The 112,219-nt window shown below is 40.4% G+C and overlaps 9 protein-coding genes and 1 non-coding gene across 22 annotated transcripts; 6 read left to right on the top strand and 4 right to left on the bottom strand.

The window, feature by feature from the left end:
- Positions 1–20,183: 20,183 nt before the first annotated feature.
- Positions 20,184–24,462, top strand: sp7 (Sp7 transcription factor). 2 transcript variants are annotated; one of them, XM_019268681.2, is made up of 2 exons: positions 20,184–20,303; positions 21,772–24,462. In XM_019268681.2, the coding sequence occupies exons 1-2, from the start codon at positions 20,283–20,285 to the stop codon at positions 23,116–23,118; spliced, it is 1,368 nt and encodes a 455-aa protein (XP_019124226.1). In that variant the 5' UTR covers positions 20,184–20,282; the 3' UTR covers positions 23,119–24,462. The 2 variants fall into 2 exon arrangements, with proteins under 2 accessions (XP_019124226.1, XP_019124225.1); XM_019268680.2 differs by having other exon boundaries at positions 20,184–20,318.
- A 5,994-nt stretch (positions 24,463–30,456) lies between these two features.
- Positions 30,457–36,915, top strand: tarbp2 (TAR (HIV) RNA binding protein 2). Of its 2 annotated transcripts, none has more exons than XM_027279401.1 (7): positions 30,457–30,539; positions 32,460–32,774; positions 32,907–32,976; positions 33,147–33,264; positions 33,468–33,595; positions 33,790–33,985; positions 34,943–36,915. In XM_027279401.1, exons 2-7 carry the CDS (start codon positions 32,470–32,472, stop codon positions 35,098–35,100), a joined length of 975 nt encoding a protein of 324 aa, XP_027135202.1. In that variant the 5' UTR covers positions 30,457–30,539; positions 32,460–32,469; the 3' UTR covers positions 35,101–36,915. The 2 variants fall into 2 exon arrangements, with proteins under 2 accessions (XP_027135202.1, XP_027135201.1); XM_027279400.1 differs by lacking the exon at positions 30,457–30,539 and adding an exon at positions 31,077–31,297.
- Positions 36,348–45,037, bottom strand: tespa1 (thymocyte expressed, positive selection associated 1). Of its 2 annotated transcripts, none has more exons than XM_019258842.2 (12): positions 44,754–45,037; positions 43,546–43,725; positions 43,249–43,291; positions 42,335–42,375; positions 41,630–41,683; positions 40,940–40,979; positions 40,502–40,549; positions 40,132–40,227; positions 39,684–39,892; positions 38,379–39,526; positions 37,781–37,865; positions 36,348–37,239 (listed from the first exon to the last, which is right to left on the bottom strand). In XM_019258842.2, the coding sequence occupies exons 2-12, from the start codon at positions 43,688–43,690 to the stop codon at positions 37,148–37,150; spliced, it is 2,001 nt and encodes a 666-aa protein (XP_019114387.2). In that variant the 5' UTR covers positions 43,691–43,725; positions 44,754–45,037; the 3' UTR covers positions 36,348–37,147. The 2 variants fall into 2 exon arrangements, with proteins under 2 accessions (XP_019114387.2, XP_019114388.2); XM_019258843.2 differs by lacking the exon at positions 44,754–45,037 and adding an exon at positions 44,547–44,703.
- A 4,027-nt stretch (positions 45,038–49,064) lies between these two features.
- On the top strand, positions 49,065–58,009 carry sp1 (sp1 transcription factor). Of its 2 annotated transcripts, none has more exons than XM_010732099.3 (6): positions 49,065–49,197; positions 49,815–49,888; positions 51,269–52,667; positions 54,428–54,569; positions 55,140–55,330; positions 56,036–58,009. In XM_010732099.3, the coding sequence occupies exons 1-6, from the start codon at positions 49,191–49,193 to the stop codon at positions 56,341–56,343; spliced, it is 2,121 nt and encodes a 706-aa protein (XP_010730401.1). In that variant the 5' UTR covers positions 49,065–49,190; the 3' UTR covers positions 56,344–58,009. The 2 variants fall into 2 exon arrangements, with proteins under 2 accessions (XP_010730401.1, XP_010730402.1); XM_010732100.3 differs by lacking the exon at positions 49,065–49,197 and adding an exon at positions 49,208–49,289.
- On the bottom strand, positions 50,944–51,015 carry trnaw-cca (transfer RNA tryptophan (anticodon CCA)). The gene has a single exon. It is a non-coding gene; the product is annotated as a tRNA-Trp (tRNA).
- Positions 58,010–58,063: 54 nt separating the features above from the next.
- On the bottom strand, positions 58,064–61,470 carry LOC104919960 (cell division cycle-associated protein 7). 3 transcript variants are annotated; one of them, XM_027279428.1, is made up of 9 exons: positions 61,327–61,470; positions 61,125–61,228; positions 60,576–60,947; positions 60,101–60,196; positions 59,807–59,950; positions 59,297–59,440; positions 58,823–58,972; positions 58,457–58,593; positions 58,064–58,223 (listed from the first exon to the last, which is right to left on the bottom strand). In XM_027279428.1, the coding sequence occupies exons 2-9, from the start codon at positions 61,215–61,217 to the stop codon at positions 58,178–58,180; spliced, it is 1,182 nt and encodes a 393-aa protein (XP_027135229.1). In that variant the 5' UTR covers positions 61,218–61,228; positions 61,327–61,470; the 3' UTR covers positions 58,064–58,177. The 3 variants fall into 3 exon arrangements, with proteins under 3 accessions (XP_027135229.1, XP_027135228.1, XP_010730399.3); XM_027279427.1 differs by having other exon boundaries at positions 61,125–61,234; positions 61,330–61,470; XM_010732097.3 differs by having other exon boundaries at positions 61,125–61,232; positions 61,327–61,469.
- Positions 61,471–63,404: 1,934 nt separating this feature from the next.
- On the top strand, positions 63,405–69,762 carry LOC104919983 (anti-Muellerian hormone type-2 receptor). Of its 2 annotated transcripts, none has more exons than XM_027279584.1 (11): positions 63,405–63,561; positions 64,323–64,514; positions 64,708–64,872; positions 65,213–65,314; positions 66,177–66,280; positions 66,374–66,595; positions 67,548–67,662; positions 68,041–68,198; positions 68,389–68,533; positions 68,938–69,074; positions 69,189–69,762. In XM_027279584.1, exons 1-11 carry the CDS (start codon positions 63,447–63,449, stop codon positions 69,303–69,305), a joined length of 1,572 nt encoding a protein of 523 aa, XP_027135385.1. In that variant the 5' UTR covers positions 63,405–63,446; the 3' UTR covers positions 69,306–69,762. The 2 variants fall into 2 exon arrangements, with proteins under 2 accessions (XP_027135385.1, XP_027135386.1); XM_027279585.1 differs by having other exon boundaries at positions 68,938–69,088.
- A 426-nt stretch (positions 69,763–70,188) lies between these two features.
- prr13 (proline rich 13) lies at positions 70,189–74,576 on the top strand. Its single transcript, XM_010732095.3, has 4 exons — positions 70,189–70,342; positions 71,680–71,731; positions 71,829–72,298; positions 74,009–74,576. The coding sequence occupies exons 2-4, from the start codon at positions 71,716–71,718 to the stop codon at positions 74,039–74,041; spliced, it is 519 nt and encodes a 172-aa protein (XP_010730397.2). The 5' UTR covers positions 70,189–70,342; positions 71,680–71,715; the 3' UTR covers positions 74,042–74,576.
- Positions 74,577–74,943: 367 nt separating this feature from the next.
- Positions 74,944–85,325, top strand: LOC104919957 (poly(rC)-binding protein 2). 5 transcript variants are annotated; one of them, XM_010732093.3, is made up of 13 exons: positions 74,945–75,148; positions 76,243–76,359; positions 77,427–77,450; positions 77,546–77,578; positions 77,700–77,816; positions 77,896–78,027; positions 78,164–78,292; positions 78,578–78,652; positions 79,417–79,458; positions 80,591–80,663; positions 81,220–81,272; positions 81,495–81,664; positions 84,044–85,325. In XM_010732093.3, exons 2-13 carry the CDS (start codon positions 76,291–76,293, stop codon positions 84,078–84,080), a joined length of 954 nt encoding a protein of 317 aa, XP_010730395.1. In that variant the 5' UTR covers positions 74,945–75,148; positions 76,243–76,290; the 3' UTR covers positions 84,081–85,325. The 5 variants fall into 5 exon arrangements, with proteins under 5 accessions (XP_010730396.1, XP_010730395.1, XP_010730393.1 ...); XM_010732091.3 differs by having other exon boundaries at positions 74,946–75,148; positions 80,564–80,663; XM_010732092.3 differs by lacking the exon at positions 74,945–75,148 and adding an exon at positions 75,205–75,330 and having other exon boundaries at positions 80,564–80,663.
- Positions 85,326–86,273: 948 nt separating this feature from the next.
- LOC104919956 (mitogen-activated protein kinase kinase kinase 12) lies at positions 86,274–111,068 on the bottom strand. 2 transcript variants are annotated; one of them, XM_019258837.2, is made up of 14 exons: positions 110,915–111,068; positions 99,118–99,644; positions 96,097–96,280; positions 95,809–96,000; positions 95,122–95,280; positions 93,133–93,291; positions 92,757–92,865; positions 90,815–90,924; positions 90,580–90,696; positions 89,806–89,943; positions 88,952–89,663; positions 88,317–88,384; positions 87,819–88,119; positions 86,274–87,696 (listed from the first exon to the last, which is right to left on the bottom strand). In XM_019258837.2, exons 2-14 carry the CDS (start codon positions 99,602–99,604, stop codon positions 87,610–87,612), a joined length of 2,823 nt encoding a protein of 940 aa, XP_019114382.2. In that variant the 5' UTR covers positions 99,605–99,644; positions 110,915–111,068; the 3' UTR covers positions 86,274–87,609. The 2 variants fall into 2 exon arrangements, with proteins under 2 accessions (XP_019114382.2, XP_010730392.3); XM_010732090.3 differs by lacking the exon at positions 110,915–111,068 and adding an exon at positions 101,645–102,269.
- Between the last annotated feature and the right edge of the window lie 1,151 nt (positions 111,069–112,219).

The raw sequence follows: 112,219 nt of genomic DNA, 5'->3' as shown, positions 1-112,219 counted from the left end.
GGCACACAATATGGTAAACATGCCACGGACAGTCACGGTAGAAACTAGTTAGGTACAAGTCAAATGTTAACAAAGGGCAAAGAACAGTGTTAGGAGTCTCTCAGTTAAACTTTTAACAGTGTCAGAATAATATTTTTTTACTTTATTGTCTCAGATTTTGGGCCGTTAAGTAGCTCATCTCATCATTCTGATATGTTAACGTTATCTCATGCTGTCATTTTAGTTCACAGTTTTAAGTCACGTTCACAGATATTGTTAGTTTCAACTGATGTTTTAAATGATTCATTTTAAGAATACTTTCAAATCACTCATTTATAAAATATTCACGTGATGTTTTGTGGCACAATAAGTCCTGAAAATAAAAAACAGGTTATTTAATGCATCATATGCATGATGTGTGAGGCTTTTTCTGTGAAACAATGGCCTTGGTGATATGTTTAGTATACTCATGTGGCTATTGAATATGATTTAGATGTGGCTTAACTTACGTTATTGATTACTGTACATTTGTGCTGTGCATATATATTATGCTGTGCATATTTTACGTTTAAGATGGTATGCTAGTTAAAGTTGTAGCAGTAAATCTATTTACATATGACTATGTTTATGTTTAGTAAATGTTTAGAAAAATAGTGGCGTGACAAAAATGAAACATGCCATTTTATAACTAATCTGCAGCTCATGAACTTCAAAAACTTTTAAACTGTATTATTTTATTTTTTTTCCCATATTATGACCAGCTCTTCCAGTACTGGATAAAATATGTGTCAAAATCATGCATACAAATCAGAAAATACACAAATAGACAGCATATTAGTGAAAAGTATAGTATAAGAATTTGTAAACAGTTTGCTTGCTAAGGATAAATTTACTGAAATATAATATTGATGAACAGGTAAAGGACGTGCATTGTTGCTTACTTCAAATAAAAATACATCCCAATTAAAATTATTTTATCAGTTTTTAGTTATTCCGACATCATTTCATCATGTTTAAACTGCTGCATCTTTGGTTTATTCACTAAAGTAGTTTCTCAGTTTCTCCCACAGTCAGAATTATAACTATGTTTAATCACAAATAGTTTGTAGCATTTTTTCAATGCTTTTTTCTAAAGTTTAAATTATTTTTTTGAATCTCTGTTACCATCTGGAACAGAATCAAAAGTGGTCCCTTTGTACCACTGAATTACTGTATTCATGCAAATTACTGTGGCATTTTTCTTGCTTCACTACAGTAAAACAGAACCAAAGACGGAAATGATAAATTATTCATGTATGTTTAAGAAAAATGATGCCAATGTGTATGTATTTACAGGCACGTGTGCATAAATGTAGCAGCTTAGTTGCCCACCTGTGTACAGCCTTTGCGTATGCGTGTGCACACAGTATGTGCACTTGCACAAGTGTGCGGCTAGAGTGCGTGCAGTGATTAAAGTCAGGGTCCGCAGCGAGAGAGTGAGAGAGTGTATGTATCATCAGTGTGGTGATGGTGGCGGTGGTTAGACGAGGAGGAGGAGAAGGAGGAGGAGGGGGTCGGACACAGAGAGACAGACGCCAGCCTCGGTTTGGAGCTGAGCCTGAGGAGGGACTGTGGCTGATGGAGAGCGGAGGGACTGGGGAACGAGGGAGAGAGGGAGAAGAGGAAAGGAGGAGAAAATTTGGGGATGGAAACGCTGAAATATAGATGAATGATAGAGGAGAGGAGGAAGCAGTATTAGCAATGAATGAGCTGAAGGAGCAGAAAGAGGCAGGAGAGATATGAGAGACTACTGAAGTGTGGAGAGGCTGGGGGGAAGGAAGAAGAGAGGGGGAGAAAGGGGGAAATGGGGAAGAGGGGGGGGGGTTTGTGTCGTATGAGCTTGCCGCTGGAGGGATGCCGGGGCTGTGTGTGTGGGGGGGTGAGGAAGAGGAGGAGGCGGAGGAGGAAGGGGGGGGAGAGGGGGGCTCATTAACCAGTGCGAGATTGGAGCCTCAGTGGCTTGCTCGTATTCAACCACACTCGGCCTTTGATGAGGGCTGGATCCTCAAGCTCAATCAGTCCCACATGAGTCCAACTGAGAGGGAGAGGGAGACAGAGAGGCCAGAAAGACTGGGAGAGAGAGACAGAGGGGGTGGTATAGGGATGGAGAGACTGAAGGAGGGATGGAAGACAGGAAAGGAGAAAAGAGACAGGAAACGAGAGATGGTATAGAACAGGAGGAGCAGAGGAGGACTGACAGCCCAGGGGGAAGAAAAGAGTAATAAAGGAAGCTAACGTCAGGATATGGCTAAATGGGTGCTCACAAAGAGCCACAGAGAACTGGTTTTGGGACTTTTCCTTTTGAAAAACAAACTACTGTCCGGAGAAAAATTGTTTTTATAATACGAAAATATTGGAGTGGATACATGAGTCATTGTGAGGGAGGATTCATGAACAGAAAACACACATACAAGTTTGTGACTGTGCATATATTTGCATCACTGTGAACAGCATTACTGTGGACTGGATGTTTGCACATCTCCCTGTTTGTTCCTGTGTGTTAAAACGCAATGCAAGTTTAGCTCTTTTATGTGATTGAACGCGTGGATCGGAAACTTTTCAGCAGCAGAGACAGTCTGGTTTCTGCATGTGTGTTCATGCATAACTGTGTTGCATGTATGTCTCATGTTCAGTGTCTCAGTGTGGGTGGGTGCACAAATACATGTGTGTGAATGGCAGCCGAGACGCACTGCCACTTAAGAAAACGTGATAGTCAAAACACAAGCAGATGAAGAAAACACATTTACCACTCTGGCAACACGAGTCATATTTAGAAAAGAAAACTGCATTAAAGAACAGGCAAAGTGAAAAACACAAATGGATAACACATAATGTACGTGACATAAAAAAACATGATGCTAATACAGAAACGGGAACAGTGAACCAAACAACGGATGAATATGCTCGTGATTTGTGAAAAGCTGATGTTTTGTGGAGAGCAAATATGAATGAATGATGAAATGAGTGGTTTGTCCATGCCCTCAAAAATGACCTTAGGTTTAGACACAAGAACCATGGCTGGTTGGGAATAGAAACAATCATGGTTGCTTACATATTAAGTCAAGATTAATAGACCTTTGTTAGCATGGTTACAATAATTCACACTTTGAAAAGGTTAGGTAAAGGTTATAACAAAACAGCATTGACTATCAGTTGGAAGTAGGAAACGAACAGCAGCCTCCCGTGTTAATGTCCGATGTTTTCCCAACACACACTTTGTTGCTCCATGAAGTCATCTGGCTTTCGCCTTTGCTCCTTGTCATAATTTTTATGGCCACTAGAGGGCTTTGTTACTTGAACATATGTCGCTTTGTTTGGTGAAAATGCAATGCTGTTATTTTTCTCTCCAATAGCTCAAAGAATCATTCAATCAGAATGTTAAAACCAAATTCAGCATTTCCCAGTATCAATGACAGTGGATGGCCATTGCAAATCATGAATCTGAGTACGTTCATTAGTTCACCAGTTTTTAACATCTCTCGGAAACTTGTGTTTTTTCTTACAAAGCATTAAAGTTGATTGCTGACTTGAAACTTTGGAAAATACAGCATGACAAACAAACCCAAGTTAGGGACTCAGTATGCTTCAAAGAAAGTAGTGGTTGGATCGTCAGATGGTATTGGAAACCCCCTCCATTGGATAACCGTTTTTTGAAGCCTCAAGTTTGGCATGATGGACGTTGCCGTCTTGGTTTTGTGGAGCCAGAAATGACCATATTTGGACAAGAGCATAGAGCTGGTGGGTAACGTACTATGAGTCGGGCTGCGCTTGGTTTTGTGTCCGTTTTCAAGCATGAAAAAATGGCAACCTGCCCCATTATAAATGTACACGTATCACAGCTAAACTATGTGTCTGAAAACATTTAATGCAAGAAATAAGCAATACAGTCACAGGATGTCGATTCGTGTATGATCAGCACTGTCAAGTTGGACAGTGTGATGTGTCGTGAGCCTGGTGAGTTTCGCTGGATGCACTTACTGAGTACTGTCAATTAGAAAGTAGCCATACATAGCCAGCATACTGTACTTTATCGTCTATTCTACTCTAAATAGCACCATTTACACATGGTGCAAAAACGTCATGTGGTATGGAAGAAGACTTAAAACTGGTGAGTAAGCCAAAAACCAATGAGGAAACTGTTTACTGAGGTGAGAAGTGGGCGTCATTTTTACATAAGCTGGCATGCAATTGGACTTTTTTTGTGTGATTCATAGCAAAGAATGCAGATTTAAGCAACTTTTACATTGGCTCAACTTTTCAGACCATGAAGATCTGTCCACTGATTATACTGTCAATTCTCCACTCACACCTTACCAACATCAGAATTTGGGGAGCTGCATTGAGTTTTTTGTAATTTTCAGAGTAGATCGGAGAATCTCTTTCATTTCATTCTTCACAAATTTCCTTCTGTCTTTCTGATCGAGTACAACACCTTGGATGTTGAAGACTCTGGAGGCTACAAAGACACAGAGTTCTTGGAGAGAGATCAGTACATCCAGTAGGAGGCTACAATGGTCACTGCTGTTCTGAACATCTAGAAACACTTTTACCCTCAAACGTGGGCAAATAACACATCATATGATCTAATTTCAAGCATACTGAAGCTTTTTACTCAGCTTTCAACCAGTTAAGCAAATTCAACAGATCCATCTTCATGACAGCCCAGAAAACTCCTTCAAACAAGCCCAAAATCAAACAAAGAACACTGTTTGTTCACACCCTCTAGGACGACACAGAGAATCTTTTTCGGATCTGACAGGACGTCATTTCACCGTGTCTTCCAAAACCATTTCAAATCACTGTCGAAAAAATAAATCTGTTTTACGATGTGACAACGCTATGGTTAAAGTTTTGTTAGGTTGAGGCACCAAAACGACTCGGTTAGATTTAGGGAGAGATTGTGGTTTGGTTTAAAATAAGCAGTGTTGGTTGGAAACAGGAAGTGAACAGCAGTCCTCCGTGATAGATGTTTTATTGACCCATCGATCCACCGCGACCTCGTTCATATACTGACTTGGTCGCTCTATAATAACCGTACCTAACCCTCTGGTCCAATCATAACTACCACAGGCCTCTAGAGGGATTTGTCTGAAGATGATACAGTTGAAAAAGGTAGTTAGTGAAGCATTAGTTGGGGTTGTTTTGTTAAGCTTCTGTTGTTTTGGAAGACTTGCAGAGTTTTTTATATTTGCGGCACGTTTTTGTATGCCACGTAGGTGTTGTTAAATTTGTCAGTGTGTTTCTCAGTTTGCTCAGGTTTTATTTGCCGTCTTGTCGAAGTGGTGTGGATGTTTGCCTCATTTGCTTGCGTGCACTCACTGAGCTCTCGGCCTCCTTATGTGTGGGTGTTTGTAGACTACTGTACCTGATACGTGCATGCACTTTTAAGTAGGAGAAAGAGAGAACTAGTGTGTATATGTATGTGTGTGTGGAAGCATGTGTGTATGCATGAGTGTGTGGCTGATCGGGTGACTGGCGTGTGGCATGGCGTCACTGCCATGGATGAATGTGGCAGCATTTAGTGGTTCCCCTGAAGCTCAGGTCTCTCTCTCTCTCTTTTCCTTTCTCCTTTGCTCTCTCAACACCACATCAGCACCAGAGGGCCACAGGATCATTACCCAATTACTGTGTCTCTACCAGAGGCAGGATTAAACTTACCGCCCCATCTGCCTCTTTCCTTCTCCTTTCTTATCTGCAGCGCTCTGCAGGAACCAATTAATGGCAGCAGCCATGAGGATCGCAATTAGCAAGTGTTTAACTAAATCAAAACATGTCCCTCTCACTAGCTCTACTACTAGTTAGCAGCGCTGCAAGTGGATGTAAACATTGACTTACCCAATGAAAGGCTATTAGGATGGCTGAATTATTTTGTCCTGTTGAGACAAACTTTGGTATGTGAGACGGTAGGACATTAAATCAACACGGCACGAGCTCATCCCAAGTGAGACAAAAGCTGTTTTATATGATGTCCTGCTTCTGTAAAGTCAGAGAGGAGGATAGCAGCAGAGATGTAATTGCATCCATGGTATAAAATTGGATGATGTTATCTGGATGATAACCTAAAGGCTGGATGTAACTCTATACTCTCCAGTCGAATCCCCTCCACCACTTGGCAGACGTATAGAACTGAGGTTACTTTATTGGTTTCCCTAATTGGTGCCAGTTTCCATTTTCATTTCCAAAAACTACAGTGGTGTAGCGTTCTGTTCATTCTGCGCGCATCCATGCTGTGTGTCTGTGTGTGTGTGTGTTAGAGAAAGAGAGACATTGAAATAGAAATAAAGAGAGAGACCGAGAGGGGGGAGGGTGAAAAAAACAAAACAGAGATAGAGGGAGCTGAGAGACACTCTGCTGTGCTGCATGTGTAAACGTATGCAGTAACTTTGCAATGACTGTTTGTGCTTTGTTCTGTTTATGTGTGTATAATGAGTCATCAGTGATTGGCCAAGTTGATGTGGTCAGCAATGGAGGCAGAGGGAACACTTTACAGTAAGTGCATCAATGGAAAAGAACCTCTCTGGGAGGGAGGGAGGGAAGGATGGAGGGGTGGGGGCTGGCGGGGATGGCTGGTCAGAGCACAAGAGCACATCATTCCTCCAATTGTAGGAGTAAATTACACAAAAATACACAAGACTCACCACAGTTGAGCACAAAAGCCACCGTGACGGAGGAGCAGAAAAAAGAATACTTTAGATTTGGATAAACACACGTGCAGGGGCTGCAGGAAAAGTAAACAAGGCAAAGACATTTTTGGCTGGGACCAATGCATCACTGGAGACGGTGAATATGAGAAGGGGGAAGGTAAAGCTACATTAAACTATACCGTGTGATCCAGTACAATGTTTAAGACACATTACGGAGGGCAGGCCTATCAGAACCAGACTGTGATCTGATTTGTAATTGCTGCTCACTATTCAAACATTTGCTCATTGTGTAACACAGTCCTGAAAGACAACTGTTAATCAAATGTCTTCAGGTTTCTCACTCTAGCACACACACACACACACACACACACACACACACACACACACACACACACACACACACACTCTGGGAGGGGCCGATCAGGGAGGATACACTGCCCCGCGACTACACCCACTATGACCCATTATTCAGCAGCTCTTCCCTGTAAATGTGATAATTATATGCTTGGCCATTCACAGAACAGCACAAATATACAAACCATGCTGCTTCTGTTTATTCTCCCCGTAATTCCTCCTTTATTTCCTCCAACACTTAGTTAATCCATTATAAACCAACATTGTTACACCATTAAGCTGTTTCCTATGTGCACTATTATATGGTGGCTTGTGAGCGGTAACATTCGCTTTTTCTTTTCTTTTTTTTTTCAAAATTCGAAACGGGAAAATAAAGAATAGGAAGTCATGAGGAAATGTGAGTTTGAAACTAAAATATGTTTAGTTTGGGTACACATGCGTGCATCTGGTTTTACGTGCTAATCAATGTGTGTGTTCAAGTATGCGCAGCACGCTTGTGTGACTATGTAGGTGCATGTGTGAGCATACATGTGTGTCCCAATGTGTGTGCATGCGTGCTGGCAGGCCAAAGCGCCATTGTGCAGCAGCGACCACAGGGCCTCCTTCTCCCCCAACCCGCCACAACAAAGAGCAATTAAACGCCGCTGCCTTGCCAGCTGAGGAGCCAACCGCCAGCCACACTTCCACAAACAGGCAGATCTGTTTAAAACCAAAGGGGAGAAGCAATAAAAGCCAACCTACCGGGAGCAACCCCCTCCAGTCCCCTTCCGCTGATTCAAACCAGAAGGTGACTGGCTGGCTTCACCCTATCACTCACTATCACCGTTCAGGGCGTATTACCATCAGATGTGCAGTTTTACAGGCAAAACTTGCAATGACCGTGCAAGGACGCATCACACATGGTTAGTCCATATCTACTATACAGTCCAGGAGGTCAAAAATCATCACGATCAGCAACCGAGGAACTTTGATAGGCAACGTGGTAGGATGTGTTGAAACATAATAAGGCTAGCGGGATCACGCTGCTTCATTCAAAACTTTAGTTTTCTCTGTATTACAGGCCTTCATTCAAGGTAGACGTAGACGTACATTGCTCTTCAGGGTTTGTTGCTGCATGTTTCCTTCAATGACAGACTACTTCTCTACAGGATGCGTACATGGAATTGCACAGTGTTTGTTTGACTTGCCAAAGATCCTTTTAAGGATTAAAGCCTTTTCTTCACCACATTAAAACAGTGGAAATGGCAGCACATAGCTTACCAGCTCATTTCATTCTCTCATTTTTTGGCGTCAGCCTTTGCCAGGCACCTACTACTAACTGCACATACTGTCTGTGTGTACTTTATTTGTTTTCCCTTCAAATGTTGTATTTTTGGAAGCAGTATTCATGTGTTATTGCTAAGTTTTGCTATACCACAGTATAAAAATAGTCAATTCAAAACTAAAAGTATTCTCAGCAAAACACAGCGTTAATAATACTGAATTAATACTGTAATGTTATATTATTTCTGATGCATTTATGTGCATGCTTTAAGCAGTTTGTTACTGTTGGAAATAGTTAACCTATAACAAAGCATAGCATCATATTTTATAGACCTATTGAAGGTTTTGTATGTAAAATCTGACTCTTACTGTTCCAACATAAATATGTAAGTATGATATATCCCTCTAAAATGTTAAACTATAAAATACATCTTAAAATTGAATTCGAATGAACCATTGCTATGTTGCCATTGTACAAACATCGCTAAACTAAACCTAAAAGTTTTACAGAATAACAACATACACAAAGAGATGAACAAGCCAATCAATAAATAAAAGTAAATAAATAATAAAAATACACAAAGAATTTAGTTGAAATGCGTCCCACTGGGTCACCTGGTCGTGTTTGTCTTTCAGACTTACAAGTCTCTGATGGACTATTCTCTTTTTTTTTTTTGCACATTGTTTTTTGTTGTCTTATATCTCTGTGACCCCAGCAGAGGGCAGGAGCACAGGAACCTGCCATGAGCGCAGCTGTGGAGCCTGTCCTGGGCCTTGGCCTAGCCCAGCCCACCATAGCCCGGCTCGGCCTGGGTTCAGCGTGGGCCGCATCGCGGTGTCTCTGGTCAGGCAGCCTGGAGCCCTTGGGCGCTGGCAAGGGGTGCGGGCGTCCGGGAGGGGCCCCCTCAAAAGCCATCTACGAGGGGCCACACCCACACGGCCATTACGGTGGAGGCTGTTCTGGGCTTCTCCCGAGGCCGCCCGCCTTCCATTTTTAGAGCAGCAACAGAGTAGACCACATGCTGTGGCTTCAGGCAAGTGGGGGGAAGGAAGGTTTCTTCTTTATTTTCAGTCAAAGCACCATGGGCTTTGGGAGAATTTCTACACTTGCACCAGTAGAATCAGTCAGTGTGGAGAAATTGTTCATTTTTTAGATTGAATTTTCTTTTTTTTAAACTCCCATCTTGCTTCCTGCTCAAAGTTTCGTCCTAACTTTTGTTCAACAACAACAGGGCACTTTTCATTAAAGAGCACCTTTAATCCGTCTGTTACAGTCATGTGGTTTGGTGTTTCTTCCAATCATAAAAGAAAAGATGAACTGAAAGTATCAAATTTAGTTCCATGATCTTGTGAAATATGTGAAGTTTGGTTCATTCAGTCCTGCACAGTGTTTTTCAGGAGAGTGTGTGGGTGAAGCGTTGGGTGGTCTAAAAGAGAGAAGACTTGAGCTTCCTCTTGCACACATATGGTGCGGCTTGCCCTTTTTGTTTTGATTTTAGGGGTTTTAGGTTAAAAGTAATAAAGTCCCCTTTAGGTACGGCCTGCTTATTTTACCTACCTATAATGTAATTCTATTTCTGTATTGTATGCCCTACCCAGCGTTTCTCATGAGTCCTTACAGTCTTTTTCCAACTCCAGTCTCCTGCACATTCAAACCTTGAACCTTTTGCATCTATCAAGCACCAGTTCTGACAGTTTTGAAACCCTGCTTTAATCCATAACACCGCTATTTCTAACCCTGTCTTGATCCCCTTCTCTCTTCTTGATCAGTATCACCAGGAAGTGCCCACATCAGTCTCCTCTCCAAAGGAGGAAACGCAAGTCAAGAACACTTCACTTCTGTTCCACACAATCACTCAATAGACAGGGATATCTGATACTCTTGGTCACCCGTCTAGAGCATAGAGACGAACGTACTCTTTTGACCTACTTGAAGATATTATCCCTCTCCTGCAGTGCAATATGTCTCTCATAAATAAACAATCGTTCCAGCCCTCCAAACCACATCGTTATGGCACTAAGACATCAAATGTAAAGCTTTGAACGATCCTCTGCTAGGAGCTAGGGAGGCTTTGTCTTGTGAGTGGCACACCACTGAGCTGAAGTGGATGTCATGAGGGAGAAAAATGAAACTCTATACAGACAGAAACATTCACAGTTATAGCTGTGTTGCAGGCCGTCACAGTATGCCAGCTTGAATTTTGAAAATAATAGGTAGAAGTGGAAGATGTATTCAGATCTTTTACTTAAGAAAAGTACCAATACAACAATTTAAAAATGCTCCATTACAAAGTTCTACAATCAAAATCCCACTTGACTAAAAGTACAGAAGCCAAATGTAAACAAAGTATCCAAAGTAAAAGTATGCGTTACAAAGCTAATTGTCCCCTGTGACTGATATATTATCATATATATAACATTATTAGATTGATACTGATGCACTGACGTATAAGCGTCATTTTACTCTTGTTGCTGGTCAAGGTGGAACTTTGAACTACTTTATATACTGTATGTTTAGTTTAGTTCAGTGTTTTCCAACTCTAGTGGGGCACAAGATGAACCTGAGGGGTCGGGAGATGGTTAATGAACAGGGCAGGAAAGAAAAGACAAAACAAACTTCTTCAACACAAATTTCTAAAGTTATTTTTGGACTTTTTGTGATTTCTTTGTGAATAAACCAAACCACATGAGAAGACATGTCTCTTTGGTGGAACTGCTAACAACTGACATCTAAAATGTTTTTGTTAGGGGTCACAAACCACTGATTTAATCTTTAACAAGGCATTTTATTTTTTAAGTGTATTATATGTTTTGTAATGTAAAATTGTCATCTGAAAAGATACTAGTAACTGCAGCTGTCAGATAAAGACTTGTGGAGTACAAAGTACAACAGTTGCTTCTATAATGTAGTGGGGTAGAAGTATAAAGTAGCATAAATACTATAATATAAGTAATTCAAAATTATTCAGTACTAAGGTACTGTCCATCAGTAAGTATAGATCATTATTCACTTTAGCTATTTAAGTTATATTGAAGTTTGAATGTAAAATTATTGTTTTACAAAAACAAAGGCTTTACATTTTAAAATTACAAAAGCATTAACTGTTTCTAAATAAAAATTAAAATAATAAAAAAAGCTAAAGGAAAATGTCCAAATTTGACTTAGAAAAAAATCTCCAAAAGTGACAAGGCTTTAAGAAGCAGAGAATAAAATTCTGATCATTTCAGTGAAATAATCACATCCTAGAGGGGAGTTCATTAAACGAAGGAGAACGGAAGTTATTTCCAGGTTGGGGGGGAACGGAGAAGACTGCTGGTGGCGCACACATGACACATGGAACAGATCACACGACGCATGGAGTCGGATTTGCCCGTACGAAATAAAGTAACCCAAAAAAGAAAACCTCAATTTACTCCCTTTAAAAAAACCCTCCCCTCCTTTTGGCAGGGCTCCACCAAGGAGTAATGAGCTCCCACCCAAACCTCAGCACCAGCTGCTGTCAGGGTCTGGGGGCACTGACTAAATATGTATAAATAAGTGTGGGGGGGGGGGGGGGGGGGGGGGGGGCTGCCCTGTAGTGGGAGAGCACAGTACGTTCTGATATGACAGTGTTGAGAGAAATCAATAAGAGATAATATGTTCTTACAATAAAGAAGCTAATTGATTAGATGCATCACAGCAAGAAACAGACTGAAACATGTGGAAGCAAACACGCACATACTGTGCATGGGCTTGTAACTGTCTAACTCACACATACAAGTTATTTCTGCCTCCCCGGACTCAACCACACTTGGCTTAATCAACTAAAATGAGTATTTATGTGCTGGTGGTGTTTTCTTATGTGACCTGGTTTGCACATGTAGCCCACCATGCTGAATAATCTTCACAAGGGGTTGTGATCATTTTTCTTTTTTTCTTCTTATTTTTTACTTTTTGGACACAATAAGTTGTTTTAGGTGTTTTCAAGCAAGTCTCAGGCAAAGCTGAAATAATTAAAATCAAGTCTTAATTAATGCTGGGGTAGAGTTGAGGTCAGGTATCGCCAGACAATGTCTAAAAACAAATTCTTTAAAGCATTTCCAGACAGTCACAAATTGAATGCAGAATGAAGGGCCTTTCTGTCATAGCCGAAACAATCGTACAAATGGAAATCATATCACACACATTTCAACAGTCTTTCCTCAAAACGCATTCATGGTGTTTGTACTTATTTAAACACATAAAAATTGTCAAAGGTAGGTACAAAAGAGCAGTGTAAATCCGGCCAGCTTTCTAACCTCTGCACACCCAGCTAGTCGCTGCAGGAAGAAGGCATGTAGGCTTGTTGAATTGTCAGTTTCGAAAAGTTTGTCCAATTGCAGCCCCTCTCCCACCAAATCCAAAGTCAGAAAGGTGTGTGTCCAGAGTGCCTAATGTATTAACTTACTTAAAGTATTTTGAGTATTTCACGTTTAACACTAACAAGCTCTAAAGGTTGTCTGCAGACAGCAATGATGTCAACAGACTAACACAAACACAGAGTCTACTGGGATTCTGGTGCATGAACGAATCCAGTGAGCCCCGAAGCCCCCAAGCGATCTTTTCGGCATTATTCAACAGTCTGTCGTTCGCTATGTCGGGAAGTGTTGAAGGCATGAGTATGAGAACATAATATTTGGGAGCAGCTGGGTCACAACAGTTCGAATGGAGTATACTGGTTTGTAGCACTGGTCGGTCTCGGCAGCGAGCACATTCAAAAAGCCCTGAGAGAAAAACATGTATCAGTCAGTCACCACCCAGACTGATTAAAGTAAGCACAGTGGTGTTTGAGTTTCTAACTCTGTTTTAGGTGGAACTGATTTCATCTATATGGCAGGAAGTGAGTTTGGGAACATATAAAAGTTGCGTAGGGGGGAAACGGTGAGAGTCTTTGTCAGTGTCAGACATTAAAATACGAACATATGGCTAGTTCCTGGAGGTGGTACGTACCAGCGTAGACCAGAAATGAATCGAATACACTAAAGAAACATTTTGGTCAGCACTAACTGAAACCTTTAAGTTCTTGAGGGAAATTGTACGTCTTTCAGGTCTTAATGTGGATATAAAAATGTCAACATTTAGACATTTTCCTTTCGAACTTGTGTTACAGTAATAGTGACTTTTACGTAACTGACACCAATAAATAAATATTTAAACAGTGAGGCTGTCTTTTTATTCTCTAGGGACTTTACTAGATCAGAAAGTAATGTTTTTACTTCATATCAAGTCTTCAGACAGTCAAGTCTCAGGAAAAATCTTAAGTCTTCATGCATGGGACTTCCATGTTTACAGCTCTGCCATAAAATAAAATACCTTTCAATCAAAAGGTAAAAACATTGTAAGCATCAAATCATTCTAATATGAATTTAGTGTAGACAATGTATCACCTATAAAAAGTTTTTTTTTTCTTCTTCTAATATGCAGTGTAGGTTAATTAAGATATCAAGGTCAAACACGTGTCCATGTCCAACCTGTTCCACACTGCATGTATGTTCCTTCCCAGACAACCTGCAGTGTCCAGTGCAAAGCGTACTGCTCCTTAAAGTCCCTCTCATTTCACAAAGTATGTATAAAGAGATATTGAAAGAGACTGTCATTGCGCCATCCTGAGCAATTGCATGCATGACGCCTGTTGGGGTCATTAGGTGGCCGCAGGTCTCCTCGACAGACGGGGAGATTACAGGCCAGATGTCGGCTTGTATACAGCAAGAAGGCGGTGGACTAGGATTTGTTTGGGAGTAGATGGACTTCTGTGTTTCTAGAGCTGATACTTGCATATAATACCCACTATGATAAACAGCATATTAAGCATGTTGCTCAACATTTGTGATTCCAAAGTGGGATAATAACTCTTCATTCTGCAAACAACAAAATTTCTTCATAGAGGAAGACAATTAATGTCTCCCCAGTGCTATGTGGGATCATTTCTGACATGTGTGGTCACAGAGACAACACAGCGAGACAGGAATGAAGTAGACTTTGCTGGGGGTGGGGATGTCAGACAGAAATGATGTCGCTCTTTAATAACAATATTTAAAGTAATAGGCAGCAGGAAACATTTTGCTTATTCTCTATTTGCATAGGAAAAGGATTACTTTCATCTGATCGCTATATGTGATTACCACCATGTCTGGTGACTGAATATGTTCTGTCCACTGGTGGAAATGCAGCCTGTTGGTGGTTGAATTAGTCAAAACCACCAACATGTCCCAAAGTAGAGACAGAACATTTGTGCCGCACAGGTCATTTTATTAAAAGCATGTTGTCGCTTTTTATGTCTGACTCAGAAAGGACTAAGTGACTAACATCTGATGCCATAATCAGCAGCAACAACAGCGGTACAAATGAATGAATGATATTCACTGGTGCGTTGTATAACCCACCACCCTCTCTCTCTCTTGCAGTCTTTCTGTCTATAGGTCTCCCTCTCTCTCTCTGTCTTCTCCCTCACTTCTCTCGCTCTCTCATTTTCCGTTGACAAGCTCTCTGAATCTTTGACCACACAGCCTGGAAAAATAGCACGGAGTCATGCTGCAAGGCAAGTCTATCCCTGACCCTGATTCCCTCTCACCACATTTCCATCAGCAGCGAAGTAAAACACATCTAATCATTTCAATTTTCCCCCTCTGTCGCAGTATTATTAACATTGTTAATTTTCTGAGGGTTGCAGCCCAGAGGGGAATGTCAAGGGAAATGCATTATGGCGAGATATTCCATTGATCCACCATTATACACATTTACTTGGTTGCTGTAATGGCCTAATGATACCAAGAGGCCAATTTAAAACCAATGTAGAAAACAGAAGGCTATTCACCCCCCAAAAGAAAGATACATTAAAATCCAAGCATGTGATGTCAATGTAAAGACATATAAGGTATCCCGGGAGCTTTGTTTTATGTTTGTTTGTACTGCTGCTGTGCTGCGTTACCACCAAGAGGAGTTATCTGGCAAACTTTTCAATACTATTTCAAGAAAGATGCCTGCTGGATGAACTTGCTTGTACTAAAGTGTACAAAAAGGAGCCATTGGGAGTACTGCATGCCTGCACTGCTTGAATTTCCTACTCGAGCAGTCTAAATATTTACCAGCATATAAGTAGATCCTCTAAAAAAAAACAAAAACGTTACTATAAAAAAACTCACTGTATTTTTTGGATAAAATGTGCTGAGATACTTACTGGAAATGAAGATGCCATGATTTTTTGTCTATCAAAAATGTCAAGTGTGATTACTTTACTTTTGTTTTCTGTCTGAGAGCTGCCACACAGCAAACAGCAGGTTAAGTACACCAGTATAAACTTCATAAGATACCCCGAAAGCACACACAGAGATTTGGTACCAATGCATCCATAAAATTAAAAGTCCAAAGAGAGGCCAAACGCTTGAAGATTATAAACGTCTTTTTTTTTTTACTTTTTTTTTACAGAATACTCAAAACGCTGCTGTCTCAACACAAAGCAGCCATACAAGAAGGTACAACCGTGCAAGAGCTTAATTATGGTTATATCAGGAAATGTAGCATTCATTGCTGGGTTTTGGTACTTGACAGTTTCTACAGCCACATTTCGTTCGAAATCTTTAAATGTAAATAGAGTTTAGTACGTGTTGTTATGTAATTAGACATCTGCCATTGCATGCTTCATCACCTCTGACTTCTTATTCCTTCTCACACACTTGAACATTCTTGGCACACAAGACAAAGAACTTGTGCCACTTTAACTCTCGCCACCGAGTTTCTTCATCCCGTGGTGACAACAGCAAAAGGTGAGCTGCGTCGAGACAAGGAGCAGTCCATCTCCTCTCAGAGAGACTTGCATGTAAGCAAACAAAGTGCGCACTCACTGCCATCACTTCAATCAACTTGTTACTGGGAGTGGTTTCATTTTCTGTAGAGCTGAGCAACCAAAGGAATCTTTGCCAGCGTGAAAACAGCTCGACTAGAAGGTTTGCACGGAAAAGTTGACCACTGGTGAACATGTTGGAGACAGTCTTATTGCTTCCTGCCTTTAACCAAAGAGAAGTTTTCTGTAGAAAAAAGAAAAAAAAAGCACAAGATTTGATGCCAAGGCTTCGGAAAACATTAAAATGTATATAAAAGCTAAAAAAATACAACAATTCATGTGTCTGTTTAGATGGTTGTGAAAAACTGTGATAGTCTGGTATATAAGTCATTGTGAGTGATGAAATGTAATCATATTGTACATGTTTGCCAACAGTATATGCATGTATACAATATTGGTAATGAAGCACTTATTGTCTTAAGATTTGCTTCTATCAAAGGCAATTAATGTGCTCCTGAATTCAGGCTTTTGAAGAAGTTGTGTTAGGTGTCACCATGTGTCATATCATCGGACAAAATGGCTGTACACTGACAGAAAAGGGAAAAAACGTAGAAATGTATGTGTTTGCATCTCCATTGTCAGCACGACTTAGTCTTTGGAACCATCCCATAACCACAACATTCACTTTTTATATCACAGTTTTTGCATAATGTTTTGATTTTTATCAATGGATGGGCATTTTACGGAAGATGAAGCTGTTCCATGTTATCTATAAAGACCGCTCACCTTCAAACACATCTGTCAAGTCAAAAACAAAGTGCTGGTGTATTTGGTTATAGGGCTGTCACTGATGCAATAATATAATTGTGATATATGTAGAAAATTTGAAAATAAAAAGGTTCTATGAGTCAAACTGAACCTTAACTTTTAATGTGTGTTTCGTCATTCAGCTGTAACACAACCTGGCTACCAGCGTTCAGGTTCATTGCCAGCGCATGCTAAATCCTAAATAAATCCTAGATCCTAATCCTTTTGTAATCCAAGTCTAGCAGGTGATTGGTCTCTATGTTGGAGTGTGACCCACAAAACCAGAACATAAAGTAATTGGGATGATTTAAGAGGAACTGGATTAATAATGTGATATCATCATATGTGAATTATTCACATGATATCAATATTTCACTTTTAAATATCACAATAATTGTCAATTTTGGTATATCACAACACCCTTTTATAGTTACGTGAGCTCCCAGCACTGAGTGAGACACAAATCAGAGATGTGAGGTGTTTAAACTTGGGGGTTTTACCCAGAATTCTTTGAGTGCAACTGGCCGCATGGTGAGAAAAGGGTGTGACACGCTTGCAAGAGTTATATGTGCTTCATCAATTGCCTAGTTGGACCAGAATTAACTAGAAAGCGTAGATTTTAGTTAATTCAACAATCACATGCCACTTGTTACATTGAAGCAAGCTTGTGCTAAACCTGGAACTACTAATACATCTGATAGCTGTCATATGGACAATAACTATCCATATGAAACATATAATCAGCCCTGGGGAACATAATAGTGCCCACCCAACGCCCTTGGGGTTCATCAAGCCTGCAGCAACCTACTGTACGTACCCAAAAGTCTAAACCACACAGAGCAGAAAATAGTAAATAGAGCAGAGAAAGCTTTTTGAAGAGGCTGTTAAGAGCTTAACGCATTCTCTAATTATAGATCTCACTTGCTCTCTTTTGAAGAGACCTGTAAATGGGAACACGCCAAAGTTTTAGATTACTACAAGTCTTATAAAAATGAGGAAAATCAGCCCAGTGCGGACCACATTGCAGCAGTATAGGAGCTTTTTTACCTCCCCTCTCATTTCACTTAAGTGTAAAACATTAAGCACTGATGAGCTCTAAGAAGAAAAGGAACAGTTCACTTAAAGACTTACACCAGTAACACGCCATGTGTCAAATGAGAGGGGAAGGAAATGCCTAAGAAAGCGTGAAAAGACTGCCACGTATAAGACATAGAAATGTGATGATTTTGGCACAATATAGATAGATAGATAGATAGATAGATAGATAGATAGATAGATAGATAGCAGGTGATGCCTTCAGTGACATTTTACCCTCAGGTTCATATGCCTGCGAGATTAATCCTGTAGGAGTGTGTGACAGTGTAAACTACTGAATGTAGCAACCTTTGTTCTTCTACTCACACCCCTTCTGGAATAAGAAAATAAAGCAATGAAGGTCAGTTGGAGAGCAGACTGCCAAATATAGCCGCTGTGTTCATGTGAGGGCCAGACTCTCCAGAACGACAAGCCCAGCTCTGACCATGCCCTGTAATTGAGGAGAAAATAAGGATAGAAATTATATGTTTATTTTTGACAACAATTTTAATCTTCTGTGCTCTCCTTCAGAAAATGAGACGCCCACAAAAAGGCGCTGAGAATCTGTCTTACTCGAGGCTGAAAGTTGAGTTTTTGTCGTTCTTTTTCCACCAAAATAAATGAAATTCTAAAATGAATTGGATATACCCCACACCCCGCCTCAATTAGAGTAAAATATATTAGTTTATAAACTCTGCACAGTTTAATAAAAGTATATTAAATAAAATTATTTCAAACTTGTGATTTATTTCACCAAATACTCAAATTATGATAGATTAGTCATATTTCCAGTGAAAACATGTTTTCTATTTCATGTTCATTGTGACACTGGTGTTTCACTGTATGGGAACAAAGTTAGTGCATTTATAGCCACATTTGTAGTATAAAAGTTATACTAAATATAGTTTAAGTTTAGTATAAATGCTTATTGCTATTAAGATGTGTATGAATACTTAATATATATCTAAATTTATGTGATAAAGAAATGTGTGAAAACAATAAAACCTTAGTGGGTTTGTTATTTATGTTTATATTTGCATTGTTGAATCTAATTATTTTCTATCTAAAAAAAGATAAAAGATAGATTTATTTTTTTATTTTTTGGATAAACCTAGAGTTTTATATTGAGTCAATATGAAGTTAGGATTCTTGTCGTAATTTTAAAATAGTTTACAGCAGGTTTAAGCAAAGAGACCACAGTCACAGTCAGCCTTACATGCAGCAGTTTTTGGGGGATAAAACTTTAAATTGGTAATTCAGCTAAATAAGGCCAATACATATTTTCATATTTTCCTCTGAAAGAGTTTCATCCCAGACTTCGAAAATCAATAATGACACCACATTATTAAATACCACCGTCTTTGGCAAGCCTTTCTATCCTTACTTTTTTCAAACTTTCTGTCAGCTTTCCCCTTTAATTTCTTCCTCTTTTCATCAAACGTCTTACTTGAGGAAACAATCTTTGCGATTTTTTTTTTCTTCCTCTCCTCTTTTCTCCCCCGCTCCTCTGCTCTGGTGAATTCGCCGTTTGAATTCATTTTATTTGATGCGATAATCTCTTCTTTATTTTATTTAATGACCTGATCCTTTTTCTTCTTCGCTTGTCTCTGTAGTTCAGTGTCTTTAACCATCACAGTTAATGTCGAAAAAGGCAGTTAACTGCATTTAAGAATATTGGAAACAGAGAGAGGGTTGAAACCAGAATAATAAAATCTCGGATGGAAACCACAGACTCGGTCAGCTTAATTTTTTTGATTTATGCGGCGCAGGCAGAGGCTACATGTTCTTTTGTTATTTCTCCTCTCTCACAGGAAAAAACTTTGAGCGCTTTAGTCGGTTTTCACTTCTTATTTACTGCAAAGTGTCTTGATAGTAGGGATACAATTTACAGCATGCTCCACATGAGGAAACCTTGATAATTCTCTGTGAGATGATCTGAACTGTAGTCTTTTCCCCCTCAGACTCCACTGGACTAATCCCAGTGGAAAAAATAATGCCAGTGAAAATGAAATAATGTCCGCATGGTGATTGATGAGTAACCCATTCATGCATTTATCTTGAAAAATGATTCGACACCCTCCGTTTGGGGAGGTGGGATGTCCTCTTTCTATCCACCAATCTCCGTCCACTCTGCTCCATCTCGGAGTTTTTATTGCCTCTTAGCGAGTCTTCAAAGAGTCCAGAGCCTGTAATTAGGGGGCGGGCTCCCCGTGCCTCAAAACACTTCCCCGCGTTAGTGCCCAACTTCTCCCAAACTGTCCCGGGACTCAGAGCTGCGCTTCTCCCACTCCCCTCAGCTTCCTTAGGATTTTGTTTCTCAGGGATGGCCGCATCTATTCTGGAGGTAGGGAATGTAATTGTAAGTAGATTTTCTTCTTCTTCTTCTTTTACCTTCCACAATCTCAACTTTTTGTTATGATGTGAATTCTAGTTTATTTTAAAGTCACACAGTAATAAGTTGAAGTGATGAAGGGACGTCTGGAGAATAACACATGGCTGAATATAAATGTGTGACATAACAGGATAACTGAGATTATAATGTGTTTTAACGAGGAAAGATTTCAGGTCTGAACTTAAGCGTGAACTGGTGACAGAGTTTGGCTCATGCTCATGACTGCTTTCCTCTGTTCATCTGAAATTAATTCTACATGCAAGAGCAAACAGAAATCTATAATTTCATAATATGTTACCTCACATGGCGCATGAGATGCATGGGCAGTGGATGGAGCGAGAAATCAGAAGGACGTTGTGAAAGTCTTAACCTGAAAACTGGGCTGACCCCGGGCTTGTTTGAAGAGAAGGCGATAACCACTGATCAACTCTGAATGGACAGTCGGTGTAAATGTAAAGACAGCAGCCCAGTGTCTTAAAGTTATGATAATATGAGAGCCAAAGTAAAAAAAGAGATGTAGCACGTTTGGACTGAAAGAGACACGTTCAAAACATTCCCCATAGGATTATCACGATACCCCAACAGGTAACGTAGTTTAAAGTTCAAGTACAAAATTGTCAATAAACTTATCACTGCATATTTAAGATATGCTGTGAAGTTTAGAAATATTAAAATAATATAAAGATGATTTTTCATCAGTTCACTGTGTGTGGTAGCAATATGATATGTTGTGCTATGGTATTAGTGACCTGCCACACAGAAAAGAGAAATACTAGAAAAATCAGATTACGCGCTGCTTTGGCAGCGAGTTCAAGAGTTTGTTAAAAAGTGAGAATTTTCTCAAAGGGCTGCTAAAGATTCAGAATATTTACATGAGTCATAAATTGACGATCAACCCGATAATAAACAGAAACAATGGTGCACAGATCTGTAGGAAAATAAAAACCAAACAATGGTGAGGTCGGTGTGACATAATGTACCATTAGGTCTGACTAACATCTCCACTACCATGGTGAGAGAAAACATGTTTGACAAGATATCTGAGACACAGCTACAGTGAATAGTGCAGCACTTAAACATCAAGATCAAAAATGTTTCTGCGCGGCGGCGACTGTGAAGGCAAAACTCTGCAGCAAACATGAATGTAAAATTAAGAATAGCTTGTCGATGGTGGTTTAAGCGAAACAATAGAGCGAGGGAATTCCGCCTTTGCTGAGCAGAGCAGAACCTTCACAAGCATAAACATCCACTGCTTGAAATTGCCCTGACCACTTTGAAAACAGAGAGAGCAGGAAAAGCCAGCGGTGGCAGTCAGACATAAGTTTTTTATTAGAGTTGACACTGACAGAAGCAGCGGCAGCAAGCAGCCATTTCCTGCAGACAGACAGTCTCATTTTCCCCCTTGTCTCCTCCTCCCCAGGAAGACGCACGCTATGGCTCCAGTCCTCTGGCTATGTTAACTGCTACCTGTAACAAGTTTGGCAGCACAAGCCCCGTCAGGGATTCAGCTACACCCGGGAAGACCGGCAGCACTACTCCAGTAAAGAAGCCCTACACCATGACCTCTGACCTTCAGACAGCTAAGAACGGGCGGACCGCAGACGGCAGTGGCCTGGCAGACTCCTACACTGGCTCCTTCACCACAGCTGGAGGAGGAGGCGGCGGGCTGCTTACCCCCACTGGAAGCCCCCCTCCTTCAGCCGGAGGCTACACTACAGAATATAACCCTTTCTCCCACTCCTTCCAGACCTCGGTTTCCCAGGACCCGTCTCTTTTAGTGTCCAAGGCCCACGCTACGGCCGACTGCCTCACCAGTGTCTATACCTCGCTGGATATGACACACCCCTATGGCTCCTGGTATAAAGCTGGTATCCACCCTGGCATTACTGCTGCCCCAGCTAATGCCACGTCCTCCTGGTGGGATGTCCACCCCAACTCCAACTGGCTGTCAGCAACCCAGCCCCAGACGGACGGAGGTCTCCAGGCCTCTCTGCAGCCTGTAGCACCCCAGGCCTCTCTAAGCCCACAGCTGCCCAGTTACAGCACCGACTTTACTCCACTCAACCCAGCTCCTTACCCTTCCGTGGGACTGGGATCCTCCTCACACCTCCTCCAGCCCTCCCAGCACATGCTGCCCCAGGACATGTACAAGCCCAAGCCTGTGCCAAGCGCAGGGCTGATTGAGAGTCCCATGGGCCTAAAGCCCGCTAGGGGATCAGGGGGCTACAGTGGAGGGGGTGCGCCCACCAGGTCCTCATGTGACTGCCCCAACTGCCAGGAGCTGGAAAGGCTGGGGGCCTCTGCTGCGTCCCTGAGGAAGAAGCCGGTCCACAGCTGCCACATCCCAGGCTGTGGGAAGGTTTACGGCAAGGCCTCCCACCTCAAAGCCCACCTGCGCTGGCACACTGGCGAGCGGCCCTTTGTTTGCAACTGGCTGTTCTGCGGGAAACGTTTCACCCGCTCGGATGAACTGGAGAGGCACGTGCGCACCCACACGCGGGAGAAGAAGTTCACCTGTCTACTGTGCAACAAGCGTTTCACACGCAGCGACCACCTCTCGAAGCACCAGAAGACCCATGCGGATTCTGCAATGCAGGGGAAAGCTGTATCTGTGGAGGGAGAAACAGATCCACGGAGCGAAGAGACCACAGAGCTCAACACCAGCGCTGTACCCAACAATCCTGTTGCTGACCAAATCACCAACGGAGATGAGAAGACTGGCACACCTAATGGAGTGGAGAACAGCAGTGGACTGTTGGAGATCTGACTCTATTAAGTCTTCTATCCAGTGGGTTTGTTCTTTATGGTGAAAAATTCACCTTTTAAATAAAGAAAAAGACAGTATTTTGTTTTAAGACATACAAAGGATATCTGACCATGTTTGAAAAGACTTGATATGATAAATGACTGAATATGTTGCAGGTAGCAATCACTTCATTTTCTCTGGACCACACACACACACACACGTAAACATAGACCAATGCACAATATATGCAGAGAGACACAAACATTAGCAACCACGCAAGGCTCTACAAGAACACAAATATAACATTCACATGTGCAAGCATATTTAATGCATACATGCATGTACACGCACACACAAAGAGAATTATGCCTGCACACACGCATACAAGTAAACACACTCATGCACACATTTACCCTATACACATTTTCTGCCTTTCAAATGAGACAAACCACTGGGGAAATTTAATCTGCAAAAGCAGAAGGAAAAGAGCTCTGAAGCCGCAAAAGGAAAGTAGTTTTAGAAGGAGACTTATGGTTAGGATGATGGAGTTGATGGAGCATTGCATGCCTAGAGAAAAATCTGATTTACAGCTGTACTTTGATACTTATTCATTATTCTTGAAACAATCAATGGACAGTCTTACTTACTGCTTCTTGTTGCCAAAGACATTTTGATGTAAAGTGTTTTGCATTTCACTTTTGTTTGCTGTTTGCTTCTTACTATGTCTAATTTAATTTCATATTTACATAAATAGTCTAATTTATGTCTTAAATTATACGCATGGAAGATTATCTTGCACCCTGCAGGAAATATAATGCCTGAAATAACGCAAGATGGTTGAAGATGGCCAAAAAGAAAAGAAAATACCTTAAATTAAGTTTTTTTTTCTTATTTATTAGTTATAATGTGGAGTCTGGGGTTATGTTTTTAAAGATTTATTTATAGATCTTGAAGTTAGATGTGTGTGTAAACTATTTCTATATAATCTTTTAATTGTGAAGTCTTCCACACCTGTCAAAGTAATGATTAATAAGGGCTTCCCCTTGTTTGTACATACTATATATTTACAACAATATATAGATATTGTTAGGTGTGTTATTTTTCTACTTTTTTTTATGTATTTTCTATATTTTGTGTAACTTTCCACAATGAAAAAAGATCTCTATGATGCAGCCGTTAAAAGAAACATAAACATAAGAGCTTAATTTGTTGCTCATGTTGTTGTTGCTCATGGTAGAACTGAACTACCACTGTTTGCTGACTTGTTGTGAAATGAGTGTATAAGATACTGTAAATAGTGATAAAGCATTAAACCTCGTAAAGGTTAACATGTTGTACAAGTTGTGGTGCAGAATCATGACAATGTTGGTGCTTTTAAAAGTAAAGAAATTTCAAAAGCATTTTCCTCACTCGTGTTATTCGTACGCAAAGGTGTTTTAAGGAAAGGAGCCATTCCTTGAGGATGGAGCTCACTCCTCCACACTTCATCACTCACTGTCGTTCTTTTCATATCTTACTATATTTCCACCTCACCGTGGCCAACCAAATACTTTCATTATCTTTTGCAGCACAAACAAAGCCGTCCACTGAAGTGAAGTCTTAACTCCACACAATGACCCCCTTTCAGAGAGCCACTGTAGTTACACTCAAGACAATTACTCCACTCTCCAGCTTTGAGAGGGGTAATTACTGAGAGCGATGCTCCAGCAGAGTCAGTAGAGAGGAGAAGAGGGGATTAGGACAGGGGAGCTGTGGTTGCATTGTTTATTGAGGGAGGCGGTCAAACAAAGGACCCAAATTAAGGCAGGATGCAGGACGAAAGACGTGATGTAGAGATACGAACGCAGAGGAGAAGCTGCGCTGACCATCAAGTATAGTCTGTCAAAACTCTCTGTACCGTAGATGACATCTTTGTGTGTGTTTGTGCACGAGTTAAAGTCACAACAAGTGGCACTTGTGTGTCTTTCTGTCTAGCTTTCTGTCGGCTCATGCAGGCTATATTACAGACTAATAAAAATACTTGAGGTGGGTGGACTGTGTGTTAAAAGAGAGGTAGCCTCAGGAAAGACTAAATGAGACCTGCAACAGATGTGCTGTGTGCTATAATGGTGCCAGACAAATGATTATTCAAAGAGTGAATCTTTGTAGAGTATGTTAATAATCAAAGTGGTTACCAGGTGACAGGTGGCACGTAAAAACAATTTCAGAAATCCATTAGATTCTTCTATTCAACGCGAAACTACACAATTTTCACAGCCCTAAAGAAAGTGGGTGGATAATGGATGACAACATTGTTTTAATATAAAAAGAGCTTCATCACAGAGGTGAAGACCTGTACAGCTGGAACCCCCCTGAAGCTACTGACTCTCCTGTTGTAACATTTACACTTCCCAGGCTGCATGGTTCCAATTTAGGGCTTCTAATGAGCTGTAGTTGAGGTCAATTTATATAAAACGTCCCGGGGCCGACTCTGTCATCAGGGACCGACATGTTTATGGTGGTCTGAAGTGGGCGCACGGTCGAGTCCACAACATAAAAGGCATACAGGGAGAATGGGGTAAGGGTAGGGTGTGTCAGGGTGGGGGGGTTAAGAAGACGGTCAGTGGCTTTTAAAACCTCTGCTGCTACTGGTATTTTCTGCCTTTTTTAAAATACACTCCCTCGGCAGCGGTGGTGGCATACTGTAGCCTTAACTTTATTTTTACTTCTTTTATTTAGAAAGCCAGGAAACATTAAGTGTTGCTTCAAATAAGGTCATAAAAAGAAAAATATACATGGAGTGACACATAGGGGCGAAAGAAGAAGAAGCTGGACAATCTGTTCCATATGGTTTGCCCACACTTGCCCCTGTACTCTTTTACAGAATCAAATCACTGCAACACACAGACTTGTTAGGACCGAAGAAGGTTATTCCAGACACACCTGTTAAAGCCATCGCACAGTCCATTTCCGACTGAACTAACACGAAGAAGCAATTTAAAAACATTCACTGAAGCGTGTTTAGTTTAGCCATAAGACTTGATGAGTTACATAAACTTTTGCTTAATGAATTACTCGGGGCAGTTTCAGCTTTCAGAGATTCCAGCTGTTTAAAATTAGAGTACAACTCATCACAAAATGCTAATGAATCTCCTTTTCCTGTCATTATCTGGTCCTAACTGAATAGTCAAGAAACAATGCACTGTGCTCTGACATAGCCACAGGCAACAGGTCGCATACTAAACCCTTCCAATGAGTGCGGGGCGGATGAGCGCAGGGCGGGAGGGCTTGCAGAGGGGGGGGGGATTTAAGAGGCATAAAGCAGGACAAAAGCACAGGTGTCTGCAGGTGTGACTGGGTCTCTGTGGCAGAGCGGGGGTAGAAAGGAAAAAGAATGTCAGTACGCCCAGAGGCTCAGCACTCAGGCCATAAGTAAAAACAAGATAAGGCTTTCTGGCAAAGGGGAAAGGTAAATTGACCTGAGTGAACCATAACATGACCTGAAGAGCAAAAGAGGTCGAGTTAAAAAAAAAAGAAAAAAAAGGAGGAAACATGACAGATAAGAGAGGACAAGAGGTAAAAAGGTCATGCAGATGTACTTTGTGTCTTATCATTCTTTGCAGTTGTGTAAATGTGTCAGCAATGGAAACGGCATGTTAGATAAACAGAGGTGTGTCAGTGATTGAGTGCTTTTCTTCATTTATGCCCTAAACTCAGTGACAACATGCCTCCGACATGACTCCAGCTGATGCAACAGTCTTCTATCTTGCAGCATTACGTCCTATATCTCCTCACTGAATCATCATCATCATCATCACATTGGTGATAGAGGTTAGACCCTCTCACTTTTGGCTAAACAAATACCAGTATGTGTGCCTTGCATCATCAAATGTGGAGTGCTTTTCATATTTCCAAAATCTAACCATACAATGTTGCAGCTTTTTCTTTTTTCCTAGCCTCTAACTGCCTTTAAAGTTTAAAAGGAGCGCTCCCTTTGCTGCCCAGTGCACCAAATGCGGCACTAAATGAGGCCATTTTGTTTATAGGAACTGTGGGAGGGTTGTGGGTGACTCTGTGCCCCTTTAAAAAGATAATATGCTTCCCATTTAATGGCCTCCGGATGACAAATTGCTTCCAGGGGAAAATTAAGTTAAGAAAATTGCATGTGTGACACGTAAAGACATATCCACTCAACTAAAGATGTTTGACATCCATAATTCGATTATATGCAGTAGGTGCAGTTAGGAGTTTTTTGAATAACCACATTTGCCCATGAGGCATGAATAAAGTACATTATTTGGCTCTTTATCACTAATCACAAGTATTTTTACATCACAACACTAACGCTCATCCAGTAATCATGACAAATCATTCATATTTCATGCAGATTTCAGGTCCTTTGAGACCTATAGTGAGAGTATTTACAGTATAGTCAGCACAGTTTACTTCATTTTAGCCACAATGCAATGTTTTTTATGGACTAGAGAAATAATCGTACATCTTTTGGAGGTGGTTGGAAAAACACTTCACCAATTATAACTTAATACCCTTACAAATATCTAGAGTGGTCATAAACTGTTCTTTCCTTTTGAAAATGCTTACTATCTTGATGGTATTCCGACTAAGATACAGCCCAAACCATTCTTGTTTGCTTTTTTTTTCTACGTTTAAAGCCACTAAATACTTCCTTGGAACATTTTAAGTGAAGGGATTTGAAAGAAACACAGCGCAAAAAAAGAGGTGGTTGATATGTTAAAACAGAAAATCCTCAAGGGAGACAAAGGTAGAGAAAAACACAATCAGAGAGACCTGCCACTAAAAGTACAGCGTTAAGTGAGAAATGAGAAGGCAGCCAAATAGCAAATGAATCTGGGTTTGGATCAACTAAATGAGGAAACTGAAGAAGGGAAAAGAGTCAGGGAGGAAGGAGGGAGAAGAGAGAGAGACAGTAAGGCAGACAGAGAGAGGGAGAGAGGGAGTCAAATGCAGAAAGAGAACTGAGTGATTTGGGTTGGAAGCGGGAGCAGGGAGCCAGGGTTGGCAGGGTTTTGGTGGAGGAGTGTGGTGGTTCAGAAGTCCTCCAGCGCGAGGCGCCAGTGTGTCCGGCGGGGGCCCTGACCATGAGCTGCCTCACCCCCCCAGAGCCACGGCCACAAACCCCATCTCCCCCTTCACCACCAGCACCGCCACCCATCCAACCCAAAACCCACTGGCAGGCAGCGCTTCACTGAAGCTGCTGCTGCTGCTGCATGTTTATTTAATATTCTGAAGAAATTGAAATATCTTTGTGGGTTAACACACATACATACACAATTACATATCACTCACCCGCACACACACACTCGTACACGCACGCATACATTCACACACATTACCACCACAATATATAAATAAATAAAGTAGAGTAATAACGTTCTCTTGATCTGTGGCCAAGAATAGAGTTGGAGAAAATCTTTTTCAAATGGTGTTTTCAGAAGCGTAGAGGGAGGAGCGTGAATGTCTGACACTGCATGTTGCCTGAGCAGGCGGCATGTCTCAGACTGACTCCCACAGAGGAGAGAGAGCATTAACCAAAGTGGTTGACAAACAAGAAATAGTTCCCATGTGACAGGAACGGAGTAAATAATTAATCCCAAATATTTAAATTTGCTGGTACATTTTAGTGTCAGATCCATCAAACTGTACATGGGTTTCATGAAAAAAAAACATTTAAGCACTTTAGCAACTCTGAGTGTGTGGTCTGTGAATGAGAACACGTATATGAGGTGTTTGTGAAGTGTTAAATGAATAAGCATACATGCCAGCCTTTTTTCTTTTCATATAAATGCATGAGTGCACACGTGCACACATCCATAATGAGTCTGATCATTACAAAGCAATTCCTTCAGACAGAAATCCCTTAAACAGCCTCTGGTTTTTTGGGCTTCATGCTATCCCCCTTCTGTCTCCTCTCTCCTCAACAGCCACCAACCACTGCTGCTGCCAAAAATAACACAGGAGCGCCACTCGAACCCGCGCCTCACCACAGCACAGCTTGGCCGCAAGAGAGGGATCAAAACACACACAAAAAAGGAAACACATCATATTGTGGAAGGAGGGAAAAAGAGCATTCATACAGCTCCATGCTTGAAGATATCTACTGATGATTTTGGCAAGCAAAGAACCACACACACTAATGCACCAGGCCAAGACAGGGGAAAAGGAAAGTGTGTTTGTGTGTGTTTGTTGGATGTACTGTAAACTGCTAAAACGGTATTCATTTCTGATCTCATTCACTCAGTGATTTAACCACAAACTCAATAAAAACCCTCACATTATCACGTTATAGGTCAATGAATTAGGGCTTCCAACTGACAAATGAAGGCCAGGCGAACAAAGCACATTAACGCTGAAAGTATGAATAGTGAGCAGGAGGGGTTTACTCTGGTGGCCACTGATAAATCATGCTGCTTTGATTGTAGGTTTGGGAGTTCAAATGGGAGACTTTATTTTACTCATTGTCATGGCCAGTTCACTTTGTGTTGCACTTGGCAAATTGTGCTTATCCACACACTGACACGCTGATGCCAATGAATGAAGCCATCAGAGTCCAAGCTCTATTTCCAACGTTGGCCAGCAGGGGTTTACGAGCAAACCGTCGTGGGATTAATTGACGAGCCGCAGAAATAAAGGAAATGATGGAAAGGTGGAAAATGTACTGAAATATTTTATGGAAGTGCTGCTATATTAGTTGGCCAGGAGGTTCTGAACTTGTGGGTCCAAAGGTTTTTAAAGGGTCTGCACAACTCCTCTGGGTATTCACCAAAGCAAAAGGCTCCAAACTAAACCGAGTAACTCCACCAGAATTAGAGATGTTGGTCTGTAGCCTTTTTCTATAATTAATTCACCTTTTTCTCGCCTAGGCTATATATAAATGTAACATTTCTACACTTTTAGACACAGCAGGCCTATTATCTTGTTAACTTTTTCACTTTATATTCTTATTTCATCGTGTTATATTTATACTTTTATTTGATTTTATTTACTTGTAGTGTTGAATTATCTCAATCCTGATTTCCTCATTCAAAGAACCTTGTGCTTTTGTTTTGAAAAGTTGCATGAAGTTTGTTGTTATTTATTATGGATAAGTGTATCTTTCTGACAAAGCACAGTTAGTCTGGGTCAAAACCTTTTTCTCCATTATCTTTTATTATATATTAAGATGGTAAGTCTACCATCTGAGTGAAATCTCCTGTTAGTCTACAGTGTGAATGACAGGTGTCAGGCAGACCAAGGCTCCAGAGCACCGACGAAGGCCCGACACGGAGCCTCGTCAGACGGGCAGATCAGTGACTGACTGCCGCTCTCTGCTGGCTCCTTTTAGTCATAACTCATTATCACACACAGAAAGTCAGAAATAAAAGTTGTCAAGCAAAACATGTGCTCCCTCGGCAGCTTCTTGCTCACACACGGAAGAAAACGAGGTAGAAACAACTAACATTTACTCATGTCCTGTTGGCACTTACTTGAGTACATCCATTTTCTGGTACTTCTTCATCCATTGCAGGTTGACTGACGAGTTGTTACTCATAAAGTCTGATTTGTTTTTACTGCATTACACAGTTCCTGTTGAACCAACTTGACTTATTATAAAACCTATGCATGTTTACTACTGCAATTACGGTAAACAAGTTCATTTTACTGTACTGGCTAGGTAAGTGCATTACACTTTACTTGGCCACACTTCATGCTGCGTTTCAGAGGCACATCTTTTACTTTTAAAGAAACATATAACAACATTTTCTCCATAACAAACTCCATTTTATCTCCATTGTGTTTAATACGAAGTGTCTGTTCACCTGTTTCCACAGAGAAACCCCCGTGCTTGAGCACATAAACACCTGTATTTGTACTTTTTGCCATGTGCATAGTGTTACGAAAAACTCCGCGCCCGTGTTTTCCGGTGTTCCAAAAACGGACCAATGAGATTTCGAGTCTTACGTCATAACTGTGCTCCGAAAAGGACTTGGCTTAGAGGGGTGGGCTTCGTCTGCTCTTCTTTACATGTTGTTGTTGTTGTTGCTGCTGATCTGTCCGGGGAAAAATACCGGCAAATGAAAGCAAGTGTTTGTTTTGGTGGGGGGATTAACCATCCGGAACCGATCGGCTCTATCTGCGTGAAATAGGGAATGAACGACGAGACAGCATCGGACAGCTGGAAGAGAAACTCCGGGTGCTCCAGGTGAAGCTAAGCTAACGCAGCACAGATGATGATCAGATCCTTCATTCAGAGACACTTAGAGAGTCCTGCACAACAACACGGCTGCTTTTTAGTACCGACTTGTTGTTTGTATCAGACAGCTCCTGAATCAGGTGACAGATGTGTCACTGGAGTAGCCAGCGTTAGTTCACTGTCATGATCAATGAGAATAAACGCTATTAATAAGGAACTGTGTAGCCCTGTTGGACAAATAATAAAATGCATCTATCACCTACAGGTTCAATGTATGTTTGCATGCTGCTGTTTAGCTTAGATAGTTTATTTCGAACAACAAAGTGAACTGAAAAACAAACAAATCCAATGAAAATAGTCAAAACAACAATAACAGTAGTCAATACAAAAAGTAACAATGTGAACCCAGCATGTCCGAAAAGGAGTAGGATGAAGCATATGCTTATTTAAACCTACCCCTTCTCCACTATTCAATTAATAATCTTACTCAAACCCAAACATACATTTCTAAGTAATACATATTTACAAAAAAAGAAAATGGAGAAATAGAAAATAAATAGATTAAACATGCAAATACATAAATATGCTTGAATATCTATCTATGAATATCTATCTATCTATCTATCTATCTATCTATCTATCTATCTATCTATCTATCTATCTAGTATAACACAATGCAATTCAGTTGCACCACAAATGAAAATACAGATGAGTCAACACGTCTCCAAAACAGATGTTTATATAAAAAAAAGATGGAGTTAGATCATAAGGGAGGGATGAACTGCACTGGTATATGTGCGAGCATGCAGGTCTGACCACAGATATTTCAGATCATGGCATCCTCCAGTTGTTTGAATTAAATATATTCTATCATACTTGGCAAAATTATAATTGGTGTTTGTCTAAAATTTGAGTTTCTGAATAAGCTGCATATTGTTCACACTGTTGTTGTAGTGTTTCAAGTTTAACAAGTTTGAAGTTTGCAAGGTTAATGCAATTTGAAACTCAGTTGTTTAAAATTTTAATGGTGCCTGAAAGTGTTTTGTAATTTGGATGAAGCTATGCTGCCCTCAGCTCGGTGTAGCAAAGATAGTATTCAATAGAGAGAATGTAGAAATAGTTATCGTTAAATTAAAGTTCTTCTTATGATGGGCTTTTTTTTTTCTTTCAGTATTGAGCAAATGCTGGCTGTGAATCCCGGAAAGACGCCCATCAGTCTGCTGCAGGAGTATGGAACGCGGATAGGCAAGACCCCAGTGTACGACCTGCTGAAGGCCGAGGGACAGGCCCACCAGCCCAACTTCACGTTCCGCGTCTCCGTCGGAGAGATCAGCTGCACCGGCCAAGGGCCCAGCAAGAAGGCAGCCAAGCACAAAGCAGCCGAGGCTGCTCTGAAGATGCTCAAGGGAGGCCTCGGAGGTCCTGCCGGAGTTGGTGTTGGAGTAGACGGGTTTATTGGGGTTGACGTGTCTACCGATGGAGACGGGTCAGTTTCCCATTTAGTTTTTTCGTGTCTTTACACTGGCTCTGAAGTTAAAACTGATACATAGACAGCCACATTGTAAAACTGTGTGGTTTAATTTCCTCTGTGTTTGTTTTATCTCATTTTTCCGCGCAGCTCCCATTCAGAGATGAAGACGTCAAGCAGTTCTCAGCAGTCTGAATGTAACCCTGTAGGAGCTCTGCAGGTGAATAAACACAGAGAACTACTGTAGTTTGTGTAGTTTAAGGTTTTGTTTTGCTGTTTGGCTACTAATACATGCTGTCTTGTTCAATCTGTCCTTCTCACTTTTGTGCATACTTTATAGTCCCCTGCCTTTTGTTTTTCTGAGCATTCGTCTGTGTACTTCTCTGCCAGGAATTGGTGGTGCAGAAAGGATGGCGTCTGCCAGAGTACACAGTCACCCAGGAGTCTGGTCCGGCACACCGCAAAGAGTTCACCATGACCTGCAGAGTCGAGAGATTTGTTGAAATTGGTAAACACATAATGTTTCATCCTTGGAGATCATGTGTATTTACACTCGTATAAATGACAAGAGCTTTGACATGTCTCTGGCACGGCTTACAGTTACAGTTTACAGCTGCTACAGTTGCTCTCACTCGGTTAAAGCCGATATAAATATTACTCAATATCATTCTGTGTGCCACGTTACACAACATGACTCCCGTTTCTCTCCAGGAAGTGGAACCTCCAAAAAGCTAGCCAAGAGAAATGCAGCAGCTAAGATGTTATCGCGTATACACGACGTCCCAGTGGACCTGAGGACCAGCAACGATGCTGACACAGAGGACGACACATTCACCATGGTGAGAGACAAACAGAAACAAACCTTTATCAATACACCATCCTTTGAATTGTATTTGCATCACTGTTGTCCGGTTGTCTATCAAATGTTATGCAGAATGATATATGCAAATGCACCTGACACCCTGTTTTCTTTACTTGCTCATAAATCATGCTGGCAGATTAAAATAGTTTTTGTTTAACTTCATCTCTGCAGCATATGGGGAGCAGAGCTGAGTCAGGCAAAAGTAAAGGCTTCAGCTGCACGTGGGATTCTCTGCGTAACTCTGCCGGAGAGAAGATCCTCCAGCTCCGCAGCCACCCTCTGGGTATGCCCTCAGACTCCAACTTCTGCTCGTTGCTGAACGATCTGTCTGTGGAGCAGCGCTTCGACGTCAGTTACCTGGATCTCGGTGAGTTCACAAACAGCGCCGGTTTAGCTTCAAAAGAGATGCGGAGTAAATGGACATCAGTGGCTACACACACAAATAGAGCTGCATGTAAATATAATCAATGAGATGGTGCGTATGATAAACTCTTTTTAGGGTGCAGGGTTGTGTTTGGTGTGTACGCCTCTACCGCTTTCACATCTGGCTTACACCATCTGCACTTTCACGTTATTATGGGCAAATTCTAATGGCAGCATACCACAAATAAATGACATGCAGTGTGGTTTCTATTACTGCCGTAAGACATGGAAAGTACCCGCAGCTGCATATTGTCACGGTTTTGTGCTGGGGAACCATCTGTGGACAGTACTTCACAGATGGACCACGGATGAACTTTTAAGCTGGCAGGTTTATGTGATGCACTAAGACAGTGCTGAATTTACTATTTGAATTATTGATATTTATTTATTTAGATATTGGTGCTGTAGTTTGAGATTAACACTCTTTTTCATATAATTTATCTAAGTAACATAGATCATTAAATTCTAATTTAACTGAGTAATAAGACACATTTGATGGTTACAGATTCATTGAGCTGTCTGTCTGTTTTGCATTAAAACTTATAATGGGTAACTCACACAAATACATTAATTTAGATGTTTGATCCTTGCAGAGTATTAAATGTTCAAATATTAATAGAAAAAGACCGTAACTGAAGTACTGCTGCTATCTGGGTTATTAGACACATACATGTAGCCACTGACACATTTTATGGTACACAGGAGTATGAAAAGGAGTCCTGACTGTCAAATCCCTCATCGCACCACTGTCACTGAAATATGCTGTATAGGAGTGTATTGTCTACTTTAAGAATTATGTATTTAAACTAGCAGAGACATTTCCAAAGCAGCAGTGAAGATGGAGATATGCTTCATAGTCAAAGTCTTGCTTTTTTAACATTCTTGTTCTTTGTCGTTTCAGAGGAGCGTAGTCTGAGCGGCCTGTGCCAGTGTCTAGTGGAGCTCTCCACGCAGCCAATCACGGTGTGCCACGGCTTTGCGCCGAGCATAGACGCCGCTCGAGCCAACGCCGCCCACAATGCACTGCAGTACCTCAAAATCATGGCCGGAGGGAAGTGATGTCATCTGCCTCCTGACAGACTCGAACTCGCTCACGATACAATGCCTGGGAAAGAGTTCCACTTTGGACGAAGGAGGCACTTTTGTGAAGAGTTCTTCACCTTCAATTACCTCAAATTTGGAGACTTTTTCTGTCTCTGAATTAACCGCTGAAGCTCCTTTGGTCACATCGATTTCTTATTATTGCCAGTGAAGATTTAGTTGCCCAAAAACTCCCCTCTCCTAGACATTTTGCAAATTATTAGATTTTTTTTTATTCCATTTGTTTTTTCAGTACTTTCAGTTTTTGTTTGCTCAGCATCCATATGCAGCCATGTTTTCTTAAAATCTAATGTTTAAAAAGTCTTTATCTGAAATGGTAAATGGTGCTCTTGCAGTGAGTTACCAAACTACTGCAGACAAATTCTGATTTCAACAAAGGGCCCCAAAAAGTCAAAGAGTGTTTGTAGAAATTGGACTCTGGATTTGCCAATTAATGGAGCCACGTTTAACCCCCGTTCACATGGATGAACGTAAAACAAAAAAATTCCAGACGTGCTGAAACATGGACAGAAAAGGACTGAATCGATATCGGAGGATAATTCTTTTAAAGACTGCCGGATGAGCTTGAATGAGTATCGAAAATGTGGCTTTTGCTTTGTATTAATTTGAACCCTAAATTCTCAAATTGTCTCTGTGATGCTCTTAATGTTTGGACATTTGACATTCAGTCAGCTGAAACTCAGTTCAAGATTAGAAGTCAGCTGTAACTCACCATGTTATCTTTGCTCCACATGATGAACTCAAACTTGAGAAATTAACGCTTTCTAATGATGTTACTCTTTGGTATTCCCAAACTAGAAATCGATAGAAGGATCAGTAGACTCAGGTGAGTGAAAACGATATGAATTGTCTTTGTAATTTGCATTTTGGAACTCTAGACACAATCATCAGAAGTGTTCACATTTATGAACAGAGAGAAATGACTCATACTGTGCATCTTTTTAATTGTGATAATTAAAATAGAACATAATTCAATTTAAAATCCCATTTACTCTCACACGCAAAGTGTAACTATCACAGCGTTAAATAGTTTTATGTTCAGAGTAAAAGAGCACAAAGTTCTGTGAGTATTCTGATTAAAATCATTATGAATTATAAATCAGTGTTGTCCTAATGCCAAATATTGTTTCATTTACAATTTAAACCCTGTGATTTGTTCTGTCGATGTGACTATGGTGATATTTGAAAATTGATGAGCCGCATTATATTCTCCAAATACTTGTGAGTAAAGTTTATTTAGTAACAAAGTGCTTCACAGGAGTAAAATTGTTAAAACTAAAACCATAACAAGTCAAAAGAATAAAGAATAAAACATAAGCAACAACAGACATTTAAAAAAATGACAAAAACTAGACAAAACTTGTGTCTTGTATACAGATTCATTACCACATACTTTCCTGTATTTGCATATCGGTTAATACCGCCTTGCACACATCTGAAGTAAGTATTGAAAATAGGAAACTAAAGATTATTTTCTTTGCACAATGCAGACTGACCGAGTTTCTGTAATGTACTGTACGTCTATTCCCTCTGGTACACAGTACATCATGTTTAATGCAACCTCATCCTCTGAAAAGGTCAGATCTGCATATTTCTTTTGTGATCACTCAATTAAGTAACTTAGCTGCTGGTTTTTAGCAAATTTTAGGTGCTGACACGACTGACGTCAATGCTGACATCGATACAATTAAAGACTTCTTTGTTGTGGCTGTAGAAAATGTGAGTTCCATGTGAAATTGACGTTTCCAATAAAAACCTTTTTGTAAACTTAACTGTTGTCATAATGACTTCCCTGCTGAATTGCAGTTGAAATTGAAAGAATGGTCCACGCGGTATTCCAGCAAGCCCTTTCAACAGTGTACTGATATTAAATAATCTGTATTCAGTATGAGTGATAAGGAGAAATATAATACTCTTTCCACTTTCCTTGGGTGGGAAAAAAAGTTGACATGTGATCAAATCCACGACTTATCTTAATCTTTTCATTACATGAAGCTCTTGGCTGTCATCTGCTATGTGCATATGATGAGAGGCTGAATTCTTCGTCTGCGTAGCCGCTGCTGTCTGACTGCATGCTGTCACCCCGGACAACTTCACCTACACAGGGACACAAACAGAGTCAAGCAAAAACTCCATGCACTGTCTGCCACTACAGAAATGCAGCTGCACTGAATATTGACCTGAATACACGAAGGCACATATAATTTGTTCTGAGTGACAAATGCACACCTGCTCATTGACCTGTATACATGTGTTAATTGATAACATTAGTACATACAGTATAGTAAGTAAAATATTAAATTTAGCAAGAAATACACACACACACACACACACACACATCCTTTCTACAACAATTGTGCAAATGTTGAGTGGGTGTTCTGGTTACAGCAGATGCCACAGTGTTGACTGACTACACCCTTTTCTTCACACATTTAGAACGGTTTGTACTTGGCGAACGTGTTTTTTGTTGTGAATGAGGTCTGCAATTTAGTGACCACACAAACAATTATAACAAGTCTCCATCCTGTGAAATATGACTGCTGCAGAAACTACTGCTTATGACCATTTTCATTCTCACAAATAAAATATGAATATCCTATTGACTATAACTACTATACTATACTATACTGTACTGTACCTTTGTATTGATGTTTTTTGGACAACAGGGAGGTCGTTCTTGTAGTTTCTGATTGTCCAAAATCTTCCTCTCCTGCACTATGTACCTATGAAGACAAAAGGTATGAAATATTCATTATATGCTGTATGTCCTGTTTGACTTAAATATTCTGAAACAAGGTCATGAAAATTTTTACACCATTAAGGCTGAATAATGTATCGTTTTGTCATCATCACACTGTGCACTGGATGTTATGTAATAACCTAAACTACAATGTTTACACTGTTTACTGATGATCACTGGTTGGGTTTGTTTTTCCAGTTTCCAATCCTAAAAACAATCAGTTTACAAACACAATAATCATTAGTTGGTTACTAGTTTTGCAAGTACCACGTTACACTTCCGTGAGGAATGAACAATGAACAATTCTCTTTTATTAATTAATCATTGCTTATGTGATTAATTCCTCCCACCAGTTTAATGCTACATATACATTATCTGGAGAAATTATGTAACTTTTCTTTTTATTGTCACTATTTCTTCTGTAAAAAAAAAAAAAAAAAAAAACATGTCAATGAGCTAAAATTGCCTATGTGCAGCACTGTTCTAACTACTGTACCTCTTCCAGCTCAAAGGAGTTAACCTGTTGCAGGTTATTGGAGACAGACCCCAGACCCTGATGCGTCAGTGGATTCAGGTACTGGCTCTTCCCCTGGTTGAATGACTCCTTACATGTCTGGATAGATGGGACAGCTGAAGTCGGAAGACTGGAATCTGGTGCGTTCAAGGAAGAGGAAGAGATGTCGTCGCCCACAGTCACAGTGATGCAACACTGGGTGACGCAGTCATCAGAGGCCATGACAGGAGGTGGTCTGGATACACCAGTGTGTGAGTCAGGCTCAGAGGCAGCAGTTTGTATATGTGATTCAGGACATGATCTATCTATGCATTCTGTCTCAGAGGAGATAGGAGGGTTTGTTTTTGCACTACGTGTGCAGAAAAGCTCTTGGTGTGCGCTCTCGACTATCTGTGGGCAGATTGTATCAAATGTAACCTTGGCAACAGGTTTCAGATTAGCGGTCCTTGTGTCACTCTGAGTTGAACACAAATCGAGTTCCGGCTGACAAGAAGTTTTCTGATGAGCAGTTTCTATCACAGTTTCTCCTGATAATGATGACACTAGAGATGTTCTTACACTGTGAGTCCTGCTGTCAAGGTCTTCTGGTTTATCTGCATCACCATTATCTGTTTGTGTAACGCCCTGTATCTCGTTATGACAGATTTTATTGACATTTTCATGAGGGTCTGTGTCCGCCACAGTCTGCTGTGTTTGCTCGGTTTTCCCGCTGTCACAGGGCTGATCACCATCTGTGACTAGCGTAATATCCACAGCTGAATTACTCCTATTAAATCCCCCCATATCCAGTTTCTTGGTCACCCCAGTCTTGGTCTTCTCCAGAACTATACCCACAACATCCGGGAGGCTGGACCTTTTTTTTGGGGAGGTCTGTGGAGAAGTGGAGTCTGACCCACGAGGAGAGCCGGTGTAGAGACACATCTTTGAGACGGTGTCCTTCAGCCTCTCGACTGGAGAACGTGGCTCGCTGCGGACGCTGCTCCTGAAGCGCTCGATCCTCTCCACGGGAGACGAGGAGAAGGTAAACTCTGGTGCTTCCAGTTTCTGCAGAGGAGTGCGTGACACGTGAGAGTAGAGGGAGTAGAAAGCATTGGCCATTGCTGTGAGCACTTGCACTTGTCTGAAACGACCTGTGGAAAGAATAAGAAGTTGATTAATACAAGTAACATGGATCTCATTTTGTACATCTCAGGATTATTTCACCTTATCACACACTGAAATATATTATACAGTTCACATGACAGAGATAAATTAGAGCAGAGTGGGTTAATAACTCCACAGACTTACTAGCTAGAGAGAGGCTCGGGTCTTCCTCTCGTATCCGCCGTAACTGTGAGTCCAGGAAGAGGCGGAAGTTAATGCCCTGAGCCAGAGAGGGGAATGTGAAGAAGCGAGGAGGGATTCGAACAGTGACCTGTGGCTCATCACAGCCGAAACCCAGCTCGTACAGCGTTTCCTCTGCATCCTCCGAACACAACTTCAGTACATCTGATACACTGGTGTGCATGTAAGAAAAAGAAGAGACACGTCTTTTTTTTTTTTTTTTTCCTGTTAAAGGTTTTTATGAATGCTTTAGGCTTTATAAATACTTAAAAGTCAAGCATGTGTAATACTTGGATACTTCATTTGGAAAGCTGCAACATGTCAAGCAGGTCATTCAAAGGCAAAGAGCAGCCTAGTTATCAGTCTTCATGGATAGAGAATTATTAACCCTTTAAAGGTGTTGAAGCCTCACCTTGATGTAGTTTTACAGGTGGAGGAGGAGAGGCAGCTGGAGGCCATGCTGTGGCCCAGGTTCAGTGATGGCAGACATAGTGCCTGACGAGGGGTACTGTAGGCGAGACATGTGTAAAGTTATACTGATTAACTGAATAACATACTGTAATCTGAGATATTAACATTATAGTAATAGATACTTTACAGTTTAGTATTGAACTATTAAATCAGCTGTTTCACACAAAAAAACATTTTTTTATTACACCAAAAAAAAACATCTTGGTCAATGAATTGCCACATATACTCTCTGTATGTGAATAATCCAAATTTAAGTGTTACCCAAAGCCTCATCGATTTACATTTACACAAGGAAGAGGTCGGCTACTGACCTGGTGAGTCTGCCGTGACCTTGTTTGGAGCTGGGATGCTGTGTGAAGCTTCATGCACAGCGCAGAGCAAGGAAAACAAAACAACAATAGTCCATTCATGTAAGTTTCTTTAGTGCTGATTTGGTAACTTCAGAGTCACGTGTCTTCAGATATACTTTCAAAACTAAAGAAGTGTACTTAGAACCTCATACTGTAAGCTTAGTTAAAATGCATCTAGGTCTGACATGAGAGCATCAAAGACAGTCTCCCTCCTAAATGAACTGTGGTCATGTGCAGAAAATAGAAAATGGAGTTAAAAATACAGTATACAGTACAGTTGTTGACTTGTCAATACAATGATTAAGGACTCATACTAACTAATATTCACTAATTCAATAGCACAACATTCCTTTCCCTGTTGTTTGTTACTGCAGCTACAAGATTACAGTTGCTACTCACCCAACTTCAGATGTCGTTTCTCCACTATTTAACAAAGAAGCTGAAACACAGGGGAGAAGAAGAATGTTCTAACATGCATCTGAATGTCGGTTTCACTGCCTGTTTGCAAGTATATATTTGCTTGTGCTCATACAAATATATGCCTGTGTACATATGAAATTTGGCACTTAAGGTGTAAACTCATTATCACTTTGTGCCTAACTATGTTGAAAGAAACTGACACAATGAAAGACATGTGATGAAACACTTGTACCTACTACCAGGATGTCACTTAAAGATGAATTAATGGTAATTTATTATAAATCCAACAAAAAATATGAAACAACAATTTTTTTGTCCACATAAGGACACATAAACTTAAAGGCACCAAGCGATTTATTAATAAATTAAATAACTTTTAAGGTGTTAACACAAAAATGAACTTCCTTCTTATTCCAAGAAGTGTAAGAACTACACTTCTTAGACTTCTTGGAATAAGCCTAGCGATATTACAAAACACTGGACATCTTTGTGACATATTACAAACGATATGCACCGATGGTTCAGTCTCTGTGTGTCTTTGTCACCACTACCACAAACAAAGCATACGCTTGTTGAACATTGACGATAAGCACCTTATTTTCCTACAAGGACATTTCCTTCTTTGTGAGTTTCCCTTTGTGCGTTTTGTGTGCTTGTGTGTGCACTTACCATCAGCACCAAGACTCAACTCATCGTCAAAGTGTTTGGCTTTCAGTGCAGACTCTGAAAAAGACACACCGTGCATGAAATTATCAACTGAAAAACTGTTTTGAATTCTTGCTTGCACATGTGATCGAGGCGCAGTGGCGTAAACTAAGTACATCTACTTTAATATCTACTTAAATCCTGGACTTATGTATAAACATGAGGTACTTGTACTTCCATTTCTTGCTACTTAACACTTCTACTCCGCCACAATATAGACGGAAAGATTTTACATTTACAAAACAGGCAATGAGATTATCACATATTACATAACAGTATGGAATGATTAAAATTAGCTCCAACTTGACCAGCTGCAAAAGTAAAATGCTACTAATAATTAATAATGTGTCTTTACACTGGCTCTAATACCTAATAATAATAATATACAATAGTATAACACTCACCTTTCACTGATAATGTGTACATTATTTTACTTTGCTTTTTTAATAGTATTTTATATTGCAGTGATGCTACTTTTATTTAAGTAAATTTGTCCTCCACCACTGCTGGTTTAAGACTAAAGTCTTCTTTAAATTGCACACACTGGAGTTGATTTGCATTTACTACATGCAAACAGTATATATGTTAAGTGCATCACAGATATCAAAACTGACTAATGGTACTAAATGGTACGTTGTTACTCGTGACAAGTCTTCCTTTCATACTCACCGAAACTCAGCTGATCAGAGTTTTCTGAGCGGCCCTCCAATCTGTCAGACATATCTCAGTGTTAATACTTAAATACACATGCACACACATATCCGGTTAGCAACATTTGCATGCTTTTTCTATCAAATAAGTGATTGCATTTGCATATATTGCCTCATCTGGAATATGACGGCAGCCCAGTTACAGTGCATGCTTGTTATAACCACTTAGATCTGTTCCCTAATCAGCTCTCAACAGGCTGTCAACTTCCTCTTGTAAAAAAAATGTTCACATGCAACATTAAGGCCAACACCTCCATGCTGAATTCTCAGAAAGAAAACCTCCACACTACTTTACTGTAATTGTCCTTCAGTTTTTGGAAACAGTTAGATGCTGACACACTGTCTCTGACTGACCCTGCAGCTTCCTTTTCTATGATAGATAAGTAACATTAAATAATGTCGGTGTGTGTGCTTACCTCTTTCCTCCAATCAGTTTCATAACAGGAAGAAGGAACAGTTATTTCCTTCTAGTAATATCATTATAAGAAGTCAAAGGGCTCAAGTTGTGTGCTTTCCTGGTCAAACAGTATCAGGAAGGCTGGCTGAAATATTTCTATATCCTGACTAACATTTTTACTATAACCAACAATGCCTTGAAAAGCTGCCTGCATACTCACATTGTGGTTTTAAGGAGCTAAAACAAGCTGGTTTTTTTTCCTCCAATGGATACGTAAAACTGCAGCATCTAAGGCTATTGTGGCAAAAACAATACTGTGGCTCCCTCACCACACTGTCTTCCTGGAACACCTGACCTCAGAGAATTTCCACTACTTACTGTTTGTTAAACCAGTTTCCATTGACTGACACCTTCTCCTTCAGAGTGCTCGAAAACTATGATCTCTTGAAAAACATGCGAAAAGCAAGTTCACTCACCCACAACCCAGGAGCCAGTTCTCAATCTTTCCTGTGACGCATCCTGTGGAAATCATAGATGTACAACATGTAGCTTTATGAGTAATTAAATTGAACAGATCTTCTCACGTATGCACACTGTAAATACTAACTTTTGATGTGTATTGCCATGAAAAAGTAGAAGCTCTGATTGGATTGAAGTAATACAGTTTCTTTTGCTATTTCTAAAAGGAGAAGTGATTCTTTTAATTTTTGTATCGTGGCCATCGTCAGGTTCAATGAATCTTTAGTCACATAAACAGACAGATATGGACTAACCATCAGAAAAGACATCGTCGTCAGCTAAAGAGGCAGAGGGGAGGCTGCACGGCGGTCCTTCAGGGTCCAGTTCCTCCAAAGTGAGCCATTGTCGGCTGCTGTTGATCCAGGCTCGTCGCCTCACTGTGGATGCGGGGCTCTCCATCACCTCAGTTCACTGGAAACATGGTGTGGTCAAAGCTACAGAAGGAACAAGCAGGATGGTGAAATATTTTTTTTGTTTTCCACTGATGTTTGGTTTAAAAGGCTGATAACATTTGGCACTGAAGTCTGTGATATTCATTGTTTTATGCCTGTGTGCAAGAGATTATCAGCAGGAAGCTTCCTCATAACTTGCATTTTTTGCCAAGTTTGACAAGCCTTTGAAACAGTACACTAAAGAGTAACTTGTGACAGATTCATTGTATATAGTAGCCATCACCTATGACGTAGGAATCCTTCAACTTCTGCTTTTAAATTCATATTTTCCAGCTAAAAACACCATTTAATGACCCTAACCCCAACCTACCAAAGTGTCTATGGATGACATTCACAGACCCTCTAAAATTGTATTAAAAAGCCAATATCGGTAAAATATCAGTCTAACCATAATGAAAATCAAACTATAACAAAAGAGCACAACTACACAAGTTCAGGTTCAAAGTTAAATTGAAGTAAAGAAACATATATAGTTAAAAAAAATTGTTTCTTCAGGATGAAATGTCATAAAATACAGTAAAATATAATACAGTAAAAAGATAAATATTTTTCATACATATGAGTGACAGATGGATCCACCAAAATCCACCGCAAAGCATAAAAGTTGCATCACCTTAATTAATTCATGAAGGTTTTGTAATACCTATGTCTAAAAATGGTTATGATCCGAAAACATGTATCATCTTTTAGGTATATATCATTCATTTGTTTGTTATGATGAAAGTTTGTTACACATAGACTCTTATAAAGATCTGATCCATAATTTTAAATGTTTACATGTCGACCAGTTTATCGGCACTTACTTTAGTCACAGCTGTCTACATCCTCCCCCCCAGATGCGCATCCAAAGAGTAAACTTTGATGTAAATAACAAAACAAATGGCCTCGATTCCTCGATAACCAGCGATCAAAGTGTGTCACCGGGTTGTGTGAATTGTCTTAAGTTTGTAGCTGAGTCGCATCGGCCTCCTCTGAGCGCATAAAGTTAACAGGAGGAAAGCGGCATTTACCTTCATTGGCGCAGGTTTCACTTCTGTCACTGGCGCTCTTCTGTCTCGTTTCCTGTTGCCTGATGTGTCTGAAACTTATTTACAACCCGTTCAGCAAACTCTCAAACTGCATCCAGCCTGCTCTACTTTTTTTTTCTTCCAATTATTAATTTATGAGAGCGACTTTCTGGTAAATGTCCTCCGATTCGCGGCAGCCTGCCTACATGCGTGGTTGCAGTTGCGCTGCCTTGGTAGGAAGTGACTTTGCATCTCATCTGAAATACAACAGTTTTATCAGCGGAGGACGCAGCTGCGACACATCCTGCAGAGACAAAAGCCTGCACACAGACTCCGTGCAGGTTTTCTGGAAATGTCAGAGGTAAAGGAAACGATACTCATCATCACAATAACTTGATTCGCACGACAGGAAAGCTGCAGATCAACTCTTAAATGACCTGAATTATTTATTTAATTGAATTTAAATTCATTTAATATACCATATTCTCACTTTTAATTGATTTAATCATCTCATATCATCATATATCATAGCACTGTTTAACTTTCACAGTCACCATCTTCTAACTCGCACTCTGACTAACTGCCTTATTAAGGCTTAATTAATCATTAACTAACGCTTTATAGATCAGTTACAGGCTACGTGTGAGTTGCCAGGTTGGGACTGTTTATCCTCCTTTACCATCACTTAATTTGCATCGTGTCTTTACTTCATCCTCCAGTAGACTGTCCTCAGGACCATATCTGGATCTGTTCATTAACATTTACAACTGCACATCTGGATATTACAAGATCGCTATATAAATGACGTATTAACATTCATAATACAGACAGATTAAGGCTGATTCACCCTCTAATGCGTTTTTAAAAACATTTATAAATGCATATTTGGTGGTTTATTATGTTTTGTTAATGACTTATTAAAATAACTGATGACTTATTAAAAAGTAAGAATCTCTTAATATCTTATTGTTGAATTTTAGTGACTTGACTTTTTGAATGCAGAAAAGCTGTTTTGTTAATTATTTTCAACATGGGAGTGTTGTATGTTTGATGTGTTACATTTATGATTGATTTAATGTGTTTGACACATGTACTATTTTTCTGTGTTTACATACTGTTTACACTGTACACGTCTTTTATTGATACATCACTGTCTATACTGTTCATACTGTTTATACTTAGATCTACACTGTGAATATCTTCTTATATTTGCCATATTTATACTGATTTTATCTTTTTAGATTTGCAGTTTTTCTTAGAAATCTTTAAACCTGTATATATTTTACATTTTTTATTCATGTCTTTTGCTGTTTGCATCCAGGGATATGAGGGAAACGCTATTTCAATTCTCTGTACATATGTCAACACTGATAATAAAGTTGACTTGACCTGACTTGACTATTGGTTAACTTTCATTTCTTACATTGTTTTGAAAGCAAATATGGGCTAGGCACCTTTAGGTGTGTGTGACATTTAAATAAAGTGGTTCAGTGGTTTTAAATATCTAAATTCATTTTATAAATGGCTGTATTTAACTACACTTGTGAGATGAGATAGGCTACTTTACTTTAGACATTTTGACATGTTCCAGCAGTACAAATTAGGGTTAAGGTCTTGGAGTTGTGTAGACTGACTCATTGTCACACTGCCATGACTTACTTGTGCAGAAAGTTAAGTTATTAGTAACACCTGTTTTAATTTTTATGTTTATCTGTCAAGCTTCTTGTTTTTTCTAGCTGTACTTATGTCTATATCTGTGTGTCTGTGTATATCTGTGCTAAATCTGTGCAAAACATCAAAACATTTGCTATTTAAAAGGCCTATTATGATATGATTATGAAACTTGATGCTTTGTTATAGATTAAACTACCCAACAATATAAAAAGTAGTTAAAAATATCTGGACAAACTATAGAGGTATGCTGGTTATATACTAATGTATCAATATACTATAGAAATGACGGATTGCACTGCACTTAAGGCTACTTTTGATACTGTTAGTACATGATAATAACACTTTTAATTATGTTAATAATGCCACATTTTACTGATGTAAAGTGTGAAATCTTCAAATGTAACTTGTGGTGAATTATTTAAGTTGGTGTATTGCAACTTAAAACACTTCTTAAAGGGGCTGGGTGGGGGTGCAATGCACTGTGAGACTGGTAGGTTGGAAATATAAGAGAAATATGTGGTAACATCAGTGTTGGACCTCAGGCAGAGTCGGGTGGATGCATGCTTTGGTCTGAGGATGGACTCCACCCTCTGCCCTGTTTACATGGGCACATGTGCTGCTTCACTGACAGCCCCCTCGTACATCCCAATAATAAAAGCCCTCCCACAAACGAGCCATTTTCTCCTCCCAGCGCGGTTTACAGCCAGTGTTCTCAGTGTGATGGGGTCTCTTCTCCTCCACCCTGGCTGACTCCTCCCGCCTCCTCGCTGTTTCCCAGCCCACATGGCGCCACCAGGGAGTGGCCAGTGGCCACGGAGGCAAGACTTAAATTCCCAGTACGCCTTCTCCCTTCCCCACCTCCGTGTCCAAAGCGGCCAAAGCGACGCATGAGCCAACGCACCCTCGCACAGTTGAATGATAACACGGCGGGACGCGTGGAGCGCGGAGGAATATCATCGTTTCCGTGAACATTTCCACTCATGGCGCCTTTTAAGCGGAAAACAGATAACCTAACGTCAATCATACTCAGCGCTACAACCTAACCACGCTTCGTCCCGCCTTATTCTCCGCCTTTGGTCCAATTACATTGGCTGGTTGATCCTCGTTGGCAGAAACGACCTTTCTCATTGGAGGAGAGCAGAAATCCTTCGCAAGTAGCTCCCAGATGGGAGCGCTTGTTTTACTCACCGGGGTGGTGCGACGGGACAGTGATATAGTCGAAATGTTGAGTTTGGTATTAGCTTGTTAGTTTATACCAGGGGTGTCTAAACTTTGTTTTTAAAGAGGGCCAGATTTGACAATGTGAAGATGCAAGGGGGGCCAATACTAACATTTTAAAGGTCACATACAAATGCACTGTTCTGTAACAATTTTGTTTCCACTGTCACAATTATCAATTTGTTTAAAAATGACAATGTAACCAAATCTAAGCCAATCAGGTGTGAACACATCTAAAAACCAGTTCTTCCTTTATTTCACATCTGGAGAATAAATTGTATGATCACGTTAAACTTGCATGAAGTTGATACAAATCTGAACCCTGTGTTCATTTTAAACATGACTTGTTATGAGTAATGCAAAGTATGTTAACGTTTAAGTTTAAAATGCATCACTCTTGCTCTTGTCTTTAACAAAATCATTCAGAAAGTGATATTTTGTGTCAGCCCTACTGATATACAACACCTGCAGTTATGGCCTTAGAGATTCAAATGCTTCATTATGTAAAACAAAAAAAAGGCAAATCTTCCAGCCATACAGTATCTGACAATCCTTACAGGCCATAAATAATATGTTGTAAAAATGAAGCTTCGGGCCGCATGAAATCTGTGATTTGAACATCGGTGGTTTATACTTAAAAATGTTGTAAAGTCAAAATAATAAAGTTAAGATATGAGATATAAGTTACGATAAAGATATGGAAATTTGAATTCTGCCTGAAAATCTTGGTGAAATAACCACCTCTTCTCTGTGTTCTTAAATTTAGTGTCACTCCATAGTAATCAACTTAAATCGTGTATAAATGGTAAATCAAAGTTAAATGAACTCACTGTATGCTTGAAGAAGTATTAATTTTTATTTAAACGTCAGGTTAAATGAAGTTCAGCTGTCTTTAACTGAGCATGATTAAACATACAAACTTCATCAGTGTAGTTACAGTGGTAAACTACATCCGGTGACGGGCAGTATGAGATGTGGTCGAAAGCCCGAAAAAATCTAGTAAGTGGTCAATAAGTCAAAAAGAGAATGTCAACATTTGGGCAGCAGTAGCTCAGTCCATAGGGACTCGGCTTGGGAACCAGCATGGACCATAGAAATGTGGAAGGTGGACTGGTAGCTGGAGAGGTGCTAGCTCACCTCCTGGGCACTGCCGAGGTGCCCTTGAGCAAGGCACCAAACCCCCCCAACTGGTCGCAGGGCCTTGCTCTGGGTGGCTGCCCATCACTCCACCATCATCTCTCTCCACATTGCATGTCTATGAGCCCTTGTACTGCATGTGTGTGTGTTCTGGGTAAAAAAAAAATGCACGTAAAATAAAAAAAAAAAGAGTGAAAAAATAATTTCCCTGTTGAGTGATTAATAAAGTATCTCTTCTATTTAAAATAAAACAGCGTTAATCCTATTTGCCCACCCAGCAGGCTCAAACAGGTCCGTAAATCCATCGCACCCCGTCTTTTCTCCTTCATAGGGCTCCCCGCCCGTCAAGTTAGTGTGAAGTTGTGAAAAGTTGTCAAGTCGCAGCAGAGAAACTCCTCCCGTCTTCACATTATGAGCAGTAAGTCAACTTTTTTTTTTTTTTTCCTAAACTCAGCGGCGTGTTGCGAACGAAAGCCTTTAAAAGTTTAGTACCAGCAGAAGTGGAAACAGGTTAGAGACGCGTTGTTTGAAGTGTGCAGGGGGGCTGTCGTGAAGCGCGGCGGTGAAATGTTTCTCAAACTGTTTTTTAAAAAGTGACCTGAACTCCTTCACTGCTGAGTGTCGGAGCTTAGCTCACAACAAGTAGCCAGACAAAAGCGAGACGAGCTTAACGGGCTCCTTTTTTTAAATAATGCCCCGTCCTTCACTCGTTTTCACTTTGAGCTAACTTCGCCAGTGTCCATGAAGGAGCGCAGCTGCAGCTGTGTGTCTCTCTGCGGCACTTTGTGTGTCAGCCTTACTTGTTGTTAGCTTAGCTCGACGAGGCTAGCTGGCCCTCCGAGCACTTTTCTTTTGCCTTTTCTTCAAAAACTAAAGTTACTACAAGTGAGGCAGGGTCACGGGGTGTAACCGTGCCTCCCCCTGCCTCCCTTCCTCCCTCCCTCCCATGTGCTTTGTCGTTAAAGTGTGACCCAGTTTGCTGTTTTTGTTTGACTTTTTTTTTTTAAAGTGATCTTACAAACTCTTCCTCCGCAGATCAGCAGCAGGGTGACATGGCCGCTGTGGAGAGCGGCGGAGGCTTCAGTCAAAAGCGAAACACAAACTCACAAGTAGGTGAACCGGACTCATGCGTGTCTGCCAGCACGGGTGACAAGGACTACACTGTGTGTGTGTGTGTGTGTGTGTGTGTGTGTGTGTGTCCCTCATTTTGATTCATTTGTGTGCACTCTTCCTGCGGGTTGTTGATTTTCTCAGCAGAGCACATGTCACCGGGGTGGGGAATGGGCAGGTAAATTTCGCCCATACGGGGTGTTCCCGTCCATACCCCGGCACTTGGTGCGCGTTTCGCTCGGCCCATTTGGCTGGCCTAGGAGGGGGGTGGCTAGAGGAGTGTGTCAGTTTATAGGGCAAAATAAAGTGTGGGAGGGAGATGGGTGGGTTTGGGGGGAGGGGGAAGCCGAGCCCGCCGCTGCTTTGGAAAACATGTGGTCCCTCCCATGCTCTCTCCCACCCTGCTGCTTTCTCCCCCTCTCTCTCTCTCTCTCTCTCCCGCTCCGGGCTTCTCACTCCTGCCCCACTCTGTGTGTGTGTGCGTGACCAGAGTGGGTTTATTATTATGAATGGCATTAAGGTTAATAAGCCACTTGCACAAGTTTGTTGCGTTTTTATTCACATAAATTTAAAATATGTTTTTTTTAATTAATGTTTTCAGAATCAGATTCATTAACGCACAGCCTTTTATTTGATGTATATCTGCACATTTTAAAATATTCTGCACCCTGGGAACTCTCACTCTTATTATTGTGGGTGTGTGTATATGTATATACGTGTGTTTATATTTAATACTTATTAATGTTTGATTTGCAGCAATTCCACCAAGACAGAGTCCTTGTAAGTGAAAACCTATTTGGCAATAAAGAAGGTTCACTTCCAAGGACTTTGTCTTGGTGGAATTGCTGCATAATAAACATTAAATCAAAATATAAAGAAAAAAAAAAATTTTTTATATATAAATAATACAATTGTATTATAATACAATATAAATATATATTATATAAGAGCCATACAGTTGTGCTGGAATTGCAAGTATTTACCAGGTAATGTGCAGAATATTTAAAATGCGCGGGTATTTAACAAAACAAGTGAGCGTAAATGTAATCAGTTTTGACCCTGACGTGATTTGAACACGCAACCTTCTGATCTGGAGTCAGACGCGCTACCGTTGCGCCACAGAGTCTGCTTTGAAACCTCCTCTGGCCTTCTCGATCCATCCTCCTCCACTCTTATTGTACAGCACGTTATAGAAGTTCTCTAAAAATGACGTCTTTGTTGGTGTTATGTCCTTTTTTAGTTTGCAATCTAGAAGTGTGTCAGTAAATGTAATAGGGCTCCTTATTCACAGCTGTAGAATCAACGTGTGTATTAGATAGTAAGATGTATTTTTATAAATTCCTTCCTCTTTCCTCTTCTCTCATGTATTTTCACTCCAGGACTCACAGCAGCCATCTCCTCTTGCCTTGTTGGCAGCCACATGCAGTCGAATTGACACCCCAGGAGAGAACGATTCACCTTCAGACCAACAAAACCAGCAGCAACAGCTGGACATAAACCAGGGTGTTTTCACAACCAGTGCCAACGGCTGGCAGGTTATCCCTCTGAGTATTCAAACATCCTCGGGCACTAACACCATCACCACTGACTCCTCAGGAGTGATGACAGTAGGAGACGGAGGCAAGGGCAGACAAGTGCTGTCACCATCCGTCGCTGTCAGCACTCAGGGTCAGCAGCAGCAGCCGCAGCAATACGTGGTAGCTCAGGCTCCGTCGATGCAGGGTCAACAGGTTCTTACAACCTTATCAGGCATGATGCCCAACATTCAGTACCAGGTTATTCCACAGTTTCAGACAGTGGATGGCCAGACGCTGCAGTTGGCACATGCTCAGCAGGAAGCTACTGTATCTGGTGCTGCACCAGGACAGCAGTTTCAGATCGTGTCCTCTCCAAATGGCCAGCAGATCATAGCTGCGACCAACAGAGCTGGTGCTGCGGGAAACATCATAACAATGCCCGGTCTCCTTCAGGGAGCCATCCCCATTCAAAATATAAGCCTAGGCAATGGCGTGTTACAAAATCAGCCCCAGTTCCTTGCAAATATGCCCGTGTCACTAAATGGAAACATCACTCTGTTGCCTGTCAGTACTGGAGCAAGTGGTACAGGAGATGCAAATAGTGGAGGGGACACGGGGGGAAACCAACTCATACAGCAATCGCAACATCCAGTGTCTTCCAACAGCGGTTACATGACGAGCGCGTCCACCATCACCACCCAGGCATCCACGTCTTATGGAATGACCCAAACGCAGAACACCAACGGAGTGATGACCGGCACATTCCAGCATAATGCAGCAACTTCTCTGGGTGTCCCGATACAGCCAGACAACAGAGACGGGCAGCAGCCACAGCAGATTCTCATCCAGCCTCAGCAGGTTATCCAAGGTGGAACGCCCCTCCAGACCATTCAGGCTGGCACTGTAGCGACCGCTGGTGGTCAGGTATTTGCAGCTCCAACACTCAGTCAGGAAGGGCTTCAAAATCTTCAAATTATGCCAAACGCAGGCCCCATCCTCCTGCGCACCGTAGCCCCCAACGGCCAGGTGAGCTGGCAGACGATTCAGATCCAGAGTCCGGCCGGACCGCAGATCACGCTGGCCCCGATGCAGTCTCTCCCCCAACTTGGCCAGGCTCAGGGAGCTGCTGCAGCTGGAGGAGTGTCTGTCAACACCGTGCAGATCCCAGGCATTCAAACCATAAATCTCAACACACTCGGAGGCTCCGGCCTGCAGATGCACCAGCTGCAGACTGTTCCCATCACCATCGCCAGCACAGCAGGTCAGTCAAGTAGTCTGCCTTCCAGGGACAACCGTTCAGTGTAAAACACGTATGCACATTATTTTGAAAAGCGAGCTATGCAATACATAAAATCCACTATGGTGTGAGCTGTTAGTGACTCATGAAAATCCAGCAGCCTTCTAAATTGACTCATCCTGGGTGTACCCCGCCTCTTGCCCAATGTCAGTTGTGTCAGCACCTTGTGACCCTGATAAGGATAAGCGGTTAATGAAAATGCATGGATATTTTTAGTCATTACTTTTTAGATGTGATCCAAAAAAAAAAAAAACAGGCAAGATTTAGCTTAGTTTGTTATTTTAGGCAAAGCAGAGGAAAGACAACTAACTTCCACCTAGTAATTGTTCAGCAGCAGAACAAGTCTGGACAGCTCGGTTCACTTTGCTGTATTGACGTTTGATTCCCTGCATGTTTACTCTGAAATGCAAAGTATCTTGTATCTCTGAAGCTGAGCTCTTAATCTTTGTGTATCAGGTGCTCTTTACTGGTTTAACCAGTTCGACTGGCCCATTGTCTCACTGAGCTCTTTGCTGTACTATGTGTGCTTGTGTTGAATATTATCCATTTTCATGGTGACACTGCATCTCTTCGGATGGTCACATGCTCACAGAAGTGTAGTGTAGTGTGTTGGTCACAACTTTTGTGTGGGGTGTAACCTGACCCCTCCCATCTTATAGCAACCACTACGGCGCTAGTCAGTCATATTCTTACTAGTCAACATTTGATCAAATACTAGCACGTGTAACTAATCATCCAGCCTGTGTTAGTGTGTTTTAATTTGCTCTGTTACTCCTATTATGAAACCACATGCTTCCCATCCGTCACCTATGCAGCAGGCTTTGTTTGGACTACAGCAGCACTGAATGGCACGTTTTTTATTTTACACATCAGTGTCGGCGATGACTCTGTACTAACATTTACTTTAGCATAGTAGTTACAGCCTATAGGGCTCCGGCTATCTGACTGTTTACTCTCATTACTTATAATATTACTCATGACAAATATTTACTTTTCTGAACACTGTGGGGTTAATGTTGTTTTTTCACTCTCAAGCTGAAGGCTTTGTAATTAGCTTTTTAACATGAGGAAATATCACAAAGTAAAAATTCTTATGTCATTACGTGCAGTGGATCTTTTTAGTTGCAGGTAAGATACAGTTGAGGCTGGCACACATTTCTCACACTGGTTTACTCCTTTAGTGTTCCTGACATTAATTAGACTGTTAGACTGCACACTACTATTACTTCAGACTACACATCAGCCCAAATAATCCAACCCAGGCAGATGGAAGCCATCTGGTCAGGCACGACAGTGGTCACACAACATCCAGACCAAATTATAACCAAGATCCACAATATGTTCTCCTCCATGCAAAAGAGGAATGATGATGTTGATGGGGAAGCATAAAACAGGAAATGTCACAGTCATTTCATACACACACACACACACTCCCCAGTGACATCACACACATTGTGAAAGATGTATGTTGTGACTTTCTGACACTATATTCACCTTATGTGACACAGTGACCATCTTAACAAAAATCTGATGTAGTCTGAAGCTGGCAGGAATTAAATACAAAGGTGTCAGCGCACGCAGTGAATTTGTCTCACAAGAAAGATTGCAGAAAAAAGTCAGAAAAAGTGTAGGACTGAAATAATTGGAGTGTTGTATATTCGAGTAATGAAATGTAATTCACCAAAAAGATCTCTATTGTATAATTTTCTGTTTTATCACTACAGGAGAGCAGGCTTTACAGGCAGGTGGAGAGAGTCTGGATGACAGCACAGCGATGGATGACGAGGATATAAGCCCACCAACTCAAGGACGACGTAACCGCAGGGAGGCCTGCACCTGCCCCTTCTGCAAGGACGGAGAAGGACGGTAATGTCACTGAACCGCTTTATTATCAACGCTAGTCTAATGCACTTCAATCCAAATGTTCTGCCATAAATTCCACTTTAATGACGCCTACAATGTTCAGGTCATTGTTAGTGACATGTTGGACTGGATTCCATTATACTGAGAGGCATTTCTATTATTATGTAAATAGGAGGGACAGAAATGAGACCTCAGTATAATGTAGTGCAGTACAACACCAGCTTTAACTATGACATTAATACATATCTGACAATGTCACCAAAAACTAAACACTATGAGTTGTGAAAAATAATGTTTTTATAACTTCTTTTATCACGTTACCTTGATATTACTATGATACTGGTATTTATAACTCATTGTTGGATGTCAGTCATGTCAAGATAAAGCAAGTTTTTCTCAGCATCAAGCTTTGTGATTATTCTTAATATTAGTCATAGCCGTTGTTCACATTTACAAAACATAAAAGCCAAGTTATGATAAACTGTATTTTTAGAGTATCTAACAGAAACACTAGAGAACCCAGTAACTCTAATTCTGATCTATGGTTTTTGTTTTTTTATATATATCGAGCAGTGACCCAACTAAAAAGAAGCAGCACATATGTCACATCTCTGGCTGTGGGAAGATCTACGGCAAGACATCCCACCTGCGAGCTCACCTCCGTTGGCACACAGGAGAGCGACCCTTCGTCTGCAGCTGGTCTTTCTGTGGCAAAAGATTCACCCGTTCAGACGAGCTTCAGCGCCATAAGAGGACGCACACAGGTGACATTGAGGATTTAGTTTTGTTTGATATTAAGAGGAAGTCATACATTCATAACAAGTCCAATGACTTGTTATCGTTGTGGTCCTTGATGTAAGAATAATAAGATAACTCAACTCAAACATGTTTTTTTTCTTAGCAACATAGCTTTCACAGGATTACAGTTTTTGCAGCAGGATTAATTTGACCTAAAACAACATAAGAATTTGTTTTCGACAGACAGAAAATTAATTGCACTATCTTATAAATGATTTACTGTTTAGCTCTGACTTTAAATTTCAAATTAATGCCAAATATTTACTGGTTCCAGATTTAAAAATACAAATAATTTTTAGTTTTTGTCTTCAATGCTATTAAAGAAAATATCTATCATGTTATCAGTTTGGGGCTATGGACCAACACTTTAACCAAGATCATCATTGACTGATTAATTAATAATGAGGACAGTTGTGTGTTGCTATGTTAACTTAAGATGAGATAAGATAGACTTTATTGATCCCACCCATTTCTGACTCTGGCCTGTGGTCCACAGATGTTTTCTTTGTTGTATTCTTCTCTCTCTCTCCCTACTTTTCTGTCTGTGTTACGATTAATTTCCCACTGCATGATCTTTATATCTTGCATATCATTATTATAAACGTATTCAACACTGCATAAAATGCTTTCATAGTTTTCATACTGATTTATGTTTTGTTTTTTTTTTTCAGGGGAGAAAAGGTTTGTTTGCTCAGAGTGTCCCAAGCGGTTCATGCGCAGCGATCACCTCTCCAAGCACATCAAAACCCACTTGAACAAGAAAACGGCATCCACCTCCACCGGCAGCAACACAGGCTCGACCGACGCCGCTTCTCCTCCAGCAGGAGTAAAAGTCGAAGCGGGAGCAATGTCAAGCAATGACCAGCACACCATCGTCACCATGGAAACCTTATCTGCAGAGAGCATAGCTCGATTAGCCAGCAGCGGGATCAACATGATGCAGGTGGACCTTCACCAAATTAACGGCAACAACTACTAAAGACGGTGGAGGAGCAGGAAGACGGCCTTGATGGATGTTTGCATTCGGACATTTGGGTTTAAAAAGGGCACGTCCGACTGCAGACGCACGACCTCTCGAAGGTTTCAGACAGAAGATGCGGTCACAGATGCAACACAGACACTATTAATTTTTTGAAAACTGAGGCAGGGTTATGGATTTCCATCTTGTGTTTAGATACCTGTGGCATTAAAGAGTCAGAGTTGGATTGAAATGTTAGACTATGTTAGGAATCATCATGAAATTGTATTTCCTCTGGAAATGGCACTACACTAACATTTGTCCCACACAAAGACCTAATCTTACTCAGTAGTGAGACTGCAATAAAACACACAGGCCGGCACGCTTGATGATGGTTTGATGGCAAGTGATATTCTCTCTACAGGCTTCCTTAGTAAGGAGATGACACTAAGTCAGACTCTCGTCCTTGTTTTCAAGCGTCACTACTTGTCCCTCTTCACCTCAGGTGTCTCCCCCGCCCTCTCAAACTGGGCTGCTGTATCAGACGTGCCCCTCAGGCTCAGCACACAATGCTAAATTTACCCCTTAAACTTAAATTCTAACAATCTAGAGGAAATATTTGAGAACATGTTCACAAATTAACAATCCCACCATCATGGGAATATGTCAAGCGTTTTAAGGCGGAACGTTTAGAGGAGGGCTGGATTACTTCAGGTCAAGACCAGGTGAGAGCCAGAAGCACTAATCAGTGTGAGGATGGAGGTGTGTCAGGGCACTGAAATCCTGAGAACTCTTTAACCTCTTATGTAGGTACACACATTCAAGCCATCATGCTTTGATATGTTTATCATAGCAAAAACATTTTGATTTTTTTTTTTATGTACATATATATATTTTTGGTAATGTAAAGGCTGCAGAAATTCTTAGCTTAGGCAGGATCATCTTACACATTTGCAAGAGATTGCCTTCAGTTGTATGAACCTCTCATGCACAATCAATCTTAATCTTATGTTATTACTTTTTTTTATATATATATATATATAGACTAAATATGTAAACTTATGAGCCTTTCTGTCATAGAATAATGTATTCTATACAGTCCAGATCTTCCCAGTATGTTTTTTTTTCCTGTGGTAACCTTCAGCTTCTGTTTCATTTTATATATAAAAAAAAACAGTTTAGTCACATCTGGTCAGATTTAAGTCTTTTGCAATGTCCAGACAGCATAAATATCTAAGCGCAAAACCAAAGGTTCATGCTCATTTTATAAGCAAAACTAGGAAATCTCTGCTTGGTCCATGAACTTTCTAATAATTTTTACTCTTGTATTGCTTATGTTAAAGTTCTAACTGGAAAAGGTCCAGCTTGAGGCAAACCTCGGACACACAACACTTTGTTGTCCAAATAAATAAGTTGCAAAATATATTATGGGTCATTTAAGTTTTTCTGAAAATATGCTTTTCACCTCTGTTGAAATTGTCTTTGCTTTACAATTCTGCTTTGAGAATGATAATTGTAACGTGTAAAATGTATGTGTAAAAGCTCTCTTTTGAAACTCTATATACTAAGTTCCACGGACAACAACAAGTGCTCTTATTTTTTTGCCCCCCGATTAAAATAAGGGATTTTATATTGTGTGTATACAACTACTGCAAATGCCAACAGCTGGATTAAAATTATAAATATACTTTGTCTCTTCTTTTTTTTGTAAACTTGTATCAATCTTAATCAGTTCATGAAATCAATTTATTTAAAACTCCTTTATTTGTTTTACCTGAGCTAAAAACAAACTTTAAGAACTTGAATACACATAAAATAGAACAGTTTAAAACAATTGCTCCCCCTAGAGTTGGTCTCACATCTCTACATCGTTGTCCTCATTCTTCAGCTTGTTGCGGAGGCTGCAAGGAGAGAAATAAGAAATCGTAGATGTTGGTCAGATCCAGTAATGAGTGACAGAATAATAATCAAGATACAGTGTAATAGGTCAAACCCCTTGACATGCTGCCTGATGAGGCTCCAGTAAATTATACACATGGGGTATTTTCCATTTGAATTATATGAATTGCACGTTGTTATAGTTTAGTAAGCAGCTTAAAAACTCCTGAATGTATCTAATGGTGTCATCCCTCACCTGCTGAGGTAGGAGTGGACGTCAGAGAAGCCGTGGTACTGAGCCAGGGGGAACAGGATGCCAGTCGGGCAGCGGCCATCGCGCTGACGACAGAAACTGCAGTTGCAGATGCCGCGACACGGAGGACACCTCCACTCCTGAGGAGATGAACGAATGGTTCAACATCAAAGAGACAAAACTCTCTTTTAGAAAAGTACTTGAGTTATTATTCAGTGTTCATCTTGCCACTTTTATTTAGTGCTATGCGATTTAACTGTAAAGCAAAAGGTAGTACATAAATAACCAATGATAATTATCATTATTAAACTTAATCTTCTAATCTACTGAGTCTGCACAGGAGTTGTGTTGGTGTGTCAGCAGCCTTACTGGATCAAGCAAGGCCTTCCTGACATCCTCTCCGTATCTGTTCCTCAGACACGGCCCGCAGAACTGACCCTGAATCCCCCGACAACCCTCACTGCGGCAGCACGTCTTGGTGTCAATGGTTTTCTGACGGCACTGATGACACGTAGAGCCCTGTAGGTACACAAAGAAATCTCAACAACAGAGATGATGGGCACAGGTACACTGACATTTTCATGACATCTCAAAACATTTCATGCTAAATGACACCAGTGAGCACGATTTTTAGACTTCAGTAATGGAGAGATCGCCACCCGGCAGTGACCTGATGACATCAGTTTTTCCTCATATAGGACTCTGAACCAAAGATGCCACAGTGATTTTATTAGTGGTCCCTGGAATAATTGATGTGGCCACAATATTTAACCTGTTACTGGCACAAATCTTAACCCGTATACCTCGAAGAAAAAGAACCACAGGTAGAGTCTGAGAACTCACTGAGACACTGTTGTAGACTTTTTCAGTCATGTTGTCTGCAACCAGCTGAATCTCATCCTCTGTGATGTCCTCCACAGGACGGATAAAATGAGGTTTGCTCTGTTTAGGTCGTGGTGCGCCACGACGCTGTGGAGCTCGGCGTACCTGAACACAAAGACGGAAATAATGATTTTTTAACACCTTTAAAAAGGTTTTACCTTCACCTTAAAACTTTAGACAGAAATTGATTAGATACAGATGAAGTTAGCTGAAGACAGACCTGCAGAAAGTACAAATTACAAATATAAATGGATGAGAAATGTCAAAAAATAAAGTACAAATTACAAATATAAATGGATGAGAAATGTCAAAAAATAAATAGATTCCAGTTTTTGACACATTTGTTGCACTACACGATAATGTTGACTTTACAAGTGAATAAAGGAAAAGTATTTTGATTGTAGTTTCATGCAAACACAAAAGAGCCATAGTCGCTCCCAATCCATGTCCAGAATAAAGGACAGAGCTGACCTCCAGTAGCTCCTCCTCCAAGCTGAGCTCCAGCTCTTCATCTTTAGGGGCGAAAGGATCATCAACTCCCCCCATAGAGCGGGTCTGTCTACGGGACGCCCGCTCTGGGTTCCTCCTGGACTCTCCTCCAGAGCGTGGTGGACGCTGCAGGTGATGTTGGACAAAATCACCTCAGTACATAAGTCTATTTAGAAATTAATTCAACTATTATTTAATGAATTCTGAAGAGAAAGAACGGTGGCCGCATTATTAGCTGAACGTTGGGACAAAACGCACTAGTTTTCTTCTACTCACAGAGCTTTTCTCTTTCGTCTTCGGCTTGCCTGCTTGTTTTTTCAGTAACCCTGAACCTCCTGGCATCTTCTGCAGGTCTGCCATCAGCTGAGCCAACTGTTAGAAAACAGGAGGGACAAACAAAAACAAAAAAAAGATTAGAGGCATGACAGATGACAAACATCTTGAGTCGTCTTTTTCATGTTAACAGTGATGAATGTGTGCAAGTTCAGGCTGGTGGAAATGTGTACCATCAGCTTAACATTCAAATAAACTTTAAAAAATAAGATATGCTTTAGTATGTTACTGTTGTGACAAATTACAATAATTTAATTTGTTTTTGTTCGTTGTCATCCACAGCAGCCTTACTGTAAAGAAAATGTATTGTGACTATAACAGATCTCTCTGTGGGGAGCTGAAGGTTTTTTTAGGATCTAGTTTGGGAACAGCACTGTGTGTTCCTCGTACTGTATATGGTCCTGTGTTTCAGGTGTACCATTGCTTTGTTGGCCTTAATGTTCTGCTGTCTCTTGGCCAGGAAGGACTCTGCTACATCATCATCCGCTGAGTCAGATCCACGTTCCTCAGCCGGAGGCGGCTGAGCCACCGGTGTCTCCTCGTCTTCGAATTTAACACGTCTCATTCTCTTTGCTTGACTGGTCCTTCCTGCGCTCTTAACCGCTCTCTTTCTTGTCCTCTGTTTTTCCTCCCTCTCATCATCTTCATCATCATCTGCATCCTCAGTGGCCTGCTGGGCAGAGGAAGCAGAGCGGAGAGCCACCCTCAGTCTGAAGGTGTGGGCACCAGAAGATGGTTTGGATGAGGACAGGTCAGGCTGGGCTTCATCTCCATCTTCCAGATTTGAATCCTAATAGACATGGATGGACAACTCTTACAACATGGTTTCATCAAAAGATGACTCAGCAGCTAACTGCAAGTGAAAATGAATGAATTAAAGTGATGTCATAAACAAATCAAACTTAGGTGGATGTTATTCAAGTCGTATGTTAATGTCGCTGGCTTTAATTTAAGTCACAACACTCACCTTAGCGCTGACTTCACTGTCAGAAAAGCCGTAAAATGTTCGCTCACTTTCAGAGTCCTCTGCAAAAACATCAGCTAACGCTAGCTCCGCCATCCGTAAAACGCCTGTCTGAAGAGACAAACAACAAACTTGACTTAAACACACTAAATTCACGTGGACTACATGTTTACCTTAATGAATAAATAATATAAAGTTAATTTACCTTTTTTAATCTTGCTGGCCGTGGACTGAAAGGACCTGCTAGCTTCTGGAAAGTTACCTGTCCAATTAATGTGATTGGACGTTAGGTGCGCGTGTTTTGTGGTTCAGGGCAGCACGAACGCAAAAGAGTTAGCATCGGACAATGACGCTTTCTTAAACTCCGCCCTCAGGAGGTGAACTGAGTAATTAAACATACAGCCTTTTTATATTGCCAGAGTAACTTGTAACTTTAAAAAAATGGACTTTATTGTTGGTCTTTGAGATAAAACGCACGTATTAAATAAAACAAAGCAGAAGCAGGTCGTTTTTTTTTTGTTTGCGTTTAGATATATATATATAATATTAAATATATATATATATATATATATATATATATTATATATATATATATAGATACGCAAAAAATAAATAAATAAAAATAAAAAATAAATTTCCTCACTGAATAAAATTAAATTTTCCCGCTCAGATTTCGTTTTAATTGGTAGGTGGCCTTCAGCGCCCCTTTCCTTCTGACTGGCTAGAGCAGTGTTTTTCAACCAGGGGTCCGTGACCCCCCAGGTGGTCCGCAGAGGTACTGCAGCAGGACTGCCAGTTTTTTTTATCAGAATAATTGACCATTTTCACCAGAATAATGGTGAATGTGAGGGTGCAGATGATTGAGAAACTACAAACAGCTCAGGCATTTACACTCCAATTGGATGAATCAGTGCACATGTTCAAGGGCAAACAGCTCTTGGCATTTATTAACCAACAATAATTATGCAGCTTGTTTATCAACATATCAACACATAAAGGCCAATAACTCAGTATATTAATAGGTTAATAAGGTGAAATGAAGGTTGAATAAAGAAAATATAAAAGTCATTTTAGGCCAGGCTTAAAATGTGACACATTTGTGACATCCATTATGTTTATGATGTACCTTCAAAATAAAGGTTCTACCTGTGATGCTTAATTGAATACTAATACTTTATTATTGTGCACATCATTTGGTTTTATAACCTACAATGACAGTCAAAAGGTTTATTTTTAATATGCAACAGTGTTTTAATGTATTGCCTGTTTATGTGCAGCTGAGTGACCATAATACATCTTGCTTTGTTTTGTTTGTTTTTTGAAAATAAAAGCACTTTTAGTAAGTTTTCCTGAGGACAGTAAAGTCTGTTCTCATTAATTAGAAATATCAGTGATGGAGAACTGACAGCAAGCACACCAAAAGTTGTGTGACTAGCAGGTGTCACACTGTGGGAAGCTCCTTATCATTAGCGTTGTACACTCATTGTGTGTCACAATGCATGCAGTGTAGATTTGTGTCCAAAGTTGCTCTTCAACAAAGATAATGTGTATGTAACAGTATGTAGCCAAAAAATAATGCCTATTTTGAATAGAACTCATATAAATTGTCATGTCTAATCTAATCTCATGTAACAAATACAAACAAAATAATGTACCAATGAAATAATGGAATTGTTTAGGTTCAGGTTCATCAGGCCATCCAAAATGCATGCTGGATATGTTTCCTCATGTAGCATTTAGACAAGTCAGTTTTGTCTTGTTAACAACTTGTGGGGATTAATAAAGAATTTCTGATTCTGATTCTGATTTAGTTGCTATTATAATTGAGTATATTTATTATTCTTTGGCTTCTTTCATAGTCTCAATCATGAATTTTGAGTTGACACTTTTGCGTTACTTTATAATCCATGCACCAACATTTGAAAATGTAAGTTAGTGTTTGTATCAGTGTGTGTATATATGTAGGCCTAGTGCCTTAAAAATCTAAATCTAAACAAAATTATGAGAACCATTTAAAGTCTCTAATTCTAACTTTTTAAGACAAAGAAAAACTCTCCAGTTATGCTAAATCTAAGTAAATTCTATGGCATAATATCTCATTTTAACCTTTGACCTGTGGTCCTAAAGAACCGAATCATCATTTTAACCTTTGACCTGTGGTCCTAAAGAACCGAATCATCTGCAGACAACATCCAATTTGAATGCAAATAATTCATTCTGGTGTGGGAAATGTTTATGTTGACACATTTTATATGTTCCCACAGCCCATGGCAGACAGTGTGCGTTTAACATGCAGGTGTGTGACAGTGGGAGTGATGCTGGGAAATGTGGGAAACTCCTCTCACATTCTCAGAACTGATAAATAATCACTCCCTGCTTGGACAGTCTGGCCTCAGAGCGACCATGATCCTGCAACAGCGGTGGCTGATTTTGGCTGTGGGTAAGTGCATTCGCTGCAGTGCCGTTTTTCACATGAGACTTTTGATTGATTAATGATCTCTAATTTGCACTTTGATAGCTGGTAATAATTAGTTGTTGAAGCATTGTACATTGTGGCAATTCAGTTGTGTGCCTGCTTTAACTCCTAACATTTAATATTAAAATAATGTCCTATTAGATGATGAAATCAAGTTGGAAGTTGGCAGTTATAAATATTTTGACTAAATCTAATTGTTTTGGAATTAACTCTGCATATGTGTTGTAGTCAAGACCACCTAAACTGAGACCAAGTCAAGACCAAGACCAGAATATCCAGTATATACCTACTTAGGTAGCTAATGTGTAGCTAATGTTTTTGTGTGCAGGGCCTCGTGCAGCGGGGCAGAGAGAGTTGAGAGCCTTTAAGGTTAAAGTAAAAAGACATAACACTGACATTTAGGGCTTAAAACTTCACTTCTAACTGAGATCTGTTAACAGTTAAAGTTCTTCTCAATCTTTGTGCAATGCCTCATAGTTATTGGAACCTCACAGTAATGATGTTAACAAAAAAATCAGGCCACTTAGTGAAATTCCCCACATAAAATCCAGAGTCCCTGAATCTGAGACCGAAACAAGAACAAATAAAAATAGGAGGCCAGATCAAGACCTTCAAAAAGCGGTCAGTCTTGAGACCAAGACCTCTCAACTGCAACAACACTGCTGCATAGGTTAATAAATGTATGACTCTAAATGCTGAAGCAGCTTTGTCTTTCCTCCACCCAGAAAGCATCTTTATATGCCTCTCCAGGCAGTCTTTTCCTCAGAAGAGACGGTGTGTATTCCAAGTGACTCGCCAGAACAACAAATACACAACTGCTGGCAATGTGAGTGGGTCGGTGCAGCTCTGCGAGACCACCCGATGCTGTGTGGGCTATTTTTTGATCATCAATGGCCAGCCAGAAGTTGACACTCTTGGTAAGAAATCATAAACTAAGACACCTGGACCAGGACCTTCCTCTGGACTTCTGTTCTCATAGTCAATAATTTAAAATCTAATCAACATCTGACTGGTATTGGATTAATATCATAAAGGACACTGAAAATTGTTAATTACTGTCATGTATATTATGCAATATGTAATAAATATGGCTGATTTTTGCTGTTGCAGCTTGTGATATAGTTGAAAAGTCTTGCCCAGATACAACCTGCAAGGCGCAAACACGCTTCAATGGTCTCCTCATTAAGTGTGTGTGCAACACAGACCTCTGCAACAGCAACATTACTTGGACGCCAGAGTCAGAAGAGCCTCGGCCCACCTACCCGTATGCTGTAGGTATGATGATTACAAGATTACTAACTTATCATTAAATATCACATAGTGATAAGATAATATTCTGAGAATATTCCAAGGAGATGTACTTCTTTTCACCACAGGAAATGTTATTGCTTCAAAAGACTACACCTCCTCCAGCAAAAAACACCTTCAGCTCCCCTTTAATTTGAAATCTGACACTTGGAAGATTACACATCCATTTTTCAGCTTGTTTTTAAGCATTCTTTTTTTCAATCAATTACACAATTAAAGTAATAAATACACTTTATTGACTCCAAAATGTGTTATTTATCATTCACAGATAACACTCACATGCACTTTTTGTTTTCTTTGTAAATAGTGAAAACTGCTGGTTATGTTATGGTATGTTTGGTCGGACTTTTGCTGGTGCTGTGCTTCCTGATCCTTGCTACCAAATGGAGACGACACTTCAAAGAGAAAAGTAAGATCCTTTTTTATTTCCAACATTATGATAGAAATGCAAAACATATCTTTGTCGTTTTTTTATGCCATTTTTCAAGTTGACTGTCTACTAGTTACTGAATACAATAAGAGAAAGTGGGAGTTCAACTGAAATAAATCAAATTCCTCTTACATGATTTATTTATTGATGTCTGCAGGTGTTGACTAAGCACACACAAGAGGAATTTATTGTTTTGACTAGATTAGATTCAAGTACTGACACAATGAAATGCAATTCAGCTGGACCTTTAGTGATGGGGAGTGGAAACCAGTGATGCGTTGGGCAGTTTTCACCACACTCCACTGTGCTTACCAGTCCGAGACAGAGCAGCTGCCTTACCATACTGAGATGCAGGTGGTAGGGACGCTCTTAACAGTGCAGTGTGGTAGAAGTTTCTGGGGAGACCTCTCAAACTTTAGCCCTCAGATTCAGATTACAAACTTAATTTCTAAAGTTACAATTGTTGAATTGTCTTTTTCAATTGTTTAGGATTGGATACAGATCAGACAGACTGTGTATTGTTAAAAAAGAAAAATAATAGTAATGTTTTATATCAAACACCCTCTCCTTTTCAAAAAGATTAAAGAAAAAGACTGCTCAGCTACTTCCACATTTTCTAAACTGATTCAGTTCTCATGATGTATTTCTTTGACCTTGGGATTGTTTCATTCTCTCTGCTGGACTGGCCTTGGTGTTTATCTCTAGCTATATAACTCCCTTTTAACTCTGTCCTTTGTTACTCTTCAGTCAGATTCTTGTGGCTGTTCAGTCAGGCTATCTTAAAATGAATAGTGACTTGGAGTGTGTTAATTACAAGACCTGTCTACTTTCATTATTTTAGAGAAGAATCCACTCTCCCTTGATGATTACAGTGTCTCACAACTGTGTTCCTGCCAGACAACAAAAACCTCTGAGATTGACGTCGCTAATATTGAACTACAGCAAGTAAGCCCAGATATTAAGTGTATTTAAACTGTAAATCATTCAGTCAGGTGACCGTGTGTTGTTATTTTACCTGAATGTTCATACCTCTTTCAGATTGTGGGCCATGGTCGTTTTGCAACTGTTTGGCGAGGGAAATACCAGGGATCCACTGTGGCTGTGAAAGTTTTCCCTGCAGGCTGGAAACAGAAGTTTACTGCAGAGAAAGAGGTTTATGAGCTACCACTAATGAAGCATGCTGGGATTGTCAATTTCCTGGGCACTGGAAGGAAACCGGATGGAGGCAGTTGGCTCATTGTCCTGCAATTTGCTAAATATGTGAGTGGCAAGCAGTCATTGAAGTAAAATCATGTGTTTTTCCTAATTTCTTACAGAAAAAAATGATATTCAAGAAAATAAGTCAGGGTAGGGAAGCAAGAAAAAGCATAATGAATTGACTCTTTCATAACTAATTTTGAACAACCACTGAAACTATTTGGTTAAAGTGGCTATGTCAATGTTAATGTGAAATGGGACGCTCATAGTGAATCTATAGAGAATTATCACCTAAATCTGCAGCTCTGCTTTGCTTTATGAAGCTTTATTACATTGTTTTCGGCTACAGCAGGCAACACAAATATACCAGGCAAAACAAATACACTAGGTTCACCAGGTAATGAGCAGCTCTAAAAACCCGCTGAACACTAACTGCTCAGTACCGAGCAACAGACAGAAAACGTTAGTGACTACCTGATGAACCTAGTGTATTTGTTTTGCTCAGGTACTGGTATGAGGTTAAGGTAAGGGTTGACTTCAAATGAACATTAATGTTGCTGCTCCATATCTGCAGGAACTAGAAATAAGTTTGCTAATGGGTTCACCATATCAACCAAAAAGTGATGATATGTTTCCCCCAAGTGGCTGAGACACTACTGAATTTAAAGCACTGAAATACAGTACATAAGCAAAAGTCATATGCTTTCCAAAAGATTTTGCAGTGTGTCTGTGGGAATTATTCCCATTCAGCCAAAAGATAATTTATAAGGTCAGGCCTTGGATGAGGCCTGGCTTTCAGTGTGTGTACTAATTCCTCCTAAAGTTGAGGTCAGGGCTTTGTGTAGGTGAGTTCCTCCACACCAACCATTTCTAACAACATGTTTATGAACCTTACTTTGTGCACAGGGGCAGTCATGCTATCACGCCACATTCTCTCAAACTCATTGTACACCTGAACGCCAATGTGGCTATACGACCAAACTCTTTCATGTTAATGTCGTCGCTTTGATTTCAGGGTTCTCTCCACTCCTTTCTGTGTGAGCACACCACCAACTGGATGTCGTTACTGAAGTTGTGCCAGTCTTTATCACAGGGACTTTCTTATCTCCACTCTGACCTTCACAGACATGGTATTGGCCAGAATTTTACAGTGTATGTGTGTGTGTGTGTATATGTCTGTGCATGTCCGTAGTATAGCCAACCTACTATCATGTGGGTGTATGTGCACATTGTAGCTAAAATACTAAATGTGACTAATTATTTATACCTGTTATTTACCAGGTAAAGTATTTTTCAGTAGGGCTGCATAAACACAGCCAATATATTACAGCGATTTATAATTATAAACAAGCTGTTAAACTGTTAAAACAGCATTGCAGAGAGCTGTGGCTGGCCTGCACCTCTTACCAGTCACAGAGCAGTGGTAGCCTTAATGAAATCCACTGCAATTCAATATCCAAACAAGTTAAAATATTCTTATTGTTACAAATGTGTGTTCTTTCTTGCAGATGTGCACAAACCTCCTGTAGCCCACAGAGACTTAAGCAGCTCCAATGTTCTCGTGAGAGCAGATGGTACCTGTGCCCTGTGTGATTTTGGATGCTCCGCCATCCTCCGTTTTTGTTCAGGATATCGCCACTGGCAGAGACACATGACAGAGACGGAGGTCAGATCCTGTCTTGTCTATTCACTGTACAGTTACGTCATAAAAAAGTAAACTGTCATTGCATTAAATAAAAACAGCAAGATAAAGACTTCTGTAGTCATTAAAATCCCTCCTATGAAAACCTGCAGCGACATGTAATATGTAGAAACAACCCATTCACATTTCAATCCATCTGCTTGGTCATGCACAGTTGGGCAAGCTGCGCTACATGCCACCTGAGATCCTGGATGGCTCCGTAGACCTAAGCAACACTTGGTGTCTCATGCAGGGGGACATATATGCATTGGGACTGCTCTTGTGGGAGATCTGCATGCGCTGCACTGACTTGTTTGAAGGTAAACTTCCTTCATCAGATAAATATACACACATACTTACACGCATAACTAAGAGATGGTATAACTAAAACAGACTAAATATGTTATTGAGAGAGTGTGAGGCATTATCCGTGATGTATGACGGTTTGTATAACATCACATTATAACATTTGAAATTGTCACTGTAATCTTCTTCATTTAGACCCAACCATTTCTAAATACTGAATGCCAGACTTCATAATAATTAATCAAAATTTTAAAAAAACATCAGTCAATACTGTCAGATTTTCACATTTCTGGTTTTACATTTCTTTCTAGGCTGATCTGCACGCTCAGCTGTATCTCTGTGCTTTGTTCGGATACGCTTTCCTTTTGTTGTGGCACTCAGTGGGTGTTAAAATTCATACAAATGTCTCCATCTGTAGGCGGTAATGTTCCACAGCATCTGTTGCCTTATGAATCTGAGCTGGGACTCAATGTAACCCAGGAGAGCCTCATCCTGCATGTGTTTCACATGGACAAGAGACCCTCCATACCTCAACACTGGGGACTGCTACCACAGGTATTCTTACACAGGTGCTTCTCACTTAAATATATATATATTTTTTTGCAATGAAAATCAATGTGCTGGATAGCTCATGAAGATATTGTGATGACACATTTTCACAACTTTCAGGGATCTAAGCTGCAGGAGCTCCTGACAGATTGTTGGGATTGTGACCCAGACGCCCGGCTGTCTGCTCAGTGTGTTGTGGAAAGATTAATTTCTCTTCAGTCATGTTACTCTGCGTGACTTTTTTTTTCTGGGTTATAATCTACATATCAAACATTTGCACTGTACTGTTTGCACTCACTAGTACTGTTTTTGCTACTGGTGCTGTTTTCCATGTAGCCCTTTAACTTTTTCTTTAACTCTTTTTTTCTATTAGATACACACAACTGAGTTAATGAATTTCAGGTACATTAAAGAAAAAAAAATAAAAGACTTATGTTAAACATTAAAAGCAATTTTCAAAAGATATGTTTTTATTAGGTTAAATAATATGTACAACTACTAGTTAGATTTTAGTAACAGACATTTTGAGCTAATACTGTTAATGAAGGCTCTGTTAGATTAAGTACTCCAAGAAGCCAAGACATTTTTTTCTTTTTCACTGAAAACTTTTTGACAGCACAGGTGTAAAATACCTTTTAAGTGACTTTCCCTTTTACATTAAAGTCTATGTATGGCTGGAAATCAAACACACACACACACACAAAAACATGAATTCTTATTCCATTCAAAATTGCTTCAATCTATGTTCTATGGTTTAAATAATATGATGAGTGACGGCTGATTTCCATTCACCTGCTTTGATTTCATAAGCATGTCATGACTCACTGGGACACCTGAACACAACAGAGCCATCATTAATGTTATTAGTAACACTTGTAAAAAAAGTTTTGAATTATTTTTGTTCAACATCTTTGTGTTCAAATAAAATGCATTCAATTTCTAGAAAGCCCTGTGTTGTCTTTTTGTTTACATGACAGCTGATCCTGGTGTAATGGAGTGTGACTGTGAGTCAGGTGTATGTGTATGTGTGTGTGTGCGTCATGGATAACCCCCCACCCTCTTTAAATGATCACTTAACAATAGCTGGGAGTTGATATCTTTTGTACCACAGAAACACGTAGATCAACTTTTCATCCAGCCCTGTTGTATCATCAAAGTGCGTGTCCTTTAACAGCGGGCGTGGCTTCCTCGTGTTTCCGTGCAGCTCAACGCGGAAGACAAACAGCTCAGAGGATTCCTGACAAACTTGACCAGACCTGAAGCAAGTTTCTGAGGTAAATCTGTGAAACATATTTACCGATTACAAATGGCGTGTGTGAAGCAAAGCGACGATTTAAAACCTGTTGTTTTTTATTATTTCTGTCCTCATAGCTGTTGGAGAAAGTGTTGCGAAATTGCTATGCACTTATGAGGCATTAGACTATATTGTCCTCATCATGTTCACGTGAGAGGTGTCTTTATGTAATGATGTCAGCAAGAGGTACAGTTTGAGATAAAAGTATGTGAATAACGTAATAAGGCCTAAAAACAAAGACTATATCCACCAAGACTAACAATACCAGTAAATCTCAAGGACAAAACTAATCACATAAAACATAAAACTTTTAATACCATGTAGGCATTTATAACATTCATGTTTGATATATGCAGTATGGTGGTAATCACTATACAATACTGATTATACTGTATTTGTATTTGAACTACTGACAGAAATATGTAGCAGTAGAAACCTGTAAAAATGTATTATTTTTTTTTTTTTTACACAGCAGATACACCGACTGGCCACTTTATTACATACTCTTGTACAATTCAATGTGTCAACTCTGTCATAACATCAACTTTTATGAAGCTTATAATGTTTCAGTTTTTATTGACGCTGTCAGAGAGGTAACAAGTCTACTTTATGTCTATTATTCAGTTTTAGTGAGTGCTGCTGTTGTACAGGAGTGCATTATATTGAAAGGTATTTCTAATATTTTGGACCTCATCATTTATGTGAATGAGGTGGCCAAAATATTAGAAACACCTCTTAAATTAATGCAGTCCAGTTAACACTACTGCAAACTACAACCTCCATAGTAAGTATAATAGTTAAATTATTACCTCTCTGACAGTGTCAAGAAACACTGAAACATTAAAAGTTTTGAAAAAGTTGAATTTTTGGCAGAGTTGTTGCATTGGATCACACTTTAGAGCAAAACTAATCACATAATTTTGACGCTATCTAGGCGAACATTCATGTCTGATATGTACAGTATGGTGGTCATCACTATACAGGAGTGCTGAATATCTTTGGGTTTTGGGCTTTTTGTTGGACAAGTCATTAGAAGTATTTTTGTACATATAGCTTACTGACGAAAATGTCACTTTGTAAAACTGCTCTGTATTTTTGGATTTTTTTTTAACACAGCAGATATAACATGATGCAGTAATGGATATAAAGGATATCACTAAATAATAATTTTTAAAAAAGCACTAAACTGAATAAGACATAATGTCTACACCCTTTAAAAAGAAGCACTAAACTGAATAAGACATAATGTCTACACCCTTTAAAAAGGTGTTTTTTGTGTTTTCGTGTAATGTAATTTATTAAATACTGTTTCTTTAGGATTTTGTGTGAGACCTGAAGCTTTTAAACAGAACCATGTGGCCAAATCAAGGTGAGATATCATACAAAACCAGCATATAACTATTTTACTGTGGGCGTGTTTTATAATATAGGTGTGCTGAATAACAAGGTGCTTTTATGTATATCAGGTCCTCCCCCTCCAGTCGGACCACCAAACCCTGTCTACCCTCCTGGCTACAACCCTGCATATCCACCTCCACCTGCAACTGGAGCAGGAGTCTTCCCCCAACCTCCAGGGTACCCAGCTGGCCAATATCCAGCTGGTATGAACCCAGCCATGGGACCAACTGTACCTCCAGGAGGTATGCCTTACGTGGCTCCAGGACCTCAACCTTACCCTATGGCTCCAGCTGGATACCCAGCAGTACCTCCTGGAGGTGTTTACCCAGGTCCATACCCACACTCTCCAAAAGGGGGTAAACATAAAGGTCACCACAAAGGTCATCATGGAGGGGTAAATCCCATGGGCGGAGCATTAGCCGGAGGAATGGCAGGAATGGGAATGGGGTTGGTTGGACATAAAGCCAACAAAAAGATGAAGAAGAAGATGAAGAAAGCACATAAGGAGCACAAACATGGCCACCACAAACACGGCAAGGTGAGGCTGGATTTGAAGATACACCATGTAAGAGCTGTAAAAGGCCCCTCTTGCAGGTGAAATATTAATATCAATAGTAGATAATAAGATGAATCCTGAACCTGCCTACGCCCCTCAGCAGCACACCCCGACTACATGTGAGTCAGTGCTGCACACTCACCGAGTGCAAAGTGCAGCACAGCTAAAGAGTACTGAGTTTATTGACATGGTTTAGATTTTCATTATAAAGCTGGATTATATTACCATGACACATCAAAACAAACAATCACAAGTCACGCGACTGTATTAAACATGACGACAGCTTGTATGAGCACAGATTATAAACTATACTAGAAGCAAAGCTATTTATCTCTCTACTTTCTTCATGATGAACATAGTTGTACAACTACAGATTATTTGTACTGTCTATCAGTCAAGTGTTTGGTTTATAAGATGTTAGAAAATAGTGAATACACATCACAGGTTCATCTTCACAATGTTTCTTTTGTCTGAATAACTGTTCAAAACCACAAAATGTTTGGTTTACCATCAAATAAGACTATTTGAAGCACGAAGTCTAGGACCTTAGGTTAGGACCTGCAGATTTAAAAAAAAAAAAAAAGACTTTGGTCTGTCAATTTGGAACTATATTAAATATTAGTAAATGATTAATAATTGCTGAGCTAATGAGTCATGTCAAACTTGGCACGCCTTGATTCGTTTGCCATATAAACACTTCATAACATTAGTGGCAATATGCACCTACAAATATCAACCCAGTGGATGAATTCTGTGGAAACACGATGTGACTCTTGATCTATCGGTCTGAATTTGTCGACCCTAGATAGACGTGACACGTGGATTTAAATAGATTCAGACAGACTGCTGCTTTCAGGAGTTGATATGATTTCTGCAAGTACAGTGACTGTGCAGTTTTGTCAGTTAAATCAGTTATTATGATTGATGCAGATTTGGCATTTTGAATGTTTTGGCTCACACGTATGCTACCTGATACTGTGCAGGTTTAATGACTGCATTGGATGATACTACATACATTTTTTTCATCCTAAAATCACAGAAAGTACTCTGGATGAAATCAGGATCAGCTTTAAAACTATTGATATAGTGACCTCTAAAGGCAGCTGGGAGATTTATACAAGACACAGCGAGTGGGTTTGTAAACACAGCTGCGCATTAAATGTTGTGAGGATACAATATTGAGGTGTCAGTGTGACCTCAGTGTGAAATGCATGTTTAACTCATCCTAAACTCTCAAGTATAACTGAGCAACGGCCCCTTAAGAAAGTGGCTTTACTAAACTGGCTTGAAATGAATGAATATGGCTGAATCTGAACAGCACAAGTTATTCTCAGACTACATCTTGACATTTGATACAAGTAGTTACTTACATCTCAGTACTTTAAAGAACAAACTCAGGACACTCTGAACACAGTCAGCTTGTGTTCCTATCAACGTTTGTTGGTTTGAACAAAAGTTTCAAGTGCCAAATCAATCATATGTAATTAAGTGGATCCAACAACGCAGATCCCAGATCCACTTCTTTTTTTTAGAGGAAAAGTTTGTCAACAGCCCAAGAAAAAAAAAAAAATTATGTTTAATACAGTTGTATTATATGTTTCACCTAGTCATTAAACATTTGTTGTGTGTGTTTAAAATGTATTAAAATATATAATAATATTATAATAATATGATGTTGTTTTCCCTCCACAGTCCTCCAGCAGCAGCAGCAGCAGCAGTGACTGAGGCCACACCAATTCACAACAAAGGCTTTCACAGAAACATTGCTTCACAAAAGGGCAAACTGACTCACTGACCTAATAACAATAAAACACGCAAAGGTCATTCTTATCACACTTAACAGGATTTATGAGAAGATGCAGTGTTCTTTAATAAATTGCATGCTCTATCTATTTATCCTAGAAATGCATAAGCTGTTGCAGCAAAGTGTTTTGTCTGTATTGGCATTCCATCATGTCTTAAATATATATATCTGATTTTCCTGGTTTGTGTCAAATGTTTCATAGACGAGCGGGCTGACAACTTTGTTTTGAATGTTTGAGAAACTCTAATTATTGTGATTTAGTTTTCTTTTGTGTAGAGTGATACAATGATGAGTGTCTGGAGGAGATTTTATATTCACTACTTACTGTACAAGGGCAGAAAAATACTATTCTGCTTTGTATCTGCACTAATTGTAATTATATAAGTGGTTTAAATTAACCCTACTCAATCAATGGATGTGTAAAAATAAATAAATGAATAAAACAAATTGAAGTTATAAGTTGCAGTACACTTCATGTCCTCTAAGTGGCCCTATAAATAAGCATTTTATTGAAGTTTCTAAATATGAACATATTAGAAACATCAGTAAATCATATGTCTTGTTTGTATAATTCGTGTTTAAACGCGGTTTAAAAAACACACGTGGTCCCGTGTGTTGTTTCCAATAACACACCCTTCCTTGTTGTGACGCCGCATTTGTTTCATTAATGTGTTTATTGTGCGCAATAACTCGTATCTTTAAATGATAACGTTTGATTTAACACATTGTAGCTGCTGCCACATGCAGACGTGTTTTTTTTTTTTTTTTTGGTGGGGGGGGGGGGGGGGACACATGCTCGGGTCAGCTCGGGATGGGGGGGGGGTTTGGTTTTGGGTGAAAGGGGAAAGTTCAGAGGTGATAATTTTGTTGTCTTTGTGTAAAGGAGTGGAGCTCGATCTCACATCACTCTTCCCTCTTCCCCGAGTCCTTTCTAAACTCTCCCCCGGGTTTCTACCCTCCCGAACCTCTCCCCTTCTACCCTTACAACCCCAACCCTCCCCCCGATCACCTACCAGCACACGAATCAGGTGAGTTTCATCTCATGTTTGGTGTTTTTTTTTTTCAATAGATTTTTGGTTTCTGTGTTGTGATCACAACTAGCGGAAAGAAATCGCGCGCAGCAGCGAGCTAGCCGCTAACAGGCCGCGTGATGATGAGCACGCAGTCTCCGTACTGCCGCGAGAGCTAGCTCTGAGCTAACCCACACACGGTGGGTGAAGTTTGGTCTTAATGTGGCTTTTTTAAAGACTCCTCTCGGATGTTTGGTGGCCGCAACCGATCGAAAGATGACCCAGCTACCACACCGTGAAGTGCTGCCGGTGTTTAATCAGCTATTAACAACACCGACTAATTAAGCTAAAGAGCTAGCGTTGCTAAGTAGCGCACGCATGCTTCATTCATTTTCTTTTGAAATGCTAAGCGGCTAACAAGACTCACAACACGCGTTAACAGTTAAATGGACTCACTTTAAAAGCGAACAACACTGCTGCTTTTTCACGCACGACACGCCGAGTGAGTGTGTTAGTGGAGGTGCGGGTCACATATGCGGTATTAATGCGTGAAGCAGCATTTGTTGATAAACTTGATACTAAATGATGAAGTCATCGTTAGCACGCGAGGCATTCAGTGCTGATTTTACTCTGTCTGTGTTCAGATAACTTGGAAAACTAACTCGTTTATCTGAGTGAAGCCTGATTGTTTCTGATCCATCGTAGTACGCATCACAAGCTCCAGCGTTAGCATGAGCTACAACACACACAGATGCTCATTCATAAAGCAGCATGTTTCTGCATGTATCACGCTGTTAACTCAGTGTTTGAGATTGACACGTTTAATCAATCGGACGTGTACATCTCATATATATAATGCTGCCATTTAAACCTGTGTCCCTGTAGTGATGTTATTAATCACCATAGATACTATACAGCACCATTCAAACACATGTTGTTAAGTCAACATGTGTTTGAATAGTGCTGTGTAGTATCTACCACCTTGTTGATCATCAGCTTGTATACGTTGAATTTGAGGCACATGTTCTGTTATCCCCATACTACGTGTGTTATGTTTATGCTCCGTGAAGTCTTCTAACTTGCTCTTTCTCTATGTTTTTTTTAAATTTTAGATCCATCTCAGTGACCAAAGACCCCAGTTCAACAGCAAGGTTGCAGTTATGGACTCCGGTGTGATTGAAGGAGGGCTCAATGTCACCCTTACCATTAGGCTGCTCATGCATGGCAAGGTGAGGTCACCCATCGGCTGCTGCTTGCGCCGGTACTCTTACGGTCTTATGACATAATGTTTATGGAAATGGAAGTTCCTCGGGGATGTGTAGAGGGCAGGGACCTTGATGTGATGAGGCTGTCGACTCGGTGATGAGATCCTGTACCTCAGTGCAAAGTGGAATGATGTTTTGGCACGTTTACATAAGAGATACACGCTTTGCTGAAATATTAACAAGCTCCTCTATGCTTCTACTTCGAAGCTGCTGACATGATCAGACCATTTTACTGAGTTATACTCCTTCCAAATAAGCACTTGTATCCCTTTTTTTTTATGCCTTCAAAATTGTGGGGGCGTCTCCCTTCGCCGCATTCCTCTCTGTGTGATCACAGATCAAATGATATGACAAACCTCCATTTCTGTCACTTGGGAAAATTTACAACCAGGAGGCAAGTTGTCACTAATCCATCTGGCTTTGAAACGACAGCAGCATAGCCACACACTTGTTGCATCCCGAGTGTCCTAGAGTGGCCTGTTGTTTTTTTGTGGTTTAAAGTGCTGAGATGCCATGTGGCAAGAAGCAGCTGCTCAAAAATCCTACTGTGACACGTCAGCTCATACTGCCGGACATACCAAACTGTAACATATCCAGAAAAATGTCCCTCCAACAGCTCTGCGAGCTTGTAGCATCCTAAAAACAGGCCCCCGGCACTAGCTAGGAATGAGATAATGTGTACTTGACTGCATCTGATCATGGGGAACAGCACCATCTTCAGTCTTTGTGGGATTAGACAGCTGCCCACGGTGCAGAGCTGTGAAAATTGTGTGTTTTCTCAGTTTAGAGATCACTAGTTGGCCCTGTTTGGATTGTTGATATGTTGGGAGCATCATGACTAGTGACCATAACCACTAAGGGGCATCTGAAGGAGGTGCACTTAGAACGTTTCCTTTAGGTTTGTTTATTGAATGTTTTTCATTGCCTAACAAACTAGGCAAGCTGTCGTTAGAAAGCTTAGATGGGTCAAACTTTCTGGTAGTAAAAATTGAGAGATGATGAATGAATCTGTACTTCTTTTCTTATTTCAGGAAGTTGGAAGTATTATTGGAAAGGTAAGCTGCTGTTTAATATATTATCTGTCAATATATGAAGATCTGTGTGTTTAAGTGTCAATGAGTTTGACCCTGACGTGATTCTTTGCTAACAGAAAGGCGAATCTGTGAAGAAAATGAGAGAAGAGGTGAGATCTTTTTCTCTCTAACAGGATGAAACATAATTACTAAGACACGGTGTGTGTTTTTTACTATAGGAAGTGCACCAAGTTTGTTCTTTCAATCCTTTCCTTTTCTCTCTGTCTGTAGAGCGGGGCTCGCATCAACATCTCTGAGGGCAATTGTCCTGAGAGGATCATTACTTTGGCAGGTCCAACCACCGCCATCTTTAAAGCATTCTCCATGATCATTGAAAAGCTTGAAGAGGTTGGTCACAGTTTGTCGTACAGCTGACCTGTGAATCTTTTGGTCAGTGCAAACACAAACAATATTTTTTTGTTTTCAGGACATAAGCAGCTCAATGACAAACAGCACAGCTACCAGCAAGCCCCCAGTGACTCTACGCATTGTGGTGCCTGCCAGCCAGTGTGGCTCCCTAATCGGGAAAGGTGGCTGCAAGATCAAGGAAATTCGAGAGGTATGGTAGAGCATGTAGTACAAAAACAAACTCCAGTCTCCCTCAGCGTTAGCTGACTGTCAGCTTACACCCAACACTGATATACAGCAAGTCTTGAATTGCCGTCTCATTTTACTCCACATTTTGTGTGTTCCAGTCAACTGGTGCTCAGGTACAAGTGGCAGGAGACATGCTCCCCAACTCCACAGAGCGAGCCATCACCATCGCTGGTACTCCCCAGTCGATAATTGAGTGTGTGAAGCAGATCTGTGTGGTCATGCTTGAGGTAAGAGGACTCGTGAAAGCGACGAAGCAAATGAAGTGGCAGCTGTTGACCTGTAAATTAATGATGTGAAATACTGTGATCTCTGGGCTTTTGGCTGATGAGTGTTGGGTTTGGACCTGGGATTGTCTAGAGCTAGTCCACAGATGAATATCCCACAGGACAATATAAACGTTAGATTGAGACTGTACTACGTTTGTGGTTTTAAAAATGTAACTGTTCAGATTATATGATTTAAAAATCGATTGTCATGTAATCACACACTCACCTGCTTTGTCTCCTGTACAGTCTCCCCCTAAGGGGGTCACGATCCCATACCGACCCAAGCCTTCAGGATCCCCCGTCATCTTTGCAGGCGGACAGGTACATATAACACTTCAGAGGGGACACGGGAAGCTTCTCACTTGTTTTGACCGTGTTGCATATTTGTGCAGAATATTATGCTTGGAAGAATATCTGCTTGGAAGTCTTGACGTGTGTTGAAAGGCTCTGATTTTACTTGAGTCAACACAAGAAACATCTCAAATCACATTTCAAGTTTTTTGAAACAAGACCATGATGATTAAAAAGTAGCTGTAGAGGGTGTTAAAGTTTAGAAAACAGTTGCAACAGAGGCTGCTTCTGCTAATCATTTGACCACAGTATGAAAAGCTTTAGTAATCTGATGACGGCTTGTTATTTGGCCTCCTCTCTGCCTGTTTCCTCCAGAAATTGTTTTATGTTTTCAAGCATTAGGTTTCAGAGGTGTGGTGGCCTATTTCCCACCATTGTTGGTCTGAACCAAAATGCTTTCTGGTGCTTGTTGGCCTAACATTACCTTTTTTGTTAAGAACATTTCTCCTTCTGGTTTTTCCCTTAATTCCACTGCAATGTATCTAAAGATTTCTATTTTTCCAGAAATGTGGAGACTTTGGACAAGACATACTTTCTATTTTTCCAGAAATGTGGAGACTTTGGACAAGACATACTTGATGATATTCCTAAATGCTATTAGTTTAGATTAGGATTTGATGTGCTGAAGTCTTCAGGAGATATTTATCAATTCAGTTCCATAGCTGGAGAGGTAACTTGACCAAAATCCCAATCAGATGTGAGGCCTATGAAAGCTTTGTTTTCATTTGTTTCAGGCGTACGCCGTACAAGGACAGCACGCGATTCCACAGCCAGATGTAAGTGCAGTAGACGTTTTTACATGACCCCCCCACCACCACCACTCCCATCCATAATTACAAGTGTCCCCTTCCAAAATGTACAACAGCCCGCCCACCCACCCACACCACGTCTTTACAGCCTATAACTGCGGCCGGACTTGCCACTAATTTTAATTTAAACCTACTATTATCAGATTTTGTAACCATTTTGAGCACTGCACCGTTAGTGTTTCATGTTTGGTACAGTTCTACAGTCGACTCGCAGTCAGTTTTTTTTTTTATTTTATTTTTTTAATTGAACTGACATTTGTTATTCGTGTTTGTCCAGACTCTCCACTCCACCATGAATAATAATCTGTTCCTGCTGCTCACTCTTTCTGTCTTCCATTTTTGTTCTGTCTTGTTCGACCTGCCTTGTTCATTAGTCTGTCCCAGATAAACATGTGTGCCCCCCCTCCACCGCCCACCCCTCATTAACCCTTCATTATTACTTTGTGCTTTGCCCACTTGTCTCTCGACTCAATTAATCTCTCTCTCTCTCTTTTTTTTTAATAAGCTTTTAGATGTTCCATCAGGAGCATTAGATGTGATAGACTTCATATAATTAGTTTTACCAAACACTCAATATTGGCAACAGAGCGAGGAAGCAGAAGTCCGATATAATAAAACATAGTAACGTTTATGTAATTAGTTTGCCATTGCTAATTTTTGTTCACTTAAAACTAGAACCTGTGACACAGAAACAAACATATCATAGTGATAACGGGTGATTATTGAGAGCTGCCTTCCTTGTGTATTGTGACTTTGCCCTGACCCTGAAGACTTCGACAAGGCATCACCAAGAGATGCAGCCTGCACTTTGGAGGAATACCTAGGGGGTACCCCACATAGACAAGTATAAATAAAACACATGGATAGTCAGACACCAGTGATCCATGAAGGGATAAGAGATCAACACACAGTACAGAGTGACGTGTGGAAGCCTTTTTCTTTCTTTTCTTTTTTTTGGAGGTTCTTTATGTAGCTGTCTGTACTGACTGTGATGTTTTTGTTCTGTTCTTCCCTCTTCCTGTGTTTTCCATTTCCTCCATTTCTCTCCCTGCCTTCTCTCTCACTCTCACAGTCTTCCTCTGCTGCTATCTCTCCACAGCTCACCAAGCTACACCAGCTGGCTATGCAGCAGAGCCCCTTCCCCATCGCACCAAGCAACCAGGGATTTACTGGTATGCAACCCAACAAGGCCCGTGGGCTTTCAATGCAACGCGCTGTCACAATCTGAACTCCTTATCTAACTTGCTTTGGTCTCTTTAACATATTTGAAAAGTCAGATTTGACTCATTGATATGTGATGGTATGATGTAATCCGCAGCACAAAACACACCAGATGTGAGGTGTAAAAAATGAGATGGGGCATAACCTTTAGACAAATATGCAGTTTGGAAATATGGTGGTGCGTTCCTCAGTGACTCAAACATTGAGTGCACCTCCTTTCATCCCTGTCATTAGTATATTTTAATGTTAATTTTGAATGTTCAGTGATGATGTTCTGTCTGCACTCGCACTGTATGATTTAAAATCCATATGCAGACCTTCAAAATAACTCCTCTTGTTGCACTTTAGGCCCTATTAACGTCAGTACCTTTTTGATTTTGGTACCAATAGCAACATTTGATGTTCTGCCAGCCACACATTTCATGTTGCATGTAGAAGTGTTTTCACATTTGGATGTTGTGTTTGCTCTTTCAATCGTTATTTATCATTTTCTTGTTGGTTCTTCAGGGATAGATGCTTCTGCTCAAACCAGTTCCCATGAGATGACCATTCCAAATGATGTAAGTACTTCACATACATTCAGGTCCATTTTTACCACTGTTTAAGATTTAAAGTCGAGTTTTCTTATACACAATCCATTCAACAAAAAAAAGTTCTATCTTCACGTTAACCAAAAATGCTGCAAGATTGCGTTTCTTGCATAAAATGATCAAAGTTTACCAGAGGCACGTACTCGTGACGTGATCGAGTTCTCTTAAACTTGCTGCTCCTCTTCACTACAGCTTATTGGGTGCATCATCGGCCGCCAGGGAGCCAAGATCAACGAGATCAGGCAAATGTCCGGCGCCCAGATCAAGATTGCGAATCCAGTGGATGGATCGACTGACCGCCAGGTCACCATCACAGGCTCACCTGCCAGCATCAGTCTGGCTGAGTACCTCATCAACGCCAGGTGAGATAATCGGCTATGTACTGCGTCAGCTCCCAGCAGGCGATTCATTCAGCTGTGGCAGTTTGACTTTAAGGCAAATGATTTGTCTGTGTCAGTTCAGTTTGGTTAAAATATTTTGAATCCTAAAGAAAAGAAACGTCTAATTTCACAAAGCAAGTAAGATCGTTTATGTGACTTGTATGCAAATGATGCAAGGGGTCACCTGCTGCATCGGCTTTCCTAGTTTTGGATTTGTTGTTCAAAGTCAAGTGATTTGATTAATGGTATTTTGGCTACTGCTAATCATCACTTTGGTGTTGCTAGCTCTCTTTTCCCGTCTTCCCTTTACTTTGCTCCACGTTGTTCCATCACTAGAGATGTGATTTATTTCCTTTATTTTTCTTTTTGTCTTTACTTTCGGGTTGACACAGTCATTTCTAATGAAGCTTTTTGTCTTGTGCTTTGATCACATCCCTGAGTGATTCCCTCATAACCCCCTTCACCCTCCTCCTACGCCTAACGCCCTCCCCTCACCCATTGCTCACCAGCCTGCCCTGTGATCCATCCCGACTGTGTTGTCCCTCTCTCCTTGTCTCTCTTTCTACAGTGTAGAGTCCTCTAAACCTCCTCCCTCCTCCTCCTCCTTGAACCCTGAACAGACCAGCCCGTGCCCTCCCTCCACCTCTACTACTACTACTACTACCACTACTACTACTACTACTACCACCACCTCCTCTGCTGCTACCTCCTCCTTCTCTTCCTCCTCCTCCTCTTCTTCCTCCTGTGTGGTGCCCCCCTCAGCCTCCATCCCTCTGTCCTTGTTGGCTCCAGGGCCGCCTCCTCCTTCCTCCTCCTCCTCCTCTTCCTCCTCCACTGATTCCCTGCTCCCCAGCTCTCCTGCCTGTGTGTCAAGTCTCCTCAGTCTCAAGCCCCTCCCTCTCCTGGCCCTCCATGTTGTCAGCGGGGCCAGTAACCCCGCACACCCAATCCCCACTGAGCCCAAAATCACCCCAGAGCTGAGCTCCAAGTCTAAAAGACGAAGGCTCTCCCCTTACTAACAAAGGAAACATAAGTCATCTACTACTTAAGTACTGACAATGCTATTTGTTGTCTGTACCTGCACTTGCTTTTGTATCTGGCTGTGCCACGCCACGCTTACTACAGAAAAACGAATGCACACAAACAAAAGTGTTGAACAGCCAGACCGATGGTTGCTGCCATATTTATAAAATAGATATCTGTAGCTTGATTTGGCCTGTCTCTTAAAGAAATGACATGTTGAGTGCATTATATTTTTAAACGACTTTGAACTTAGCATGGACGGTGAATTACTTCGCCCAATTTACTGAAGCATTTCTCTCTTTGTGTAAGCTCTGCTCAGGTAGCGGCTCTCTCTTTAAGATGTCACATTGTATTCATGGGAATAGTTTTCTTGGTAGTGAATTTTAAGTGATTTATTGTGAGCGGTCATAATGGAGAATATATGTATCATGATGGGTTTTTGTTGTTTTTGTGGTTTTTTTTGCTTATGTAAGAAGCAGTTGTAATTTCAATTCCAAGTAAATCTGCCCTCAGGTATCAACGGCACCAAACCACCCTTTATTTGGATCGTTTTGATATGAAAATTAAGAAAACATCCAACTAGTGGAGCGTAATTTTAAAAGGAGTGTTTCAACATTTTGGAGAATTCTTGCTCATATTAATGAGTGAGATGACATTTTTTTTGTATGTCTCTACAATGAATGTAGCTAAAGCCAGCAGCTGGTTTGAGAAACAGGAGGGAAGCAGTTAGCCTAGTCCTTTCCAGAGGTAACAAAATCCAACCAGCAGCACGTCTGAACATCAGTAATCAACACATTTTATTGTTTTTATTATTTGTGCTATCGGTAGAAAAGTGTGACTGGGTTATAATATCTCGCTGTCACCTCTTCTGTACCGATAAAACAAATAAGATACAATGTGTTAATCTGTGAACTTTAGAGGTGCCGTTAGTTGGATTTTGTTACCTTCAGATAGATCCAGGTTATCCGTTTCCACTGCTTTCCACCCTTATGAGGTAAGATAACCGGCTGCTATCCCTTCTTCCTCTAGGCAAGAACACAAATAAGTGTTTCCTAAGATGTTGAAATATTTCTTTGACACCATTAACCGTCAGTTTGAGCTCTGACTCTGAAGTTTTCATTAACAAGAGGAGCAGCCAAACTGGACTAATCTTTTGTTTTTGTTTTTTTTATATCAGAGCACACATTTCCTGGTCAATAAATCCAGACGCTCTCCTTATCTAGCATTTTATTAGGAGTATGTGATGTACAGTAAATGACATTTATCTCGTCTGTCTGATTGCATGCCTTATTCTCTCTCCCTCCCTGGTTCTGGGTGTCTCTCTGTCTGTTTCTCCAGGCTTTCCTCTGAGGCCACAGGACTGGCAGCCAACTGATAAGACACTGCATCTGCACTAAATCTCACTTTTATATCATCGGCTACCATAAAGCAGTCAATGCAACTATCCAACTTAAGAGTTTATATATTATACCGCCTCTTCCTCATTTGAAATCATGTCATCCGCCTCTGATTTGATCCGCTGAGTTCATTATTTATTTTCTTTGTTTTTTGGGTTTTAGTCAAAAGAAGCAACAATTATGTTTTTAATTCCCTTTTTGAGTGAAGTTGGAGGTTTTAATGATTTGTAATTAGATTTTCTTTTTCTTCCATGGATCCCTCGCTCTCTTCCCTTTTTCTTTTCCTTTCTTTTCCATCACAGAGGAGTAGAGTTGGAAAACTCTGAATAGGCATATAGATTTAGTTCTGTACAGTCAGTTTTTTTCTTTAAAAAGGAAAAGACAAAAAAGGAAAAATAAAAAAAAAAAGTATCAAAAATAAGAATAGAGTGACTGTTTTATTGTGTTTATATACACATCCCCCTTTTCCTCACCCAGTTCCACAAGTCGGTCTGTCCATTTTACGTCCATACTCACTTGCTTTAAATATACACAGCATTCTCCCCCTTTGTCACCTTTAAATTGAAGTGCTTGTAACATGGATTACACTCGTGTCACTGAGAATACGTAACTGTACATGCACTGTCACCGATTTATATTTGGTTATGACGACAAACAATCTAACACTCGCAATTGAATTTATCTGGATAATTTAAAAATGTGTATCACTACGTGTGTCACTTTTTGCCCTCTACATGTAATTCCTGTCCCCACCCCCCTTTCCTTGGTCATGAGATCATGTGTTGATATTTTGCTGGGATGGGAGGTTTTGGGGGTTTGGGTTTGGCTCTAGGGGTCTGAAGCAGAGGGTTCTCCTCGCTTTTTTTGTAAAGACTGATATATACTAAAAAAAATGTTGGAATATTTGTTTTAAATGGAGGAAATATTTTTTTTTAACTACCAAAGGGGGAATTAACTCCTGGACACTGACTGATCTGTCTATTAAATGTGATGAGGCTGAGAAATGAAATCATTGAAGCTCTGGAACTAGACAAAGAAAGGGTTGTGAGTTAACACTAGTTTCCTGCTCTTTGCTTTGCTCAAGTCAGAATTTATTTTATTTTTTATTTTGCAGGAAAGAAAAAAAAAGAAACTTTTGTGCACGTTTTTGAGACTGTAGACCTGGGTGCCACAACATTGTTTAAAAAATACAGAAATAAAGATTTGAAATGCTCAAACCACAACTTGTCTTGAGATTTTTATGACATACACTGAACACACAAGTTGAGATTATCCAAGTTTGATTTTATTTTAAATTGTTTCTTAAATATATTTATTGTACAGTTACAATAATGCAGTATAAAAAGCAAACAGTTCGTACAGGGTTGTTTCAATCAGCGTAGTGGGAAACGTAAGTACCTCCACAATCGAGACACTAGAGGGCAGTAGGTTTGCTTTTTGGCAACATCTCATCCTGCAGGAGGATTTCTAGCTTTTCTTGGGGACACATCAGTTTAAAATCTTTTTTACAAATTGTAAAGTTTAAAACTTAACACCGGTTTCAAAAAAATAGAAGCTGCCATTTCTAGCTTATTGAGTGGGACCTGATCAGTCATATTTAATGGAACAGGATGTAATGTGCTGTTATACAGTCAAGATTGAACCACATGCACATATAAAGGCTTGTCAAGGGACACAAGTACATCAAAACCAGAGTTTCATGTATCATACTGTCTATTATGAAGGAGCCCTTGTGCAGTAGTGAAAAATGACCATTTGTTGGACAAAGATTTTAGCTGGTGAGGACGGATGTCAAGAGTGACCTTTCTGTAAACAGATGAACCACACTGTGGGGTTGTAGAAGTTAACCTGCTAAATTGTGGGAAGGGAATAAGTAAAAGTGGATAAGTCAAGGTATTACCTGCCTCAATTTTTTGGGTGTAGGTTGATTTTAAGAACAGGCAGGATAAATCTCTAATTCAGGGATCGAGATTTTCAGCATTTTTCCCCAGATATGGAGAAAGCTGAATTTCTTGAGCCACATTAAGTTTCCAAAATTGATCTAAACTCTGATCATCTATAGTGCTGGTACACTGCAAACATAGCGAGGCCACACATCTAGCAAAGATCGAACCGAGTGAAAGCCGAAAACCGTGAATGCAATCATATTTTTGCAGTTTTTCTGCAATCTATTTTGGTGTTTTGTGTCCCTGTCATCCACATGCCTTCAGTCATTAAACTGAAGTCTTTAAATGTCTTCCAGAAATCTGCAGTCTTTCCTTTGTTGCTTTTTTTCCCCTCTGTGCATGAAACAAATATTTCATTTTGATCTGAGTCACAAACAGTGACCAATAGGCTATTTGTACTTCCACAAACATGCTTTTCTGATGCTATATACACCCCCAGATGCTCAGAAAGGGATTTTTTAAACAGGTATTGCGTTTTAATACAGTAAACACTGCAATACTAATAAAAAAAAAGCCTGTCTGCCCTGAATGAACTCATCTGTGGTTCTTTTGACCTGTGACATACTGTACCAGAGCAGACATATTGCTTTTTCTTTGTTCACATGTTTCTCTTTTATCTGTTGTTTGATGCTCAGACATGAACAGCAGCTACAGTACATTCTACTACCATAAGCTTTTTGAGGTTCAAATAGAGTAGCCACCTAATTAGAAACATCAGCACCTTTAAATTATACAATCTCACATTTTTAAAAATTTGTTCATTTTACAACATCACATATTTACAATGATCTTAAAACACAGGAGTAGAAAATGGGAACGTAAATCCATGACACAGTTATAAATAAGAAAATGTAAACAACACAAAAGGAAAATGTAAACATTGATTTTTGATGTTTGAGCTCACTGTAAAACAACAATAATTTAGTCAGTGCATAAAGTTTTGAGAGAAAATGCAATATGACACGATGATCATGAGGAAAATCAGTAGGTTTCATAGATTAAGTGCAAGCAGCAACATCAGTGGCTGTCCCAGCAATGTTGACAACCAAAACTTTAAAATATAATAGAAGCCCTGATACGATTTTATAATCATTTCCTCATATGACACCATTTGAAATAACATGACACATTTTCATGACGGTGAGAAAAATACAAATTGACACGGAAGAGACGTTGACAGACTGTCGATGGCCTCTTTGACTGAGGTGTCTGTCGCTGAGCTGTCATTTGAAATGTTCTTGCAAAGCTGATCTCGGGCCAGTGTTTAGAGAGAGAGCTGCTCCGTCAGCTCTATTAGTGCCGCAATTCAGTTTCACATCACTGTGATGCATTTATCGGAAAAGGAACGGGATTTTATGGAGGTTTGTTTCTGGGATATTTTTTGAGAACACTCACCAAGTTTGGTGTTTCTGCTTGTGAGTAAGGACACAGGCCTTCATTTCTTGCCTCTCTGCAATGTCCCTGATCATGACTCTGTGTGTTCAAAGTTCTGTAAGATTAGAAGAGGCATTCGTAGGCTGGATTTGCGGGTGTTTGAGTGGGCTGAGGTGTAACCAGTTTTTCACCAATTGCTTGGCGGTTGGCTGGGTTCTGCACTGCCTGAATGGTCCAGCTCTGCACTGTCACAGTCCGAATCATCATACAGGCCCTGGTTTGGAGGAAAAACATGAATCATCTGAGTTAGGAACAGAATATTAACGACAAAAACAGATTCTTAGCTTTATCTGCATGCCGCTATATATATCACTCTGTATCATGTTTTCTCCTTGCCTCATAATTATGGTCATTACTGGCGAGCTGGGTCTTGACTTGTCGAAGAATAGCTTCCTTCTCGGACAACCCATCAGAGCCCAGCTGGGTTGGGTCAGATGGGTCAGCGGGAATCTCCGAGCCCTGAGACAGCAGGTCGTCGCTCTTGTCGTCCAGACGCTCATCTGTGTTGGTGCTGACCACGTCTGGCGTGCCGCTGTGGGAGTGGTCTGTGGTGTTTCCCTCCTCACCGTCTGAGACCGACAAGTTCTCTGAGCTGAAGGTGGACAGGGACTGGCACTTGGTCATGCTGACGGGACGCCTAAGTGGGAATACAATAGGAAAGAGTACATATGAATGCTAATATACTGTGTTAAAGGCCCTGCACACCCACACAGACCTTCTGCTTAGATCTAAATAAGTTAAAACATCTGTGTAGATGTATCAGAAGATAAAAATGTGAACTGTTTTGTATAGATCTGCAGATGAATACATTTACTAATCGTAGTTAACTCTTACCGTCTCCTTGGCAACTCCACTTCACTGTCCACTTCTCCCTCCTCTTCCTCTGATGACACTCCACGTCTCTGCAGGGAAAATTGACAGTACGTTGGAAACCACAGTTTTCCCCATTTTCAACGCACACTAATTACACTTATTCCTGCCAAGATGATCCATCCGGTAAGAAAGATCCTGATGACACCCTTGGTACCAATTTCAGAAAAGCCAAAGTGATGGAGGTTTTGTGAAGAATCATAAATGTCATTTGCTACTTTTGCTTCGTGTTATCACATCTAACACGCCTTACCCTAAAGAAGTGATGGCGGTTATATTCAGAAAATTAGACCCTGAAGTATTTTGACTACTGACACTGTCAATTATTACAGCAAGACAATTAATTCATCACAGCATGGCACCATTTCTCTCTCTGACACCTCTACAGTTGCTGCTTTGTACAGCAGGTTGTGTCGAGACAGAGTGATAAAGGCAGGGAAATGTTTTGTGTGTTGCTAAAGTGACAAGAAATTAAATCGGAATGATTTGATTTCCCCAATGTCTCTCACTGCTAATTAATCTTTGCTCCCTGAAAAGACAGAAGTCCAAACCATTTTGTGAAACTGGGCCACATTCAGAAAACGCTGTTAAAGTCTCACCTGACTGCGCGTGACTGCTGCCCTGTAGAGCAGTGCTGCAGGTGTGAGGCGTTGACTTCTGGGTGAGCGTGTGATCACCGTCCCCTCCTCCTTCTCCTCGCCCTCATGGGAAACACGGGGGTTTCCCAGCACAGACGCCCTCCCCGCAGCTGCTCCCCTGCCACACGGCGAGTCAGGACTACTGGAGAACGGTATAGAAGCTGCATCCTCGCTGGGCGTGTCACTGCGTGGAGGTGTTTCTGCCAGATCATCGGCCCCCACACCCACTTCTGGCCCCTCATCTGCCCCTCCAGTCCTTCTACTCTCCCCCAGCCCAGCTGAGGCGCTCTGGCTGCCCGCTCTGTCCAGCCCTGGTCTGACCTGCCCCTTCCTCCGGCCCTCAGCTTCCAAAGTGGTTGAGATAAGATCCGGGCTCGAGGAGTACATCTTCTTGAGCAGCAGATCATGCTGCAGGCCCCTGAGGGCTGCGCTGGGGTCTAGATGCTGCTTACTGTTAGGAACAGATGTGGTGGAGTTGACTATCGCTAAGGAAGAGGAGAGAGTGGCTTTCAGCTGAGCCAAGTCCCCACTGCTGCCTTTACCGGCCTTCCTGTAGCGGGGTTTTCCTCGGCGTGAGCGGCCGGGGGAGGTAGAGCCCTTGTTGGGGATTGTGACCTGGGTCATGGAAGAGTCCAGTTTGGGGAGGATAACCTCGGATTTTAGCAAGTCCGGCCTAGAAGGGACAGGGGCAGAATTAATAAAAAATAATAAAAAATAAAAATAACACTTCTTCCTTTGACATAGCTTTTTGATTTACATAATATTTGAGATCAACTTGATAAATGCTGTAAATAGACAACGTCTTGCTGTCTCACCTCTTGCTGTGTGAGGGCAGTTTCTGAGGTACGTTGCGTTTCTTCATGAGTTTCTCCATCGAGTTAGAGGAGGCTGACTGTCTGGAGCTGTGGTGTTTGAAGCAGCCCGGATACTTCTTGTCCAGTGACTGCTCTCTCCTGATGTTTTAACACAAAGCAAATAGTCATTTAATGGATGTCAGTGGCTACTTGAAATTAGAAGAGCACTTTTATACATGCAGTGGCCCTGCATGACTGGATGTAATGGCTTTTCCATGCTCTTTTATTACAAAAACACTGCTTAACCAACGCTGATGGGTAAAGCTATTAGTCAAATTACATCCCTAGTTTTCCTTTTGTTACAGCATGATAGATTCTGACTATAGCATGCTGCCCTAACCATTACTGTATTATCTGTGGACTTCAAAGAGGCTTTTCACTCTCAATCCCCGGGTGACCTGGCAGAACCTCAGCGGTTTTGCAAAGAATTGGAAAATTGTCCAAATGTTCAAACCTGCTACTGCTGCTACTACCACAACTGACTTAGAGTTAGTGAATATTTATGAAATATGTGTTTTGTAGTTTATGTTGTTTAATAAACTTAGATTATTTTGTAATTTAATTGTAATTTAACCTTATTTTAGGACCTGTTTTCATTTTGAAACTAAGAACTCTATTTCTGTCAATCACTGTCAAAAGACACATTAAATTCTATCTGATTAAATGTTATATATAACACAATAAAACTTCCAAGCGGGTGTATATCATTTATGTGTACTGTAAATCAATTCGTACTTGTGCAGTTCTTTCTCTTTGATCTCCAGCTGCAGCATGATGGCATTGAGCTCCATGTAGAGATTGTTGGCTCTCTCCAGTTTCCTCTCGTAGTGCTCTCGGATGTCCAGTGCATGTCTGTGTGGAGGACATTAATACGTTACAACTACAATAATTACACAGGTTCCTCAATAGTTGGTAGTGGCGGAGCTATTTTTCACACGCCATCTATATTTCATGGTGTTCACCCTCTTACCTGAGTTCTTCTCTGCGTCGTTTGATCAGCTCCTCGTCCAGCCTGTGAAGACACGTCCCCTCAGACTTGATCTTCTCAAAGTGGTGCCTCACCTCGTCCCTCCACTCCGCCTGTCAAGACACACAAAACACATCCATCAAGTGTTAATGACCTACCAGTTACCTACTATAACTGAATATTTCATCATTTTGCAGATAAGAATAAAAAGATCTGTCTGTGGTAAAATTTTAACCACCACTACTACTATAATCAGTGTACTTCCATTACTTTTGCCACCACTACCAGTACTACCTCCAGCTTTTATTTTTGTTACTACCACTACAATTAATTATGTTCTATATAAAATCAGTATGATATAGCAGGAAACCAACTAGATACTTGCTTTACCATATATTCAGAATTTAATAATTTGGCAGCTTGTTATTTCCAGCTGTATCTCTTCTAAAATTCAGTGTTTTATTAGATTTGCACACTTGCTGCCATTCCTGTCTTCCACTGAGATAATGAAGTATCCTGTAAGTCAGGTTCATTTGAGTCATAATATCGACGAGAAATTATATTAATGTTGAGAATAAACTTCATTGCACCTTGATCTAGTAAAAAAGCTCTTAATTTACAGAGAGACTGAGGTTCATATGTATCGTTGAAATAAAACCCATTAAGCTGTCAGATGATAATCAATACACACTGAAGATGAACTGACATGACATGAGCACAAAAAGAAATGCAGTGTGGACATTTTCTCATACACTGCGAAGCGTGACAGCTGTTATCTGATACCTGTCATATCAAAGGACAAAGGAAGTCAGACATACGAGTGTGTGCGTGTGCGTGTACCACACGCGTGTGTACGTGTGTGTGTGTGTACGTGTGTATTTTTTGTTTGTGCATGACTGATGCTCTTCTTATTAAGCTAATGGACTCTGTGCGCACTCTTCTATGTCTCCAGTCCTCTCTTTCTCCTCTCCCTTTTGCTCCCTGCTCCCTGCCATTAAAGCAATCAATACACTCCAGCAGCAAATACTTCGTTCTAACGTCACAAGAAAAATCCATTATGGGGCATAGAGGAGAGAAACTGGGGAGGGCTGCAGGAGGGGGTAGGGAGAAATAAAGGATCAAGGATAAGTGGAAAGAGTGAAAGAGGTTTGTATCTTGCATTGTGAGATATAAATGGAGGACGAGGCAGTGGGCTGCTGCGAAAAAAGGAAACGAAATCTCATTCATTTTGTGTGTTTGTGTGCACAAGCGTGTCTCATGATTATACATGCCTGAGTTATAAATGGATCTGTGGTTCTGCATGGCTGAGTAAACACATATCTTCCACACAATTATACTTCTTCTTCTAAGTCTCCTGTCCTTCATCTATTGGGGTTTGCCGTGGTGGTAACATATTTGTCATGGGCCCCCCCATCCCCCATCCTATCAAAGGCATCCTCCCTCTCCATCACACAGACTTTCTCCCTCAAGCTTTGATATGATGAAGGTCAAAAAAGGGTCTCTCTTTGACCACAAATAAGCACTCACATGTGACAAGGAACAAAGGACCAAGGAACCAACAATAATATGTTGTGATTGAAAGCACAGGTATTATTAGTGGGCTCCCGAGAGGCCTCAGTGCAGCTGCACACTCTACGCACTGCCAGTACTTACTGCAGCAGACTGGAAACAAATGGCAGTGGGTTGACAGCAAAATGACTATTAGAGATACCGTCTGCTGTTAACAGAAGGTTTTCTATTTAGAGACAGACAGGGCTCATACATGCCTCATATGACGTCTATTGTGTCTATGTGTTTATTTGATAAGGGAGACAATTTTGTCTTAATTACACATCTTCAGTGCCTGAGCAAGATGATAAATAAAATGCTGTTTGACTCTGAATTTTCATTTTCGATATCCAAGTAGCCTGAGTTAGAACTGTTGACAGAGATAAAGAAAGCTCACCTGAGACTGAAAGTAAGTTTCTTGTGGAGTCGATAGGATATCTGCTGAGGCAATGTCCAGGTGCAGGAGGATCTGTCGAAAGGAAGGTCTGTTTCTTGGTTTGCAGTTCCTGTGAAAGATGTAAACAAATGCCTTGTCAGAAATACAACAGAGATGGCTGGATGGATGCCTGTCTTCTAAATAATTCTCTCTTTGTAAGATATCTTTTTAGATTTTTTTTCTTTCTTTCTTTCTTTCCCCGGACAACTTTCACTGCCTCAGACTTTTTAAAGCTTCTATCGCCATTAGATTCTCTTTGTGCTGATGCCACAACTTTGTTTTTCTATATCATTCTTCTTCCCTCTATCTCTCTCTCTGCCTCTTCCCCTCCGCTCACCAGCATTGCCTCAGGAGCAGTTTGAAGCTGTCTGGACAGCTATCAGGCACAGGCAGCTGCAGACTGTTGTTGCCCACTCCCCAGATGATAGCAGAAGAGTCCACATCCTTGTAGGGCACCTCTCCTGTTAGCATCTCCCACAGCACGACACCGAATGACCTGCAGAGAGATGTGGCATATTTACTTTCAGACACGTCGATAAAGATGTGAAGTAAAATGATGCAAGGAGGCATGACTGAAATGTTACACTTCTGTGTAAATAAATCCTGAGATTTAGATTACTGCTGCTGTTATATCTGATGGAAAATGTATCATTGTAAAAAGCCTTTGATCTAATGCCTTGTGGGCAGTCTTTGGTAGCTTAAAAGATTAATTTCAAGGTTCAATCAGTTTGATAATATTAAAAGTCAAAATAATTAATATTTTACTAATATTGTTTGTACTAATATTTCTGCATCTGATCAGTTTATATACACCTGAAATAAATCACAGCTCCAAAAAATATAGTAAGTGGTGATAAACGAATCAGATTTCACAAAACATGACACTTTATTTCACTACAGTTCAGCGCTTCATTGATGAGCTCCAGATCTGTTTGGGTGAGGAGCAAGAAAGCAGCACCCATGGGGAAGGTAACTAAGGAAAGTCTGTTGACTCTGTCTGTTGGTGACTCTCTGGGTTTCCATAGTGACAATGTACAGTATCCAAGGTGCCAGTAGCATCACATGCAGCATTAACGGTGTGTGTGTGTGAGAGATGTCATGTTTATATGTGTATTTTTAGAATCGCTGCATCTCATCTTGTTCACGATTTGTGTTATAAATGCGCAAGAAAAGATGATTGATTTCAAGCCAATGCATGAAACCACCAGGTTAAATATTAGCTGTTAATTAGATGGATTACATTTATGTTGATAACATCCAGTAATATTATAATTATGATAATGATCTGGTTAGGTAGTTTTATCCACAGACCCAGGAGCTATATAACCAAGTGCAGTATATTCTCCCTGCGTTCAAATTATTTGACATAATGCAACGCAGCATTATAATGAATTTTGTTAGCCTATGTCCTGCAGTAAGTAAAATTTTCTTATACTGATACAACATTATTTCTATGTAATGATTTTTTAAATTTATATATTGTAAGGTTTGAACCTGTAGCCTTTTATTGTTTTTAGCTTAGTGATTAACAGTATTTTTTTTAATTTCCTCTCCTATTAATTGTGTCTATTTGTTAAACTCTGAGATGAGCTGCTTCAGTGCAGTTGTAGTTGAATTGAATTGAGTTAAAGTGAACATGAAAGGTTATATTTTCTTTAATTAAATCTCCTTAATGCTATTTTAGCATAGCCCTTATACACAGATCTGAAGCTGTCATCGCAAATCCAATACATAGGGGATAATACTTCAACACAAGCTCTTCCTCTCTGACTCACTCTTCCTGTGGTATGGACTAATACATAATTTACATACATTTAAACAAAACTGTATACAGTATACACCCATCCTTTGCTTTCTTTCCACATCAAAAGCTTTTTAATCCTATTTTCACTTCTCTGCTAATGCACTGCTGGCACTGGGCCAAACCATCCGCAGGCTCAGAAGGTTATTCCAGCCTCTCCTGAGCACTGCAGCATCTGGCAAATCAATTATTAAATTAGCCAGCGTTCCTTTCAGGACAGAGAGGAAGAGTGATGGAGGGATGTAGGATGGGAGAGAGAGAGAGATAGAAGGGGTGGGGGTGTACTAGGGGAGATCAGGGTTTAACACAGGGCAACCCATCAGATATGGCCGAGGCCCTATAGAATTTCATGTAATGAGATATTGTACATAATATTGAATAGATTTTCTGGAAACAGGATCCTGCGCTCTATACTGTAGTAGGCTGTAGCTAATGAGATTCTATGACAGATAAGACAAACCATAAGGGAAAATTGCAGAGGTTCTCCAAAGCAGAGGGACAGTGTAAAAGGTTTATGACACCTACCAAATGTCCACCTTCTCCGAGACGGGTTCGTTACGTATGACCTCAGGAGCCATCCAGGCCACTGTACCAGCAAAGGACATCTTGGTGCTCTTGTCACTGAGCTCTTTGGATGTGCCGAAATCAGAAATCTTCACAGAGTCATCGTAGGTGATCAGCATGCTGCAATGAAACATTAAATGTTTAAAGATTATATTTATGTGTTTGAGTAAAACCAAGTTAAAACTTGCATTTCATGAATTTATACAAATCGGGTGTTGTCGAAACCTAAGTTAAGGATTTTCAGAGTGAGAAACTTGTCTCCACTGCAGACCACAAGATAAATCTGAGTGTGTGGGAGATGATTAAGTGGATAGGAAAGGAAAATATATACAGTATATTTGTCTTAAATAAAATTATGTTTAAATTGTTGGACAATTTGTCTCTTCTGGTCTTTAAAACATATTCAAATGAGGTGGGGTTATATGTGGACACATTGTTCTGTGAACACAGAAAATAGTTATTATTACTCCAATTTTTATCAAAGTCTGAGATATCACCTCAGGTACATTTGACAGATTAGAGAAGGAACACAAACCTTCATCCTCACCTGCATCACATGAAGCACAATAAGTTCTAATACTATAGTTTACATTTGAATTACAGAGCTGCAGTCACACAGCTAATGTTCACCAGGTCTACAAAACTCACTTTGGTGACTTGAGGTCTCTGTGGATGATCTTGTGGAGATGAAGATAGTTCATGCCCCCAGCGATGCCCATGGCCCAGTCCATGAGGAGCGATGGATGGATCTTCCTCCCTGCTCTCAGCACCTCATACAGCTGTCCCTGGGCACAGTACTCCATGATGATACAGTAACATGGAGCCTGGGTACAAATACCTCTGAAAGAGTAGAGAAGTATATACGGTATGTTATGACAGAACATATTAGAGTGTAACTCTTGTGACATTATAAGCCAGCTGGTCATTTCTACTAACTTGAACGTGATGATGTTGGGGTGCTTGAGCTTGCGCAGGTGCTTGATGTCCGTCTCTTTGATGTTCCGCACTTTCTTTACAGCCACTTCCTGTCCGTGCAGTTTTCCTAGAAAGACGGCGCCTTGGGCTCCGCTGCCCACCCACTGCAGGTCAGATATCTCCTCGAATGGGACTTCCCACGCCTCTGAGGTTGGGGAAAAACATGAAGGTGATGTAGTTGGTGAGTTTATCGGCGTCATAACATGTCAACACAATGGACATTTGTCATTTTAACCTCTACTGATTACAAGTAAACTCATATAGGCCGACTTAAGTGCAGCTGATGTTTCATAATATGACCAACCTCTGGCTGTTATGAAGGACCACATCTTTCATGAATGATAGAAATATGTTCTTTATTTCATTTGAGTCAACAATTTATCTGAATTTACTTTTACTTTCCTTTTTTGATGTTGTGATGATTCAGTTTGCTTTATTACAGACATTTCACCGCTTGTCTAGTTACACGATTGACTTATTTTGATGTCAGTCTCTTAATACTTTAAAAGACGAGTTTGACATTTGAGGAAATTAGATTAGAAGATTGATACCACTTTCATGTCTTTCCCTTTCGATATGAAGCTACGACTGGCGGCTGGTTAGCTTAGCTTAGCATAAAGACTGGAAACAGAGGGAAACAGCTAGCACGACTTTGTCCGGAGGTAACAGAACCCATCTACTAGTCCCTCTAAAACTCACTGAATAACATCTCATATCTTAATGGTTTTGTCTGCACAAAAGTGTATAAATTACACCCCGCCATTTGGCGCACTAACTTCCTCAATCCTTCGCTGGTTGCCTGGCAACTTCAAAAAGCACACCAGCACATAACCCTCCGATAACCCACAATATGTCTTTTTTTTTACACTTTTACACATAATAGAAATAATGTCAACTACTGAGCATTGGGGGTGATGAATTGTGTTACTGTTAGGTTAACTGTTCAAGCTAAGCTAAGCTGCTGATCGCTTTGTATTTTCTGTACAGACATGTATGATCTAAGTCTGAGCAAGAAAGTTATTAAGCTTATTTGACCAAATGTCGAACTATGTTATGCTGATAAACTGAAAACAAAACAAGCTCATTTCATGTGTAGTTGTTGTGTACATTTAAACACTACATTAAAAGTTAAAACTAGTAAAATAAAAAGATAGAAAAAGTCACTTCATACCAAAAGGTCTGTATGTAAACCTAACCCTAGTAGCAGGGAGTACAGCATCACACCAAGCTGTTTTGCTGTGATAGACTTGTAACAGTAAAACCTGTTGTAAGCCCTGAGCTCTTACACTTAAACGTAGAGCCCAAGCTGATATCTTGTTCTGCAGTTGAACCTCACCTTAACCTAAGACTCAGCGTGTGCAAGCAGACAGAAAGAGCGCTCTAATCTTCTGTGGGTAATTCTCCCTCAGCCTCCTAAATCCTTCTTAGTGCCATTGTGGGGCTGACGCGAAACAGGGGGTTCAACGCTCAGGAGAGGGCCGGAAGAGGGAGGGGATTTGAGTGCCTAAATGTGGCTGTATGGTGAATAGGGAGGTGGAGGGGTAGTGATGGTAGAGGTGGTGGTCGCTCTGCGTGTGTGTGTAAAGAGAAATGAAGGGAGGGGAATTCCCCACGGGTCGGAGGGGGGTCCATGTGGCTGAAGACAGACTGTTAATACAGAGAAAATATACAGCCTGCTCTGCTGCTGTTCTTAACCCAAGAAAAGAAGATTCAGACACATTTATCATATTAATAAGGGTCATATGAATGATTAATGCTCTCCTGTGATTCGGGGCCACTAATGTGCCCCACAAATGTCCCAAAGTAAAGACATAAGGCCACATCTGATACACCAAAATAACCCCAGGTCTTTTTTGTTTAATCTAAAAAATTTCCGGAAATTTCAAACATCACCAGGCACCCGACAGTCCTTCACAATCAATAAAGGACAGATGATGCTCCTGCTTGCTATTGTGCAGCATTGTGCCTTCCAATCAAAGCTTAAGAATAGAGTATTGTGATATGGCAGGCAGGCATTCAGTAGCAATACCCCTATTTATTTCACTTTTATAATATCCGTTTTGCTCTCGTCAGTGTGTGTGACTCCCCGTGATGCTGCACAGAGGAGGGGAGCAATGAGGTGCAGATGGGCTGGGAGTGATAACAGCACAGGATGAAAAGGAGAGGAAAGGAGACAATGAGACATGGAAGGAGGAGGGGAGTGGAGGAGAGATGTGGAAGTCAAACGGGTGATAAAATATCAGAAGGCTATAAAGACAAGGAGACATATAAATTTGCCATCTTCAAGCCCGATGTGTGATACTGTGTTTATTTTATCAGATTTTTTGGCATCTTATCTGACTTTATGTGTTCTTGTCAGTGCTACATAGTAAGTGTTTCTATTTGAAGGATGTGTTTATGTGTGCGTGCAGTCATCCCTGGGCGCATGCTCATGTATATATGTGTGTGTGTGTGTGTGTGCGCGCGTGTCAGATTTGCGTTAATAGAGATGAGAGGCACAGGGTCAGAGCGTGGCCATGCATAATTCATGAAGCAGATTTGGCAGAGGAGTCCCGGGGGACCTCTGCGCTATTGTAGTGGCTGCAGACATAAACAACACAGCGTCACAGGGAGCTAGTTTCATTGGGGGGGTGGTGATAGTGGGCGGAAGGTGGGGTAGGCACAAGCAGGCAAAAGTATGGGGAGTGGGGGAAAATAAGCCCTTTGCAGCTTTAATAGAGTCTCTCTCTCCCTGGCTGCAGCTCTTTCACGTCAAGGATAGTGTTTGTTTACAACATGGCCTTTGTGGAAGTCATTTTTCTACCAACTGTTCAATGTAATTAAACAGTTGGGAAAAGATAATTTAATTAGCATATCAAAGATTCAGACTGAAATTAAATGGGGTCTGTTGGTTGCTGTATCCATTAAAAGCAACCGTTGGTGCCAGTGAGTGTAGATGTTTTTATGTGTTTCCACTTAAATGGATTTGACTGCTAGACTTACCGTCCAGGTTGTGTTTGTGCTCTGTGGAGTAAGCTTTGCCAATCATAGTCCAGACAGGCCGCAGACACCCAAACAACCCCTCCAGAAACCCTCCTCCGGTAGACTGGCACTGTAGCCTGGCGTCATCTGCCTGGCTCCTGACCGCATTGGTGTCCAGCTCCTGCCCCTCACCCTCCGTCCTTCCAGGACTCCCATCATGCTCATGGAGCTTCAGGACACTGTTGGCAAAGTGCTCCTGTTGTTCGTCCCCCGGTGTCTGGTTGTGCCCAGGAGTCTGCCCTTCACCTCCTCCACCCCCTGGCTCGACAGCACCTCCAGTGTCTATGGAGAGGACGTTGCGAAGGACGCACTGGGTAGGGGTCAGGTCCATTTCTGGGGTGCAGGGTGTTTCAGCATCGAGGCGGCGAAAGGATGGAGGATCGGAGAGGGGTGTGTTGAAGCCGGAGAGAGAAGGAGAGGGGGCACGAGGTTCATGAATAAGCGCCATGAGGACCTCTGGTCATCAGAACAACTAGAGAACTGGGAGCCTAAAGGGAAAGGAAGAGAGAAGGAAGATATTATAAATGAAATCAAAGTTACAGTCATTATTTTACTCTTTTAGGCCTATTTAGCTGAATATTGTGTTTGTAGGAGTGTCACCTCCAGAAGATGATTATTAAGATGATTATTTAGGGCTCCTATGAGTCGAACTGTAACCTATAGCCATTAAGTTATCAGAAGTGGCAAACAAACTCATTGGAGTCACTGCTCCGTACCCCAAAAAGCAGATCTGAGCCACGCAGTTCAGAAGTTTCTGCAAATAGAGGCAGGCAAGAAGGCACATCCCCTTGAGCCGTGATAAATATCAAAGAAAATGCACATTCATAGTTTCTTTGCTCGTCTAGTTTATGTCAATTGGTTTGTTGTATCTCCCAGGAAGCATTTCTATAAAGAGGGTCTTGTGCAGTCTCCGGTGAAAGAAACAAGGAAGGAAACTAGGAGTTCATCATCAGCATAGAAGAATAAACTTAATGTTTTTAGCATCCACACAACTCAGAAGTAACAATTTACCGCTTGCTGCACCACTGGTGCAATTTGTAAAATGAAATATAGCTATGGAGTACATGCGTCTACATGTGCCCGCTGATCAGGACAATGACATTATGAGTCATGATGTCTGACCTCTGAAAATATCAAATCAATACTAGAATGTGAAACATGATTCAGGATGTGTGGATAAAGGACAAAAGAGCATCCTGTCTGGAACATAAATCAGAAAATGCCTCGGTTTAGCACTACCTTTGATGAAGTGTGCAGCGAATAATATTAGACCCCCTCTTTGGATAACCTGACAAGCACATATTGGTGCCGCAGCATCATTGTACATCAATTGAGTTGTTTCCTTATATCTTGCATCTTGGTTTAGCATGTTCATGATTAACAAAACCAACGATCTCAGTGGTGCCACAGCTGGTTACTTGCATCCTACCCGAGCAACATCACTGGTGTATTAAAATGGATCAGATCAAATGATGGCTGTATAATAACGAGAGAATTCTGCAAGTCTCCTCAAAGCTTGTCATTTCTCCAAGGACGACAGCGTATACGCGCTCAGCGGAGAATGAAAATGCATTATGTCTTGTCAGAGCCTTTTGAAGTGATTCACTCTTCCTCTGCTACCTCTGTCAAGAATAGAGGTGACAAGGTTTACCTGCTTTGTAAAATAATGATACAAAATCCTTAACAGTACCAACATACTCCTGTTGTTGTTGTACATGGAGACGAGACAAATGTCTTTTCACTCTAAGGTTTTCATGCAGTCATTGTGAGATGAGTGTGACATTTTCTGTCCATCGTGAAGGTCAATTTGAGTCAAATTACTGAGCCTAAATGTAACTACATGCAATTAAGACTATTATATCGGCCACCCTACTGCGACAATTACTCTCACTAAAAGTAATGTGCCTGCTATCTGATGTATGAAGCCAACTGTGTCGTGAAACCACTACCTATTGCTGTTCATAGCCTATCTATAAATAATAAAATAGGAAGATATAAATCATATAGACAGTCCAAAAACAAGACAGGACACAGCCTGGAGGATTCATTAACCAAACCACAACCATAAAGCTCAAAGTCTGGAAAAATCATCCTCATTATAATTTTCTGCGCAAAAAAAGAAACCCAACCACTGAGACACATCTGGTGTCTGAAATCTGGAATAATCACACATCATTCACATCCGACTGATCCTGTCTGCTAATAGACCTGCTGCGGCTCTCACTTTATGCCTTTTGAGGTATCAGCTGCGGGGAGCTGCAGGAGCAGGATACGGTCTGTTACAGGCCAGTGCATTGTGGATGTATCGGAGGGGTTTCTTGTGCGCATCATCGCTTCTCTTCGCACCTCCTGCGGTTAAAAATGCACCACTGACAACACTGAAGTTACACTCAAACATACGATTGTGGTTTATATTTGAATAATGAAGGACCGGATGCGTTATTTAGGGATAAGATCTGCTGCACTATAAAAAACCAACGTCGCCTACCTCAGTGCCGACAGCTGAAGTCCATCGCTGCTGGCTGCAAACGCGTAATCCACTTTATAGATTATGTTTAATTCTAATAACAACCTATTAATTCTTCCTTTCTGGGTTATGTCGGTATAATCAGCATCCACGCTTCTTCTTCTTCTACCGCCTCCTTCTGCTCCTCCTCTCTGCATCCACTGAGGTTTCTCCGCCCTGGATGACTGGAAGTCTGCGTTTTCCTCCTGCGTTGATCCCAGTGAACAGTAAACACAGCTATAGCTACGCTCCCCCGTCAGTTCGCTTGTTTTCCTGCTCCTACACCCCCCTCCTTCTTTTCCATTCTCCTCTGAGGATGCGATCTGCGCACACTCAGGAATTTATACGGCTATCTCACCTATAGTAAACACGACCAGGAGGGAGGGAGGAGAGGAGAGGAGGATGAGGATGGGAGGGAGGCAGTGTTTGGTGTCCGCCTATCGGAGGAGAAATGCGCTGTGACGAGCTGGTCCGGTGAGACACGGGACAACCGCAGGTATAAACGGGTTTATGTGTGCGTGAGGAGGGTGGTCAGCCGGCATGTGAGGTGATCAAAATGATGTCACCTCCAAAGCATGCAGCATTTGACTGATCCGTCCAAACCCTGTTAATGCCCTCTGTATCGAGTGTAATTGGTGTATAATCTGTGAGCGTCTGTCACAGAGGGGACATGAAGGAAGGACGGCGGGTCCGTTTTTTTATTATAATCATCTCCAATCTCTACTGACCCATTTCTCTAAGATAGGGAGAGTGGGACAGCACAGGACCTAAATGGGACTTTCCCCAGGCGTGATTTGTTCCCCACAGCGGCTTCAATTAACCTGAATGAAATAAAATATCGCACCAATTTACACAACTGTCATCCTTCAACACAAATCTAATTTTGTGTGTGTGTTTAAAGACATGAACACAAGACCAGATCCTCATCTTTAAGGGTTCAAGGTTTATAGTTATTATTCAAGGTGTTATTTCTAACACCTGCTATTATTGCCATCACACATGAAATGAAGTTTTTATTATTCTGTCATGCATAAAACTCATGTACACATGGGCCTACAACACCGCAAGGTCATACAAACAAGATTCAGAGTGCTGCTTATAAGGGCTGTCACAATGTCCGATTTCAACCACACAATTATGTTGGCTAAAATAATTCACAATGACGATATTATAACGATATCTAAAGAAAATTTTAAGTCAAATTAATTTTTTATCGTGTGTTTTGTCTCTAATATGGCATCTCAACACAACTGTAACACTGGCAAACAGTATGAAAGTGCATGACCATGTTGTGTAGTGTGGACCATAAAGTAAAGAACGGAAAGAAATGGAAATTATTAAAGAGCCACTGGAACATTTGAACGATATTATTATATCATATCATGTGTCATTTATTTAATATCTACCTCTCTACCGTATACACCCACTATAACTGTATATAACCATATGTACATAAATCTCCAGGTCTGTTACACTCTGTTGTTTTTGTCATTGAAATGACGATAAAACCCACTTGACTTGTTTTAATGACATGATATTTAATTTTTAAATACCATGATATTCATCAGTATCAGTACATTGCAACACCCCTGCTGCCTATACATTTAAAACAAAAGACTAGGCGACAAAAAGTCCAAAAATAAAGAAATCACAATCAGATTTTCAAACGTTTGTCAATTCACTTGACAAAATTCATAAATCACCGACAAATAAAGTACTGTTTACTACAAGAGGTATCTAAATTAATACTAATAAATGATTTCCTCTCATTTTAAATGCTATTAAGATGAAGCTTTCACACTTAAATCATCTCTCTGAATATTTCAGGGTTTTGTTCACATAAAACAGACACCAAATATCCCGGTAAGCCTATACATGCAAAACAAAAGAAAACAGGGCTCCCAAACCACGCAGCTCACACATCCAAGTCAGGGGAATCCTGCATAATGAAGAGATGCTGGTGTAACTCTGCAGGCTAACGGGAAGATCATGAAATCACTTTAAACACTGGAGAATCTTCCAAGAGTCAAACTATTTGGCTGACACAGAGGAAGATGTGAGTATGTGGAACAGCTGGGGTTCCCATGTCTGAGCTGCGTATTTCAGTCTAAATGCTACATGACCCTTTTTGAGTGCTAAATCCAAATCCAGCCCTTATCTCCCAGATTAAACTCGTGTTGGGCTTAAACCCTAACGATGACCTCATCCTGCTGTTTGCAGACGGTGGGGGAAACCCTAACTAGTGCGCAGACAGACCACGTGAGACTGACAAACCTGCACACTACAGTATAATACAAGTACAATGCAAGTATTCAAGGCCTCGCCCTCTCCCTGCAGAGCTTTATGAAATCCTGACGAAAATAAGATCATTGCATTGCCTGAGTTTGATACCTCCAGTGAAAGTACAGTTAGGAGAGATTGATTGCCTCTGTTTTCATTTCTTTTGAGTCATCTTCTGCCTTCTGCTTCCACTCGAAGCCTTGCCAAATAAAATTAAGACTTCTAAGAATAAGATATTCCTTCTGAGTGCTTTGTATTATGTTTCTCCCTCTGGAGTGAAGAAGTTTTTATTTTATAACTTGACATTTTCAGACCCGTGAAGGGGAAACAGAGAGCAGCAGCAAAATAAAACTGGATTTATTATGAAATTAATTAAATGTTTAACTACATTTTTTTTTTTGCATCAAATTCTTACAACCATTTGAACTGTTTCACTTTAGGGGAATTTCTAAAATAATTTTTGACCATGGACTTTAAAGCTTAGGTTTTAATTTTACAATCTAATGAAACATTATCTTCACGTTCCCAAATGAATATTTAAGGGACCCTTGACAAAAATGTGGTTTATAAATGTTTAATCTTGGTTTTTAATATCACATGAAATAGAGATAGTAGGCACAGATCAGCTGCTTTAATCCTTCTTGCTATTTTATGCCATCCATATCTATAATTCCTCTCCCTACTCTGTCTTAAGGCAGTCTGAATGGAGCAGCACAGTCTGTTCTATTTCTATCTTTTTCTTAAAAACTTTCTTCATGATTTATTTATTGGTGCCTGTAGTTGCAGGACGGCTCCTCGTCAGGGATGTTCAGTCCTCTGAGGGTGTGTGTTGCTGCCTCTGATGTCCACCAACACAGCTTCTGCTTCTGTTGTAGCTACTCCAGTAGAAACAAGCACAGAATGAACGCCGCAGGGTATCACTCCTCATCAGATAAAAACTTCAAATCTACAAAGTGACGGCTTTTTTGAAAAATATATGCAAGGGGGACTTCCACTGATGTTCAACTCAGAATGAGCTACGTGTGTTCTCCACGTCATGTTACATACATGCAAAGATCATCTTGGAATTTAAGAGAAAATAAACAAAATGTAAACAATCAGGAATGGAAATCTTTAACCTGACTAATAAAGGAATGACTGCACAATGCTCCACTACAGTCTGATGTAAAATGCTGCATTGTTTGGCAACATGCCTTGTAATCTGTAGGAGGGAATTAACAGAAGCCTGCAGTGGAGGAGAGGAATGTCATGTATGTGCATGTGCGTATGAGTGTACAGTATGCTGTGAAAAGCCTGGTGCCAAGTGGTCACAGATTGTCCGGTTAAGGGGGATGGGGGTAGAGTAGAGGTGTGTGTCTGTCTGTGTGTATGTGTGTGTGTTTGTAGGGATTGAGGGGGAGGGCAGGTTTTTGGCTCTTTAGAGAGCCTATTTATGGATCCTCACCAAGAGCCCCTTGTGTTACTCATTGTCACTTTCACTCACACACTGCTGAATAGGTGGCCAATCATCAAATCCACTCAACTCTGTTCCTAAAGGGAACATGAACAAAAGAAGCAAATATAATTGGCACTCTCCTTCAACATCATATTGACTGAAAACCAACAATAGCAGACATTCTTTTAGATTTCCGATGAAAGGACACAGGTAAGTGTGTGTCTATATTTGTGTGTGCTTCTTTATGACTGTGTCAATATACACAATGGAGAGATCCTTTCCTGTCTGTCAGGGGAAGTTGATATTGGAAAATATTAATCAGGTTGCCACTGCTGTGTGTTTCTTCCATATTGACCGCTGATGGGATTCATTTAGATTGGCGCCAAGTGGCATTGGTGGGCGTGTGGCATTGGGGGTTGGTGGGTGGGGGATTCTCCATTTCAACAAGATGATCTCACCTCCTGTCTGCAGCTCAGGAAGAAGAGTTTTCATTCATAAAGTTCATCCATTCACACATGCGTACAGACACACACACACACACACACACGACTGACATATCTCCCAGCGGGATGCTGAGGAAACTGTTGTGCCAATGAGGCAATATTCAGGTGAGATCACTGCCGGACGCCAAGGTTCCTCTTTCCATTTAAAAACTCTATAAAGGATTAATGTTGCCTCTCATCATTCGACCTTGCCTGCATTACGACAGCGGAAAGAAGATGTAATGATAGAACTTTACTCTGTATCTGCACATTTACAACTAACATTAACTGATTTTCTGGCCAGTTGGGGGCAGTGGAAACAAGCTGTAATACAACACTGACATGTTATTAGTTTTTAAGTTCAGTTGATGAAAACATTTATAGAGAGTCGTGATTCTGGACACCTAATTAATTTGTTTATTTAAGTTAAATATTATTAATTAATTAATTAATTTATTTATTTATTTATTTTTAACTCTTTTTGCCTCTGTTTTGGTCTCCACCAGCTCCAGAGGGAAATATCAAGCTGTTTTAGCTGCTAAATACTCCACTATGTTCAGGCACTAAACAGTAGATAGTGACTAACTGTAACTGTCTAATGTTTGAAGCTGAGTAGGTAGGGTACAGTGTTTTTATTTATTTTATTTCTTACCTCCAGCTGATATACAATTGATACAAACCATGAGAATGAACGTAAGCAGTAAATTTGTGAGCCAGAAAACCAAAACGACGAGCTGAATGCCGTTGTAAAACTCTGTAGCCCTTAAGAGTTGTGGGTTCATCACTACGGGCAAAACTGTTTCACAAACAGTCATGTGCTCAATTGTTATTATAAAATATTAACTACAGTGGTCTTAAACTTTATAGACCACTGTCTTGTTGACAAGATAAGTCCCAGAAAACTGAGAAAGAACCATATTGACTCATTCCAGCGTGTGCTAAAATATGCAAATCCGACATTTAGATCAAGCACTGCTTTGATCTTCCAGGGAGATTAGAGATACATATGATTTCCCTTTGAAACCTCTGAGAGGCGAGAAGGCAGCCAGGCAGCCTGCTGCGGAAAGCCTCTGGCAGCGGCCCGGTCAGGAGAGGGTTAATAACAATAAAGGGGAGGTTGGAGAAGCCTTCCTGAAAGTCACATGGTCTGTGTCGGGAAGGGGAGGGTGGGAGGGTGGAGGAGAGGAGAGGAGAGGAGAGAGGGTGGGCGGAGTCTGGACCGTGTTGCCGTAGAAACAGAATCCTCAGTTGGCCAGTGTGAAGTCAGAGGCGTAATATTAGGCGGTGACTGCAGTTTGATGCTGCTGGTGGTGTGAGGTGGGTGGATGGGTGGGGAAGGAGGGGGAGGCGGGTGACTCACACTGGAGGACGCACTCTGCATTCTAATGGATGGACAGGCATGTGGATGCTCTCTCTCACACACACACACACACACTACAGTACTCCCTCCCTCCCTCTCTCTCTCTCTACACCTTCACTGGCTACACCTCAAACCTTCAATCCACCGTCTCTTTCTTATGTTAGAATCTCCCATTTCTCCCCGCTTTATCTACAGCATGGCTCAGCACTATCCCGCACCACTCTGCTCCAGAACATATAATTAATTCATTATGTCAAGGCAAGATCCATTAGTGTACGTCTTAGGGTGGCTTCACTAGCGTGTGTTGATAAAGGGCATCTATTAGAGGGAACCAACTGCTTAGACAGGCCAGTAAACTATAGCCATGTAATTGGTGACGGTATAATTGCATAGCAAACGTTGCAATTAAAGCGATAATATGTGTAAACCATGCTCAAGATTATCATTGGATTAACTACACTTCCAAAATGCCCTTGAGTGTAGAGGCTCACCAGCTGTTACAGGGGAAGTGTTAATAATTATGCGGACGATTTTTAGGGCTGTTGTTTTGAGGGTCTTTTCTTTTGGCTGCAGGGCGATCAGTTTGTACCTCTTTAGATGTGTTGTGGGGAAATAGTTCATGGTAATTGACTTTTTCTCTCAGGGTATGGGACAAGAAAAGCATAAATACTTTTTTTTAAATGCACATTTGTGAGTCTTTACAATTAAAAAAAAAAAAAAAGAAGAAGAGAGATTTGTGATGCCTCAGGGTTGACGAAGGCTGTTCATTAAAACAACCAGATCACTGGAGGGTGAGAATGAGAAAATGTATAAAATTAAACTGAATTAAACTTTTTATGGATTCTGTTAATTTATGCAACTTCATGCAACATCTGTTGTTTCCTCTAGTGTTGTGATATGAAATACAGTTCCAATGCAAGTGGGGAAGTAACACAGGATTTCATTTCATAGTCATGAATTATTAATGTCACAATGTAAAGGTCATTTACTTCATCAAAAGTCTATATTTTTTTACTTCAGGGGAGACTTGGTTATGCAAATTGATTGATCATTAATAACAATAAAAAGATAAGATTTGTCTAATTTGTGTAATCATTAGCATAATTACTTTCCAGTTTTAGCATGTGTGATAAAGCTTTGAACATTATTTAAATATATATATATACGTCGTATTTTTGTTTTACACTTTACTATTTGACATCCACAGCCAAGACAATATACTCTCTGCTGTTTACAGTAGTCTCTGCAGTGTTATAACACAGGAGGATGTGACGTACACTCGCCCTATAGCAAATAATTGACGTTTTGATTGAATGCTTCTTTGCGCTTCCTTTTAAGGAAAGCCAGGGCAGGTTCATTTCCCATCATTGCTGCGTGTAAAACTGGAAGCAGCAGGGAAAAATCACAGGCAGTGTGACGTTTTCTCGGTCACCACCCACAACTGTATCTCATGCTTTGGGACGAACCAATGGGAGGCAGGCTGGCTGTTTAGTACAGTGCTGGCTGGTCAGCGATGCAGAAGGCTGGCTGATGAACATCATCTTCAGGCTTGTTTATTTCAGTTTGACTGTGACCATGACTCACTCGATTTTTGGGAAAAAGGGGTAGCTTTAGTACCCTTGAGGCAAAAACAAAGAAACTGGATATCATGTTTTTGTTTTAGGTTGTCTGTCAGTTTCAGAAGTTAAGGCTTTGACTTGTGAACAGTTAAACCAAAAGGGGATTTTTCTATCATAAACCCTGAAGACACCACAGAGATTACTATATTTCATAACGGAATAACAACAAAACAAAAAAATAGAGAAAAGTATATACTGTAACTTAAAACAGAGGTTTTCAAAGTGGGAAATTAAAATTATTACATTAATTATCAACAGAAGATCACATAGAAGCCTAAATGTGTATGCTTTGATTCAAGAGACAGAACCCCCTCTCTTCTTTTATTTGGTGGTGGGCAAGCATGGAATTAGGACTGCAATTAATGATGATTTTCATCAATGATTAATGATGAAAATTATTATTTCTAACTTATTGGTTTGTTCTTTCAAGTTTAAGTTTGCACATATCAATTTGTATTTGTTCTACGTAGGTATTTGATTTATGTATTTGGTGAAGTTTGTTGTTATGTCCAACAGCAATATTTGTTTATCTTGGCTCTATTGTTAAGCATCTATAGGATCAAAGAATAATCAATATCCCATAGAAATGAGCCAAATTAAGTAAATATACTCACTAGCTAACTACAATTAAATTATCTATATCAGTTTAAATACATGTTGTTATTAGAGTCAGATATCAAAGAGTCAGAGTCAAAGAATATTTTACCTTTGTTTAAGTTATTTATGTTCTACCTCATTCATGCCGGGTGCCATTGTTCCAGTGTAATTCTTTTATATTTTGTTTGTACCACACAATCTCTGGTCTGAATCCTTTTTTTCATCTCTTTGTGAGTCTGTTGTAATAGGCAGCTCTAGACGTCCAATAATATTCTGTCAACACACATAACTTGTTAAAGATGAGATGATCTTTTCCTCATTTGCATAATATATTCAGAATAATAAGAGGCAGTGCCATTGTTTCCAAAATCTGCATTCTGGAGGAATACCAGTCACCAATTATACAGAGTTATGCTAATTACCCACTTGACTGGATCACATATTACCTATATTAAGAATGATTAAGTGGAGAGGCCAATTATAATTTGTTACAAAACTGTGATGGAAGTGATGACATGTTTAGAATAAGAGGATGTAAAATAAAAAAAGACTATTGTTGCCTCAGAAACAAGGAGCCAACATAAAAGGAACATCCAGTTTAGGCTGTTTCAATGCAGCCGCTGTCCATGGTGCTGATCAAGGGCTTCAAGGCCCCAAATACAAATGAACAAAGTATCAAATCTACCGGTTTATCCTGTGAGTATGAATGGGAATAAGAAGATACTGAAAATGGAGGGAAATTGGAATACGCTGTTTGATTTTAGGTGTTGTTTAGTACGTTTTTGATCTTTGAATTATTCCGAAACTAATGAAAACTGTATTTTTATTGACCTAAATGACCATTATCTCAAATTATTTCACGATTTACATAGTAATTCTATAGTTTTTTCCAGAGAGTGAAACTGTAACTTAAACAACTTTAAACAGAATTGCCAAAAGAAAAGAAAAGAAAAGAAAAGAAAGACAGACTTTTTAAAACCACATACAAGTGATTTGTTTTGAGCGAGTCAAAGGCGAAATGTCGGGTTATTACAACATGGTGATGAACCAGGGGCGTCTTTGTCAAGAGAAACCCTACACCCTGCCCTCTCAGGAAAATGGAAACCCTCCCTTAAATCAATGTTTATCGATTTCATTAAGCTGAAATAAAGAGCTGTCAACGTGTCTAGTGAGCTGGTGATATACACCGAGTAACACCGAGCAGCTCTGCAGAGAGGTTGACCTACAGCGCCACCTGGCGTTTGTAAATGTAACCTACATCGCACCAAAATAAATGAACTGAATCGTGTGGACTCTGCATGTCGCGAACGACAGAAATTGCATTTATAAAAAAAAAGATACAATGCAATACAAAATGCAATTTGCGCAAACATTATCAGACTGATGCATTGACACTGAACAGGATGGACAGCATCGGAGGGATGAATGATGCCCTGCAGGAAACAGATCTGCAATCATAATTGTCATAGAAAATCCTACCTTGTGTAAGCACGGTGTTGAATGCAGTGACACGCTGGTCTGTTTGGTTTGCAATAAATAAAGAAGATATCTCCACACGGGGGAAAAAAAAACTGAAAGACGGCGATGCTTCCGTGCAGCTTGACTACTACAGGGATCCCATCTGGCTAATTACCTTGTCAATAATCTTGAAGGTGATACCGCGAGAACGGGAGTTGAGGTTGAGGGCTGACCCTCTTTAGTATTCACACTCCAGTTTCAATGTTGTAGCTCATGCAGTATAATGGCATCGATTTATATGTTTAATGAACACAGAAGAAATAAGAACGGTAGTTTATAAGGAGATGGGAAGACCTGAAATGTCCTGGCTACTATAATCACTTGTATCACTTGTATAATTAACAATACAAAACTAATCCCAAAACTCAAGCCTTGACAAAATCTTTGTGCAAGAGGGACTGATCATAGACCTGATCTGAGAGCAACCCACTCTCAAATGGTAATCATGGAAATTTGTTCTGCTGTTTTTAGTCGTTTTTTTGTTTTGTTTTGTTTTTGTCTGTCTTTCATTATCTTGGTTGTTTTTGGGGTTACAGGGCAATATGTGTGTATGTGAATTTAATAGTTTAATAGTGCGACCTGCTGAGCCCTTGAGCAAGTACGAGCTGTGAAGCCCTCTGAAATTAAAACAAACAGTGAACCTGGAGCCTTTAGCATCTCTGAGGGCCTGGAGCCCTGGAGCAGTTGCCCTGCTAGATATTCAGCCAATTACAGGTTATTTGTTATGAATGATTTTAGCACAATTTTCTTATTTGTTTTTTAAATATATGATTTTATTGTGATCATTATAAAGGTCAATGATTCCTCCTCAGGGTGTTCTTAGTTTTGTACTGTGCATTAATAACACTAAAGTACTGTACTGCACTGCAGTGGTGTACACTGCAACTACAAGTAGTTAGATATTTTTTAAGTAAAAGTGGCAGTACCACAGTATAAAGTAACGTCCTGTATTCAAAATCTTACTGAGTGGTAAAGTGCTTCAAAATATACTTAAAGTACCAAAAGTTAAAATACTCATTACACAGAATGGCCCATTTCAGAATAAGGATGAGGCTAACTGCTTTATGTAGACAGCTTAATCCATAATAATAATTTAATGACTGATTTATATTCTATATTAATAATCTAAATCTGCAAAGCAACTATGTTCACATGTAGTGGAGCACAGTAGTACAATGTTCTTCCAGAATGGTAGAAATATATTACATAAATACTCATTGTACTTAAGTACAGTACTTGAGTAAATGTACTTAGTTACATTTCACC

This window comes from Larimichthys crocea, chromosome VI (assembly GCF_000972845.2).
Source record: "Larimichthys crocea isolate SSNF chromosome VI, L_crocea_2.0, whole genome shotgun sequence".
Lineage (NCBI taxonomy): Eukaryota > Metazoa > Chordata > Actinopteri > Sciaenidae > Larimichthys > Larimichthys crocea.
The sequence above is the reverse complement of the archived record's forward strand: the minus strand, read 5'-3'. Positions and strand labels throughout refer to the sequence as shown.

What these genes read in the sequence shown, in the direction of transcription:
- LOC104919960 (XM_027279428.1), bottom strand. Translation starts at nt 61,217, where the DNA reads ATGGCGGAGCTAGCGTTAGCTGATGTTTTTGCAGAGGACTCTGAAAGT. An exon ending in TTAAGGCCAACAAAGCAATG is followed by an intron (nt 60,197 to 60,575) that starts GTACACCTGAAA and finishes GTTTTCTAACAG; the next exon opens with TTGGCTCAGCTGATGGCAGA. An exon ending in GTCCACTCCTACCTCAGCAG is followed by an intron (nt 58,224 to 58,456) that starts GTGAGGGATGAC and finishes CTCTCCTTGCAG; the next exon opens with CCTCCGCAACAAGCTGAAGA.
- LOC104919956 (XM_019258837.2), bottom strand. Translation starts at nt 99,604, where the DNA reads ATGGCGCTTATTCATGAACCTCGTGCCCCCTCTCCTTCTCTCTCCGGC. An exon ending in GTGGAGTTGCCAAGGAGACG is followed by an intron (nt 88,120 to 88,316) that starts GTAAGAGTTAAC and finishes ATTCCCACTTAG; the next exon opens with GCGTCCCGTCAGCATGACCA. An exon ending in GTAATGACCATAATTATGAG is followed by an intron (nt 87,697 to 87,818) that starts GCAAGGAGAAAA and finishes CCTCCAAACCAG; the next exon opens with GGCCTGTATGATGATTCGGA.
- prr13 (XM_010732095.3), top strand. An exon ending in GCCACCACAAACACGGCAAG is followed by an intron (nt 72,299 to 74,008) that starts GTGAGGCTGGAT and finishes TTCCCTCCACAG; the next exon opens with TCCTCCAGCAGCAGCAGCAG.
- tarbp2 (XM_027279400.1), top strand. Translation starts at nt 31,245, where the DNA reads ATGAACGACGAGACAGCATCGGACAGCTGGAAGAGAAACTCCGGGTGC. An exon ending in AGAAACTCCGGGTGCTCCAG is followed by an intron (nt 31,298 to 32,459) that starts GTGAAGCTAAGC and finishes TTTTTCTTTCAG; the next exon opens with TATTGAGCAAATGCTGGCTG. An exon ending in CGTCAGTTACCTGGATCTCG is followed by an intron (nt 33,986 to 34,942) that starts GTGAGTTCACAA and finishes TTGTCGTTTCAG; the next exon opens with AGGAGCGTAGTCTGAGCGGC.
- LOC104919983 (XM_027279584.1), top strand. Translation starts at nt 63,447, where the DNA reads ATGTGGGAAACTCCTCTCACATTCTCAGAACTGATAAATAATCACTCC. An exon ending in CTAATATTGAACTACAGCAA is followed by an intron (nt 66,281 to 66,373) that starts GTAAGCCCAGAT and finishes TACCTCTTTCAG; the next exon opens with ATTGTGGGCCATGGTCGTTT. An exon ending in CTGCACTGACTTGTTTGAAG is followed by an intron (nt 68,534 to 68,937) that starts GTAAACTTCCTT and finishes CTCCATCTGTAG; the next exon opens with GCGGTAATGTTCCACAGCAT.
- sp7 (XM_019268680.2), top strand. Translation starts at nt 20,283, where the DNA reads ATGGCCGCATCTATTCTGGAGGTAGGGAATGTAATT. An exon ending in TGGAGGTAGGGAATGTAATT is followed by an intron (nt 20,319 to 21,771) that starts GTAAGTAGATTT and finishes CCTCCTCCCCAG; the next exon opens with GAAGACGCACGCTATGGCTC.
- sp1 (XM_010732099.3), top strand. An exon ending in CACCATCGCCAGCACAGCAG is followed by an intron (nt 52,668 to 54,427) that starts GTCAGTCAAGTA and finishes TTATCACTACAG; the next exon opens with GAGAGCAGGCTTTACAGGCA. An exon ending in CCATAAGAGGACGCACACAG is followed by an intron (nt 55,331 to 56,035) that starts GTGACATTGAGG and finishes TTTTTTTTTCAG; the next exon opens with GGGAGAAAAGGTTTGTTTGC.
- LOC104919957 (XM_010732091.3), top strand. Translation starts at nt 76,291, where the DNA reads ATGGACTCCGGTGTGATTGAAGGAGGGCTCAATGTCACCCTTACCATT. An exon ending in TCTGTGTGGTCATGCTTGAG is followed by an intron (nt 78,293 to 78,577) that starts GTAAGAGGACTC and finishes TCTCCTGTACAG; the next exon opens with TCTCCCCCTAAGGGGGTCAC. An exon ending in AGATGACCATTCCAAATGAT is followed by an intron (nt 81,273 to 81,494) that starts GTAAGTACTTCA and finishes TCTTCACTACAG; the next exon opens with CTTATTGGGTGCATCATCGG.
- tespa1 (XM_019258842.2), bottom strand. Translation starts at nt 43,690, where the DNA reads ATGGAGAGCCCCGCATCCACAGTGAGGCGACGAGCCTGGATCAACAGC. An exon ending in GAAACGACATCTGAAGTTGG is followed by an intron (nt 40,550 to 40,939) that starts GTGAGTAGCAAC and finishes CTGTGCATGAAG; the next exon opens with CTTCACACAGCATCCCAGCT. An exon ending in ACTCCTTTGAGCTGGAAGAG is followed by an intron (nt 37,866 to 38,378) that starts GTACAGTAGTTA and finishes TTGTCTTCATAG; the next exon opens with GTACATAGTGCAGGAGAGGA.